This window comes from Palaemon carinicauda, chromosome 41 (assembly GCF_036898095.1).
Source record: "Palaemon carinicauda isolate YSFRI2023 chromosome 41, ASM3689809v2, whole genome shotgun sequence".
Lineage (NCBI taxonomy): Eukaryota > Metazoa > Arthropoda > Malacostraca > Decapoda > Palaemonidae > Palaemon > Palaemon carinicauda.
In genome coordinates, this window is record NC_090765.1 from 49,874,838 (window position 1) to 50,019,016 (window position 144,179).

Sequence of the window (144,179 nt, forward strand, 5' to 3'; positions counted from 1 at the left end):
AGAAGACCAGCCGCTTCGGCTAAGTACTCTTCTCAGGCCTTGGTCCCAAGCCAGACATCTAAAGAAGTCAGTTCTTCTTCAGCCACCTCCCCCGTCGGTGACGATTCACTCAGACGCCTCGAAGGAGGGATGGGGAGGTCACTCTCATCGGAAAAAAGTCCACGGGACTTGGTCCAAGCTATTCAAGACCTTTCACATAAAACTTTCTAGAAGCTAGGGCAGTGCTCCTTACCTTAAAGAAAGTCTCCCCGCGTCACTTGATCCACATAAGGTTGGTGATGGACAGCGAGGTAGTTGTGAGATACTTGAATCGACAAGGATCGAGGTCACCACCTCTCAACCAGGTGATGTCGGTCATCTTCCGATTGGCGGAAAAGAAGAAATGGTACCTGTCGGCAGTTCACCTTCAAGGAGTCCGCAATGTGACAGCGGACGCTCTATCCAGGTTCACACCGATAGAGTCGGAATGGTCCTTAGACGCAGGATCATTCTCCTTCATTCTGAATCAGTCCCAGAACTGCAGATAGACCTCTTTGCGACGAAAGACAACAAGAAGTTGCCCCTGTACGTGCCCCGTACGAGGACCCCTTAGCGGAAGCAGTGGACGCGATGTCCCTCGACTGGAACAGATGGTCCAAGATTTATCTGTTCCCTCTTCACAACCTTCTGTTGAGGGTCCTCAACAAACTGAGATCCTTCAAGGGGTAGCGGCAATAGTGGCCACAAGTGGCCGAACAGCGTGTGGTTCCTCCTGGCATTGGAACTGTAGCTGAAGTTTGTACCGCTACCAGATCCAGTTCTGACCCAGCGAGTCCAGAAGTCAACTGTCTGCGCTTTCATTACAGAAAACCCGGACCCTGCAGCTCATGATTTTCTCTCCCTAGCGGTGAGAAAGCGTTTCGGGATTTCAAAAGCCAGCATAGACTTCCTTGAGGAATATAAGTGCAAATCTACTAGAAGGCAATATGAGTCATCTTGGAGAAAATGGGTGGCCTTTTGTCAAGGCGAAGAATCCGCAGGAGATCTTGACAGACTTCTGCTTATCTTTCTTCTCCACCTCCATGGTCAAGGATTGGCAGCTAACACGATTTCAGCGTGTAAGTCTGCTTTGACAAGACCCATTCTATATGCCTTCCAGGTCGACCTAGGTAACGAGATCTTTAATAAAGTCCCGAAAGCCTGTACTAGGCTCAGACCTTCAGCACCTCCAAAGCCCATTTCATGGTCTTTAGACAAGTTCTTCATTTCGCTTCTCTGTTGAGCAATGAAGAGTGTGCGTTAAAGGATTTGACACAAAAAGTTATTTTCCTATTTTGCACTCGCGTCCGGGGCCAGGATTAGTGAGATTGTAGCCTCTCGAGAGAGGCAGGTCATGTTCAGTTCCTGGCTGGGGGAGAACTGAACCTGTTTCCGGATCCTACGTTTCTCGCCAAGAATGAGTTACCCACCTGTCCCTGGAGAATCTGCCCTCTGAAAGAAGATGCATCTATATGTCCAGTAGAATGCCTAAAGGTCTATCTTCATAGAACTTCAGACTTCAAGGGTGGTCAACTATTCAGGGGAGAAACATCAGGCTCAAATTTATCTCTGAATCAACTCAGAGCGAAAATCACATATTTTATTCGCAGAGCGGATCCTGACAATACACCCGCAGGTCACGATCCGAGAAAAGTTGCCTCATCCTTAAATTTCTTTAATTGTATGGATTTTGAACATCTCCGTTCGTACACTGGCTGGAAGTCTTCCAGAGTGTTCTTTCGCCACTATGCGAAGCAAGTAGAGGAACTAAAGAGATCTGTGGTAGCAGTGGGTCGCGGTGTTAACCCTACTGTTTAACTCTGCGAGGAACAGTGGTCTTAATTGGGACGATTAATTCCAGGGTGAGTGTGTAGTTACATACTGTACTACAAACTAAGTGAGGGCACTGTGTTGCCCATGTAGACTGTTCCATTTCCGAAGGTGAACCTGGCATAAGTGCAGACATGTGTGCCGAGCGTTTCTAACGCTAATGTCATTGATTTGTAATACAGACTTTTATGACTTTGATACCTCGGTATCTTAAAAGTGGCATTTAATGTTTTTCTTTCAGACAAACAAGCTCTGTTTACTATCATACTTATGCTTAAAGTTTTGGGTTATCCTCTTCTTATGTATATATATATATATATATATATATATATATATATATATATATATATATATATATATATATATATATATATAACTGTGGTTAACCTGTCTATTTATTGCCTGTCAATAAACTGGTTCTTGAGAACCTTGCGTCTCCTTCACCTGTGTCAATTTATTGGTATAACTGAGCATTCATTCTATGTACCTTATCTGAGATAATTCTAATAGAATTGTTCCTTTATGCAAGCTATGTTGCATTGGTTTTCCTCCTATACGGATATAAACCTTTGTCCAATACAAGTATTGTGCGGAGAACTGGTCGATATTTCATATTGACGCAGTGGTTCTTTACAAACTATGCTTTACTTAATATAGGGCGAGACCACTATATTAGCTTGCCTGGTATTCATACATAGGTATATGTACTCTTCGAGACTTTTCCAGAGTCTAGTAGGACTCTTCCCTGTAGGGGGCAGGAAGCTCTAACATGGTTTATAGTTAGTTGAAAAGATGTATAACGGTAACATCTTAGGTCTCTAGGTCTAGTCGACCGGGAAAAATTACATCCGGGGAGTACAGCACGTTCTGAGAATCCACAGATACAGTAATGCTCTGGTACACTTCCATCAGGACGACATGGCTTGAGCCCAAAAAACGGATTTTGAGCGAAGCGAAAAATCTATTTTTGGGTGAGATGGCCATGTCGTCCTGATGGACCCGCCCTTGCCTTTCTAAGAAAGGGCTGTAGGACCCCTCCCTACATACAGTATCTGTAGCACCTCGTGTACGCTACAAGGAATACAGATGGCGCCAGGCATGCATACGAATCGGAGGATAGGGAAGCCTTGGGAGCGGCTCCCCTTTTTCTTTCCCGAATTCGTTTCTTGCCAATCCCTCCTACGAGACGAAATCTCTGTCCAGGATGCAGATTGCCATGTGGCGTGTCAAGAATACGTCCTCTGATATGTCGCGATATCCCTTTCACGAGGGATACTCGCTCCAGGAGTTAGAATTCTGGTACCTTAAAGTAAATTCTCTGGGAATATCGCCGTAGTTGTAATATACCCTAGGAAGCTACCCTATAGGAACTTCCATCAGGACGACATGGCCATCTCACCCAAAAATAGATTTTTCGCTTCACTCAAAATCCGTTTAAAAAAGCAAGATTTTAAAGGAAATAGTGACATACAGTAATGCATTTGGCATAATGCTTTCCTAATATATATTCAAATTAAAACAAGGAATTGAAATATTAAAATTTAAATTTACAATAAGACATTTAAGTACGTCTTTACAAACAAGCAAACGAGGTGATACATAAATATGTATTACTTTCATTTACAGTCACTGACTGTAATCAAATTCAAAGCCTTATCCATCGCTGGAATGAATAAATAAAAACTCTTGAGCCACTGAGATTGAAGGATGTCAATTCATAAAAATATTTGAACAATAAAGGAAACTTGGAAGATTTCCCATTCATAATTATCCATGTTAAAAATATGGGACTAGTTACTATCCAAATCCTAATAAAAACCTATAATAATAATAATAATAATAATAATAATAATAATAATAATGATAATAATAATAATTGTGGCGAAATTTCACCGGTTTATACAAAATAGCCCGATGTACTGGGCAGATCACAATGTCTTAGGGACAAACTACTCAAAACCATCGGGGGAGTAATTAGAATATGGGTATTTTTAACAAATTTTATTACAAAAATAATAATCTAATACGAAAGAAACATGAAAAATTAACCTTTACTTGACATACGAGAACATGTGACCGAAAAAAAACTATGTCCACTTCGGACTCAAGATATCAACAAAATTAATTGAACATTTATAAAGTTATCTCGATAAACCTCTTACCGAGACCTTTAGAGTTACTTTACACAATAACACTGATCCCCTGGCACAAGGATCGACAAAATATTTATAGATACAAACTTTACAACAACTCTATCAAGACCTACACGGAAACCGACCTGGGTACAATAGGCGTGGGGAGAGAGAACAATTAGATAGGACTTACTGTGATTGGGGACGTCGGATCAAAGAGGGCGAGCGAGCCTTGCAACTTCCCACGTCACTTTTTTTGGCGCGATTTGTCCTGAACCTAAATTTCTAGATTGGATTTTTTTATCATGTTACAATAGAATGACGTTATTTTTCCTAATCTTAAATTACTAGTAATTGATTTCATTAGTCTCAGCACCTTCCTCCCAGGCGGTTTCTCTTTTTGGTTCTAAACATTCCCGTTTTGAACTACATTCATTCGCCCGCGAGTTTTCTCCTCTCCCTCCAATTTGACGTAGTCGTAGGCGGAGTCAAATGGCGGGAATTTTGATTGATCAGGTCGAAATTCCCGACATCCTCCAAGCCCCAAAATAAGGAGCGATGAAACGTCGGTCAATTGGATGGAGCTAGACTCGGGGTGAGGGGAGTGACTTACTCCGAGACTCTGTTAGGCTCGCTGCGTAGCGCTCCGCAACGACTCGAACAGAGTACGCACAATATACAACAGCAATGTTACCCCGGGGTAATAAACACAATCAATAATATACAGTCATACAACAGTTCAAATTAGGCAATGGGCCTAGCAATTCTAATGCACTCGTGTATAATACACATAAGGAACAGCAGAAATCAGTGATAATGTACACACATTTTACAGAATTCAAATGGCAAGCAATTAGGCAATGGGCCTAAAACATACAGAAAATGGCAATGGAAATGCATACATTACAGTTCAAATGCAAAGGCAATTAGGCAATGGGCCTAAATCAAACAGAAAATGGCAATGGAAATGCACACAATTCAAATGCAAAGGCAATTAGGCAATGGGCCTAAATCAAACAGAAAATGGCAATGGAAATGCACACAATTCAAATGCAAAGGCAATTAGGCAATGGGCCTAAAATAATCAGAAATGCATACATAACAATTCAAGTGCAAAGGCAATGGGTCTAAGACAATTCAGAAAAGGGCAGAAATGCATACATAACAATTCAAGTTCAAAGGCAATTAGGCAATGGGCCTAAGACAATCAGAAAATGGCAGAAATGCATACAGAACAATTCAAGTGCAAGGGCAATTAGGCAATGGGCCTAAGACAATTCAGAAAATGGCAGAAATGCATACATAACAATTCGAGTGCAAAAGCAATTAGGCAATGGGCCTAAGACAATCAGAAAATGGCAGAAATGCATACATGACAATTCAAATTCAGTCTGTCTCAACTCACAATAATCGAGACTTCTATAGCGCTGCTACATGCAGGCTGTTACTTAATGGAGTACAAGAGGGAGGGGTTGGTTCTGTGCAACGCTCGGTCTGTACGCACGAGAGACCATCCCGTCCCCGTTCTCCACCCCTACGCACTTCCAACCTCCGCAGATTCACGCACACCTCACAAACTCCACCCTCCCTACCTTCCAGATAGGACACGCCCCCTTTTCACTCACTGTTTACAGCTACTTTTTATATATCGTCACTTTTCAGCAGACAGTCCATTAGTTCTCGCTGTTTCGCGGCAGCCCTTCTCAATGGGCGTGCAGAACGTCTTTGTGCGTTCGTCTGCTCTGATTCAGTTTCATTTTCATTTTCACTTCTTTCACTAACTGCATAGTTCTCACCTTTCTCGTCGTTGTCGTCCGTTCCTGTGGCTGGTTGTTGAGTTGTCGTAGCTGTTGCCATACCCTGGTCGTTCCCAGACGTCTCCGCTATCCCTGGCATTCCGGCTGTCGAACTCTACGCGCCCTCTTCTCCGTCATCGCCGTCGTCTCCTTCATGGTCATCCTCAGAGGGGGCTATTTCTAGGGGAACCAGGTGGCTGACAGCTCGCAGCGATTCGACACCCTCAAACAACACTTTCGCCAAACGTACGACTCCGTCGTCGTCAGGATACGTCTCCACGACACGTCCCAGAGGCCAAGTCGCTCTTTTCTTATTCTCCTGCTTAACTAGCACGATGTCTCCGGGGTGCAGCTTGGAGGGTTCCCCGGGCCGACAGTCGTGCCGGGCTCTCAAGGCACTCAAGTATTCCCTTCTCCAGCGTTCCCTAAAAGCTTTGAGTGAATCTGTCAATCTTACGTAACGATCACGTAGCTTCCGAGAGGTGAAGGTTGCGTTGAGATGGTCGTCCGGTAAGATTGGTGCCATGAGGTGGACTTGGTGTCCTCTTATCAAATGGGAGGGGGTGAGGACTTCATCCTCGCGCTCGTCACCGCTGTACATAAGCGGTCGATTATTCACCACTGCTTCTGCTTCTTTCACGAGGGTTAGCACGTGGGCGTCCGGCAGGTACTTCTTTCCGAGGGCTATCTGGAGGGTCTGTTTCGTTACTCCTATCAAACGCTCGAAGAACCCACCTTTCCAAGGTGCACGGGGTGTCTGAAACTGCCACTTTATGCCAGTTTTCCTCAGGAACTGCTGGACTTCATCCTCTTCATAAAGTCCCTGCAGGAGGTGGCTGGCAGCCTTGAAGGTTTGATGGTTATCGGACATGATGAGCTGTGGGGCACCGTGGGTGGCACTAAACCGTCTAAGTGCCAACACGAATTCTTCTGCTTCCAAAGAGGGACAGAAGTCAAGGTACACGGCTCTGCTAGCCATGCAGGTTATGATTAGTATATATCCTGGCCGTGTCTCAGTGTTAATTGCTGCTGTGTGGTCCACTCCGACTGCCGTGAAGGGTTTTGTGAGGGTGATCCTTTCCTTTGGCAGGGGGGGGTGGTGGTGGCTGTCTCGTTAGAGGCTGGAAGGCTAGCTTGCATTCAGGGCATTGCCGCACGGTTCGCTTCGCAATGGAACGCAGACCCGCCACCCAACAATTCTGTCGAAAGATACCTATTAGAGTATTCACCCCACAATGCAAATGTAACAGATGTAAATAATTTAAATACATCCTAACTAAATGCCCTTTGGCTGGCAAGAGAATTAAATGATCAGTTTCTCCTACATGGGACACTCGTCCCCTGGTGCAGATGAGATTATCTACTAAAACTAAATTCAATTGTCTAACAAAATTAGCAACTTCACGAGGGGGTCTGACTCCGCCCTCTAAGTAGGCATAAACAGTAGGCAAATAATGTTTTTGCTCTAATTGTACAACAATACTGAACGGATGCCGTTCTATCTTAGCAAACTTTAAAACTAGTCTGGCTACTCTTAACAAGAATTGGAACCCTACTTCCCTTTTCAGGATGTCCCAAATCTCGCCTGGGGGGGTAGGACACATCTCCTCCCTCAACTCCTGCACCGCCATTACTACGTGAGTTTGATATAGTAGATCTTCCTCCTCGTAAGGAACAGGCTTTCCCGTGGTCCTGAGAAATTCTGGACCGTTCCTCCACAGGGGGTTAGCTTGCAATTGTTGAGCCGTTGCACCTCGGGATAGGATATCGGCAGGGTTCTGATGACTAGGGACATGGTTCAGACTGAAACTACAAACCTGCTGAATAAAAATAATTTCCGCCACTCTGTTAGAAACAAACACATTTTTATTATACCTGGCATCGGGAGATGCTACCCATGCCAACGTTACCTTACTGTCGGTCCACATTACTATTTCCCGTGGCTCGATCAGATCCTTGAGCGTTCTTGCTAGTCTGCTGCTTAACAACAAGGCCAGTAACTCTAGCTTAGGGATCGTCAGCTTGCTCATCCCTTTCGGAGTGATCTGGGTCTTACTCGTTACCAGACTTACCCGATTGCATTCGTCCCTAGTATATGCCACTGCTCCATATGCCTTACTGCTGGCATCGGTGAACACATGAAGTTGTAAGCCTCTTCTTCCTATTGATCTTTGAAAGGTGATGTCGCTCACCGCTTTCAAATCATTCAACAATTCACTTGCCTCTTTAGCCCTTTCTTTTCCTAACACATCATCCCAACCTACATTATCCTCCCATAGTTGTTGAAGGAAAAGCTTTCCCCTTACAAATAATGGGCTTATCAAACCTATCGGATCATAAATGGAGACTAATAGGGAAAGTACCCTACGCTTCGTAGGCACCCATCCCTCCCCCAAGTCACAGATCCTTTTACTTTCTTTCACACACAATCTGTCCACGTCCCGGGCCCATCGCAGCCCGAGCACGTTCACACTCACAGGCTCACTCCACTGTTTCTCGCTATCGAAGGCCAAGTGATTGCTGGCCCACCCTTCTAAGGGCATACCCGCCCCTTTTAAGATGTTATGAACAGACTCATGCTCTTGCCTCATATGTTCTATATCTTCAAACGTGGCCAGATAATTATCGACATAAAAGGATTTTACTAAATCTGGGCGCCCTTCCTCTTTAAAATGACAATTTAATATTTGTTGTAGCAAAAATGGACTAGCTGTGATGCCGAACACCACGACTCTAAAGGCGAAGGTAAGCGCTCAACCAGCTGCCTTGCGCCACAGAAATCGTGTGTATTTGGCATCACGAGGATCTAACAAAACACGATGGAATGCTTTACTTATGTCGGCTAACATGGCATATCGATTCAACCTAAACCTTATAATTAAACTATATGCTACCTCTACCAAATTGGGCCCAGGTAAGAGACATTCATTCAATGACTTGCAACCTTGTGACTTTGCCGAGGCATTGAACACGATTCTAAGGGGGGTGGTACGGCTGTCTTTCTTAACAACAAAGTGTGGCATGTAATAACCTTCCACTACGGGATTTTTCACCTCTGATATAAAACCTGCTTCGATATATTTATCTATCACTCCCTGATATTGTTCAAAATATTTCCTATCCTTTCTGAATTTTGTCTGCAATGACTCTAACTGCGCCACAGCGTTACGATAATTTGTTTCTGGCCTAGCATCTGACCCGAATGGTAGGCTAACCTGATATCCCTCAGGTTTTCTTACAACACTTTGCGATACCTTTCGCACGGCCTCGGCCTCGCGAACAGTGTATTGCTCAGATGGGGCGATGCCAACACGGTCTAATCGCCACCACTCATCTACATCATACAGATATGGCTCGTCCGTGATTCTGCACACTCTCAACGTTCTAACTTGTTCGACCTTTTCCCCTTGGAACAGCCACTGTGGCACCTTCCCGTACGGGGACATACCATTATGCGTTAAGAAAAGATTTATCCCATCTACTTTTTCAACACCTATGATGAAATAGCTAAAATAATCAGCCCCAACTAAAATGTGAACGTTCTTCATGGTATCTGATTGGTTTGCTGGATCGTCTAACGTGACTCCCTTGGTCAACAGATGCTGTCTGACCTTTAATAACCCACGTTATGTATCGGGACGTCCACGTGTTCGTGTGCCACCAACTTCATACGCACGATTCTTTTCCCCATTTCAACCCTGCAACTTACTACATCGTATTGTCCGCTTATTTCCTCGGAACCAAACGGAGCTATATTCAAGGATACTCTTCCTACAACCGGTAGGCCTAATTGACGGGCAATTTTTGCAGAGATGAAGCTCCTCTGGCTTCCTGAGTCGAGAAATAGGCGGACTCGCTTACTACCTTGCTTTTGTTGAATACCTGCCATGGCTGTTGGCAAGATAGTGCATGGGAGGTCCACATCAGACCTCTGCGCGATCTTTGCGCTCGTGCATGGTTTAGATTCTACTTTAACTTTGGATGGACGGGGGGCAGTTTGGTTCTGCACAGGCGTCGCATTTACTACGGGGCGGGACGTTGTTGATTGACTATTACTACTATGACTAGGGATTGATTGCGGTCTACCCGCATCGCAAATTGCAGCGTGGTGCTTAGCATTACAGTTTCTACAGGAATTTGAAACGGGACATTTATCGCTACGATGGCCTGATTTCGTGTAATTAAAACAAAGACCCCTTTTTAGCAAAATGCGACGTCTAGCAGCTACATCAGTCACTTGGCGACATCCGTGAGGCGGATGCCGTTCGCTACAAAATGGGCAGGAATTATGGTGGATGGGATGGGTTTTCGGTCTTACACTACTGTCTGGTCTTTTGTCACTCTCAAGACTGTCGCCTCTCTGCAACGCATCGTCTTCTAACATTCTTACAATAAAATCTATTGCCTCAAAAAACTCGTCCAACGTATAGTCGCATTTCCTCAAATGCTCTACCACTTTGCGGTATAGTTTTCCCTCCGAAAGTTTTTGATTAATGAGGCTCATGACCATGCCCTGGCCTAAGTCATTGGTACTAAGTCTTTTGATTTGTTCAATAATGATGGTCAACTCAAAACGGAACCTTTTGAGTTCTACTGGGTTTAGTGACGGCACAAAGATGTTTGCTAATTTTCGGTGCAGAATCACGAGTGTCTGGTGCACGTTGCCATACTGCTTATCTAATAGGTCTAATGCTACACTATAGTTCGCGGCGGTTACACTTAGAGATTTGATGATCCTAAGCGGCTCTTTGCCGAACGTCCCCAATAAATATGTGAATTTAGACACTTCGTCTAAATCAGCTCTTCGATCCACGTGGATCGTGAATAGTTCACGGTACGATGAGTACTCTTGCACTTCCCCTTCAAACGTGGGGAGAGGTAACAGCTTCAACCTGGGGAGGGCAACATTCCCCGTTGAAGGGCCTTTCACTTTATCTATTCTATTGTACAATAGTGTGGAAGCACGTGTCGCTTCACCTAACATATGCCTAATTCGGGCTTCGATATTAGATTCTAATTTAACGCGCTGGCTTTTGTATAGCTCTTTAAGCTGTCGGACCTCTGCCTGCAACTCCGTTACCAAATTCTGGTAAACGGACTCGGAGTAGGTCTCTATCAGCGCCCTTTGCGTTTCGCTTAGTAAATCCTCCAGTAGGCCCATCGACGCCTCGATATGAACGATCGTGGCCACTGCCATCTTAATTAACTTTACTTTACGTTTGGGGGGGTTTGGCAAGGCAAGGAAAGAAAGGTAATTTTACGTTAAGTAGGGACTCAAAGAACTGACCCACGTGGGCGATCGCACATCGGGACGTAGATGAACCTTTAATTGTTACTTCTCTCCCTCTCCCTCCTAATCAACCTCATCAGCCGGTTGAGGAAAGCGTTGCGGATGGACTGGTCAAAATGTACCCTATCTCTTAATCTACCCTCGCGGTAGGCTCTGGTATTCATGGGCAGGTGTCTCACACCGTACTGAAGACTCTTTGAACAATATTTCTTAATTTTGGCATTGAAATTCTTTACTTTACTTATGTACTCTGTCGAATTAATTGCAAAACGGTTATCGGGTAGATATTCCCTAACCTCTGCGTCACAAATTGCAATGATCCCCGTTATGCTACTCAACCGCTCGATGAGGACCTTCAAATTATCCCACACAGTTTTGGGATGTTCATTAGCCAGGTCGTTCCCTCCTAGGTATAGAATAACCAAATCGTACCTCTTGTCCCAGAATTCCAACTGTTCGCTCAAGAAATGGTGGACTAGGCCCCCCGGCCTGCGGTAGATTTCTATTACGTTACCCGAACATTGAGGTAGATTTGGTGGGAGTTGGCTGTGCCCTATCAACGCTACTCTAAAACTCATACTCCAATTAGTCCCGTCCGGCTCTGGGAAGCACTTGTGATCCGGTTCGAAGGACCAAATGTAGCGAAATTTCACCGGTTTATACAAAATAGCCCGATGTACTGGGCAGATCACAATGTCTTAGGGACAAACTACTCAAAACCATCGGGGGAGTAATTAGAATATGGGTATTTTTAACAAATTTTATTACAAAAATAATAATCTAATACGAAAGAAACATGAAAAATTAACCTTTACTTGACATACGAGAACATGTGACCGAAAAAAAACTATGTCCACTTCGGACTCAAGATATCAACAAAATTAATTGAACATTTATAAAGTTATCTCGATAAACCTCTTACCGAGACCTTTAGAGTTACTTTACACAATAACACTGATCCCCTGGCACAAGGATCGACAAAATATTTATAGATACAAACTTTACAACAACTCTATCAAGACCTACACGGAAACCGACCTGGGTACAATAGGCGTGGGGAGAGAGAACAATTAGATAGGACTTACTGTGATTGGGGACGTCGGATCAAAGAGGGCGAGCGAGCCTTGCAACTTCCCACGTCACTTTTTTTGGCGCGATTTGTCCTGAACCTAAATTTCTAGATTGGATTTTTTTATCATGTTACAATAGAATGACGTTATTTTTCCTAATCTTAAATTACTAGTAATTGATTTCATTAGTCTCAGCGCCTTCCTCCCAGGCGGTTTCTCTTTTTGGTTCTAAACATTCCCGTTTTGAACTACATTCATTCGCCCGCGAGTTTTCTCCTCTCCCTCCAATTTGACGTAGTCGTAGGCGGAGTCAAATGGCGGGAATTTTGATTGATCAGGTCGAAATTCCCGACATCCTCCAAGCCCCAAAATAAGGAGCGATGAAACGTCGGTCAATTGGATGGAGCTAGACTCGGGGTGAGGGGAGTGACTTACTCCGAGACTCTGTTAGGCTCGCTGCGTAGCGCTCCGCAACGACTCGAACAGAGTACGCACAATATACAACAGCAATGTTACCCCGGGGTAATAAACACAATCAGTAATATACAGTCATACAACAGTTCAAATTAGGCAATGGGCCTAGCAATTCTAATGCACTCGTGTATAATACACATAAGGAACAGCAGAAATCAGTGATAATGTACACACATTTTACAGAATTCAAATGGCAAGCAATTAGGCAATGGGCCTAAAACATACAGAAAATGGCAATGGAAATGCATACATTACAGTTCAAATGCAAAGGCAATTAGGCAATGGGCCTAAATCAAACAGAAAATGGCAATGGAAATGCACACAATTCAAATGCAAAGGCAATTAGGCAATGGGCCTAAATCAAACAGAAAATGGCAATGGAAATGCACACAATTCAAATGCAAAGGCAATTAGGCAATGGGCCTAAAATAATCAGAAATGCATACATAACAATTCAAGTGCAAAGGCAATGGGTCTAAGACAATTCAGAAAAGGGCAGAAATGCATACATAACAATTCAAGTTCAAAGGCAATTAGGCAATGGGCCTAAGACAATCAGAAAATGGCAGAAATGCATACAGAACAATTCAAGTGCAAGGGCAATTAGGCAATGGGCCTAAGACAATTCAGAAAATGGCAGAAATGCATACATAACAATTCGAGTGCAAAAGCAATTAGGCAATGGGCCTAAGACAATCAGAAAATGGCAGAAATGCATACATGACAATTCAAATTCAGTCTGTCTCAACTCACAATAATCGAGACTTCTATAGCGCTGCTACATGCAGGCTGTTACTTAATGGAGTACAAGAGGGAGGGGTTGGTTCTGTGCAACGCTCGGTCTGTACGCACGAGAGACCATCCCGTCCCCGTTCTCCACCCCTACGCACTTCCAACCTCCGCAGATTCACGCACACCTCACAAACTCCACCCTCCCTACCTTCCAGATAGGACACGCCCCCTTTTCACTCACTGTTTACAGCTACTTTTTATATATCGTCACTTTTCAGCAGACAGTCCATTAGTTCTCGCTGTTTCGCGGCAGCCCTTCTCAATGGGCGTGCAGAACGTCTTTGTGCGTTCGTCTGCTCTGATTCAGTTTCATTTTCATTTTCACTTCTTTCACTAACTGCATAGTTCTCACCTTTCTCGTCGTTGTCGTCCGTTCCTGTGGCTGGTTGTTGAGTTGTCGTAGCTGTTGCCATACCCTGGTCGTTCCCAGACGTCTCCGCTATCCCTGGCATTCCGGCTGTCGAACTCTACGCGCCCTCTTCTCCGTCATCGCCGTCGTCTCCTTCATGGTCATCCTCAGAGGGGGCTATTTCTAGGGGAACCAGGTGGCTGACAGCTCGCAGCGATTCGACACCCTCAAACAACACTTTCGCCAAACGTACGACTCCGTCGTCGTCAGGATACGTCTCCACGACACGTCCCAGAGGCCAAGTCGCTCTTTTCTTATTCTCCTGCTTAACTAGCACGATGTCTCCGGGGTGCAGCTTGGAGGGTTCCCCGGGCCGACAGTCGTGCCGGGCTCTCAAGGCACTCAAGTATTCCCTTCTCCAGCGTTCCCTAAAAGCTTTGAGTGAATCTGTCAATCTTACGTAACGATCACGTAGCTTCCGAGAGGTGAAGGTTGCGTTGAGATGGTCGTCCGGTAAGATTGGTGCCATGAGGTGGACTTGGTGTCCTCTTATCAAATGGGAGGGGGTGAGGACTTCATCCTCGCGCTCGTCACCGCTGTACATAAGCGGTCGATTATTCACCACTGCTTCTGCTTCTTTCACGAGGGTTAGCACGTGGGCGTCCGGCAGGTACTTCTTTCCGAGGGCTATCTGGAGGGTCTGTTTCGTTACTCCTATCAAACGCTCGAAGAACCCACCTTTCCAAGGTGCACGGGGTGTCTGAAACTGCCACTTTATGCCAGTTTTCCTCAGGAACTGCTGGACTTCATCCTCTTCATAAAGTCCCTGCAGGAGGTGGCTGGCAGCCTTGAAGGTTTGATGGTTATCGGACATGATGAGCTGTGGGGCACCGTGGGTGGCACTAAACCGTCTAAGTGCCAACACGAATTCTTCTGCTTCCAAAGAGGGACAGAAGTCAAGGTACACGGCTCTGCTAGCCATGCAGGTTATGATTAGTATATATCCTGGCCGTGTCTCAGTGTTAATTGCTGCTGTGTGGTCCACTCCGACTGCCGTGAAGGGTTTTGTGAGGGTGATCCTTTCCTTTGGCAGGGGGGGTGGTGGTGGCTGTCTCGTTAGAGGCTGGAAGGCTAGCTTGCATTCAGGGCATTGCCGCACGGTTCGCTTCGCAATGGAACGCAGACCCGCCACCCAACAATTCTGTCGAAAGATACCTATTAGAGTATTCACCCCACAATGCAAATGTAACAGATGTAAATAATTTAAATACATCCTAACTAAATGCCCTTTGGCTGGCAAGAGAATTAAATGATCAGTTTCTCCTACATGGGACACTCGTCCCCTGGTGCAGATGAGATTATCTACTAAAACTAAATTCAATTGTCTAACAAAATTAGCAACTTCACGAGGGGGTCTGACTCCGCCCTCTAAGTAGGCATAAACAGTAGGCAAATAATGTTTTTGCTCTAATTGTACAACAATACTGAACGGATGCCGTTCTATCTTAGCAAACTTTAAAACTAGTCTGGCTACTCTTAACAAGAATTGGAACCCTACTTCCCTTTTCAGGATGTCCCAAATCTCGCCTGGGGGGGTAGGACACATCTCCTCCCTCAACTCCTGCACCGCCATTACTACGTGAGTTTGATATAGTAGATCTTCCTCCTCGTAAGGAACAGGCTTTCCCGTGGTCCTGAGAAATTCTGGACCGTTCCTCCACAGGGGGTTAGCTTGCAATTGTTGAGCCGTTGCACCTCGGGATAGGATATCGGCAGGGTTCTGATGACTAGGGACATGGTTCAGACTGAAACTACAAACCTGCTGAATAAAAATAATTTCCGCCACTCTGTTAGAAACAAACACATTTTTATTATACCTGGCATCGGGAGATGCTACCCATGCCAACGTTACCTTACTGTCGGTCCACATTACTATTTCCCGTGGCTCGATCAGATCCTTGAGCGTTCTTGCTAGTCTGCTGCTTAACAACAAGGCCAGTAACTCTAGCTTAGGGATCGTCAGCTTGCTCATCCCTTTCGGAGTGATCTGGGTCTTACTCGTTACCAGACTTACCCGATTGCATTCGTCCCTAGTATATGCCACTGCTCCATATGCCTTACTGCTGGCATCGGTGAACACATGAAGTTGTAAGCCTCTTCTTCCTATTGATCTTTGAAAGGTGATGTCGCTCACCGCTTTCAAATCATTCAACAATTCACTTGCCTCTTTAGCCCTTTCTTTTCCTAACACATCATCCCAACCTACATTATCCTCCCATAGTTGTTGAAGGAAAAGCTTTCCCCTTACAAATAATGGGCTTATCAAACCTATCGGATCATAAATGGAGACTAATAGGGAAAGTACCCTACGCTTCGTAGGCACCCATCCCTCCCCCAAGTCACAGATCCTTTTACTTTCTTTCACACACAATCTGTCCACGTCCCGGGCCCATCGCAGCCCGAGCACGTTCACACTCACAGGCTCACTCCACTGTTTCTCGCTATCGAAGGCCAAGTGATTGCTGGCCCACCCTTCTAAGGGCATACCCGCCCCTTTTAAGATGTTATGAACAGACTCATGCTCTTGCCTCATATGTTCTATATCTTCAAACGTGGCCAGATAATTATCGACATAAAAGGATTTTACTAAATCTGGGCGCCCTTCCTCTTTAAAATGACAATTTAATATTTGTTGTAGCAAAAATGGACTAGCTGTGATGCCGAACACCACGACTCTAAAGGCGAAGGTAAGCGCTCAACCAGCTGCCTTGCGCCACAGAAATCGTGTGTATTTGGCATCACGAGGATCTAACAAAACACGATGGAATGCTTTACTTATGTCGGCTAACATGGCATATCGATTCAACCTAAACCTTATAATTAAACTATATGCTACCTCTACCAAATTGGGCCCAGGTAAGAGACATTCATTCAATGACTTGCAACCTTGTGACTTTGCCGAGGCATTGAACACGATTCTAAGGGGGGTGGTACGGCTGTCTTTCTTAACAACAAAGTGTGGCATGTAATAACCTTCCACTACGGGATTTTTCACCTCTGATATAAAACCTGCTTCGATATATTTATCTATCACTCCCTGATATTGTTCAAAATATTTCCTATCCTTTCTGAATTTTGTCTGCAATGACTCTAACTGCGCCACAGCGTTACGATAATTTGTTTCTGGCCTAGCATCTGACCCGAATGGTAGGCTAACCTGATATCCCTCAGGTTTTCTTACAACACTTTGCGATACCTTTCGCACGGCCTCGGCCTCGCGAACAGTGTATTGCTCAGATGGGGCGATGCCAACACGGTCTAATCGCCACCACTCATCTACATCATACAGATATGGCTCGTCCGTGATTCTGCACACTCTCAACGTTCTAACTTGTTCGACCTTTTCCCCTTGGAACAGCCACTGTGGCACCTTCCCGTACGGGGACATACCATTATGCGTTAAGAAAAGATTTATCCCATCTACTTTTTCAACACCTATGATGAAATAGCTAAAATAATCAGCCCCAACTAAAATGTGAACGTTCTTCATGGTATCTGATTGGTTTGCTGGATCGTCTAACGTGACTCCCTTGGTCAACAGATGCTGTCTGACCTTTAATAACCCACGTTATGTATCGGGACGTCCACGTGTTCGTGTGCCACCAACTTCATACGCACGATTCTTTTCCCCATTTCAACCCTGCAACTTACTACATCGTATTGTCCGCTTATTTCCTCGGAACCAAACGGAGCTATATTCAAGGATACTCTTCCTACAACCGGTAGGCCTAATTGACGGGCAATTTTTGCAGAGATGAAGCTCCTCTGGCTTCCTGAGTCGAGAAATAGGCGGACTCGCTTACTACCTTGCTTTTGTTGAATACCTGCCATGGCTGTTGGCAAGATAGTGCATGGGAGGTCCACATCAGACCTCTGCGCGATCTTTGCGCTCGTGCATGGTTTAGATTCTACTTTAACTTTGGATGGACGGGGGGCAGTTTGGTTCTGCACAGGCGTCGCATTTACTACGGGGCGGGACGTTGTTGATTGACTATTACTACTATGACTAGGGATTGATTGCGGTCTACCCGCATCGCAAATTGCAGCGTGGTGCTTAGCATTACAGTTTCTACAGGAATTTGAAACGGGACATTTATCGCTACGATGGCCTGATTTCGTGTAATTAAAACAAAGACCCCTTTTTAGCAAAATGCGACGTCTAGCAGCTACATCAGTCACTTGGCGACATCCGTGAGGCGGATGCCGTTCGCTACAAAATGGGCAGGAATTATGGTGGATGGGATGGGTTTTCGGTCTTACACTACTGTCTGGTCTTTTGTCACTCTCAAGACTGTCGCCTCTCTGCAACGCATCGTCTTCTAACATTCTTACAATAAAATCTATTGCCTCAAAAAACTCGTCCAACGTATAGTCGCATTTCCTCAAATGCTCTACCACTTTGCGGTATAGTTTTCCCTCCGAAAGTTTTTGATTAATGAGGCTCATGACCATGCCCTGGCCTAAGTCATTGGTACTAAGTCTTTTGATTTGTTCAATAATGATGGTCAACTCAAAACGGAACCTTTTGAGTTCTACTGGGTTTAGTGACGGCACAAAGATGTTTGCTAATTTTCGGTGCAGAATCACGAGTGTCTGGTGCACGTTGCCATACTGCTTATCTAATAGGTCTAATGCTACACTATAGTTCGCGGCGGTTACACTTAGAGATTTGATGATCCTAAGCGGCTCTTTGCCGAACGTCCCCAATAAATATGTGAATTTAGACACTTCGTCTAAATCAGCTCTTCGATCCACGTGGATCGTGAATAGTTCACGGTACGATGAGTACTCTTGCACTTCCCCTTCAAACGTGGGGAGAGGTAACAGCTTCAACCTGGGGAGGGCAACATTCCCCGTTGAAGGGCCTTTCACTTTATCTATTCTATTGTACAATAGTGTGGAAGCACGTGTCGCTTCACCTAACATATGCCTAATTCGGGCTTCGATATTAGATTCTAATTTAACGCGCTGGCTTTTGTATAGCTCTTTAAGCTGTCGGACCTCTGCCTGCAACTCCGTTACCAAATTCTGGTAAACGGACTCGGAGTAGGTCTCTATCAGTGCCCTTTGCGTTTCGCTTAGTAAATCCTCCAGTAGGCCCATCGACGCCTCGATATGAACGATCGTGGCCACTGCCATCTTAATTAACTTTACTTTACGTTTGGGGGGGTTTGGCAAGGCAAGGAAAGAAAGGTAATTTTACGTTAAGTAGGGACTCAAAGAACTGACCCACGTGGGCGATCGCACATCGGGACGTAGATGAACCTTTAATTGTTACTTCTCTCCCTCTCCCTCCTAATCAACCTCATCAGCCGGTTGAGGAAAGCGTTGCGGATGGACTGGTCAAAATGTACCCTATCTCTTAATCTACCCTCGCGGTAGGCTCTGGTATTCATGGGCAGGTGTCTCACACCGTACTGAAGACTCTTTGAACAATATTTCTTAATTTTGGCATTGAAATTCTTTACTTTACTTATGTACTCTGTCGAATTAATTGCAAAACGGTTATCGGGTAGATATTCCCTAACCTCTGCGTCACAAATTGCAATGATCCCCGTTATGCTACTCAACCGCTCGATGAGGACCTTCAAATTATCCCACACAGTTTTGGGATGTTCATTAGCCAGGTCGTTCCCTCCTAGGTATAGAATAACCAAATCGTACCTCTTGTCCCAGAATTCCAACTGTTCGCTCAAGAAATGGTGGACTAGGCCCCCCGGCCTGCGGTAGATTTCTATTACGTTACCCGAACATTGAGGTAGATTTGGTGGGAGTTGGCTGTGCCCTATCAACGCTACTCTAAAACTCATACTCCAATTAGTCCCGTCCGGCTCTGGGAAGCACTTGTGATCCGGTTCGAAGGACCAAATGTAGCGAAATTTCACCGGTTTATACAAAATAGCCCGATGTACTGGGCAGATCACAATGTCTTAGGGACAAACTACTCAAAACCATCGGGGGAGTAATTAGAATATGGGTATTTTTAACAAATTTTATTACAAAAATAATAATCTAATACGAAAGAAACATGAAAAATTAACCTTTACTTGACATACGAGAACATGTGACCGAAAAAAAACTATGTCCACTTCGGACTCAAGATATCAACAAAATTAATTGAACATTTATAAAGTTATCTCGATAAACCTCTTACCGAGACCTTTAGAGTTACTTTACACAATAACACTGATCCCCTGGCACAAGGATCGACAAAATATTTATAGATACAAACTTTACAACAACTCTATCAAGACCTACACGGAAACCGACCTGGGTACAATAGGCGTGGGGAGAGAGAACAATTAGATAGGACTTACTGTGATTGGGGACGTCGGATCAAAGAGGGCGAGCGAGCCTTGCAACTTCCCACGTCACTTTTTTTGGCGCGATTTGTCCTGAACCTAAATTTCTAGATTGGATTTTTTTATCATGTTACAATAGAATGACGTTATTTTTCCTAATCTTAAATTACTAGTAATTGATTTCATTAGTCTCAGCGCCTTCCTCCCAGGCGGTTTCTCTTTTTGGTTCTAAACATTCCCGTTTTGAACTACATTCATTCGCCCGCGAGTTTTCTCCTCTCCCTCCAATTTGACGTAGTCGTAGGCGGAGTCAAATGGCGGGAATTTTGATTGATCAGGTCGAAATTCCCGACATCCTCCAAGCCCCAAAATAAGGAGCGATGAAACGTCGGTCAATTGGATGGAGCTAGACTCGGGGTGAGGGGAGTGACTTACTCCGAGACTCTGTTAGGCTCGCTGCGTAGCGCTCCGCAACGACTCGAACAGAGTACGCACAATATACAACAGCAATGTTACCCCGGGGTAATAAACACAATCAGTAATATACAGTCATACAACAGTTCAAATTAGGCAATGGGCCTAGCAATTCTAATGCACTCGTGTATAATACACATAAGGAACAGCAGAAATCAGTGATAATGTACACACATTTTACAGAATTCAAATGGCAAGCAATTAGGCAATGGGCCTAAAACATACAGAAAATGGCAATGGAAATGCATACATTACAGTTCAAATGCAAAGGCAATTAGGCAATGGGCCTAAATCAAACAGAAAATGGCAATGGAAATGCACACAATTCAAATGCAAAGGCAATTAGGCAATGGGCCTAAATCAAACAGAAAATGGCAATGGAAATGCACACAATTCAAATGCAAAGGCAATTAGGCAATGGGCCTAAAATAATCAGAAATGCATACATAACAATTCAAGTGCAAAGGCAATGGGTCTAAGACAATTCAGAAAAGGGCAGAAATGCATACATAACAATTCAAGTTCAAAGGCAATTAGGCAATGGGCCTAAGACAATCAGAAAATGGCAGAAATGCATACAGAACAATTCAAGTGCAAGGGCAATTAGGCAATGGGCCTAAGACAATTCAGAAAATGGCAGAAATGCATACATAACAATTCGAGTGCAAAAGCAATTAGGCAATGGGCCTAAGACAATCAGAAAATGGCAGAAATGCATACATGACAATTCAAATTCAGTCTGTCTCAACTCACAATAATCGAGACTTCTATAGCGCTGCTACATGCAGGCTGTTACTTAATGGAGTACAAGAGGGAGGGGTTGGTTCTGTGCAACGCTCGGTCTGTACGCACGAGAGACCATCCCGTCCCCGTTCTCCACCCCTACGCACTTCCAACCTCCGCAGATTCACGCACACCTCACAAACTCCACCCTCCCTACCTTCCAGATAGGACACGCCCCCTTTTCACTCACTGTTTACAGCTACTTTTTATATATCGTCACTTTTCAGCAGACAGTCCATTAGTTCTCGCTGTTTCGCGGCAGCCCTTCTCAATGGGCGTGCAGAACGTCTTTGTGCGTTCGTCTGCTCTGATTCAGTTTCATTTTCATTTTCACTTCTTTCACTAACTGCATAGTTCTCACCTTTCTCGTCGTTGTCGTCCGTTCCTGTGGCTGGTTGTTGAGTTGTCGTAGCTGTTGCCATACCCTGGTCGTTCCCAGACGTCTCCGCTATCCCTGGCATTCCGGCTGTCGAACTCTACGCGCCCTCTTCTCCGTCATCGCCGTCGTCTCCTTCATGGTCATCCTCAGAGGGGGCTATTTCTAGGGGAACCAGGTGGCTGACAGCTCGCAGCGATTCGACACCCTCAAACAACACTTTCGCCAAACGTACGACTCCGTCGTCGTCAGGATACGTCTCCACGACACGTCCCAGAGGCCAAGTCGCTCTTTTCTTATTCTCCTGCTTAACTAGCACGATGTCTCCGGGGTGCAGCTTGGAGGGTTCCCCGGGCCGACAGTCGTGCCGGGCTCTCAAGGCACTCAAGTATTCCCTTCTCCAGCGTTCCCTAAAAGCTTTGAGTGAATCTGTCAATCTTACGTAACGATCACGTAGCTTCCGAGAGGTGAAGGTTGCGTTGAGATGGTCGTCCGGTAAGATTGGTGCCATGAGGTGGACTTGGTGTCCTCTTATCAAATGGGAGGGGGTGAGGACTTCATCCTCGCGCTCGTCACCGCTGTACATAAGCGGTCGATTATTCACCACTGCTTCTGCTTCTTTCACGAGGGTTAGCACGTGGGCGTCCGGCAGGTACTTCTTTCCGAGGGCTATCTGGAGGGTCTGTTTCGTTACTCCTATCAAACGCTCGAAGAACCCACCTTTCCAAGGTGCACGGGGTGTCTGAAACTGCCACTTTATGCCAGTTTTCCTCAGGAACTGCTGGACTTCATCCTCTTCATAAAGTCCCTGCAGGAGGTGGCTGGCAGCCTTGAAGGTTTGATGGTTATCGGACATGATGAGCTGTGGGGCACCGTGGGTGGCACTAAACCGTCTAAGTGCCAACACGAATTCTTCTGCTTCCAAAGAGGGACAGAAGTCAAGGTACACGGCTCTGCTAGCCATGCAGGTTATGATTAGTATATATCCTGGCCGTGTCTCAGTGTTAATTGCTGCTGTGTGGTCCACTCCGACTGCCGTGAAGGGTTTTGTGAGGGTGATCCTTTCCTTTGGCAGGGGGGTTGGTGGTGGCTGTCTCGTTAGAGGCTGGAAGGCTAGCTTGCATTCAGGGCATTGCCGCACGGTTCGCTTCGCAATGGAACGCAGACCCGCCACCCAACAATTCTGTCGAAAGATACCTATTAGAGTATTCACCCCACAATGCAAATGTAACAGATGTAAATAATTTAAATACATCCTAACTAAATGCCCTTTGGCTGGCAAGAGAATTAAATGATCAGTTTCTCCTACATGGGACACTCGTCCCCTGGTGCAGATGAGATTATCTACTAAAACTAAATTCAATTGTCTAACAAAATTAGCAACTTCACGAGGGGGTCTGACTCCGCCCTCTAAGTAGGCATAAACAGTAGGCAAATAATGTTTTTGCTCTAATTGTACAACAATACTGAACGGATGCCGTTCTATCTTAGCAAACTTTAAAACTAGTCTGGCTACTCTTAACAAGAATTGGAACCCTACTTCCCTTTTCAGGATGTCCCAAATCTCGCCTGGGGGGGTAGGACACATCTCCTCCCTCAACTCCTGCACCGCCATTACTACGTGAGTTTGATATAGTAGATCTTCCTCCTCGTAAGGAACAGGCTTTCCCGTGGTCCTGAGAAATTCTGGACCGTTCCTCCACAGGGGGTTAGCTTGCAATTGTTGAGCCGTTGCACCTCGGGATAGGATATCGGCAGGGTTCTGATGACTAGGGACATGGTTCAGACTGAAACTACAAACCTGCTGAATAAAAATAATTTCCGCCACTCTGTTAGAAACAAACACATTTTTATTATACCTGGCATCGGGAGATGCTACCCATGCCAACGTTACCTTACTGTCGGTCCACATTACTATTTCCCGTGGCTCGATCAGATCCTTGAGCGTTCTTGCTAGTCTGCTGCTTAACAACAAGGCCAGTAACTCTAGCTTAGGGATCGTCAGCTTGCTCATCCCTTTCGGAGTGATCTGGGTCTTACTCGTTACCAGACTTACCCGATTGCATTCGTCCCTAGTATATGCCACTGCTCCATATGCCTTACTGCTGGCATCGGTGAACACATGAAGTTGTAAGCCTCTTCTTCCTATTGATCTTTGAAAGGTGATGTCGCTCACCGCTTTCAAATCATTCAACAATTCACTTGCCTCTTTAGCCCTTTCTTTTCCTAACACATCATCCCAACCTACATTATCCTCCCATAGTTGTTGAAGGAAAAGCTTTCCCCTTACAAATAATGGGCTTATCAAACCTATCGGATCATAAATGGAGACTAATAGGGAAAGTACCCTACGCTTCGTAGGCACCCATCCCTCCCCCAAGTCACAGATCCTTTTACTTTCTTTCACACACAATCTGTCCACGTCCCGGGCCCATCGCAGCCCGAGCACGTTCACACTCACAGGCTCACTCCACTGTTTCTCGCTATCGAAGGCCAAGTGATTGCTGGCCCACCCTTCTAAGGGCATACCCGCCCCTTTTAAGATGTTATGAACAGACTCATGCTCTTGCCTCATATGTTCTATATCTTCAAACGTGGCCAGATAATTATCGACATAAAAGGATTTTACTAAATCTGGGCGCCCTTCCTCTTTAAAATGACAATTTAATATTTGTTGTAGCAAAAATGGACTAGCTGTGATGCCGAACACCACGACTCTAAAGGCGAAGGTAAGCGCTCAACCAGCTGCCTTGCGCCACAGAAATCGTGTGTATTTGGCATCACGAGGATCTAACAAAACACGATGGAATGCTTTACTTATGTCGGCTAACATGGCATATCGATTCAACCTAAACCTTATAATTAAACTATATGCTACCTCTACCAAATTGGGCCCAGGTAAGAGACATTCATTCAATGACTTGCAACCTTGTGACTTTGCCGAGGCATTGAACACGATTCTAAGGGGGGTGGTACGGCTGTCTTTCTTAACAACAAAGTGTGGCATGTAATAACCTTCCACTACGGGATTTTTCACCTCTGATATAAAACCTGCTTCGATATATTTATCTATCACTCCCTGATATTGTTCAAAATATTTCCTATCCTTTCTGAATTTTGTCTGCAATGACTCTAACTGCGCCACAGCGTTACGATAATTTGTTTCTGGCCTAGCATCTGACCCGAATGGTAGGCTAACCTGATATCCCTCAGGTTTTCTTACAACACTTTGCGATACCTTTCGCACGGCCTCGGCCTCGCGAACAGTGTATTGCTCAGATGGGGCGATGCCAACACGGTCTAATCGCCACCACTCATCTACATCATACAGATATGGCTCGTCCGTGATTCTGCACACTCTCAACGTTCTAACTTGTTCGACCTTTTCCCCTTGGAACAGCCACTGTGGCACCTTCCCGTACGGGGACATACCATTATGCGTTAAGAAAAGATTTATCCCATCTACTTTTTCAACACCTATGATGAAATAGCTAAAATAATCAGCCCCAACTAAAATGTGAACGTTCTTCATGGTATCTGATTGGTTTGCTGGATCGTCTAACGTGACTCCCTTGGTCAACAGATGCTGTCTGACCTTTAATAACCCACGTTATGTATCGGGACGTCCACGTGTTCGTGTGCCACCAACTTCATACGCACGATTCTTTTCCCCATTTCAACCCTGCAACTTACTACATCGTATTGTCCGCTTATTTCCTCGGAACCAAACGGAGCTATATTCAAGGATACTCTTCCTACAACCGGTAGGCCTAATTGACGGGCAATTTTTGCAGAGATGAAGCTCCTCTGGCTTCCTGAGTCGAGAAATAGGCGGACTCGCTTACTACCTTGCTTTTGTTGAATACCTGCCATGGCTGTTGGCAAGATAGTGCATGGGAGGTCCACATCAGACCTCTGCGCGATCTTTGCGCTCGTGCATGGTTTAGATTCTACTTTAACTTTGGATGGACGGGGGGCAGTTTGGTTCTGCACAGGCGTCGCATTTACTACGGGGCGGGACGTTGTTGATTGACTATTACTACTATGACTAGGGATTGATTGCGGTCTACCCGCATCGCAAATTGCAGCGTGGTGCTTAGCATTACAGTTTCTACAGGAATTTGAAACGGGACATTTATCGCTACGATGGCCTGATTTCGTGTAATTAAAACAAAGACCCCTTTTTAGCAAAATGCGACGTCTAGCAGCTACATCAGTCACTTGGCGACATCCGTGAGGCGGATGCCGTTCGCTACAAAATGGGCAGGAATTATGGTGGATGGGATGGGTTTTCGGTCTTACACTACTGTCTGGTCTTTTGTCACTCTCAAGACTGTCGCCTCTCTGCAACGCATCGTCTTCTAACATTCTTACAATAAAATCTATTGCCTCAAAAAACTCGTCCAACGTATAGTCGCATTTCCTCAAATGCTCTACCACTTTGCGGTATAGTTTTCCCTCCGAAAGTTTTTGATTAATGAGGCTCATGACCATGCCCTGGCCTAAGTCATTGGTACTAAGTCTTTTGATTTGTTCAATAATGATGGTCAACTCAAAACGGAACCTTTTGAGTTCTACTGGGTTTAGTGACGGCACAAAGATGTTTGCTAATTTTCGGTGCAGAATCACGAGTGTCTGGTGCACGTTGCCATACTGCTTATCTAATAGGTCTAATGCTACACTATAGTTCGCGGCGGTTACACTTAGAGATTTGATGATCCTAAGCGGCTCTTTGCCGAACGTCCCCAATAAATATGTGAATTTAGACACTTCGTCTAAATCAGCTCTTCGATCCACGTGGATCGTGAATAGTTCACGGTACGATGAGTACTCTTGCACTTCCCCTTCAAACGTGGGGAGAGGTAACAGCTTCAACCTGGGGAGGGCAACATTCCCCGTTGAAGGGCCTTTCACTTTATCTATTCTATTGTACAATAGTGTGGAAGCACGTGTCGCTTCACCTAACATATGCCTAATTCGGGCTTCGATATTAGATTCTAATTTAACGCGCTGGCTTTTGTATAGCTCTTTAAGCTGTCGGACCTCTGCCTGCAACTCCGTTACCAAATTCTGGTAAACGGACTCGGAGTAGGTCTCTATCAGCGCCCTTTGCGTTTCACTTAGTAAATCCTCCAGTAGGCCCATCGACGCCTCGATATGAACGATCGTGGCCACTGCCATCTTAATTAACTTTACTTTACGTTTGGGGGGGTTTGGCAAGGCAAGGAAAGAAAGGTAATTTTACGTTAAGTAGGGACTCAAAGAACTGACCCACGTGGGCGATCGCACATCGGGACGTAGATGAACCTTTAATTGTTACTTCTCTCCCTCTCCCTCCTAATCAACCTCATCAGCCGGTTGAGGAAAGCGTTGCGGATGGACTGGTCAAAATGTACCCTATCTCTTAATCTACCCTCGCGGTAGGCTCTGGTATTCATGGGCAGGTGTCTCACACCGTACTGAAGACTCTTTGAACAATATTTCTTAATTTTGGCATTGAAATTCTTTACTTTACTTATGTACTCTGTCGAATTAATTGCAAAACGGTTATCGGGTAGATATTCCCTAACCTCTGCGTCACAAATTGCAATGATCCCCGTTATGCTACTCAACCGCTCGATGAGGACCTTCAAATTATCCCACACAGTTTTGGGATGTTCATTAGCCAGGTCGTTCCCTCCTAGGTATAGAATAACCAAATCGTACCTCTTGTCCCAGAATTCCAACTGTTCGCTCAAGAAATGGTGGACTAGGCCCCCCGGCCTGCGGTAGATTTCTATTACGTTACCCGAACATTGAGGTAGATTTGGTGGGAGTTGGCTGTGCCCTATCAACGCTACTCTAAAACTCATACTCCAATTAGTCCCGTCCGGCTCTGGGAAGCACTTGTGATCCGGTTCGAAGGACCAAATGTAGCGAAATTTCACCGGTTTATACAAAATAGCCCGATGTACTGGGCAGATCACAATGTCTTAGGGACAAACTACTCAAAACCATCGGGGGAGTAATTAGAATATGGGTATTTTTAACAAATTTTATTACAAAAATAATAATCTAATACGAAAGAAACATGAAAAATTAACCTTTACTTGACATACGAGAACATGTGACCGAAAAAAAACTATGTCCACTTCGGACTCAAGATATCAACAAAACTAATTGAACATTTATAAAGTTATCTCGATAAACCTCTTACCGAGACCTTTAAAGTTACTTTACACAATAACACTGATCCCCTGGCACAAGGATCGACAAAATATTTATAGATACAAACTTTACAACAACTCTATCAAGACCTACACGGAAACCAACCTGGGTACAATAGGCGTGGGGAGAGAGAACAATTAGATAGGACTTACTGTGATTGGGGACGTCGGATCAAAGAGGGCGAGCGAGCCTTGCAACTTCCCACGTCACTTTTTTGGCGCGATTTGTCCTGAACCTAAATTTCTAGATTGGATTTTTTTATCAGGTTACAATAGAATGACGTTATTTTTCCTAATCTTAAATTACTAGTAATTGATTTCATTAGTCTCAGCGCCTTCCTACCAGGCGGTTTCTCTTTTTGGTTCTAAACATTCCCGTTTTGAACTACATTCATTCGCCCGCGAGTTTTCTCCTCTCCCTCCAATTTGACGTAGTCGTAGGCGGAGTCAAATGGCGGGAATTTTGATTGATCAGGTTGAAATTCCCGACAATAATAATAATAATAATAATTTAAATCACCATAATGTCAAAGATATTTAAGAATAAACTTTTTATAAATAAAATAGGAAAAAAAGCTACGATCTCTGATATTAAATTGGAATAGAAAACGATTAGATAATAAGAAAAATTCTCACAACAATTTTAATATATATATATATATATATATATATATATATATATATATATATATATAGAGAGAGAGAGAGAGAGAGAGAGAGAGAGAGAGAGAGAGAGAGAGAGAGAGAGAGAGAGAGAGAGAGAGAGAGAGAGAGAGAGAGAAAGAGAGAGAGAGAGAGAGAGCTTGTTGGTAGGTATGTACGGAGACGGTAATGTGATAATTAAAAAATAAATGGAAAATGGGTTATAAATAAATACTAAACACGCACACACACAGCAATGTGAAGTTGTTTTACACCTTTCGAAATGTGTGGACAGACCGTGAATTGCACGAGGCGTATCAACTGGCTAAACTTGACACCATGAAAAACAAGAATTTTTTAGTCTGGTTCCCCCTGATTACCTTTATCGATAGAAGAAACGAGATTAAGAACTGAGAGAGAGAGAGAGAGAGAGAGAGAGAGAGAGAGAGAGAGAGAGAGAGAGAGAGAGAGAGAGAGAGAGAGAGAGGGGGGTGTTATCCATTAACTGGGATTTATTATTTTGAAGTGATAATTTTACATTTTAATATTTTATATAAGAAAAATGTATTATATCAAACTTTCTGAAGTATTTATTCGTCGTAAATATGCGAATATATAAAAGACTACAAGCCTTTCCTCCATTGACTATCCAGTACAACCTTATTTTCTTGACAAATATAGGACACTTTTTCTTTTAAAACTATATTTTTTATTATTTCCTGGGGAAAATTTTCATTTCTCTCCCTCAATCTTTACTCTTCGGCAATTTCCTAAATTTTGGAACCACATGTCAACGAGTGATTCATGACAACTCCATATTCTTGACTGCCACCATCTTTCAATTCTCTTCATCTTTGTGAAGTACATATATACATACCAAGGCACTTCCCCCAATTTTAGGGGGTAGCCGACATCAACAAATGAAACAAAAACAAAAGGGGACCTCTACTCTCTACGTTCCTCCCAGCCTAACAAGGGACTCAACCGAGTTCAGCTGGTACTGCTAGGGGGCCACAGCCCACCCTCCCCCGTTATCCACCACAGATGAAGCTTCATAATGCTGAAACCCCTACTGCTGCTACCTCCACGGTCATCTAAGGCATCGGAGGAAGCAGCAGGGCCTACCGGAACTGTGTCACAATCGCTCGCCATTCATTCCTATTTCTAGCACGCTCTCTTGCCTCTCTCACATCTATCCTCCTATCACCCAGAGCTTCCTTCATTCCATCCATCCACCCAAACCTTGGCCTTCCTCTTGTACTTCTCCCATCAACTCTTGCATTCATCACCTTCTTTAGCAGACAGCCATTTTCCATTCGCTTAACATGGCCAAACCACCTCAACACATTCATATCCACTCTAGCTGCTAACTCATTTCTTACAACCGTTCTCACTACTCGAGATACACCAGCCATACTCCTTAGACACTTCACCTCAAACATTTTCAATTTCTGTCTCTCCGTCACTTTCATTCCCCACAACTCCGATCCATACATCACAGTTGGTACAATCACTTTCTCATATAGAACTCTCTTTACATTCATGCCCAACCCTCTATTTTTTACTACTTCCTTAACTGCCCCCAACACTTTGCAACCTTCATTCACTCTCTGACGTACATCTGCTTCCACTCCACCATTTGCTGCAACAACAGACCCCAAGTACTTAAACTGATCCACCTCCTCAAGTAACTCTCCATTCAACATGACATTCAACCTTGCACCACCTTTCCTTCTCGTACATCGCATAACCTTACTCTTAGCCACATTAACTCTCAACTTCCTTCTCTCACACACTCTTCCAAATTCTGTCACTAATCGGCCAAGTTTCTCTTCTGTGTCTGCAACAAGTACAGTATCATCTGAAAACAACAACTGATTTACCTCCCATTCATGTTCATTCTCGTCTACCAGTTTTAATCCTCGTCCAAGCACTCGAGCATTCACCTCTCTCACCACTCCATCAACATACAAGTTAAACAACCACGCGACATCACACATCCCTGTCTCAGCCCCACTCTCACCGGAAACCAATCACTCACTTCATTTCCTATCCTAAACATGCTTTACTACCTTTGTAGAGAGTTTTCACTGCTTGCAACAACCTTCCACCAACTCTATATAATCTCATCACATTCCACATTGCCTCCCTATCAACTCTATCATACGCTTTCTCCAGATCCATAAACGCAACATACACCTCCTTACCTTTTGCTAAATATTTCTCGCATAACTGCCTTACTGTAAAAATCTGATTCATACAATCCCTACCTCTTCTAAAACCACCCTGTATTTCTAAGATTGCATTCTCTGTTTTATCCTTGATCCTATTAATCAGTACTCTACCATACACTTTTCCAACTACGCTTAACAAACTAATACCTCTTGAATTACAACACTCATGCACATCTCCCTTACCCTTATATAGTGGTAAAACACATGCACAAACCCAATCTACTGGTACCATTGACAACACAAAACACATATTAAACAATCTCACCAACCTTTCAAGTACAGTCACACCCCCTTCCTTCAACATCTCAGCTCTCACACCATCCATACCAGACGCTTTTCCTACTCTCGTTTCATCTAGTGCTCTCCTCACTTCATCTATTGTAATCTCTCTCTCATTCTCATCTCCCATCACTGGCATCTCAACACCTGCAACAGCAATTATATCTGCCTCCCTATTATCCTCAACATTCAGTAAACTTTCAAAATATTCCGCCCATCTTTTACTTGCCTCCTCTCCTTTTAACAAACTTCCATTTCCATCTTTCACTGTCTCTTCCATTTTTGAGCTAGCCTTCCTTACTCTCTTCACTTCTTTCCAAAACTTCTTCTTATTCTCTTCATATCAATGACCCAATCCCTGACCCCACCTCATGTCAGCCGCCCTCTTTGCCTCACGTACCTTGCACTTTACTTCCACATTTTTCTCTTTATATTTTTTCATACTTTTCTATACTATTACTCTGCAGCCATTCTTAAAAAGCCACCCCCCCCCCTTTCTCCTCCACTCCTTCATTCCACCATTCACGGTGTGAAGTAATATATCTAAATATATGCGGCATCTGCGAATTGTATGTTGGCCTTCGTAGAGTTGTCGGTAAACAACACTGACAGACTGTAGCCTGATTGACGGCTGATGGTCTGCTCCATATCTCTGACATGACGTCACAAAGACAAGGCGTATATCTATGGTGTGTGTGTGTGCATATATATATATATATATATATATATATATATATATATATATATATATATATATATATATATATATATATATATATATATATATATATATATATATATACTGTTTAAATCTCGAAAGGCAACTCTACCGTAGTCTACCCGTGCCTAAGAAGACAGAAAACGTACCAGGTATATTTCAAGTAAGAAAACGAGATCATGGAAATTTTAAGGGTAACTATACTACATTATGCATAAACACGCAACGGTATTATTGTATTGTATTAAGGGCAATGACAACTTTACCAACAAAACAAAATTTAAAAGAAAAAAGAATGAATTAAATGTTTCACAAAATTTCTACCGGTGTCTCTGTAGATAGAAAATGAAAAGGGATTTCAAGTGAGAAAACAAAAACATGGAAACATTAAAGGTAACTACACGACATTATGCATAAGCGAGAGAAAAGATAAAAAGGGTGGAGAAAATGCTTTGCAAAAAGACCACGAGTTTATACACACCTTTTAGAAGTGCATACAATTTTAACCAATATCTTATGATGCACGAATAAAGAATAAGATAAGATAAAAAAAAAAGCTTGTAAAAATAATTTGACTTCACCTGTGTATTAAAAACGGGTATTAAGTGGGAAGCCCCACTATTTTTAATGGAGGCATTGATAGAAATAGAAGTTAATGAATGCTAGAGATGTAAGATCTCGTGTAAAGGCAACTATCTTAATATTGCTGTTAAAATAAATATCTATGGAAAAATATACGATACATGAATCAGAATTAACAGATAGGAAGGATTACACAACACTAGCTCTGATGGAAGTATCATGATGATGATTATTATTATTATTATTATTATTATTATTATTATTATTATTATTATTATTATTATTATCATTATTATTATTATTATTATTATTATTACTAGTTAAGCTACAATCTTAGTTGGAAAGGCAGGATGTTATAAACCCAAGGGATCCAACATGGAAAAATAGCCCAGTGACGAAAGGATATAAATAAATTATATAAGAAGTGATGCGCAATTAAAATTAAATATTATACGAACAGTAGCATCATTAAAACATCTTCCATATATAAACGATAAAAAGACTTCTGTCAGCTTGTTCAACGTAACTTGGCCACAGTTAGAATGAAACTACTAGAATACTGTGTAGTATTGAACTTCATGATGGAGAAGGTTTTACTATTAGATTTAATTGCATGCGAATTTCATGATATAACGAGATATGAAATAGTGAATAGGCCCAATGGTATGAAATAAACTATCTAAAGTTAAAAAACTAAAGGTTAATCAGATTTTAGAATTCAGGTTAATTAGAATCTTTTATGCCCTGCCTGAAAATTATAATGCATTAAAAACAGAGAAAGGAAGTTTTGAATTCGCACGAGGTGTTATTACATGTAAAATAGTTTTACTTAAAACCAGAGAAGACATAAGCAATCAAGGCTTAAGAAATCATAACGTTTTGGGCTTTATATGAAGTAAAAATTATTGAATTCACAACAACAAAATTTAAATGTTGGACAAGGACATTATCAAATACAATCTGCTATGTAAAATAAAAAAAAAAATGTAATAGTATTTTGTAAGTCAAGACATTTTGGTCTCCTTTAATGTCTTCTATTTCAAACGGAACAAGCGTAATTTATTCAAGAGAGCCAGAAAACTAAAAACTTAACAGTATCAAAACTGAGGATTATATGTAGATACTAGGAATAAATAGTGAATGAAAATTTACCGATTATAAAACTTGCCTTCAAAAGGTTAAGAAACTTTGGAAACGACAATTTTGAAAGGGATATATAAATATAGAAGGTTACACATGCGGTATTTGGAGATAGTGGAAATTAAAACTCAAGACTAAACATGATAATACCTAAAAATTGACTAATAGAATATAAATAAATAAAAACTATAGAGAAGATAAAGTCTTGAAGAGCAGTGAGCCGTTACAACGACATTGTCCCTAACTAACAAATGTCATGCTCGGAATGTAAACAAAACAAACGAAATATGTAAACAATGCAAGTTTAAGGGTAGCATCAATATGAAGTATCTTTGGTATACACCAATTTTGGTTGGATATCTAATTTTAGAAATTAGTCATACTGGTGAGTACATGATCAATTTAGTTATGAATTCCATTTATTGAAAAACTTCATGTAAGCTGTCACACAATATCCAATGAGTGAGCAGGTTAAGCAGATGCCTTTAAAACACAAGAGTAAGGATGTATGTAGAATGACGGCCAAGCGTCATAATTCCCACATTTTGAACTTTATCGCAAACTTGTATGGAATAAAAATTTTTAGAAAGGAGGTGTATGTATGATAGCGGCTACCTGTATGTATTCTAACTTAGAATACGGCAGTGTAAGGAGGTTTGCATGTTAGGTAAGTAAGAGCCTTTGTATATCAGCGGCCAGTTCTTCTTGAATTGATTAAAAATGAATCTAAACTTTCCCCCTTAACCTAACCTACATACCGTGTCCTTACCTACATACCGTATTCTAAGTTAGCTATCATAATACATACAGGTGGCCGCTATCCTACATACACCCCGGTAAGTAGGTAAGGACATGTTTTGCAGGTTAGGTTGGGGGGGTCCCACGTTAGGTAAGTAGCTAAGGACACGGCTTGTAGGTTAGGTTAGGGAGGAAAATTTAGTTAGTTGATGTGAATTTTTAATTCAAATGGGAGGAAATGGCCGGTGATATACAAAGGCTCCTCAGAAAGTTCTGAATGCCCCCATGTAAGTACCTATAAGATAGATATATATTTTTTGGTAAATAGTGTTTCTAGTGTATTTATACTTTGAACTGTTCTGATGTAAATAATTTGGGTAATCGGTTTTTATTAAATCACAGATGTTTTCCAATACCAATAATTAGGCTGAAAAACCATATTTCTAAAGTTAAACAAACACAACCTAACATAACATAGAAGCTGTTTCCTTACCTACTTGCGTACCAGAAGAAGCATCACCCCTGCCAAGTTTAACCCGTGCATAAAATATGAAAACTACATTTTTCAATATTAAACTTACCCGATGATCATATAGCTGTCAGCTCTGCTGCCCGACAGAAAAACCTACGGGCGGAATACGCCAGCGATCGCTATACAGGTGGGGGTGTACATCAACAGCGCCATCTGTCAAGTAGGTACTCAAGTACTCGATGTCAACATAGAACCAATTTTCTCTCTGTCGTGCCACTGGCAAGACCTACTAAATACGCTGTTACTAACTGGATTTGTTTTCACAACGATTTGGTGAAGTACACTATTCCAGTTTTGAGCTTTCGCTATGCAGGGGTTTTATCTTAATTTCAAAACTTGAACTCGTTTTGGATAGATTTAATTATGGTGACGAAGAGAGTATGGACTCTCTTTCACTTTTAAATGGCCGACCCTTTCCTTAGACGGAAGTGTGTTTAGGTTTTTGGTAATTTTGCTTAACACGTTATAGATCTATATATTTTATATCTCTCCGCCTTTATAGGCCTCTTCGATTAACTTTCCATTTATTATAAACATATAACAATAAATTTTTATGTTTGTTTATATGCGACCTTTCCTGATAGTAGGCGGTCCTAACTTGGAACCGAAGTTAATTAACATTGAGCCCGTTATATCGTATTTAACCTTTAAAGAATTTAATACTTTTTAAATTTTATGTTTTATGAAAGAATTTCTTTGATAGTCTCGTACTGTTTTCAAAGATGAACTAACGTTTAGTTTTTAGTCTACGCAGTTGTTGACGTTCAGGACGTTCAACATGCGCTCTATCGTTACGATAGAGAGAGAGTGTATCACGGTTTCACTTTGCAGTAAGAGTAAACCGATTCTGGCGTTTCGTTCATTCTTTCTTAGCTTAAATGGTTTAAATTCTAAATTAAAGGAACTTTTTATTTGGAAAACCTTTCAGTTTTTTCCTTTAGCAAATAACATGTTTTAACGATATATAATTGGGCTCTTCTCTCAGGTGCGAAATCAAGAGAGAAAGAGAGAGAGAGATAGAGACGGAGGGAGAGAGAGGAGAATAAACTTTTCGTTCAAGCTGGTAACGTTGTTCTCGTTTTTTACTCTCCTCCCTAGTCGCTGTAGGGGAAGAAGGTAAAACATTTCTAGGGTTTTATTCTTGTTCCCAGGCTATGTGCGGTGAGAGATTGTAAACGTAGTTTATTTGATCTAGTGTTTAGTCTCTTTCCCAGCCACTGAATTCTTTATCTTTATTTATGTTTTCTGTTGCATTGTACGACTGTTTTCGCAATTACTACCTTTTAATGAAGGATAGGATTGCATGTTTCAGGTAGAAATCAGTTAAAGTTTCGATTTCAGTGAAATAAGTGCAAAACAGAAAATCAAAGTGATAAAGTGATATGCGCAAAGTGTTACAGTGTTGCGTCCAAGGGTTCGTCTGTTCGTGCCAGTCGTTCACCTAGTCCGGGACCTCTTACAAGCTCCCAAGCCCAGGGGAGAAGTAATGTCGAACGACTTATGGGTTCCACAGGCCTTGATCAACGAACAGACGTTTTTCCCTCCGTGGTTTCGGGCGTATCTACCCAAGATCGCCCCACCCACACAAAGACGAGAGAGCCCATTTATTCCTCGTCTGCGGAAGAGGTTTCTCGTAAGAAACCATGGACCACATCTCGCAGCTTTTTAAGTGCAAGTCGGTCCCTTCCGCGCAAGTCCAACGGCCCAGGTGTAGCCACTGGGTCAGTTCGGACTCGCTGCAGTCATCCGACGACTGCACACCTCCCAAGAGAGGCAAGGTCGTACCGCAACAGGCAGTAACTCCGTCTGTTGCCGCACCAGCTGTTTTAGACCCTCAGTCACAACGGACAGTAGCTCCGTCTGTTGCCGCTTTTGTAGACACTAAGTGGTCTTTACTGCAGTCTATGCAGACTCAGTTAGCTGCGGTTATGCAGGAGTTTCGTGCGGAGAAGGTTGACACTGCCCCCGTTAGCCTACAACCTGCCACGGTTGTGCGCCCAGCTCACGCTGAGGCTGCCTGCTCCCACACTCCGGCTGCGGAGAGCTCCACCACCGATGCGCAGTCGACCCTGCCAGACGCATGTTGACGTTAGCCGACGTGCGGCACCCTCCGTTGACATGCGTGAGCTACCGCATCAGCAGTGGGAAGGTGGAGTCAAGCTGCCGTGTTTTGACGCGATGCGTTAGTTTCCGCAACCCACGGCAGTCCCCACCACGCACCACCACTCCGCTTTGGTTGTTGCCTGCTCCCACACTCCGACTGCGGAGAAGGTTGACGATGCACCCGTTTGCCTACAACCTGCCACGGTTGTGCGCCCAGCAGACGCTGCGGCTGCCTGCTCCCACACTCTTGTTGTGAAAGCTCCTCCACCCATGCGCAGTCGACCCTGCCAGACGCATGCTGACTCCCACAGACACACGGAGCACTCCGTTGCCGTGCGTGAGCTACCACAAGCTGCCGTGTTTTGACACGGTGTGTCAGCCTCCGCAACCCACTGTGGTTACCGCCACTCGCCCGCAGCAGACTAGTCAGTCAGGAGTTGAGGCTTCCCCACACAGCTTTGGTTGTTGCCAGCTCACAGACTGTCTAGCAGTTACATGACGTTGCCTTCTGGTCTGCTACTAATGCACCAGTGCTGTATGTCCTCACGCACCTGTTGTGGTTGACAGTTCAGTTTTTTGACAGTTCACAGACTGTCAGGCAGTTACATAACGTTGCCTTCTGGTCTCCTGCTAATGCACCAGTGCTGTATGTCCTCACGCACCTGTTGTGGTTGACAGTTCAGTTTTTGACAGTTCACAGACTGTCAAGCAGTTACATAACGTTGCCTTCTGGTCTGCTGCTTATGCACCAGTGAGACCCTCACTGAGATACCTAGCTTTTCTCAGACATGGTTCCTGTAGATGAGAAAGTGCTGTTCTCCCTCCTACTGATATTCCTTTGAGGACTCTGTCATTTGGAGAGGAGCCTTAAGCTGCTTAGCCTCCTATGGACTTTAATTAAAGCATAACAAGGCTTCCAGGGATGGTAAATGGTTCCGCTTCAGTCGCTAACCCCGTCTGTTGCCACACCTGCTCCCGTAGACCCTAATGGGCTTTGCTGCAAGACATGCAGTCCAAGCTTGTGTCCTTGATAGAGGATTTTTTACGGAGAAGAACCTTCTGGCCAACAACCTTCCTACCGGTTGGTTGTGCGCCCTGTTGACGCTGAGGTATCCTACTCGCGTCCGCCAGTTGAGGTGGTTCCTCCACCGATGCGACCCAGTGTGGGTTGCCAGTCGCACGTTGACGTTAAGCGACTCTCGGAGGTGGTTGTGGACGTTCAGTGTGTCACTAGGAAGACGTTCAACAACCAGCAGAGGTGACTTGTTGTGACGCAGTGCGGCAACCTCAGCAACCCGGTAGGGGGTTGACTGCACAACCCAGACAGTCTAGACAGTTTCGGGTTGACGCTGTACTTCCTCGCGTCCCCATGGTTGACAGTTCACAGACTGTGCAGCAGTACCATGATATTGTGTCTAGCTCCGTCACGCATCCACCAGTGCGACCGGATTCAGCGAGTCAGACGTTGCCCACTTCGTTGCAGTTTCCTCATCAGTTTCGGATGAGGAACCCTCTGATGAGGACATTGCTAAACAAGACGATCAACCCCCAGCCCTGCTATCCATCCAGAAGATGCTGAAGAAGGAACGCTGCCCTGTCAGGCTGTGGATGAGTCTGATTAGGACACTGTCATCCGTGGTTCAATTTGTGTCACTTGGAAGACTACACCTCCGTCCTCTTCTGTATCATCTAGCTTTTCACTGGAAAAGGACAAGACGCTAGAAGCGGTCTCGATCCCGGTTTCCGGAAAGATAAAGTCTGGTCTGACTTGGTGAAAGGACTTTATCAACCTTTGAAAGGGTCTTCCCCTGACTGTTCAGACTCCCAACCACGTTCTCTTCTCGGACGCATCGGACGTAGGCTGGGGTGCGACATTAGGCGGTAGGGAATGCTCGGGATTATGGAACTCGAGTCAAAGGACAATGCATTTCAACTGCAAGAAGCTACTGGCAGTACGTCTGACCTGGAAAAGCTTCAGGTCTCTCCTTCAAGGCAAAGTGGTGGAGGTGAACACGGACAACACCCTGCTTTGACGTACTTCTCCAAGCAAGGAGGGACCTACTCTCTGACATGGTACGAGTTCGCAAGAGACCTCCTCACCTGGTCAACAGGTCTAGACTTTTCACTAGTAACGAGGTTCATCCAAGGCAACTTGAATATCATAGCAGATTGTCTCAGTAGGAAGGGACAAATAATTCCAACAGATTGGACCCTCCACAAGGATGTATGCAAGAGACTTTGGGCCACCTGGGGCCAGCCAACCATAGATCTCTTCGCAACCTCGATGACCAAGAGGCTCTCAATACTTTGCTCACCTATCCCGGACCCAGCAGTAGTTCATATAGATGCCTTTCTACTAGATTGGTCACATCTAGATCTATATGCATTCCCTCCGTTCTAGATTGTCAACAAGGTACTGCAGAAGTTCGCCTCTCACGAAGGGACAAAGTTGACGCTAGTTGCTTCCCTCTGGCCCGCGAGAGAATAACTCACCGAGGTACTTCGATGGCTAGTAGACGTTCCCAGAACACTTCCCCTAAGGGTGGACCTGCTACGTCAGCCACGCGTAAAGAAGGTACTCCAAGGCCTCCACGCTCTTCGTCTGACTGCCTTCAGACTATCGAAAGACTCTCGAGAGCTAGAGGTTTTTCGAAGGAGGCAACCAGAGCGTTTGCTAGAGCAAGGAGAACATCCACCCTTAGAATCTACCAATCGAAGTGGGAAATCTTCCGAAACTGGTGCAAGTCAGTATCCGTATCCTCGACCAGTACCTCTGTAACTCAATAGCTGACTTTCTCTTATATCTGAGGAAAGAACGATCTCTTTCAGCTCCCACTATCAAGGGTTACAGAAGCATGTTGGCATCAGTCTTCCGTCACAGAGGCTTAGATCTTTCCAACAATAAAGATCTACAAGACCTCCTTAAGTCTTTTGAGACCACGAAGGAGCGTCGTTTGGTTACACCTGGTTGGAATTTAGACGTGGTTCTAAGATTCCTTATGTCAGACAGGTTCGAACCGCTTCAATCAGCCTCCCTGAAAGATCTCACCTTTAAGACTCTTTTCCTGATATGCTTAACCACAGCTAAAAGAGTCAGTGAGATTCATGCCTTCAGCAAGAACATCGGATTCTCATCCGAAACGGCTACATGTTCTACAACTTGGTTTTCTAGCCAAACACGAGCTGCCTTCTCGGCCTTGACCAATATCGTTCGATATTCCAAACTTATCGTATGGTTGGAAATGAACTAGAAATAGTATTATGTCCTGTAAGAGCTCTTAAGTTCTATTTTAAAAACCTTTACGAGGCCCGTCTGAAGCTTTATGGTGTTCAGTTAAGAATCCATCTTTGCCTATGTCAGAGAATTCTTTATCCTATTTTCTCAGACTGTTAATACGAGAAGCTCATTCCCATCTGAATGAGGAAGACCAAGCTTGGCTGAAGGTAAGGACACACGAAGTTAGAGCTGTCGCAACTTCCGTGGCCTTTAAACAAAATAGATCTCTGCAAAGTATATTCGACGCAACCTATTGGAAAAGCAAATCAGTGTTCGCGTCTTTTATCTTAAGAATGTCCAGTCTCTTTACGAGAACTATAGCTGTCAGCTCTGCTGCCCGACAGAAAAACCTACGGGCGGAATACGCCAGCGATCGCTATACAGGTGGGGGTGTACATCAACAGCGCCATCTGTCAAGTAGGTACTCAAGTACTCGATGTCAACATAGAACCAATTTTCTCCTCTGTCCACTGGGTCTCTATTGGGGAGGAAGGGTGGGTCCTTTAATTTATGATCATCGGGTAAGTATATTCAAAAATTTATTTTACTAATGAAAATAACATTTTTCAATATTAAACTTACCCGATGATAATATAGCTGATTCACACCCAGGGGGGTGGGTAGAGACCAGCATTACATGTTGACATTATTATGAGCTAAGTATTCCGTATTTCATTTTAGCAGTTATTCAAAATAACAAGCATAAAATAAATAAGTACCTGGTAAGGAAGTCGACTTGAACAATTACTCTGCCTTTTTAAGTACGTCTTCCTTACTGAGCCTCGCGATCCTCATAGGATGCTGAGCAACTCCTAGGAGCTGAAGTATGAAGGGTTGCAACCCATACTAAAGGTCCTCATCAAAACCTCTAATCTAGGCGCTTCTCAAGAAATGACTTTGACCACCCGCCAAATCAAGTAGGATGCGAAAGGCTTCTTAGCCTTCCGGACAACCCAAAAATATTAATAAAACATTTCAAGAGAAAGATTAAAAAGGTTATGGAATTAGGGAATTGTAGTGGTGGAGCCCTCACCACTACTGCACTCGTTGCTACGAATGGTCCCAGAGTGTAGCAGTTCTCGTAAAGAGACTGGACATTCTTAAGATAAAAGACGCGAACACTGATTTGCTTTTCCAATAGGTTGCGTCGAATATACTTTGCAGAGATCTATTTTGTTTAAAGGCCACGGAAGTTGCGACAGCTCTAACTTCGTGTGTCCTTACCTTCAGCCAAGCTTGGTCTTCCTCATTCAGATGGGAATGAGCTTCTCGTATTAACAGTCTGAGAAAATAGGATAAAGAATTCTCTGACATAGGCAAAGATGGATTCTTAACTGAACACCATAAAGCTTCAGACGGGCCTCGTAAAGGTTTTTAAAATAGAACTTAAGAGCTCTTACAGGACATAATACTCTTTCTAGTTCATTTCCAACCATACGATAAGTTTGGAATATCGAACGATATTGGTCAAGGCCGAGAAGGCAGCTCGTGTTTGGCTAGAAAACCAAGTTGTAGAACATGTAGCCGTTTCGGATGAGAATCCGATGTTCTTGCTGAAGGCATGAATCTCACTGACTCTTTTAGCTGTGGTTAAGCATATCAAGAAAAGAGTCTTAAAGGTGAGATCTTTCAGAGAGGCTGATTGAAGCGGTTCGAACCTGTCTGACATAAGGAATCTTAGAACCACGTCTAAATTCCAACCAGGTGTAACCAAACGACGCTCCTTCGTGGTCTCAAAAGACTTAAGGAGGTCTTGTAGATCTTTATTGTTGGAAAGATCTAAGCCTCTGTGACGGAAGACTGATGCCAACATGCTTCTGTAACCCTTGATAGTGGGAGCTGAAAGAGATCGTTCTTTCCTCAGATATAAGAGAAAGTCAGCTATTGAGTTACAGAGGTACTGGTCGAGGATACGGATACTGACTTGCACCAGTTTCGGAAGATTTCCCACTTCGATTGGTAGATTCTAAGGGTGGATGTTCTCCTTGCTCTAGCAAACGCTCTGGTTGCCTCCTTCGAAAAACCTCTAGCTCTCGAGAGTCTTTCGATAGTCTGAAGGCAGTCAGACGAAGAGCGTGGAGGCCTTGGAGTACCTTCTTTACGCGTGGCTGACGTAGCAGGTCCACCCTTAGGGGAAGTGTTCTGGGAACGTCTACTAGCCATCGAAGTACCTCGGTGAGTTATACTCTCGCGGGCCAGAGGGAAGCAACTAGCGTCAACTTTGTCCCTTCGTGAGAGGCGAACTTCTGCAGTACCTTGTTGACAATCTTGAACGGAGGGAATGCATATAGATCTAGATGAGACCAATCTAGTAGAAAGGCATCAATATGAACTACTGCTGGGTCCGGGATAGGTGAGCAAACTATTGGGAGCCTCTTGGTCATCGAGGTTGCGAAGAGATCTATGGTTGGCTGGCCCCAGGTGGCCCAAAGTCTCTTGCATACATCCTTGTGGAGGGTCCAATCTGTTGGAATTATTTGTCCCTTCCTACTGAGACAATCTGCTATGACATTCAAGTTGCCTTGGATGAACCTCCTTACTAGTGAAAAGTCTAGACCTGTTGACCAGGTGAGGAGGTCTCTTGCGAACTCGTACCATGTCAGAGAGTAGGTCCCTCCTTGCTTGGAGATGTACGTCAAAGCAGGGTGTTGTCCGTGTTCACCTCCACCACTTTGCCTTGAAGGAGAGACCTGAAGCTTTTCCAGGTCAGACGTACTGCCAGTAGCTTCTTGCAGTTAAAATGCATTGTCCTTTGACGGTAGTAGGACAGAATGCCTAATGACATAATGCCTAAGGACAGAATACCTAAGGACAAAATGCCTAATTCCTCAACACGGACAAAATGCCTAACAGACATAATGCCTAATGGACAAAATGCCTAATATATAAAATGCCTATTGGATTAAACGCCTACCAGGCAAACGGATCTTATTTAGCATTTTTAAATCAATTATTCGGGATTAGTAAAGATCTTACAGTTAAAACCCATACAACCACCCAACAAGCTGTTGTTCATTTTACTTTTCTTTTTGCAGTTTGAAAGGCAGAAGAAAAACTTACAATTCTTCCTAACTAAATTTCTTTATCAACCATTTAATTTTTTGTAAGAACCCTTTCAGTCCAAAAAGGAAATCATCACTAGTAACAAAGGAGGAAAAATCTAATATATGAAGGATATGCATACATCATGAACAGGGGAAAAGAAGGACGTACATATTGGATATGTGAAAAACGTGGTTTGTGTAGTGCCAGTATAATCACTTGTAATAATTTAATTGAAAAAAAAAAAACTCTTACAATCAATTGCATCCATATCTATAAGTCCTCCATAATGCCAAATATTTGCTAGAGTCATTGAATTTCATAGCAGTATGAAGTAAACTATGCCGCCTTGGCCGAGATCAGAACTCTATAGAGTGCTAAGCTATCTAGTTCACTTTTTTATCCCTTTTTAGATGTTTTGTCCATTAGGCATTTTGTCCATTAGGCATTATGTCTGTTAGGCATTTTGTCCGTGTTGGGGAATTAGGCATTTTGTCTTTAGGCATTCTGTCCTTAGGCATTATGTCATTAGGCGTTCTGTCTGCTCACGCCTTTGACTCGAGTTCCATAATCCCGAGCATTCCCTACCGCCTAATGTCGCACCCCAGCCTACGTCCGATGCGTCCGAGAAGAGAACGTGGTTGGGAGTCTGAACAGTCAGGGGAAGACCCTTTCAAAGGTTGATAAAGTCCTTTCACCAAGTCAGACCAGACTTTATCTTTCCGGAAACCGGGATCGAGACCGCTTCTAGCGTCTTGTCCTTTTCCAGTGAAAAGCTAGATGATACAGAAGAGGACGGAGGTGTAGTCCTCCAAGTGACACAAATTGAACCACGGATGACAGTGTCCTAACCAGACTCATCCACAGCCTGACAGGGCAGCGTTCCTTCTTCAGCATCTTCTGGATGGATAACAGGGCTGGGGGTTGATCGTCTTGTTCAGCAATGTCCTCATCAGAGGGTTCCTCATCCGAAACTGATGAGGAAACGGCAACGGAGTGGGCAACGTCTGACTCGCTGAATCCGGTCGCACTGGTGGATGCGTGACGGAGCCGGACACAATATCATGGTACTGCTGCACAGTCTGTGAACTGTCAACCATGGGAACGCGAGGAAGTACAGCGTCAACCCGAAACTGTCTAGACTGTCTGGGTTGTGCAGTCAACCCCATACCGGGTTGCTGAGGTTGCCGCACTGCGTCACAACAAGTCACCTCTGCTGGTTGTTGAACGTCTTCCTAGTGACACACTGAACGTCCACAACCACCTCCGAGAGTCGCTTAACGTCAACGTGCGACTGGCAACCCACACTGGGTCGCATCGGTGGAGGAACCACCTCAACTGGCGGACGCGAGGAGGATACCTCAGCGTCAACAGGGCGCACAACCAACCGGTAGGAAGGTTGTTGGCCAGAAGGTTCTTCTCCGTAAAAAAATCCTCTATCAAGGACACAAGCTTGGACTGCATGTCTTGCAGCAAAGCCCATTAGGGTCTACGGGAGCAGGTGTGGCAACAGACGGGGTGAGCGACTGAAGCGGAACCATTTACCATCCCTGGAAGCTTTGTCATGCTTTAATTAAAGTCCATAGGAGGCTAAGCAGCTTAAGGCTCCTCTCCAAATGACAGAGTCCTCAAAGGAATATCAGTAGGAGGGAGAACAACACTTTCTCATCTACAGGAACCATGTCCGAGAAAAGCTAGGTTATCTCAGTGAGGGTCTCACTGGTGCATAAGCAGCAGACCAGAAGGCAACGTTATGTAACTACTTGACAGTCTGTGAACTGTCAACCACAACAGGTGCGTGAGGACATACAGCACTGGTGCATTAGCAGCAGACCAGAAGGCAACGTTATGTAACTGCCTGATAGTCTGTGAACTGTCAAAAAACTGAACTGTCAACCACAACAGGTGCGTGAGGACATACAGCACTGGTGCATTAGTAGCAGACCAGAAGGCAACGTCATGTAACTGCTTGACAGTCTGTGAGCTGGCAACAACCAAAGCTGTGTGGGGAAGCCTCAACTCCTGACTGACTAGTCTGCTGCGGGCGAGTGGCGGTAACCGCAGTGGGTTGCGGAGGCTGACACACCGTGTCAAAACACGGCAGCTTGTGGTAGCTCACGCACGGCAACGGAGTGCTCCGTGTGTCTGTGGGAGTCAGCATGCGTCTGGCAGGGTCGACTGCGCATGGGTGGAGGAGCTCTCACAACAAGAGTGTGGGAGCAGGCAGCCGCAGCGTCTGCTGGGCGCACAACCGTGGTAGGTTGTAGGCAAACGGGTGCATCGTCAACCTTCTCCGCAGTCGGAGTGTGGGAGCAGGCAACAACCAAAGCGGAGTGGTGGAACATGCGTCTGGCAGGGTCGACTGCGCATCGGTGGTGGAGCTCTCCGCAGCCGGAGTGTGGGAGCAGGCAGCCTCAGCGTGAGCTGGGCGCACAACCGTGGCAGGTTGTAGGCTAACGGGAGCAGCGCACGAAACTCCTGCATAACCGCAGCTAACTGAGTCTGCATAGACTGCAGTAAAGACCACTAGGGTCTACAAAAGCGGCAACAGACGGAGCTACTGTCCGTTGTGACTGAGGGTCTAAAACAGCTGGTGCGGCAACAGACGGAGTTACTGCCTGTTGCGGTACGACCTTGCCTCTCTTGGGAGGTGTGCAGTCGTCAGATGACTGCAGCGAGTCCGAACTGACCCAGTGGCTACACCTGGGCCGTTGGACTTGCGCGGAAGGGACCGACTTGCACTTAAAAAGCTGCGAGATGTGGTCCATGGTTTCTTACGAGAAACCTCTTCCGCAGACGAGAAATAAATGGGCTCTCTCGTCTTTGTGTGGGTGGGGCGATCTTGGGTAGATACGCCCGAAACCACGGAGGGAAAAACGTCTGTTCGTTGATCAAGGCCTGTGGAACCCATAAGTCGTTCGACATTACTTCTCCCCTGGGCTTGGGAGCTTGTAAGAGGTCCCGGACTAGGTGAACGACTGGCACGAACAGACGAACCCTCGGACGCAACACTGTAACACTTTGCGCATATCACTTTATCACTTTTGATTTTCTGTTTTGCACTTATTTCACTGAAATCGAAACTTTAACTGATTTCTACCTGAAACACGCAATCCTATCCTTCATTAAAAGGTAGTAATTGCGAAAACAGTCGTACAATGCAACAGAAAACATATATAAAGATAAAGAATTCAGTGGCTGGGAAAGAGACTAAACACTAGATCAAATAAACTACGTTTACAATCTCTCACCGCACATAGCCTGGGAACAAGAATAAAACCCTAGAAACGTTTTACCTTCTTCCCCTACAGCGACTAGGGAGGAGAGTAAAAAACGAGAACAACGTTACCAGCTTGAACGAAACGTTTATTCTCCTCTCTCTCCCTCCGTCTCTATCTCTCTCTCTCTTTCTCTCTTGATTTCGCACCTGAGAGAAGAGCCCAATTATATATCGTTAAAACATGTTATTTGCTAAAGGAAAAAAACTGAAAGGTTTTCCAAATAAAAAGTTCCTTTAATTTAGAATTTAAACCATTTAAGCTAAGAAAGAATGAACGAAACGCCAGAATCGGTTTACTCTTACTGCAAAGTGAAACCGTGATACACTCTCTCTCTATCGTAACGATAGAGCACATGTTGAACGTCCTGAACGTCAACAACTGCGTAGAATAAAAACTAAACGTTAGTTCATCTTTGAAAACAGTACGAGACTATCAAAGAAATTCTTTCATAAAACATTAAAATATAAAAAGTATTAAATTCTTTAAAGGCTAAATACGATATAACGGGCTCAATGTTAATTAACTTCGGTTCCAAGTTAGGACCGCCTACAATCAGGAAAGGTCGCATATAAACAAACATAAAAATTTATTGTTATATGTTTATAATAAATGGAAAGTTAAACGAAGAGGCCTATAAAGGCGGAGAGATATAAAATATATAGATCTATAACGTGTTAAGCAAAATTACCAAAAACCTAAACACACTTCCGTCTAAGGGAAGGGTCGGCCATTTAAAAGTGAAAGAGAGTCCATACTCTCTTCGTCACCATAAATAAATCTATCCAAAACGAGTTCAAGTTTTGAAATGAAGATAAAACCCCTGCATAGCGAAAGCTCAAAACTGGAATAGTGTACTTCACCAAATCGTTGTGAAAACAAATCCAGTTAGTAACAGCGTATTTAGTAGGTCTTGCCAGTGGCACGACAGAGAGAAAATTGGTTCTATGTTGACATCGAGTACTTGAGTACCTACTTGACAGATGGCGCTGTTGATGTACACCCCCACCTGTATAGCGATCGCTGGCGTATTCCGCCCGTAGGTTTTTCTGTCGGGCAGCAGAGCTGACAGCTATATGATCATCGGGTAAGTTTAATATTGAAAAATTAGGTCTTTTTAGGATAAAGAATACAAAACAATTAGTTTAGTTTATACGGAGATGCTGACTCGTAGGCAAGTTTTTAGCTTTGCCTGGACTATGTTATGTACAGCCACTGGTTAAAACCATTAACTAATTTATGACACGATACACGAAATAACCTTTAACATTATTTCCAGCTACAAGCTCCTAAATATGTATAAAAAAGAATAACAGATTTGAACGTGTACAAGTGAAAGTTGAAAAAAGAATGATATATTGATTATGTTGGCCTTTATGGCTGAATTTGGGTACAAATTATACTCCTTATCCTCACTATAAATCAGCGATCTACATACTCTCCCATGTTGAGATTTTTTCTTTTTAGCTTTTTTTGGGTGAATTCCAAGAACCCCTAAGGAGGGCATCTTCGTGTTACAAATAGTATTTAGTAAGTTAATTATATGAAACTTGGTGATGTAAAGCTCCTTTATGTTCATATAAAGTATAACGTATGTATATTTATATCTGTTTTTGTTGCATAAAACTAAAGAAATTTTGTGTTTGGTAAATAGCAAAGTTATTAATGTACAGAAAATACCACCAGAGACACTTTTAATCCACTGGAGTGAGGACAGATAATCAAAGGAAAAAATTCCAACCATAGTTTTGGTTAAAGTACATTTTTTATAGTTAATTCTTATTAACTTTGTTGTTGGAATGTTGGGTAATTTCATTTATTTATACTGATCTATCTATGAAAGGAACCTTTGGTTTTGTATGGCTGACTACCACAAAGGCTTGCATCTTGATTGTGGATTTATTAACTAGGGCCTGGGAGGCCATTCAGTGCCATGTATAACAAAGGGAAACCGCAGTTACTGTGAAAGTTAAAAGGTTCGATAGCTAGATGGAAGAAAGAAACACAGCATGGAGGTATAGTTGAAGGCTAAAAAGTGAGTGCAGCTAGGAGCTTTAAGGACACAACAACAAAGCCTGCGTAAGGTGCAATGATGACGCTATTCCCCTTTGGGGCAAGGGGTTACATTATAAGTAATTAACCTGACTTATTTGTGAAAAGAGACATATTCAAATTTGGCACTCATGTATACAACTTTTAAAATACAAGTGCATTCAGTTCCAATAAGTACAATACAATACAATTTTTTTTTTGCAATGTTAATAATAAATTTTTTCTTTTACAGTAAAGGGGGATTATTTTGCTGTTAATTGGACTGAGGCCAGTGTGGTTGGAGTGAACATCGAGACTCATTACCAAGATCCTTCAGTCACACCTCTCGCACCATGCCCTTGTGATCTTATTTCTTATCGATGTGATGTGCGTTGTTGCTGTGATAGTGTAAGTAGACTGAGCTTTCTTACCAAAATGTTGCAGTTACATTTAAAACCTATTGCACATTTTTTTCTGGTTCTTCATTCCTTGCTGGATGCTGGATATTTTCTGTGTTATGAGTTTTTTGTTACAGTTATTTTCTAATACCTTTATCAAGTTTCATCAACACATGAAAACTAATCTTTGTTCCAACACGAATACTTACCTCGAACTACTTTCTTAGGAGTTACCTGTAATCTCCTCTCTACCGACCAGAGTTTTGTGTAGGATACCCTAAAACCCGTTTTCTATGTAGGCCTACCTCGGCATTAGAGAATGTGCCCCGAGGGTAGGCTTTGCGCTAGGTCGAGGTCCGCTTGGGTCGCTAACGCCAGTAAGTTCTCTGGTCGCAACGTGTCACCACGTCGCTCTCGTTCTCTCTCGACCCTTTGTGTGCGCCGCGTGTGTCCCACGTGTTTACCGCGTGGTAACTTGTACTTATCCCTTGTGTTCCTGTGTGTTCACTTTCCGCCCTTGTGCTTCCCCAGTGTATTCCTTGATTCCCTGCGTTCCTGTGTCTTGTGTTTGTGCGTTATGGAGCAAATCCGCCGTTGTCCTGGGCCTAGAGCCGGTAAATCGTGTGGAGCGTTCCTCTCCAAACCTGAAGTGGACCCTCACTCCCTTTGCTCTTCCTGTAGGGGCAAAGTTTGTTCGTCGTCAGATATGTGCCCCGAGTGTGTTGGTTGGAGTGATATCCAGTGGGTGCGTTACGGCACGAAGAAGAGAAAATCGTCAAAACGTTCACCCAGGAAGGCTAGTGTTTCTTCGCCGCTACCGTCGCCCAGTGAACGGTCCGACGGGGCTTCTGTCTCGTGGGGAAAGAACCGAGCGTACTTCCCCAGGAATCTGGTGATTGTGCAGTGGGGATTGCGGGACCTTCTCGGGCTAGTGAGGAGCCCGGTAGTGCTGTGTCAGGGTGCTCTGGAGACTCGGCCCTTGTGTTGGGGGGCACGTTTCCTCCGATGACCCCTTGTAGGGTAGTAACGTTGTTTCTGTGTCTTCGCCCCCTTCGTGGGCCTGTGTTTCAGGATCTTCGGCAGGCGGCGACAACCAGGGTAAGTTAGGTTCCGCAGGGAGTGATGCCTTCGGGTGGAAGCTTCCTAAGACACCGGGTAGGTCCCCTATGTGAATGGAAGAGGGCCTGGATTCCTGGTTCCCTAGTGTTGGGCGCCAAACCTCGTTCCCAACCACGCTCACGGAAGTTCCCGAAGAATTCCTGCAACCTTCTACCTCAGGTACGCAACGAGTCGCGAAGTCCCCCGCGGTCCCCGCTTCCGCCCGCTGTACGGTAAGTGCAGTGACGTCAGGCTCTTCAGAGGAGTCTTTCTCGTCGGGTGAAGAAGCCAGGAGGAAACATCGACGGCGGAGGGAGCGGTCCAGGAGCAGGCGTTCCCGTTCAAGATCGCGTTCCAGATACAGCAGGAAGCGCTCCCGTTCTCCAAGAAGAAAACACAGGAGGAGTAGGTCACCCGATGGCGATTGGGTTTTCGTACCCCGTAAAGCAGAGATACGATGTTCCCCGGACCGGCGGTCCAAGGATTTCTCGCCAAGGAGACCATCCTCCAAGCACAGTTATGACCCTCACAGGCAGATTCGCGAAAAGGACTCTACATGCAGGCATTAGACCGCGAACCTCCGGTTCACCCCGCCCAGCGGGGGGAACCGCGCTTCCTTACGGGCAGCCTGGCCGAACCAGCCCAGCTGGTGCGGCCCTCGGACCGGAAGGAACGGTTCCCGCTGTCGGGTCAGCCCACGGGATCCGCGTCCTCGTCCCCCAGAGAACTTGAGCGGACACTAGTCCTCGCTGGGTCGGCGATGCCTGTGCTAACCCCCGCCCCTGGTGCGGAAGCCTCCGCCGGGGAGGACCAGTACCTCGGCAGGGGAGTGCCTGTTGTGTCAAGAACAAGGCGCCCGGTGGGAGTGCCCGGTGACCCGGCTCCCCGGGCTCAAGCCGAGGCTTCGGCTGACGGTAGGGAGGGTTCCCCGACGGAGGACTCGGCCTATAGAAGAGTGATTGGCCTTATCAGGAGGCATCACAAAATAGAAGAACCGGCAGCTACCGACGAGGACTATTGGAGGTCCAGCCTTATACGGTTAATGCAGGCCCCTACCCAGCCTAAGACCTCCCTGGCTCTCCCTCTAGCCCGGGATCTCGTCCTGGGACAGGAATACGTAGATAGATTGGTGGCAAGTACTGCCGAAGCCCCCAAAACTCAGAGTTCTTCTAAGTTACTCCAGGGGCTCAAGACGCAGGGCAAGGTCTATGTACCAGAAGGACGTCGACCAGGAGCCTGCAAAGTAGAACCTTCTCTTGACATCCTGGGCCAGGGCGTCTCGGAGGACAGAGCCTCTTCAGCCCCAGTGTTTTTCTCCATCGGAGGCCGCGATGATGGAGGAAATGTCGAGGGACCTGGTGCACGTCTCCTCTTGGCTAGACTGGTGGGCTTCCACCTTAGTAGGGGTGCAAGTCACGTTTGATCCTACAGCAAATCCTCCTGAGGGAACTTATCACCTCCGGGGGCAAGACGCTTAAGTTCCTGACGTACCAATCTCTCGCCCTGACAGCGAATTGGGTACTCCGCAAGAGGGACACCATCCTGGCAAAGGTGTCCCGAAAGGTCCCAGACAGGGAGGCGCGGGCCATGAGGAGCCTTCCCTTGTGGGGTGACTCCTTGTTCCCCTTAAAGGACTTAGAAACCATTATGGAGAAGGTGTCTAAGAGAAAAGAATTAAGCACCCCCAGGCCTACGCCTACAAGGAGACCGCCCTACAAGAGGTCAGTCTCAGACAGTGCCGCGACGGCTCAGGCCTCTCCTAGCATGACGAAGAGAGAAGCTCCCTCTTCCTCCTGGACCTCAGCACCTCAGGCCCCCCCCCCCCCCCCCCCCGTAGGGGGGCTCCAGCAGCTCCAGCCTCCTTTAGGACAGGTTATTCTGCCTCCAGGAGAGGCCGTTCAGGCCGCTCCTCCAGAAGGAGATAGAGTGGGAGGCCCCCTATCCCTGCCCAAGCCTCAGGTTGGGGGATGCCTCAGACTATATTGGCAAGCATGGAAAGCTCACGGAGCGGAGCCCTGGACAGTGTCCGTACTGAAGGAGGGCTACAGGTTACCGTTCTTACCAGAACCACCCCCTCTAATCCCGGCCATCCGGGCGGAGTGGCTGGTCCCCAAGGATCCGTTGAAGAAGACCGCCCTTCAAGAGGAAGTGTCCTCCATGTTGGAGAAGGGCGCCATGGAGGAGATTCTACACCCAGGCCCGGGTTTCTACAGTCGTCTGTTCCTGGTGGAAAAAGCGACGGGGGGGTGGAGGCCGGTTATAGATCTGTCGGCTCTCAACAAGTTCATAAAGAAGACAGACTTCAAAATGGACACTCCGAAGTTAGTCCTACTGTCCTTGAGGGAGAAAGATTACATGATGACCATAGACCTCAAGGACGCCTACTTCCAAATTCCGGTCCACCCCTCGAGTCGAAAGTTTCTCCGGGTGAAATGGGGTTCCCAGATCCTGCAATTCAAGACCCTTTACTTCGGATTGTCAACAGCGCCCCAGGTATTCACGAGTCTTCACGACTGTCTCAGTGTGGGCTCACGAACGAGGCATTCGCCTCATCCGATACCTGGACGACTGGTTGCTTCTTTCCTCCTCGAAGGACCTCTTGAAGGAGCAAGGGATGAAACTTCTCCAGTTTTGCAAGGATCTGGGTATCGTGATCAACCCGGAAAAATCAAACTTATCCCCCTCCACCAGATTGACCTACTTGGGGATGACGCTAGATATCCTTCTGGGAAAAGCTTTCCCTTCAGAAGACAGAATAAACAATCTCATGGAAATCATTCGCCCGTTCCTATCGGGGCGCCCCAGGAGAGCGAAGGACTGGCAAAGACTAATAGGGCATCTGGTGTCGTTGGAGAAACTGGTTCCCCAGGGGAGAATCAGACTCAGAGCCGTCCAATGGAACCTGAAGAACCTCTGGTGCCAACTGGACTCGCAACAAGTACTAATCCCGGTTCTACCAAACATGAGGCCCTCCCTGGAATGGTGGCATTGCCGGTCGAACTCGCTCAAGGGGATGCCCTTCGCGAACGACCCTCCCGAGTTACTGCTGTTCACAGACGCCTCCAACCAGGGATGGGGAGCCCATCTCCTCGACGAGACAGCGAGAGGAACCTGGATGGACGGGGAGAAGGACCTCCACATCAATGTCCTAGAGTTGATGGCAGTCCAGAAGGCTTGCCTACACTTCGCAGATCTACTAAGGGGACCAACACTATGGCGTAATCCCGGTTCTACCAAACATGAGGCCCTCCCTGGAATGGTGGCATTGCCGGTCGAACTCGCTCAAGGGGATGCCCTTCGCGAACGACCCTCCCGAGTTACTGCTGTTCACAGACGCCTCCAACCAGGGATGGGGAGCCCATCTCCTCGACGAGACAGCGAGAGGAACCTGGATGGACGGGGAGAAGGACCTCCACATCAATGTCCTAGAGTTGATGGCAGTCCAGAAGGCTTGCCTACACTTCGCAGATCTACTAAGGGGACCAACACTATGGCGTTGATGTGCGACAACGCCACAGTAGTAGCGTACATAAAGAAGCAAGGAGGTTTGAAGTCAAGGGAGTAGTGCGATCTCACCCTAAAGATTCTAGATTGGACAGAAACGAACCAGGTTGTGTTATTAGCAAGGTTCATCCCCGGGAAAAAGAACGTGCTGGCCGACGGTCTCAGCAGGGTGGGCCAAATAGTAGGGACAGAGTGGTCCCTCCTTCCAGAAGTAGCCAAGCTCATCATCCAACGTTGGGGTTCCCCGGTGATGGACCTCTTTGCAACCAAACTGAACGCTCAACTTCCCGTATATTGTTCTCCTGTATCAGATCCGAAGGCAGCCTTGGAGGATGCCTTTCAACACAGTTGGGACAACATAGACGAGTACGCTTTTCCCCCCTTCACGTTGATCAGGCAAGTACTCAACAGAGTAAGGACGGCCCGAAACTTAAGGATGACTTTGGTAGCGCCCTGGTGGCCGGAGAGAGAGTGGTTCGCAGACCTAAAAGACCTGGCAAGTCAACCTCCGTGCCACTCCCCGACAGGTCAGACCTTCTACACCAACCACATTTTCTCAGATTTCACGACAACCCACAGTCTCTGCGTCTTCACGCCTGGAGACTATCGAGCGACTCCTGAAGAAAGAAGGGTATTCATCAGCTACTGCTAAGAGAATGTCGCTATACCTGAGAAGGTCTTCAGCTGCGGTCTACCAAGCTAAGTGGGCCTCCTTCACGAAGTGGTGCGCTTCGAGGCACATTAAACCCCTCAAAGCCTCGGTCCCAGACATAGCGGATTTTCTGGTATATCTCAGAGACAAAATGGGAATGTCAATCCCAGCCATAAAAGGGGTACGGGCCGCCTTGGGCCAAGTCTTCCTCTTGAAGGGCATCGACCTGGGTTCCTCTAAGCACATCTCGATGCTTGTCAAGAGCTTCGAGCAGTCCTGCCCCCCACAAGCAGCTAGGGTGCCTCAGTGGGACTTAGCTAAAGTCCTGAAGATGTTGAGTGGCCCCCCCTTCGAACCTTTGAAAGATATCTTAGACAGGGATCTCACTCTGAAGACAGTCTTCTTGCTAGCCTTGGCGTCCGCTAAGAGAGTAGGAGAGATCCATGGGCTGTCATATGACGTCTCTCATTCGAGGGGGTGGAAAGAAATATCTTTCAAGTTCGTTCCTTCTTTTGTGGCGAAGACCCAGAACCCAGCTGTCTGGGATCCTAAATTCGAAGGTTTCTCCATACCAGCCATCCCTAAGACGGGTAATGCTGAGGATTTAAAATTGTGCCCGGTCCGTGCCATTAGAAAATACCTTGAAAGAACGGCTCATCTCCGGCCAGGCATCAAGAGCCTCTTCGTCTCCACGGGTGTTACTAAGAAACAAGTATCCAAGAACACCATTTCCTTCTGGTTGAGACAAGTTATTGCCAGGGCCTACAAGGAAGAAGATCTGGCCGTGCCAGGCGTTCCCAGACCTCATGACATCAGGGGTCTGAGCACGTCCTTAGCCTTTGAGAAAAACATGGCAGTGGGTCAGATCCTTCGGGCAGGTACTTGGTCTAACCAGTCGACTTTTACTGCCCATTACCTCAAGGACTACTCGAGGAAGTCCTTAGACGGGTTCTCCATTGCGACAGTCATCTCCGCTCTCCAAGGGATTTAACGGTAAAAGCCCCAGGCTCAATCGTGGATAGCAAACCGGGAGACACAGGTTCGTTTCCTTTCATCCTCCCCAGTTGTTCCCTATCCTCATCGGAGATAACCATCTTGTACCATTGAATAACACATTCTCCGCAACTACGTTACTGGATGCAACATCAGAAGAAGTTTTTCAAAGGGTGAGTACTTAGACACTAACGTGAGCTCTTTGTGTAGTTACCCTCTCGTCCGTTTTCTAGTATGTACCGTAATACCTAGGCCTCTTGGCTTCCGCTTACTGGGTCTGTAGGTCAGAAATGCACTCCCGCCTCCTAAAGCGTAAGTCTCCTAAGAAAGTAGTTCAAGGTAAGTATTCGTGTTGGAGCAAATCAAAAATTCTAAGTAATTTTTATTTTTCCCAACATACTTACCGAGAACTACTTTCGGGTAATGGCCCTCCCTTCCTTCCCCGAGTGCCTCTCTGCCCTTGCAAGTATTGTGCTGCATCAATAGAACTTACTGGCGTTAGCGACCCAAGCGGACCTCGACCTAGCGCAAAGCCTACCCTCGGGGCACATTCTCTAATGCCGAGGTAGGCCTACATAGAAAACGGGTTTTAGGGTATCCTACACAAAACTCTGGTCGGTAGAGAGGAGATTACAGGTAACTCCTAAGAAAGTAGTTCTCGGTAAGTATGTTAGGAAAAATAAAAATTACTTAAAATTTTTTATTTTACTCAAATTTCATTTAGAATAACTTATACCTTTTGAGCCCTGAAGTATATTTGATTTCAATCAGTTTTTTATTAAATAATGTGGAATTAAATATTACACATGTAAAAGCCTTAATATTTGTTAAATATTACAGTAATTTTGATTTTTCCAGGATTGTTCAGAAAGTGACAAAGATATATTTACATGTCTAGAAGGACTAGATGGTGGTCAGCAAACTCCACAAGACTTTGATTACAATTGTAAATACCAAGGACCCTACTCCCCTGAGTGGCATAGTCTTCTGTGCTACATTGCCAACAATAACCCATACCTGGGACTGTTTTTCAAAAATGAAAATGGGATTCAAGAATTTCAAAAGTATACAACAAGGGTTTATCCCCCAAAATATAGCTTTGAAACTTCTGTTGTAGAAAGTGAGGACAGTCCATTTCACTTTCATTATAAGGCACAAGCCAGTGTTGAGACAATTTTTCAAAATGAAAAAGGTATATTTAGAAGTCCCTTGATTTTGCCTCAGCCTGTACTGAATGGAATCTGTGTTAATACTATTCCAGTTCATTTTCTTGAGAGTTTTAAACATCAGTGTTCAACGATGCTCTCTCAGCAAGAATGTGAAAGTAATCCCATGCTAAGTTCAGAAATGTATCTCCAAGATAATGCTGAAGGGAATTCAGACAGTTTAGTTTCAGTAATCAGTGACTTGCACACTTTGGAAGTGGTCAGCGCCAGTGTAAAATATTTGTGCTTAAAAAATTCGCTGAAGTTTATGAAAGTTAATGGATTAAGTAAGATTGCCATAGATTTCATGAAAAAGAGGTGGGACACAATGGAAGAATATTTTGATGAATGTCAAGTGAAAAACAAACCTTTATTTAATAAAACAACTCATATATGTGAAAATGTTGTCTTAAGTGTCGACTACAACTTTGGTTGGAAAGGCCCGAGAATCAATGAAGTTAGTGTGGAAATAATTTTGGGTGACATACCAATATCCTTGGAAAGCATACATCAGAATTATTTTCAGGAACTTGATGAGGAAACAACTGTTTATGATAGCTTAAAAAAAGTAAAAGAATATTCACAGGGTCATAAACAACCTTATATTGGTGTTTTGCAGAATTTTGAAACTAATTTTTATTATGTATTGCCAACTATCATTAGTAATGAAACTACTAGTAATCATACGTCAAGTAATGACACTTTTTTCCAAGAAGAGGTAGATAGCCTGTATTTATTTGAAAACATGACAGAAACCGAAAATATGATAAAACGATCTGGAAATCCAGGCTATGATGTTGGGAAATCTTTACTAGCTGGATATATTGCATACAATAGCACAGATTTAGAGAATGATACTCAAGATATCTTCTCTTACATTGATATCAATGATGCAACAGGTCTTTTCATATGGAGACCAGATGCAACCAGTGAATGCAGTCTTGCCTCTACTGAAGAAGTTATTTTTGGTGTTGACATGCTCTCTACTTGCATGTACTCGATTGGTGAAAACTACAGCTGTGATGATGTTAGATTGGAAATATCATCTATGATGTCTCAACTAATTCAAGCTGATGCTGTCAGTAAGATGGGATCTCCAAACATCACCAGTGAGGAAAGTTTCTTGCCAATAATTATGTAAGTTTGTAAAGCAGATGCAAGTCTCTTTTATAACTTGTGTTTTCAAGGTAGCGAGTTTCTTGAAAATAATTAACAACATTTATTATTTAAACTTAGAAGTTTTCAAAAAGGGCCTAATCATATTTAAGGGATTTTGACGAAGGAAAAATCTATTTCTGGGGAGAGACCTGTGACGCCCGGTGAAAAGGGTCCTTCTTTACACTTTTCTGATATAAACCTTCCAAATATACCAGAGAAAGATAAAAGCATGGAATGCAGAGGTTACTACCCTCGCGTGAGCACCTTGTGGGTGTCGTGTATAAAGCAGGTGCATGTGAAAACCACTATTCACAGGCTGTCTTCCATTTAGATAATTCCTCCATCAAAGGGAAGGGCCGTAACAGAGGCCCCAGATACCGTACTTGAGCCACTCCACCGACGCCCGACGCGAGCGCCCTCTGAGACATCCTTCTGCAAGAACAAACGGCTTGAAAGGAAAGGGTGGGATCGTAGAAAATAACAGGGAAGGGTTTCACCGGGCGTCACAGGTCTCTCCCCAGAAATAGATTTTTCCTTCGTCAAAATCCCTTTTCTGGGTCGACCTGTGACGCCTGGTGAAAATGTACCAGAGAATGCCTTCCAAGCCCAATAATAAATAGTAACCTAATGAGGAGAGAGATAAACACCATGTAAGGAAAATAATATATTATATTAAGGTAAGTAAGCATAAATTACAAACTAGCCAAAGGACATAGTGAACATAAGGCTAAATAAACATGATAACAAGGAAGCATCCGAGTATCAGAGCACAATATGCAACAAAACTGACATGGCTAAGAATAACCCAACACTAAAGTTACGGTAAACACAATAACAGTTAATAACCATAGGAACTAAACATGGAATAAACTTAGGGCTAACGAACCACCAAAGAGAGCGGCGACGTGGTGCGAGTGGCAGGTAGGAGGGAGAAGAGGAGAGATGGATGAAAGGAAGAACAAGAGATTAATGGGGAGAGATGAGGCTCCCAGCTGCAACCGTTGGGTATTTAAGGGCCTGTAAGTTCTTTAGATAGTGGCGTTTGAAAACCATAGGAGATTTCCAACCCGTGTACTTTTTAAGGTCATCAAAATCCATATTTTGGAAATAATTGATGGAGGTAGCTACTGACCGGATATCATGAGCATGGGGAAATGATTCCGGATTAGCTTGTTTAATGAAGTATAGGATTTGTTGCCTAATGCCTTGAATGGAAATAGTACCTCCTTGTTCTCTGATAAACAAGGAGCCAGACGAGCGGGTGGCAGTTCTAGCTAAAAAGGCCCTGAGAGTAGTGACTGGACACAGAGAAGTATCTTGGGGAAGAGGAATAATCTTCCAAGGGGACCACCTATTTTGTGGGTCCTCATTTTTAGCTAGGAAAGCTCTGTCTGGAGAAAGAAGTACTTCACCTGAAGGGAGGAAATCTATGTTTTCTGAGTTTCGTGAGAGAGCTGCTAGTTCTGAGATTCTAGCACCCGTGGCCAAAGCCGTTAGAAATAAAGTCTTCCTAAGAAGAGTGATATAGGAGCAGGATTCATTGTCCGTGTCTGACGCAAGTTTGAGGACATCGTTCAGAGACCAAGAGACCTTTTGTGGACGAACCGAAGGTCGAAGCCTAGCACATGCTTTTGGAATAGATGAGAAATAGGAATCTGCTAGGTTAATGTTAAACCCAACAAGGAAGATCTTCTTCAAAGCTGACTTGATGGTGGTTATAGTGCTAGCTGCTAGGCCTTTGTCAAATATGAACCTAAAGAAGGAGATGGCTAAATTAGGAGTCATAAAAGTATGGTCTGAATTCTTTAAGAAATCTGCTAGTTTCTTAACGGCCGAATCATATTGACGAATTGTAGAGTCCCTTTTGTCTGATTCTATAAAGAGGACATTTTCCGGGTCGATGTTCGCATCTCTACGAGCTGCAAACTTCATGAAGTCCACAAAGTTAGGTTTTGGCTATCCTTGAGGAATCTGACACAGTCCGAGTTTGGACTACTTGGGTCAGTTTGGGGAATGGGATCCGGAAGGGACGGAGTTTCAACTCGAGGAGGAGAGGAAACCAACTGCTTTTTGGCCAGTGAGGTGCTACTAAAGCCACTGCCCCTTGGAAGGAGCGTAGTTTGTGTAAAACTTTCATTAGAAGATCCACTGGAGGGAATAGGTAAATCTTCCTCCAATGGTTCCAATCCAGGGTTAATGCGTCCATGGCATAAGCCTGAGGGTCCAGGTTTGGGGTCACATAACAGGGAAGTTTGTGATTCAGTTGAGTCGCGAATAGATCTACCTGGAGGCCCGGAACCAGCCTGAGTATCCACCGGAAGGAATTTATGTCTAGGGACCATTCCGATTCCAGTGGTTTCGTCCTGGATAGTGAGTCCGCTATCACATTCTGGACTTCTGCTAGGTGAGTTGCTGACAGGAACCAGTTCTTGTCTGCTGCCAAGGCGAAGATAGTGACCAGGACCTGATTCAGGTTCGGTGACTTGGATCCTCCTCTGTTGATGCAGTGTACTACGGCTGTGCTGTCTGAGACTACTCTGATGTGGGACGACCTCGGAGGGGAGATTCTCTTCAGGGTCAAGAACACTGCCATGGCTTCGAGAACATTGATATGGAACTGTTTCATGGCGGGTGACCAAGAGCCCTGAAACATCTGATGTTGGGAGTAACCCCCCCCCAGCCACTCAGAGACGCGTCTGTATGAACTGTCACTTGTGGAGGGGGGAATTGCAGAGGAACCGATTTGGAGAGGTTCCTCGGTTCGGACCATGGGCGTAGTCTCATTTTTAAGACAGAGGGGATCTTCGAGATCTTGTCTCTTAAAGGTATTGTAGCTCTCTTTCTCCAAACTCGATTGATGTCTTTGAGTTTGGCTTTTAATAGGAGATCTGTTACTGAAGCAAATTGGAGAAGGCCGAGGATTCTTTCTAAAGCTCTTCTGGACACCTGTTTGTGTTTGAGAAAGTTCCTGATCTTGGAAGCTATCTCCCTTACCTTTTTGGGAGGAAGGGAGAGCCTGTGCTTTGAAAGGTCCCACCGAATGCCTAACCATTCGAAGCGGCTTGATGGTTGTAGGCGAGACTTTTGGAGATTGATTTGGAATCCCAGTTTGGCGAGAAATCGAATTACCTTCGTCGTAGCTCTGTTGCATTCCTGGGTCGACCGAGCCCAAATGAGCCAATCGTCCAGATAGGCGATGATCTGTATCCCTTGGGTCCTGAGTTGCTCGAGCACTGTCTCTCCCAGTTTTGTGAATATCCTGGGAGCAATGCTGAGACCGAAGGGCATGACTTTGAACGCAAAGGCTTTCTTACCTAGGCGGAAGCCTAGGTAAGGAGAGAAGTTTCGAGCTACTGGCACATGATAATAGGTGTCGGTAAGATCGATAGAGGTGGTGACGGCCCCACGGGGAAGTAAGGTCCGTACCTGAGAGATAGTCAGCATACGGAACTTGTCGCAGAGAATGTAAGATTTTAGTTTTGACAAGTCCAGAACCACTCTCAACGCCGACGAGTCTTTCTTTGGAACTGTAAATAGGCGGCCTTGGAATTTCAGTGATCGAAACCGTTTGATTGCTTTCTTCTTGAGTAACTCTGTGGAGTACTTTTTCAGGATGGAAGTGGGTCTCTGGAAGAAGGTCACTAGTGGAGGTGGAGATCCCTGTGACCATTTCCAACCCAAGCCTTTGGATATTATGCTGTGAGCCCATAGACTGAAGGTCCAATGGTCTCGAAAGTGATAAAGTCTCCCCCCTACCGGGATCACATCATTGCGAGGGAGTGAATTTAGGTCCCTTCCCTCCCCGGGCACCCCTTGATCTAGGTCCGCCTCGATGGCGGAACTGTCCTCTACCTCTGTAGCTTCCTTTCTGGTGTCCACGAAAGGAACCGGAGGGTTCGTAGCTAGGGGTGTATGCAGGGGAGGACATCCAAGAAGACATGGGGTTGGGTTGTGTACCTGGGGGAGCAGTGAGGTAGACCACCTGTTGAGGAAGAGCCGGTTGCTGAGAAGTTGAAGCAGAGGAAGACTGTGTTGACGTGTGGGGAACTGCCGATTGTAGGTAGTGACCCCGGTTCGTCTTGTAAGGGGTAAATCTCTGCTTTTTCTTGAAGAAGGTTTGTTTGTGGGATTCGATCTTCCTTTTGGTCGTGAGGCCCCACCTTACTTGCAAATTTTGGTTTGCCCTCGCAGCGTCCTGAAGAACTTTATTAACTTCATCCTGAGGGAATAGGGTCTTACCCCAGCAGGAGGACGCTATCAGCCTGTTTGGTTCATGTCTGATAGAAGCCTCAGACAGAACGTATTTCCTGCAGCTAACCCGAGCCGACCAGAAGTCGTGGAGGTCAACTTGGTAGGACAGAAGCAGGTTCTTTGTGAAAACCCTGAACAAAGTTTCATTCGGGTAAACAGAGGCTAGGGACTCTATGTTCTTGTGAACAGTACGTGGCTCTGTATTTATTGATTTTAGCCCCGTTCAGTGTTGATTCTCAAATTTGGGTATAATAACATTCCATGGTCCTTTTTGTAGTTTATTATATAAACCATGAGCCATTAATTGAGTATAACTGAAAACAAAAGAAAACACTTTTAGGCTAATGCCTACAAAACTGGAAGGATGCCATTGGCTATATCAAAGGTACAAATAAAAGCATAATATAAAAACATAATATCAAAACGGTACAAAATACATACTATAAACAAATTAACGTATCTTACCACAATTTTGGGGACTTAATCCATTAGATATACAACATGAAGAAATCCATGACAAGTAAGTCACATTTCATGTGCTTGAATCTGAGGCAGCAGTTGTTGTGATTGTTTAGATCTACCCAGTAGAGTGGGAAGTACCTCGTCCACCTTGGTGGAATGTATTTTAGTATTGTTTCAAGACTCAGATATAACTGGGTGTTCTAATGACAGTAACAATGGCTCCCCTAAATTGTGATAACAATTTAAACAATAACTATACTATTGGGGAATGAATATGAGATTCTTTACAAACAATAAAATCCCAATATACAGGTTAGTCCATTCTATACTAAATAAAAATATACAATACATAATGACTTAAATGCTCCCTGATGGGGACTTCCCTGTTGTACTTTCTAATAACATTACAACTGAATGAATAGGCCTTTCTAGAATTGTAGCTGTCTTGTGGCGTTTACCATTTTCATCAAGAAAAGCATCTGCTACTAATAATTTAATGTTTCTAACATGGCCAGCTTCATCTGCGTTTGTTTCTAATACCCGGCCTAACATCCACTTGTTGCGAGGTAGATTATAGTCTTTGATTAAAACTATATCATCAATTTCTACATTCCTTTGAGGCTTTAACCACTTTTGGCGTATTTGTAACGATTGTAAGTATTCTCTTTGCCACCTTTTCCACAAGTGATTAAGAAGACATTATACACGCCTCCATTTTTTCTTTGAAAACATGTCCTCTTTTACAAAATTACCTGGAGGAGGCAAGACTACCTTAGACTTCAATGTCAGAAAATGATTAGGTGTCAAAGGTTCTACATTTAAAGGATCATTCAAGTTATCTGTGGATAATGGTCGCCCGTTTACAATATTTTCTGCTTCAGTCATGAATGTTCTCAAAGATTCATCGTCTAAAATTTTACCATTGTTAGATAGCAATACATTCAAAATACTTCTAACAGATCTTATTTGTCTCTCCCAAACACCACCCATATGACTTGCATGAGGTGGGTTCATTTTAAATGTTATAAAATCACATTGGTCCTTTAATAATTCATTTTTAATATTTTCAACCTTCATTTCTCGGAGGCACTTTGCAAACTCTTCTCTTGCACCAATAAAGTTGCTACCTTGATCTGAACGCAGTTGTGCGCAATGGCCTCTTCTACAAACAAATCTCCTATAAGCATTTAAGAAAGAGTCTGTACTGAGAGAATGGGCAGTTTCAATGTGTATTGCCCTAGTTGACATACATGTAAATAATACACCATACCTTTTGAGCTCTTTTCTACCTTCCTTAATTATAAATGGACCAAAATAATCAACTGCACTGTAAGTGAATGGAGAAGACATTTCTACCCTATCCTTTGGTAAATCAGCCATCTTCTGTGTAAGAGTATCATGTCTAATTTTTCAATATTAAACTTAGCCGGTGATCATATAAGCTGCAACTCTGTTGCTCGACAGAAAAACCTACGATCAAAATACGCCAGCGATCGCTATGCAGGTGGGGGTGTACATCAACAGCGCCATCTGTCGAGCAGGTACTTAGTACTCCAAGCAAACAAAGAACCAATTTTCTCTCTGTCGGGCTACCGGCAAGACCTACTAATACGCTGTTACTAACTGGATTTGTTTTCACAACTATTTGGTGAAGTACACTATTCTAGTTTTGAGCTTTCGCTATGCAGGGGTTTTATCTTCATCTCAAAACTTGAACTCGTTTTGGATAGATTTAATTATGGTGACAAAGAGAGTATGGACTCTCTTTCACTTTTAAATGGCCGACCCTTCCCTTAGACGGAAGTGTGTTTAGGTTTTTAATAATTTTGCTTAACACGTTATAGATCTATATATTTTATATCTCTCCGCCTTTATTAGGCCTCTTCGATTAACTTTCCATTTATTATAAACATATAAAAATAAATTTTTATGTTTTGTTTATATGCGACCTTTCCTGATAGTAGGCGGTCCTAACTTGGAACCGAAGTTAATCAACGTTGAGCCCGTTATATCGTATTTAGCCTTTAAAGAATTTAAAACTTTTTAAATTTAATGTTTTATGAAAGAATTTCATTGATAGTCTTCGTACTGTTTTCAAAGATGAACTAACGTTTAGTTTTTTAGACTACGCAGTTGTTGACGTTCAGGACGTTCAACATGCGCTCTATCGTTACGATAGAGAGAGAGTGTATCACGGTTTCACTTTGCAGTAAGAGTAAATCGATTCTGACGTTTCGTTCATTCTTTCTTAGCTTAAATGTTTTAAATTCTAAATTAAAGGAACTTTTTATTTGGAAAACCTTTCAGTTTTTTCCTTTAGTCAAATAACATGTTTTTTTGACGATATATAATTGGGCTCTTCTCTCAGGTGCGAAATCAAGAGAGAAAGAGAGAGAGAGAGATAGAGACGGAGGGAGAGAGAGGAGAAAAAAAAAACGTTCCGTTCAAGCGGGTAACGTTGTTCTCGTGTTACTCTCCTCCCTAGTCGCTGTACGGGGAAGAAGGTAAAACGTTTCTAGGGTTTTATTCTTGTCCCCAGGCTATGTGCGGTGAGAGATTGTAAACGTAGTTTATTTGAACTAGTGTTTAGACTCTTTCCCAGCCACTGAATTCTTTATCTTTATATATGTTTTCTGTTTTTTGCTAGTATTAATGAGCTGCATTATACGACTGTTTTCGCAATTACTACCTTTTAATGGAGGGTAGAATTGCGTGTTTCAGGTAGAAATCAGTAAAAGTTTCGATTTCAGTGAAATAAGTGCAAAACAGAAAATCGAAGTGATAAAGTGATATGCGCAAAGTGTTACAGTGTTGCGTCCGAGGGTTCGTCTGTTCGTGCCTGTCGTTCACCTAGTCCGGGACCTCTTGCAAGCTCCCAAGCCCAGGGGAGAAGTAATGTCGAACGACTTATGGGTTCGTCAGGCCTTGATCAACGAACAGACGTTTCCCTCCGTGGTTTCGGGCGTATCTACCCAAGATCGCCCCACCCACACAAAGACGAGAGAGCCCATTTATTTCTCGTCTGCGGAAGAGGTTTCTCGTAAGAAACCCTGGACCAAGGTCTCGCAGCTTATTAAGCGCAAGTCGGTCCCTTCCGCGCAAGTCCAACGGCCCAGTTGTAGCCACTGGGTCAGTTTGGACTCGCAGCAGTCTTCCGACGACTGCTCACCTCCTAAGAGAGGCAAAGCGGTACCGCATCAGGCAGTCACACCGTCTGTTGCCGCACCTGCTCCTGTAGACCCTCAGTGGTCTTTGCTGCAGACCATGCAGTCTCAGTTAACGTCATTGATGCGGGACTTTCGTGCGGAGAAGGTTGACACTGCACCAACCTCTAGCCTACAACCAACACAGTTGTGCGTCCTGTGGACGCTGAGGCGACCTTCTGCCGCACTCCAGCTGAGAGAGTCCCGCCACCCATGCGTTCCAGTGTACCCTGCCAGCCGCATGTTGACATTCAGTAACGCACGGAACCTTCCGTTGACGTTCGCGAGGTACAACAACAGTCTAAGTTGTTTTGTTTTGACGCTGTGCGTCAACCTCCGCATTCTAGAGTTGTTTTGACTGCTTAGTATAGACAGTCAAAGCAGTCTCGAGTGAACACTGTATGTCCTCACGCACCTGTTGTGGTTGACAGTTCAGTTGTTGACAGTTCACAGACTGTCAAGCAGTTACATGACGTTGCCTTCTGGTCTGCTACTAATGCACCAGTGCTGTATGTCCTCACGCACCTGTTGTGGTTGACAGTTCAGTTGTTGACAGTTCACAGACTGTCAAGCAGTTACATGACGTTGCCTTCTGGTCTGCTACTAATGCACCAGTGAGAGACTCACTGAGATAACCTAGCTTTTATCGGACAAGCTTCCTGTAGATGAGAAAGTGCTGTTCTCCCTCCTACTGATATTCCCTTGAGGACTCTGTCATTTGGAGAGGAGCCTTATGCTGCTTAGCCTCCTATGGACTTTAATTAAATCATGATGATTTTTTAAGGATCTTCGTCCGGATCTTGTGACTGCTGCTCCTCGTTCGCCTAAACGTCAGAACTTACACTAGGCCTAGCTACTTCGAAGCTCTCTCGCTCTCCTAGAGAGCGTTACGTTGGCTAGGCGACTGGTTTTTGCACCAGGAGGAGTTTTAGGGATACAGCCTTTGATTTCCCTTCTTTTAAACTGGCTTATAGAGCGAGAGTCTGATAGGACACGAGAGAAGTTCTCGGCTTGGGAGTTCATGCTTCTGCCCAGATAGACTTCTCAATTCTGGTAGACTCGCCCTGGCGCTTAGCCAGGAGACGCTCCAAGTTGTTTACAGGTCAACTTCTCAACTTTTGTCGAGCCTTTGAAGTTTTGCTGTACTATTATGTCACACATAACAAGGCTTTCAGGGATGGTAAATGGTTCCGCCTCAGTCGCTAACCCCGTCTGTTGCCACACCTGCTCCCGTAGACCCTAATGGGCTTTGCTGCAAGACATGCAGTCCAAGCTTGCGTCCTTGATAGAGGACTTAAATGCGGAGAAGAACCTTCTGGCCAACAACCTTTCAACCGGTTGGTTGTGCGCCCTGTTGACGCTGAGGTAACCTACTCGCGTCTGCCAGTTGAGGTGGTTCCTCCTTCTGGCCAACAACCTTCCAACCGGTCGGTTGTGCGCCCTGTTGACGCTGAGGTAACCTACTCGCGTCTGCCAGTTGAGGTGGTTCCTCCACCGATGCGACCCAGTGTAGGTTGCCAGTCGCACGTTGACGTTAAGCGACGCTCGGAGGTGGTTGTTGACGTTCAGGACGTTCAACAACCAGCAGAGGTGACTTGTCGTGACGCAGTGCGTCAACTTCAGCAACCCGGTAGGGTGTTGACTGCACAACCCAGACAGTCTAGACAGTTTCGGGTTGATGCTGTACTTCCTCGCGAACCCATGGTTGTTGACAGTTCACAGACTGTGCAGCAGTGCCATGATATTGCGTCCGGCTCCGTCACGCATCCACCAGTGCGACCGGATTCAGCGAGTCAGACGTTGCCCACTCCGTTGCCGTTTCCTCATCAGTTTCGGATGAGGAACCCTCTGATGAGGACGTTGCTGAACAAAACGTTCAGCCCCCAGCCCTGCTATCCATCCAGAAGATGCTGAAGAAGGAACGCTGCCCAGTCAGGCTGTGGATGAGTCTGGTAGGGACACTGTCATCCGTGGATCAATTTGTGTCACTAGGAAGACTACACCTCCGTCCTCTTCTATACCATCTAGCTTTTCACTGGAAAAAGGACAAGACGCTAGAAGCGGTCTCGATCCCGGTTTCCGGAAAGATAAAGTCTTGTCTGACTATGTGAAAGTACTATATCAACCTTAGAGAGGGTCTTTCCCTGACTGTTCAGACTCCCAACCACGTTCTCGGACGCATCGGACGTAGGCTGGGGTGCGACATTAGACGGTAGGGAATGCTCGGGATTATGGAACTCGAGTCAAAGGACAATGCATTTCAACTGCAAGGAGCTACTGGCAGTACGTCTGACCTGGAAAAGCTTCAGGTCTCTCCTTCAAGGCAAAGTGGTGGAGGTGAACTCGGACAACACCACGGCTTTGGCGTACATCTCCAAGCAAGGAGGGACCTACTCTCTGACATTGTACGAGATCGCAAGGGACCTCCTCACCTGGTCAAAAGGTCTAGACATATCACTAGTAACGAGGTTCATCCAAGGCAACTTGAATGTCATGGCAGATTGTCTCATTCGGAAGGGACAAATAATTCCAACAGAATGGACCCTCCACAAGGATGTATGCAAGAGACTTTGGGCCACCTGGGGCCAGCCAACCATAGATCTCTTTGCAACCTCGATGACCAAGAGGCTCCCAATATTTTGCTCACCAATCCCGGACCCAGCAGCAGTTCATATAGATGCCTTTCTACTAGATTGGTCACATCTAGATCTATATGCATTCCCTCCATTCAAGATTGTCAACAAGGTACTGCAGAAGTTCGCCTCTCACGAAGGGACAAGGTTGACGCTAGTTGCTTCCCTCTGGCCCGCGAGAGAATGGCTCACCGAGGTACTTCGATGGCTAGTAGACGTTCCCAGAACACTTCCCCTAAGGGTGGACCTTCTACGTCAGCCACGCGTAAAGAAGGTACACCAAGGCCTCCACGCTCTTCGTCTGACTGCCTTCAGACTATCGAAAGACTCTCGAGAGCTAGAGGCTTTTCGAAGGAGGCAGCCAGAGCGATTGCTAGAGCAAGGAGAACATCCACCCTTAGAGTCTACCAATCGAAGTGGGAAATCTTCCGAAACTGGTGCAAGTCAGTATCCGTATCCTCGACCAGTACCTCTGTAACTCAAATAGCTGACTTTCTCTTATATCTGAGGAAAGAACGATCTCTTTCAGCTCCCACTATCAAGGGTTACAGAAGCATGTTGGCATCAGTCTTCCGTCACGGAGGCTTAGATCTTTCCAACAATAAAGATCTACAGGACCTCCTTAAGTCTTTTGAGACCACGAAGGAGCATTGTTTGGTTACACCTGGTTGGAATTTAGACGTGGTACTAAGATTCCTTATGTCAGACAGGTTCGAACCGCTACAATCAGCCTCCCTGAAAGATCTCACCTTAAAGACTCTTTTCCTGATATGCTTAGCCACAGCTAAAAGAGTCAGTGAGATTCATGTCTTCAGCAAGAACATCGGATTCTCATCCAAAATGGCTACATGTTCTACAACTTGGTTTTCTAGCCAAACACGAGCTGCCTTCTCGGCCTTGACCAATATCGTTCGATATTCCAAACTTATCGTATGGTTGGAAATGAACTAGAAAGAGTCTTATGTCCTGTAAGAGCTCTTAAGTTCTATTTAAAAACCTTTACGAGGCCCGTCTGAAGCTTTATGGTGTTCAGTTAAGAATCCATCTTTGCTTATGTCAAAGAATGCTTTATCCTATTTTATCAGACTGTTAATACGAGAAGCTCATTCCCATCTGAATGAGGAAGACCAAGCTTTGCTGAAGGTAAGGACACACAAAGTTAGAGCTGTCGCAACTTCCGTGGCCTTTAAACAAAATAGATCTCTGCAAAGTATAATCGACGCAACCTATTGGAAAAGCAAATCAGTGTTCGCGTCTTTTTATCTTAAGAATGTCCAGTCTCTTTACGAGAACTGCTACACTCTGGGAACATTCGTAGCAACGAGTGCAGTAGTGGGTGAGGGCTCAACCACTACAATTCCCTAATTCCATAACCTTTTTTAATCTTTCTCTTGAAATGTTTTATTATTGTTTTTGGGTTGTCCGGAAGGCTAAGAAGCCTTTCGCATCCTACTTGATTTGGCGGGTGGTCAAAGTCATTTCTTGAGAAGCGCCTAGATTAGAGGTTTTGATGAGGTCCTGTTGTATGGGTTGCAACCCTTGATACTTCAGATCCTAGGGGTCGCTCAGCATCCTAAGAGGATCGCGAGGCTCCGTAAGGAAGACGTACTTAAAAAGGCAGAGTAATTGTTCAAGTCGACTTCCTTACCAGGTACTTATTTATTTTATGTTTGTTATTTTGAATAACTGCTAAAATGAAATACAAAATACTTAGCTCATAATAATGTAAACATGTAATGCTGGTCTCTACCCACCCCCCTGGGTGTGAATCAGCTTATATGATCACCCGCTAAGTTTAATATTGAAAAATGTTATTTTTATTAATAAAATAAATTTTTGAATATACTTACCCGGTGATCATATATTAAAGGACCCTCCCTTCCTCCCCAATAGAGACCCAGTGGACCGAGGAGAAAATTGGTTCTTTGTTTGCTTGGAGTACCAAGTACCTGCTCGACAGATGGCGCTGTTGATGTACACCCCCACCTGCATAGCGATCGCTGGCGTATTTTGACCGTAGGTTTTTCTGTCGAGCAACAGAGTTGCAGCTTATATGATCACCGGGTAAGTATATTCAAAAATTTATTTTATTAATAAAAATAACATTTTTCTACAAGTTACACATTTTGATATATGTTTCGCTACTAAGGATGATCCACTTATAATCCAGTAACCACTAGATCTAATTTCGTTTAAAGTTAAATTTCTACCTTGATGGTGTACTTTATTATGATAGTGACAGATTATCAATTCAGTCATATGACTATTCTTTGGCAAAATCACAGGATATTTTACATGGACATCAAAATTACTTCTGTTTAATCTACCACCCACTCTTATTAAGCCATCACTACCAATAAATGGATCAAGCTTGTACAAATTGCTAGATTTCCTTAAACATTTATCAAATTTGTTATTGCTTATACTTAACAACTGATATTCATATTGAAAAGCTTCTCTTTGGACTAATTTTATAATGGTAATTTCTGCCTTAATTAGCTCTTCTACAGACACATGAACATACTCAGTATATAATGATTTCTGTTTCAATTTATCAATAAACCTATTACATAAAGCTAATGACCTTCTGGCACGTGTCCAATCTGAGAAGTAATTAAGTCTGGTAAGTATGGTAGCATAATTATTATCATCAGTGTTAATTGCTAGTGACACTTTCTTTAATTCTGGATCTTCATCTGTAACTTCAAATGAACATAAAGTTTCATTATCAGCATTATCATGTTTTAAGAATTCAGGTCCATGCCACCACATATAGTTACTAGTCAGATCATGAACAGACATGCCTCTTGAACATAAATCAGCAGGATTATCACTTGAGGAAACATATCTCCATTGTTCTGGTAAGGTGTGATTTCTGATTTGCGCAACTCTGTTTGCAACAAAAACTTTAAACTGTTTACATTGATTAGCTATGTATCCAAGAGCAATTGTACTATCTACCCAAAATACTTCTTTACTAATATTGACCTTCAACTCCTTTTTTAAGAAATAACTCACTTTCACTGATGCTAATGCAGCAGTGAGTTCTAACCTAGGTATTGTAAAAGTTTTCAAGGGAGACACTCTTGATTTAGCCATAACTAACCTAGTATGTACTTGTCCATTTGCATCTGTCATTCTCAAGTATGAGCATTGACCATAACCCTTCTCACTAGCATCAGAAAAATTATGCAATTCATAGTCTATGACATTCACGTTGGCTGGTTTATAACATCTCTCAACTTTAATATCTTTCAATTTGGGTAATTGACTTAACCAGTTTTCCCATTCAGTAATCACAGTTTCAGGAATAGGATCATCCCAGCCAAGGTCGTGTTTACATAGGGTTTGCAAAACTTTCTTACCTGTAAGAATGAATGGTGATATCATGCCTAGAGGATCAAAAATAGAGCTAACTATGGATAAAACATTCCTTCTAGTACTAGGCCTTTGAATGGGTTTGACATTAAAATTAAATGTATCTGTTTCAGTACACCATTCCATACCTAATGTTCGTTCCACTGGCAATTTATCTTTCGTTAAATCAAGATTCTTAACTGATTGAGCAACTTCATCAGGACACATAGCCTTTAAAACTTCATCATTATTGGCAACAAATTTGTGCAAATGGAAACCACCCCTTTTACATATCATCTGACTGTCTTTGGCTAAGTTTATGGCTTCCTCCACTGTAGCTACAGACTTTAAGCCATCATCCACATAAAAGTCTTCTTTAATGAACTCTGCTGCCTTTTCAGTAGTTTTATCCTTAAATCTATCAGCAGCAGCTTTCAAAGCATAGTTTGCAACAGATGGAGAGCTTCTAGCACCAAATAGATGAACAGTCATCCTATATTGAACAATGTCGCCATCTAAATCATGGTTATCAAACCACAGAAATCGTAAAAGATTCCTGTGTTCTTCATTTACTAAAACTTGGTGATACATTGCTTCTACATCACAAGTAAATGCAACAGAATGATTTCTAAATCTACACAAAATACCAGCTAGACTATTTGACAAATCTGGTCCCTGAAGTAAACAATCATTCAAACTTACATTTTTATACATAAAAGAGCAATCGAATACTACTCTGATTTTGTCAGTCTTTCTGGGATGGTCAACCCCATGATGTGGCACAAACCAAACCTTTCCATTAGTTAGACATGTTTCATTCAAAGGAACCCTTTCAGCATAACCCTTATCAATCATATTCTTCATGAAATTTATGTAATCATTTTTCATGCTTACATTCTTCTGAAGCTTTTGTTTTAAGTTGGATAGTCTTTTCTGGACTACTAACTTATTATCTGGAAACTGAATACCACCTCCTTTGAGTGGCAATGGAATTTTAAACTGTTTACCATCAATAATCTTAATATCATTACTAACAATTTCAATAAACTGTCTTTCTTCTACTGACAAAGCTACCTCATCGTCACTAACATTACTTATGAAATCAGATTCAAACATCTCTCTGACATGATGAGGCTCATACACTTCTTTTACTTTGGTTGGTACTGTAAAAATGTTATTTGATATCATGGAATTTATTTCAATTTCTTCAACTACAGTTCTATTAACAACAACATCACTCTCTAAATTATTCTCATTGACATTCACATTACCAATAATTCCCCATCCAAGAGCTGTTCTCTGACCATAGGGCTCATTTCCAGACCCAGGAATGATTTCTAAAGGTTTAACAGCTTTTATACAGTTTATACCTATCAATAGACCTATCTCAATGTCAGGATTATACTCTACTAGCCTTCCAGCAATTTTCTTAAGATGAGGCCATCTTAAAGCTGAACATTTTTTAGGGATTTGTGCTCTTCTTGCAGGAATAGTTTTTCTAGAGTAGACACATGGTAAATTTACAGTGCTATTTTCATTTATGCCCTTCACTGATAAACCAAATACTTTAGTACTTTTTATAGCCTCTTCACCCAGCATAGTCGCTATCTTGATGACGGAATCTTGGCCATTGACATTCATATACCTTAGGACACTTTCTTTGATAAAACAAGCATCTGACTGATCATCCAATACTGCATATACCATGACCTTATTATTTGTATTCCTATGGCTTAACCAAACAGGTACAATCATTGAGTGAACATCAGCTGAAAAATATCTGTTAACATTAATTCTATTAGCTACAGCTACAGCCTGTTCTTGTTGGGTATCACCAGAACTTGGTTTTTTATTCAAGTTTTCATCGTGGAGAATTGTTGGGTGCCATCTCTTGCATTTAATACATTTCCTTGGTCTTTTACAATACCTTGAATAATGACCAATCTTGAAACAACCCCTACACATCCTTTTATCTGTCAAATATTGGTTTCTTTGAGCAAGATCAAGTTTTAAGAACTCTGGGCATTTTTCCATATCATGGTTTTGTCTACAGTAATAGCATGTAAATCCTACATTCATTTTACTCTCGGTTTGTTTTTCATTTTTAGATTCATTTTCATCAGATGCAGCATTTGTAACATTATTAACTTCATTAAATTTAGTAGCAAATGATGTACGCCTTGCAACCTTACTTTGTGGTTGTTTTTCTTTAGGTGTAAATACTGTATCTCTCCTATTAAGTGCACTGTAAGATGATGTTGGATTACATGCCTTATTGGCTTCATCACTTATGAACCTTGTAAACTCTTCGAAAGATGGATATTCCTCTTCATCAATTGTGATTCTTTTAGTTACTATACAATTCCATCTCTCTGCAATTTGGGCAGGCAACTTCTGTAACATAAGTTTGTTTTCCTTAGGATCGTTAAGAATTGCTAAGTACTTTATGATTCCCATGGCTGTTTTACAGTGTTCTAAGAAATCAGAAAATTTCCTCAAACCTGGACCATCATTAATTGCAATCTTAGGCCAACCTTCAAGCTTGCTTCTAAAGGCATCAGCAACAATGAATTTATTTCCAAACCTATCATGAAGTATCTTCCAAGCTTTGTCGTAAGCCTCTTGGGTCCCAAAAGAAATAAGATTATCAATGGCAGTTTTAGCTTGACCATCCGTATATTTACCTAAGTAATACAATCTTTCAGCAGCATCATCTGTTTTATATTCAATTAATGTAATAAATGATGCTTTCCATTGAGGGTACTTCAGCAAATCTCCAGAAAATACCTCTGGTTCTTTAGCGGGTAAATTGTCTTTACGTTGCCTTGCAGCAAACAAGTTAGCTAGTTTCTCTAAGTTCTGAATTTGAAGATCAGCAAAACCTTTTAAAATATCCCATTGATAAACTTGACTGGACTGTACATTATCATTATTGATAATGTTAGGTTGTTCATGAAAATCTGTCAGGGGATCATGACCGTGTAGCCTTGGTCTATTAACATCAGGTTGTGTATTGCAAGTGACGGCATTTTTGGGATCTACTATTAGCCTAGGTTCACCTATTACCCCATGGGATGCCTCATCTATAGTACTACAACCTAGCCTAGGCTCATTTGGTATTTTGAAATCTGAGTTCAGGTTTGTTTCTTGGCCTAGCCTAAGTTTACTTGGCTGTGAGTGTCCTATGGGCTGGTAATTATAATCATGGTCTAGCCTTGGTTTCCCTGGTTGTATGAAATCCGTTGGAAATCTAAACACCTGAGCATTTGGATTTAGATCAGTCATTGCCTTTATTTCTGCCTTCCTTTTGTCTAAATCTTTGTCTATACTATCTGAACCTTCAGCAAAGGAAAGGGACTTTTGTATACTGGAACCTGACAATGAATAATTTACAACTCTACTATCCTCAAGATATCTATGCAAGAGACCTTCAGTGGGTTGGTTATTTTCACCTAACGGAAAACTCAAGCATGCCTGTGGATCAGTTTCATTTTCTTCCTCTAAAATTTTATTAACTGCACATATCTCAGCATTAGTGGCTTCAATTTCTTTGTCAATTTCTAATTTCTTTAAATCTGCTCTAGCCTTCTCCATTATGTCATGGTACTTTCTTTCTGTGCCTAACCTAGCCAGTTTTGTGCTTAGTTCTATTCTCTTAGTACTAGAAACACGTGAAGATTTACTTACACTTGTATGACGTGACCTACTAGATGAAGACTTTGACTTTAGAGAGACATTTGACATTTTATCTTCTTGTTCATGTTTCATTTTTTCTTTTAATATTGTTAACCTAGTGTGACTTTCAAAGCATATTTCCTGGTAATTATACTCTAAACTCCGTACAATATCAACCTCTGGTATTTCTGATTCTTTCACTTTGGAGAGAGTTGAGTCAATATTCTTTAATTCTATTTGAAGCCTATTTGCAACATCCTGTAGTAGGCCTACATTACAATCATTTTTAGAAAGTGCCAAATCTGCTTCCTTATTTATCTTGCCTAACAATCTCTTTTGTTTTTTTAATTCATCAACCAGAAGATCAAAATTATACATCTTACCTTTTTCTGATTGCAATCTCACTCGTTTACCCATACCAGGTGATATAGGCCTAGGCCTAGGTTTCAATGAATGCAAGTCTTGCTCTTCATCTTGGTCTAACTGTTGATCTTCATGTTTCTCTTGTTCATTAAGCTCCATTTTGTCTTGATTCGTAGATTTTCCACGTTTCCTTGGTTAGGTTCGGCTCCTAATCTTGAGTTCATCAATCCTTATCCGAATTGTGTTATCTTGTTCTTGTGAACAGTACGTGGCTCTGTATTTATTTATTGATTTTAGCCCCGTTCAGTGTTGATTCTCAAATTTGGGTATAATAACATTCCATGGTCCTTTTTGTAGTTTATTATATAAACCATGAGCCATTAATTGAGTATAACTGAAAACAAAAGAAAACACTTTTAGGCTAATGCCTACAAAACTGGAAGGATGCCATTGGCTATATCAAAGGTACAAATAAAAGCATAATATAAAAACATAATATGAAAACGGTACAAAATACATACTATAAACAAATTAACGTATCTTACCACAATTTTGGGGACTTAATCCATTAGATATACAACATGAAGAAATCCATGACAAGTAAGTCACATTTCATGTGCTTGAATCTGAGGCAGCAGTTGTTGTGATTGTTTACATCTACCCAGTAGAGTGGGAGGTACCTCGTCCACCTTGGTGGAATGTATTTTAGTATTGTTTCAAGACTCAGATATAACTGGGTGTTCTAATGACAGTAACACTCTACGGAGGTGATGGAGTGGAGGGACCTAGCTAACCTATTACGTGCCTCGAACTCGGTCTTGAGAAGATTCTCTAGTAATTTGGGAAGCTTCTCAGAAAAAAAGAGTAGAGGCGCAGTCTGGGTCTAGCTTCCCTACCGTGAAGGTAGAAGAAGCGTCATCCCAGGTGGCAGAGGTACTCGGAATGAGCATTGAGGTGGGGTCCGTCTCTTTGAGAGCCGGCATGGCAGAGCCTTCCTTGACGGCCTGTATTGTTAGATCTGTCACTTTATCTATAAGTGGCAAGGTAATGGACGATGCCGTTGTAAAAATAGTGTAGGCACCTTTGTGTGGGGTGAGCTTGGAGTTGGTACACCCCCATTCTGATAGAGTCCTGGCCCAGACAGCTTGGGCCTGTTCTTTTGGAAATATTACCGTTTCCTTCGGTACCTTGTCCATTCTAACCAAGGCATGCTCCTTCAAACGGACGAAGCCGTTGAATGGAAATTCTAGCCCCAGGGGTTAGAATTCTAGGTCCTCTAGAGGGCGGGTGCCTATGCTATCTAGAGTTAGGGTACCATCTAAGTAAGCAGCATGCAAGGCAAACCTCCAAGGGTTGTTTTTATTGAAGGGGGGTAACTTCAACGCGTCTGGGGCTGAAGGCGGAGGAATCTGAGTTCCGGAGCGGATCAGATTCGCCACCATAACTTTTAGCTCCGTCATAGCCCCAGAGTGTTTCTGAATTTGTTCTTTAATCATATCCCTGATTAAGTCGACGGATAAGGAGGGTTCCTGAGAACCACCCGCCGACGAAGCCTTAGACTTGGCGGACTTCGACTTCTTAGAAGTTATGGATTTATGAGAAGTACCAGGGATATCAGGAGCAGTCGAGGGTCCGGGGACCGGTGACGTAGACAATAGCGAAGCTGAACTAGGCATTGACTTATAATTATGGAGTGGCTTCACCTTGGGTCGTATGGGGACGGAGGGATCCCGAGGAGAAGCCGTAGGCTTATCAAAGCCGAGAAAGGAAGAGGTAGAAGAAGGAGTAGGAGATAAAAAAGTTTCCACCAACTCGACACCACCTACCTGCTCGTCCATGGGCTCGATGTCTAAATCCAGAGCTGACACGTCCCCCGATAAAAGAGATTCGTCTTCCGTGGGGATGGTCGCTCTGACCGCTTCAATTAAAGGGGCAGCCGCCTCCGGAGTGACTGCTGCAGTGGTAGAGCCTGGGAAGAGTCGGGAGGCCATGTCTCCGTCGAGGAGATAGGGTGCGCTAGACGGAGCATTCCTGCCGAAGCCCGACACCCAAGGACGAAGAGCAGCTCTTGCCGACCGAGGAGATTCATCATCAGCCTGAAAGAGGTGAGGGGATTAGTGATGAAGGAGAAGGATCGTTCTCCGAAATAAGCGATATATACATAAATAAGGAACAAATTAAATCATCGCCAAAGGATAAAAGGAACAAAACGAAAACCAACTTACGTCATCGTTCAGGAGTAAGGAGGACAACTCGTAACAGAGCGTGCACGATTCCGGGAACCACACCATGTATGGGGCTTGTCCCGGCTCCCGAATAAAGGAGATAGCGCAATGTGCATGCGACCGGCAGAGGTCATGTCCAACGGGATCGTTGAAAGAGGCGGGGCAGCCCTTGGCAGCGCAGCGGACCTTCTGTAAAAGAAAGGAGACATAAGTCTGGATGTTCCTTGAGACTCTGGTAAGGGATTAAGATCTACTAACAGTCTAGATAGCATTAAATATGTGTGCATAGAATGGTTCAATGAATGAGAGCCGGAGCTCCATATTAAAATATTTTAAATATAAAATTTTCCTGCACCAGAGTGTGCTGGAGCAATCTAAAATGGGTCCGTATCACTATAAATATTATTAAAATAAGAATAAAATAAATTAATGTAAGCTGCGGAACCTCCGACAGGGTCGAGGATTCAGTGATAGGCCCGTAACCAAATAAATTATAAAATACAAGCAGTAGCTAAAAGCTAAGGCTAACATCATTGCTAAGCGTATTGGTGATCTCCGATGAAGCCGGAGGTCCGGTGAAAGGTCCGGAATAAATAAGTTGTGATTAATAATGAATATTTTGTGTGGATATGGCCGTGGCCGGAGTCTGGGTGCAAGGGACCATCGGGGGGATGAGGCCCTGCCAGAGGGTTGCACTCCAAATGATATATAACTATAGGTTCCAATCTCAATGAGTATCCCTCATGGCGGAGTGGATGAATGTTCAGATCCTACTCCCAAACCGTAGCGGGGAGAGGACGGAACGAGGGGAACAGGTGGCGTCATAAAGCTGGCCCAAAACAATGACTCACACACGAACAGGACCTATTAATAACGCTAGCTATGTCAACAGTAACCACATAATATAATAAATCGTAAAATATCATATACCCGTAGAGGGAGAGGGGGGAGGGAGAACCCGTGATCGTATAAAACGGAAAACGGGAAATCCACCTCTCCTACTCGAGGCTAAGAAAGAAAACAAGAGAAAGGGTAACTCGTGACTGTAGCGACAGAAAACGAGAACTCCATGCTCTCGCTCTCGTTGTTACACTATAAAGAACCTAATTAAGCACACTATAATATGATATAAGTATAACAATAAAATTGTAACGTCAAATACAAGACTACGAACGAAGAATAACGTCTGCGTTAACAAAATTTAAAAGGATATAGTCCACTGACGAACGCCTCTCAGGGCAGGTACTACACTATAATAAAGCCAGAACACTATTCTTGTTCCTCCAGACTGGACTTGCTAGCAAAAAGTACCATAGGAAATAATAATAATAATAATAATGGTTCAAAAAGGCGTAAGGCCAGTGACTTAACCAAGAACCTAACTGGCAGCGTACCAAATGGGCAAGACTAACATGAAATTCCCAGCGAGGCAAATCAAAACAACAATGGCTGCTGACACCGCAGAAGGCCAAGCCGGTCGAAATAAAAAACAAAACACAATACTGGGAAGAGTACAACTGCCCGGTACTGCAAAAAGCTGTCAAAACAAACTATGGTACTTAACATTGGTATTGGTGAAGTTGGGGCTTCGGCCAAGATGAAAATAATCCACGAAACGTGAAAACACCGAGAACACAAAAATCTAAGACCAAGCTAGCAAGTCCAAAACAGAAGGATGTCTCAGAGGGCGCTCGCGTCAGGCGTCGGTGGAGTGGCTCAAGTGCGGTATCTGGGGCCTCTGTTACGGCCCTTCCCTTTGATGGAGGAATTATCTAAATGGAAGACAGCCTGTGAATAGTGGTTTTCACACGCCCCTGCTTTATACACAACACCCACAAGGTGCTCGCGCGAGGGTAGTAACCTCTGCATTCCATGCTTTTATCTTTCTCTGGTATATTTGGAAGGTTTATATCAGAAAAGTGTAAAGAAGGACCCTTTTCACCGGGCGTCACAGGTCGACCCAGAAAATCATAAAATTAAAATTAAGGGAACTGGTAAGTTTGTTTTTTAAATTAAAGGAATTTCTTAGCAAGCTAAAATTTTTTTCAAATTTTCCAAATCTCAAGTTTTAGTATACAGAAGTGTAAAACATTGAATTTTTTTGAAATTCTGATAATTATCACCACGTTTACTCCTTACTCCCTAAGTTTTATTTTAGAACTCGACTACTATACTGTATACTAAAAGTTTATTGGAATAAAGACCAAGTATAGTGATAATTATATCCTTCAGTTCTGTATTATTTACTATACTTATTTTTTCTCTGAGGCATTATGACGTATCGATTGACCTAGCTATTTCTTGTATTTCACATACAGTATGCTAGGTGCTACATCACCATATTTATAATGTATGTGGTACTCTATGAAGTATTTGAAAGTAGAAAATGTTTATATTAAGTAGAAATTTCATATGATATACTAATTTAGGAATTCTTAAAGGACTTACGTTGGTATAGCTAGGAAAAAATCAAATCATATTTGAAATGTTTTTTTTTTTTCTCATTTATTATCATCTACAGGGACACAATGGATTCAGCGAATGACGCAGATAGATGTTATGTTCCAACAGCATTGCAATATGAAATCATATATCGAGACGTTGCCGATCCTGGAGTTCGCTCAATTACTATCAACCAGGTGATTGGGATTGCTACCAGGTACAATTTTTATCCAATTTTTTTCATTCTGCTGGTGCAAAATTTTAGATGAATTATGTTGGCAACCAAATCACTACTAAATATTTTTTGGGGGAAAACTGTCAGGTGAAAACCTATGGAGTTCATGAATAGAAAAAAAAAAGTTTAATACTTATGTACTTTTCTTTTACTGCTCAAGATTTTTGGATTCTTGCAATATCTTTTAATAATATTTCAGGCTTCACTACAGTGAAATAGTTATCACTTCAAGAGGAGACAGGAGTCCTATTTTGTTGGCTTCAAGTGTGAAGTTTTTTGAAAGTCCAAAACCAAGTCGGCTTTCAAGGTTAGTTCTATAACAGTCGTTATCCTTTGGTCATGGACACTGGTGCTATTTCAAACTGTTGTGCAGTCTTGAACTTGACCTTTCTTTAAATTTTTTATAATCTTAGAGTTATGTTTTAGGGTTTCAATTCGAATATGTATATAATTGTAACAGGATTAATTTGTGGATACAGAGAGAAGTGGTAAAATGTTACAGGTTACAGAAAGCCATTGATATTTATGAATGTGATGAAATTTTCATATTGCTCTGTATTTCTCATATATTGCTTTGATAAACTGACATACGGGTTCCTGCGTATACCTCTGTACTTGCATGTGGCCAATAACCTGGCACTGAGGCTTTAAGAACCAGGACTCATTATGGACTCGATCATGTTTATGCACTTACATTGGAAATATGACATTATTATTGCATCAGTAAACCTCAGATAAACTGGGTGCGAGCAGTGCCAGCTGTTTAACTACCTCCTTGCAACTTATGCCTCTAATGAGATTGTATCTGCAATTTAATAAGTGATGTTCTAATAATAGAATGTGGCAAAAAAAAATTTCCAAAATTATTGAAAAGGAGAGAACTCATCAGTTGGGTTGTTCCTCTGTGTTTTCTTCATCATCATCCCTTTTTTTCTGGAGTATATTTCAAGACATTGATTACTGGTTTTCTCGTTTGTTTACATTTTTGTGCGAGAACTGATGCACATTTGTGTTTCAAGAGGAGGTACTTACGCCTACATTTACCCTGTAGAGAGTTAACTCCTGATAAGCTAGTAGCCAAGCTTGTAAGAAAACAATGCGCACTGATGTCCGAAACATGCTGCAAACAATCAGCTTTGTTGAAACTCTAAGATATTCAAAATACGTTTTGTTCCAAGGGAATCACACGATATGCCACTACATCCACGTATGGAATACGAGGTAGTTTTAGAGTGCTTACTTCAGTGAGTGAATGAATATTCAGGCTACCAATTTGACCTTCTGCCTGGCAATTTAGTTGTTTAAAAGAACAGGTAGGATTGCAGGAAGGCAATGGTTTCACAGCAGGAAGGTCTAAAGTAATTAAAGAATTTGAGGCTTTATGAAAGGACCTTTAAAATTTAATGCACTTTGCACCATCAGAACCCTTACTGAATGGAGCACTAGAAATTCTAGGCCCAACTTGAGGTCAGGTTGAGGTTTGAAATGTTACAATTTAGTTCAGAATTACTGCCTTCAATTGAACACTCACTGGCAACCTTAGATTTTATAAAAGAAGCTAAAGAAGTTAAGAGCATTTGAAGCTCATTACTATCAAAATCAGACTCACAAAGTGCTGTATTGGACTTCAGTGCGGGCATGTCATTAACATCATCACCTCTACTACTGTATAATCAACTAGCCTAGCCTTATTTGGATTTTTCCATGAACTGAAAGCAGGATTTCTTATACGCTTTGAACTTCTAATTGCTCTGCAACTATAGAAACATACTTTTCTATAAGAGGGACAGTGAGGCCTTTTGCACTTACTCATTATGGTCATCTAAATCACATACTGTATAGTACTGTTCTTGACATGAGAGACAGAATACAGATCATGATCGACCAAAACAATTCCCTTGAATAATCTACGCAATAGTTACTAATAAATCTAAAAGCACTAAAAACCCGAATCTAAACAATCAGAGTTGGGGTCTGTCGACAACCAGACCACAACACAGAGAATGAAGACAAAGGCAGTATGGCTTGCCTAAGCCATTGGTTTATTACTATTATCTGCTAGATTTTCTCATTACTTAGGACTAAGTCTCATAGGAGAGAAGAAAATGGGAAACATTTTAGTTTTAGAAGTAAACATTGATAAAGCACAGCTTCCAGAGGGAATCAATATGAACATCAGAGGTTCCTAGATATAAAAGCTTGACCATTCCAAAAACCTCCAGGTTTGCACTGACAATACCATTTTTGTGAAATTAATTTCCTTGACAAAGCTACTGAACTAAGTTAAGTTGATCAAATGCAAATGCAAAGATCCTAGTATAGAACCCTATGTGTCATTCTGAGCCTGCTTAAAAATACTGCTTTTGCCATATTGCAAATCTCTTTCCAACACTCCTTTTTTTTATAGTTTTTTCTTGTACAGTATACCTAAAAAACTAGCAAAGAAGGCAATAATGATGGAAGTCTGTGGAGAACAGGATTTTGTCACTCTCAAAAAAGTTTAAATATCTATTGATCCCTACCAGTTAACTCCTAGTATCCTCAAGCCTATTTTGGATATAAAATACCCTAAAGTATTGTTTCTTGTCCTTTCTTGATTTTCAGTGATCTTGGTATTATTGGTGTATCATGATCAGCAAATCCAGCTGGCAATCTTTGAAATCTATGGTGATGGCAGTCACTGAGCCTCATTTTCTTTTTTTTACCAAGGGTGATGGGATTTAATGTAGAGCCAACTGTAGCCATGAAAGTTTAATATATGTTTATGTACTTTTCATAAGACATCTTCCTGTTTAGGGTCTAGGGATTGTGTTACCATTCTAATGTGAAAGCAGTTTCTGCTTTGCTGAGTTAGACAGCATGACTTTGCTATACTAAGACCTTTTCAGATCATGTGCACTAGATTCCTGTTGTTGCTTCCAATTCAACAATATGGACTCCTTTCTCTTGAATGTTATAAATTCGGTTAACATTGGCATCCTCTCCTAAAGTTCTGTTGATATATTATCTTAAAGCTCAGTCTCATAATAGAAGTGTCACTTTTTTTATGTCATTCATTATTCCAAAAACTAGCCCATGAAAGAATGCTTGGTCTCTGTCATTGGCAGTAAATAAAGATTTGTCCTCATCAGAAACAAAAATTCAACATTGTCTTATAAATGTACGTTTTGAACTCTAAGTCAGAATCCTTATTATTGTATCAATGCAACTGTTGTGTCTGGAATTTTAAATTTCTGCCTTGTAAAGATGGAAGGTCTAATGGTAGTTTTCCAACTTATTAAGATATTCTTTATCTGTGGATAAATTTCCAGTGGGTCAAGCACTCTTATGACATAGCATGCGTATACCTAACCCAAACTTATGGTAGTGGTAGTAGCTGGGGTACCTTGAGATGATTCTGCTTCCCATTTGAAATTGTCACCAATTTTGCCTTTCAGCTCATTTTTTATTTGATAACAGTGATTAAGGTAAAAGAAAACCTTGTCTGCTGGAATTTCTGCCATAAGTATCCTAGATGCAAGTGATTGGAGTGTAAAACCAAGGTTGAGTTTACAAATCCATTCCTGGATCTAAGGAAATACCTCTCATTCCTCTCATTAAGTTTTCAATGTTTCCCTTATTATTCAACATCTTTAGCAAAGAGATCTCTTCATTGTACAGTATCTTGTATGAAGCATGATTTCGTAGTGCAGTTGATATTTACATCCAGTTTGGTCTTTCTAGTGTCTCATTTGTGTTGAGATTGGCCTTAGAAAAAGTGTTTCTCTTGTTTGCTGGTTATTTCCAATCATTTAGAGCTGTCATCATCCAACAACCTGCTGCTCTTGTCTCTCCTATCTCATCTATTATCTGGTTGCTCCTTTTCTGTCATGGGTGATGATTGTGAACTCTTCTATTTCAGATAATTTTTTGGAGAAATGAATCTCCCTCCAATTTGAATCTTGTTTTTTCCTGGCTCCCCATTCTCTTTATCCATCTCTAAGGAAAACTTGGCCCTCATTTATAAAGCAAGTATTTTAATACAGTTTTGTTTTTCAGGCTGCTTGTAATACCCTGCTTTAACAACAACCTGATCTCAATCTCTTGATGTGTCTGATTCTTAAGAATATCTGCTAATTTGAATGTTACCCATATAATGAAAATTTGTAGGGTCTCAGCCCTTTGTATCTCTCGTCCTAATAACTTAGCCTCTTTCATCAACTTTTGGTAAGAAATCATCACCTTTTGGTAAGAAATCAGTCTCTTGTTTCATTATTATTTTGAGATCTTAGCCTTTTGTTTCATCTTATCTTGAGAACTCAGCCTCTGGTATCATCTTATCTTAAAAACTTAGCCTATAGTATTATTTCTATTTTGGTAGTTATAAGTCTTGCCCTATCTCATGTTATAGCAATATTGGGTTATTCAGTCTGTCATATTGATCCTTCCCTCAGTAAGCTGTCTACTGTCTTTTGATTGAATTTGGTTAAGCCAAGTTTCAGTATGCCCGTTATCTTTTCACTTTTGGGATCATTTCTCTGACTGTAGTATCTTACTTGGTCATGTTGGTATAGTTTTTTTGAATATTTCCTGATTAATATTAGTTAAATGCCTTTACATCTGTTATGGTGACTATGGTTATCTGTTAAGACCCTTGATGCCCAAGTCATATTTATCTGTTCTTGTAGATTTTGAGCTTTGAGTCCTGTACTGTACTTTTTGTTTTAGAATACTTCTTCTCTAGCCTTAGTTTTGTTGTACAAAGAATGTAAGTTACAAAGTCATTGATAAAGCAACACACATCTGATTCCTTTGTGTAGGGGTTTTCTTTTACAATTGTGCATAGTGTCTTCTTCTGGTCATCTATAACTGCAGGTAAAATCAAAACAAAGGTTGGCCTTTCATCTGACACATAATTTTGAGGAGACCTGATATTTCTTCTCTTAAGGTGTCTGGATTGCAGGAGCTGAAGACCTACTTAGGTTTTGTTTTGGTCAAGGAAGTTTCCTATTTTCACATGAGAAAAAAAATAAAGCCTGGTCTTAGGCATTGGATCCCATGCCTTCAACTCTCAATCCCCTTCCCTTTTTGTTAACTTAGTTTTCCTCTTTTGAACATATCTTAATGACTACAAACTAGTGAGCACAGGTGTTAATCCTGGCCACATTTATCTTGCAAATATAATATCAGGAATGTGTATATAGCTTTGTAAAAATATTTTGAAATCCTTCTTCTACCACACTAACTTAGGATAAGTAGGGAATCAGAACAGAATAGTACACAGAGACTAGTACATTCAAGCTTATTTCCAAAAGAACTACTGAATAGTTGAGATATATACAATAAAATACTGTACATGAATAGTTTTTGTCATTTTACTCTCCTAATATAAGAGAAATATTTTTGAAAAATGATATTTTAATTATAAAATAAATTTTTGAATATACTTACCCGGTGAATATATAATAGCTGCAACTCTGTTGCTCGACAGACACATACAATAAAAACTCGCCAGCGATCGCTATACAGGTTGCGGGTGTGCCCACCAGCGCCAACTGTCGGCCAGATACCACTCTCGATGTAAACAAAGACTCAATTTCTTCTCATCCCACTGCGTCTCTATTGGGGAGGAAGGGAGGGTCGTTTAATTTATATATTCACCGGGTAAGTATATTCAAAAATTTATTTTATAAATAAAATATCATTTTTAAATATTTAACTTAGCCGGTGAATATATAATAGCTGATTCACACCCAAGGAGGTGGGTAGAGACCAGAGTTAAATATGTTTACATCATATAAGCTAAGAGTTTTTTATTTCATTTTGGCAGTTATCAATATAACAAAACCAAAATAAATAGGTACCTGGTAAGGAAGTCGACTTAGACGATTACTCTGCCTTGTAAGTACGTCTTCCTTACGGAGCCCAGCGATCCTCTTAGGATGCTGACAGACCCCCAGGAGCTGAAGTATCAAGGGCTGCAACCCATACAACAGGACCTCATCAAACCCCTAATCTGGGCGCTCTCAAGAAATGACTTTGACCACCCGCCAAATCAACCAGGATGCGAAAGGCTTCTTAGCCTTCCGGACAACCCATAAAAACAACATTAAAACATTTCAAGAGACAGATTAAAAGGGTATGGAATTAGGGAATTGTAGTGGTTGAGCCCTCACCCACTACTGCACTCGCTGCTACGAATGGTCCCAGTGTGTAGCAGTTCTCGTAAAGAGACTGGACATCTTTCAAGTAAAATGACGCGAACACTGACTTGCTTCTACAATAGGTTGCGTCCATGATACTTTGCAGAGATCTATTTTGCTTAAAGGCCACGGAAGTTGCTACAGCTCTAACCTCGTGCGTCTTAACCTTAAGCAAAGATCGGTCTTCCTCACTCAAGTGTGACTGAGCTTCTCGTATTAACAATCTGATAAAATATGACAAAGCATTCTTTGACATAGGCAAGGATGGTTTCTTAACCGAACACCATAACGTTTCAGATTGGCCTCGTAAAGGTTTAGTACGAGCTAAGTAGAACTTAAGAGCTCTAACAGGGCATAAGACTCTTTCTAGTTCATTGCCTACGATCTCCGATAAGCTAGGAATATCGAAAGATTTAGGCCAAGGACGAGAAGGTAGCTAATTTTTGGCTAGGAAACCAAGTTGCAGAGAACAAGTAGCTTTTTCTGACGAAAACCCGATGTTCTTGCTGAAGGCATGAAGCTCACTGACTCTTTTAGCCGAGGCTAAGCATACCAGGAAAAGAGTCTTAAGAGTGAGATCTTTCAGGGAGGCTGACTGTAAAGGCTCAAACCTGTCTGACATGAGGAATCTTAGGACCACGTCTAAATTCCACCCAGGAGTAGCCAAACGACGCTCCTTAGAGGTCTTGAAAGACTTAAGGAGGTCTTGCAGATCTTTATTGTTGGAAAGATCTAAGCCTCTATGCCGGAAGACCGAGGCCAACATGCTTCTGTAGCCCTTGATAGTAGGAGCTGAAAGGGCTCGTACTTTTCTCAGGTATACAGTAATAGAAAATCAGCTATTTGGGCTACAGAGGTACTGGTCGAGGATACGGAAACTGACTTGCACCAGTCTCGGAAGACTTCCCACTTCGATTGGTAGACTCTAATGGTAGACGCTCTCCTTGCTCTAGCAATCGCACTGGCTGCCTCCTTTGAAAAGCCTCTAGCTCTCGAGAGTCTTTCGATAGTCTGAAGGCAGTCAGACGAAGAGCGTGGAGGCTTTGGTGTACCTTCTTTACGTGTGGTTGACGTAGAAGGTCTACTCTTAGAGGAAGACTTCTGGGAACGTCTACTAGCCATCGAAGTACCTCGGTGAACCATTCTCTCGCGGGCCAGAGGGGAGCAACTAACGTCAACCTTGTTCCTTCGTGAGAGGCGAATTTCTGCAGTACCTTGTTGACAATCTTGAATGGTGGGAATGCGTAAAGATCTAGATGTGACCAATCTAGGAGGAAGGCATCTATATGTATTGCTGCTGGGTCCGGGACTGGAGAGCAATAGATTGGAAGCCTCTTGGTCAGCGAGGTTGCAAAGAGATCTATGGTGGGTTGACCCCAAGTCGCCCAAAGTCTCTTGCACACATCCTTGTGGAGGGTCCATTCGGTTGGAATTACTTGACCTTTCCGACTGAGACAATCTGCTAGGACGTTCAAGTCGCCCTGGATGAACCTCGTTACTAGGGAGATGCCTAGATCTTTGACCAGATGAGCAGGTCCCTTGCGATCTCGTACAAAGTCAGTGAGTGGGTACCTCCCTGTTTGGAAATGTACGCCAAGGCCGTGGTGTTGTCCGAGTTTACCTCCACCACCTTGCCTCGAAGGAGATTCTCGAAGCTTATCAAGGCCAGATGAACCGCCAAAAGCTCCTTGCTGTTGATATGCATGCTCCTCTGACTCGAGTTCCACAGACCTGAGCATTCCCGACCGTCCAGCGTCGCGCCCCAGCCCAAGTCCGATGCGTCCGAGAAGAGAACGTGATTGGGTATCTGAACTGCCAGGGGAAGACCCTCTCGTAGGCTGATATTGTCCTTCCACCAAGTCAGACAAGACTTTATCTTTTCGGAAATCGGGATCGAGACCGCCTCTAGCGTCTTGTCCTTTTTCCAGTGAAAAGCCAGATGGAATTGAAGAGGACGGAGGTGTAGTCTTCCTAGCGAGACAAATTGCTCCAGGGATGACAGCGTCCCTACCAGACTCATCCACAGCCTGACTGAGCAGCGTTCTTTCTTCAGCATCTTCTGGATGGAGAGCAGGGCTTGATCTATTCCTGGGGGCCGACGGAAAAGCCCGAAAAACTTGACTGTGAATCTCCATCCCTAAATACAGAATAGTTTGGGATGGGACCAGCTGTGACTTTTCCAAATTGACTAGGAGTCCCAATTCCTTGGTCAGATCTAGAGTCCAATTGAGATCCTTCAGACAGCGATGACTGGAAGAGGCTCTGAGAAGCCAGTCGTCCAAGTACAGGGAGGCTCTGATCTCCGATAGCTCGAAACTGGTACCCCACATTCCTGTAAACAAACCTCAGAAACGGTTGGGAATCCGGGTGTATAGGAATGTGGAAGTATGCCTCCTGAAGGTCGAGAGGGACCATCCAGTCGCCTTCCATAATGCTGTCAAGACAGCCTGGTAGACTTCATCGTGAAGTTTGTCTTGACAATGAATACATTGAGCGCACTTGCCTCTTACGTACTCCTGCAGTGAACATGGCTGCCAAATCATGGAGCCATCCCTGAGGGACTTGTCCCTGCAGAGAACGTGGCTGTCAGATCATTGGAGCCATCCCTGAAAGCCTTGTTTATGCATGACATAATTGTACAGCAAAACTTCAAAGGCTCGAAAACAGCTGTGAAGTTGACCTGTAAAATCTTGGAGCGTCTCCTGGCCAGGCGCCAGGGAGAGTCTACGAGATTTGAGAAGTCTATCTGGGCAGAGGCAGGAACTCCCAAGCCGAGAACTTCTCTCGTGTCATATCAGAATCTCGCTCTATAAGCCAGTTTAAAAGAAGGGAAAGCAAAGGCTGTATCCCCAAACTCCTCCTGGTGATAAACCAGTCGCCTAGCAAACGTAAAGCTCTCTAGGAGAGCGAGAGAGCACTAGCTTATAAAACAACGGCTTTGAAGTAGCTAGGCCTAGTGTAAGCTCTGACGTTTAGGCGAACGAGGAGCAGCAGTTACAAAAAAATCCGGACAAAGATCCTTAAAAATCAGCATGATTTATTTAAAGTCCATAGAGGGCTAAGCAGCTTTAGGCTCCTCTCCGTCTGACAGAGTCCTCAAGGGAATATCCGTAGGAGGGGGAACAGCAACTTCCTCATCTAAAGGAACCTTGTCCGATAATAGCTGAGTCTCAAGCAAGGGAGAGACCTACTGTGGTGGCAATGCTTTACAAGCAGAGTCCACACGCACTGGTGCATTAGTAGCGGACCAGGACGCAACGTCATGTAACTGCTTGACAGTCTGTGAACTGTCAACAACAACAGGTGCGAGAGACCAGGACGCAACGTCATGTAACTGCTTGACAGTCTGTGAACTGTCAACAACAACAGGTGCGTGAGGACGCACAGCGTCCACTCGAGACTGCTTTGACCGCCTAGACTGAGCAGTCAAAACAACTCTAGAATGCGGAGGTTGACGCACAGCGTCAAAACAAGTCAACTCCGATTGTTAGCGAACGTCCTGAACGTCAACAGGAGCATCAGCAAGTGGCCTAACGTCCAAATGTGGCTGAAAATCCACACGAGACCGCATCGAGTGTGGTTCTAAACAACCTGACTGACGTGACTTAGCTACGCCAACGTCAACAGGACGCACAAAGGAACTTTAGGTTGGCTGAAAGCCAGGATCTCGATGAGATAAACGGCTAGACTCAACGGACTAATCGGCAGAATAGTCTTCCATAAGGGAGGCAAGCTTATTCTGCATGTCTTGCCGTACAACCCATTTAGGATCAACGGAAAAGGTTGCGGTAAGAGACGAGGGTAACGTCTGAGACCGCAAAACCTTGCCAACAAAAAGACTCTCGGAGTCTGTGTTACGCTTTTGTTAGGCGGCGAGCAGTTTTCCGATGACTGCATAGGGTCAGAGCTGTCCTAATGGCTACAACCAGGACGCTGGACCTGTCCTGAAAGGACTGACTTTCGCTTAAGGGCCTCGAAACCTTGTTTCCGGTTTCTTATGCGAAAAGCCTTCGGATGACGAGGAGAAAATTGTCTCTCTCGCCTTATGGTAGGGGAGATCTTGGTAAGATACACCCGATACCATAGAGGGAACGTCTGTTCGCTGATCAAGGCCTCTCGAACCCATAAGTCGTACGACATTACTTCTCCCCTGGGCTTGGGAGCTTGCAAGAGGTCCCGGACTAGGTGAACGACAGGCACGAACAGACGAACCCTCGGTCGCAACACTGTAACACTTTGCGCAATATCACTTTATCACTACGATTTTCTGTTTTGCACTTATTTCACTGAAATCGAAACTTTTACTGATTTCTACCTGAAGCACGCAATTCTACCCTCATCAAAAGGTAGTAATAGCGAAATCAGTCGTATAATGCAAGCACATTAATACCAGCAAAAAACAGTAAACATCTTTTAAGATAAAAAATTCAGTGGCTGGGGAAGAGACTAAACACTAGTTCATTCAAAACTACGTTTTCAATCTCTCACCGTACATTGCCTGGGGACGAGAATAAAACTAAAAACGTTTTATCCTTACTCTCCGTACAGAGACTAGGGACGAGAGTAACTCGAGAACAACGTTACCCGCTTGAACGGAACGTTTTCTCTCCTCTCTCCCCCTCCGTCTCTATCTCTCTTTCTCTCTTGATTTCGCACCTAAGAGAAGAGCCCAATTACGTTTCATCAAAAAAACATGTTATTTGACCAAAGGAAAAAAACTGAAAGGTTTTTCAATTAAAAAGTTCCTTTAAAATAGAATTTAAAACATTTAAGCTTTGAAAGAAGAATGAACAAAACGTCAGAATCGATTTACTCTTTCTGCAAAGTGAAACCGTGATACTCTCTCTCTCTATCGTAACGATAGAGCGCAAACTGCGTAGCATAAATAAACTAAACGTTAGTTCATCTTTGAAAACAGTACGAAGACTATTCAAAGAAAATCTTTCATAAAATATCTATTAAAAAATATTCATTTAAAAAGTTTTAAATCATTAGCTCTTTAAAAGCTATTTACGATTGAAAGGGCTCAACGTTGTTTAACTTCGGTTTCCAAGTTAGGACCGCCTACTCTCAGTAAAGGTCGCATATAAACAAATCATTAAAATTTATTTTTATGTTTATTATAAATGGAAAGTTAATCGAAGAGGCCTAATAAAGGCGGTGAGATATAAAATATATAGAGGAAAATCTATAATTAATTTATAACGTGATAAGATAAATGCTAAAAGCCTAAACCCACTTCCGTCTAAGGGAAGGGTCGGCCATTTAAAAGTCAAAGAAAGTCCATACTCTCTTTGTCATCAAAAATTAAATCTATCCAAAAACGAGTTCAAGATTTAAGATGAAGATAAAACACCTGCACTGCGAAAGCTCAAACCAAAATGAAGTACTTCACCAAATATGTTGAGAAAACTCCAGGTTCTACAGCGAGTAAAAGTACGTCTTGTCGACACGTCGACAGAGAAGAAATTGAGTCTTTGTTTACATCGAGAGTGGTATCTGGCCGACAGTTGGCGCTGGTGGGCACACCCGCAACCTGTATAGCGATCGCTGGCGAGTTTTTATTGTATGTGTCTGTCAAGCAACAGAGTTGCAGCTATTATATATTCACCGGCTAAGTTAAATATTTAAAATACAGTAATGTAAAAAAAAAAAAAAAAAGGTAAAATACACCATATTGGTTTGAATTTTGGATGTGCGGCGATGAAGTGGAGAGAGAGAGAGAGAGAGAGAGAGAGAGAGAGAGAGAGAGAGAGAGAGAGAGAGAGAGAGAGAGAGCAGCGAATAAAAGGCAAATGGGTAAGATGGAGGCGTTTCATTTCAGCATAGATATCTTCCTTCCACCCTTCCACTATCACTTATAAAAGTTTAAGTAAAATTAAATGAGATTTGTTTATTATATGTATAATTTTTATTCATGGTTTACTTTTACTTTTTCTTTAAAGGTTTTGGGAAGCAATGGAGGATCGATGGTGTGCCAAAGGGATTTGTTGGCGAGAACTCCTGTACCCGTGGACTTACGATACAGGTTCAATATATGGATTGCATAATGATTATATAATCAACTTGATGAAAAATTCTGCATTAATTGTACTTCTTTCTCTTCCAATCTTTTATTTCATATTACAAAAAAATCTTGAGATGAGATTTTAAATACATGTAGAAGTAGATTTATGGAAATGGGATATGCCTAGGATCACTAACAGTATTATTGTCACTGATATAATTTATATGAATCTATTTGCACAGTTATTAACCCTTTCAATCCCAGCCCTGCGCAAGTAAATTTTTCACCTTATCACCAGACCCATTTACAAGTCTTAACTCATCTTAACAAAAAAACTATCAGTACTAAGATTTTTTTTAAAATCTTATCACATAGCTGTATGAATTTCCTTTCCGTTGATATACAGTTTTACATAATTTATAAATAAATCTTTTTTGCATATTAACTGAAAGTAAAATAAGGAATACTGGTCATACATTATGTATGATAGCGCTAAGTGGAGTAAAAATACCCAGGCATGGACTATGTTTTAAGGGGTTTTGAGGGTTAAAAGGGTTGATCTTACCATTATTAATTAGCTTACCCAGTCCATTGCACGATGTCAATGAAAGTATGAATACAATATACCATTAAATTATGTAGAGGTTATCTAAAACGCTGCTAATTGAGTTAGGAATACTCTTAAGTTTTCCTCATTTACTTCATACAGTATAAGGTATCTACAGAGGGAGAGAGAGAGGAGTTAAGTTTGAAATGACATTTTAGTTTAATAGTTACTATACTTTCATGAGTAATTTTTTATAAAGTCTTGATCTCACTACTTTTTAAGGACTGGGTGTTTTGTATTTACTTGTTCTCCTCAAATGAATTTATCTGGTTGAACACAGTATTTGAGGCTTTAAATCTTACATTCACTATTCAGTACTGTACAAATGTCTCCATCAAATAACACAAGAAACTTCATGTTATCAAATGTGGCTTACTTTATTCATGTAAAGTGAACCTGATCATTTTACAAATTCACTAATCTATCATAATCAGTATGTTGGTATCTCAATACATTTGGGAAATAAATACTATATCAACATTTTAAAAATACACCAGCAGTTGAATGGTAATTCTATTTCTAATTTGTTTCATAAAGCCCAGTTTTTGAGTGCTTGCAAAATATGAAAGTAATACTTTGTTGAATTTATTTTATTTAGAGCATCTTCAGCTGTGTAGATAATGTACCTAGACAATGTCCATTCTAATTGTCTTATAATAACAGTAAATTCCTTAATAGCATCATCACAGTTTTCAGTTTTCTAATCATTCTGTTACAGTATTCATTATGCTAGTCTAACCTAGTCAATTCAGCATGTATGAAGTATTATTTTAATGAATCTTACCTGTGGTTCACCTTTCTTTCTTACCAAAGCCCTCTGCTTTTCCACCTCTAAAATGAAATAATTGGAATAATTCTCTATCCCCCTCATTCCAATTGTCTTACTCCCCCTAGTATTTTATGGTTTGGGAACACCATCTGTGGGGGTTTATGGTAATAAACGATAACGGCTCGGTTACACTTCGTATTTACTGTCGAATCCTTCCTTCGAACACATTCCAATGTCCATCAGCAAGATATCTTTCATTGAAATAACAAGATTTCAACAAAAATATCCATTACTTGAATGCTTACCTGGGGTTGACCTAATTCCCACCCGCCTCCCCATTAATGTACAGTAAAGAGATTCTTTCGGCTCAAATTTGACTTCAAAATATTAAGCGTCACCAAGCCAATATCATTTACCATATAGTACTACAGATGGCGTTTCTGAACCATAACATACTTTGAGGTAAAGGCAACTGAGTGAGGGAATGAGAGAATTATTTAATTCCTTAATGTTAAAGGTCAGAAAACTGTGAGTTTCGGCAAGGAAGCAAAGAGACCCGGTAAGTATTGAATTCAATTTTAATATTAAGATTCCATATTTGCCTCATAGAACGTTTAAAATCACTGTACGTACTATGTGTTATACAGTATTACAGTTTAAAGAGTCTAGTCTTATATTATAGTCAGTCCTTTCATCATTTCCTTTGCAGTATTGTTTATTATGTTAACTGGTTTTCAGTAGATATATACTCAGAAAATCATAGATAGTTTTATACTGTACAGTAAATGTCACTACATTAAGCAGCTTTTACAGTCTTTTCTTAAAAAAGAGAAGCATTCAAATATATGCCCAATATTTAATGAGAGGCTAGTGTGTAATTATTGAGCAGTACAAGCCCAAAGTTTCTATATGAAAAAATATTATAAAATTTCTTTCCTATTTTTAAAGGGTGGAATACAAAGAAAGTAAAGACAGATGGAGGAGCATGCAATGAAACTACTTCAAAAATTATAATCACAAATGATCAGTTTTCCTTCATACCATGTAAACAATAAAATCTTTGTATAGAGATAACAGTCTGAAAGCATACTATTTGGGAAGGAAAAGGTTAGTTTGTATTTATGTATTATGAGAGGTCATTCTTTAAAGTATGTAAAGCATAGAGGGATAAGATTGTTACAGCCTACAATCAAATATTGAAGAAAGTGCTGGAGAAAAGTCTGAGAATTTTTTTAAATTCAACAGTTGACAGCTAGCCTTTTTTAGAAGGGAAACAAACAACAGAAGTAGTATTTACAATCAAGTTACTATAAGGGAAGTACCATGTGAAAAGGAAGAGGTTTCAGGTTGATATAACTTTCTTCTATTAGACATATGATATACAGTAGATGTATAGAAAATCTTGAAGTCATATATTTTACATCAACCAGGAAAGCTTAGAAAATAAGCAAAATATATGGCCTGTCCTAGTCTATGTGAAACGTAGGGTCTCTCCAAAATCTCACATGTTATGAAGCATACACTTCAAGTCCTACAATATATTAAACTGATCTTAAAATGAGGCTTCTATATTTTTTCAAGATTGCATTTATAATATTATGAATTATATATATTTATTACTGTTGGCTTACTGAAAACAATTGTAACCCACTAATACTTTTACTATACTCTCAAGATCTGTGACAAGCAGCATGCTGATGCGCCCAATTTTTTTTTTTTTTTTTTTTTTTTTTTTTTTTTTTTTTTTTTTTTTTTTGAGAAATCATTGTTTACATTGTAGATTGATTATAGTAGCAACCAAAGAGTAAAATAATATCAAATTTAAAAAAAGGGCTTTCCCTACAAGAAATTCACAAAGCACATTATTTCACTGTACAGCACTCAAATAACGGATTTTGAGCGAAGTGAAAAATCTATTTTTGGGTGAGATAGCCATGGCGTCCTGATGGAAGGTTCCTTTTTGGTAGCTTCCTTGGGTATAAGACTACTAAGATATTCCCAGAGAATTTAACCACAGGTTATCACAGAATTCTAACTTCTGGAGCGAGTATCTCAAAGGTTTCCCCTTAAGACATCGTAATACAACAGGGGACGCGCATGTCTGAACGCACCACATAGCTATCTTCACCCCGAACAGAGTTAATGCTTCGGTGTGTAAGGACTGAGAATAGCTGGGAGCCGTTCCACAGCTAATCTCACTCGTGGCTACTACTGATACTCGAGACGTAAACAAACGGACGCCATTGCTCTAATGACGTCACGCCCGTCTTCATCCTGAAGCCAGTTGCTGCCCATCACCATGATACAGTAGCACAGGGTGGGAACAAAACTGGACGAAGTAGTAGGGAGGGTCCATCAGGACGCCATGGCTATCTCACCCAAAAATAGATTTTTCGCTTCGCTCAAAATCCGTTTTTTGGGCTCAAGCCATGGCGTCCTGATGGAAGAGTACCAGAGAATCAATGTATCGTGGTAGATTTTCCCCCAGTATTAAGTGCCTAGGCATTGACAAAACAGCAAAGTAATCTTAGATAAAGAACCATAGGAACGAAGTATCCTGCCCCCCTTGGCAGTGAAGTTCCCATGGGCTATGCCGACGTCAAAGTGGTATTGAAGGGCTATTCATCCTGAGAGAAGAACTTGAAGAACTTAGAGATGAAGCGGAATGTTTGATATTTGTATAGGAACATTCTGAAATTAGACCAGTGGTGGTTGGGCACTGTGTATAGAGTTCATCTCTTGGTTATCAGAAGTAAGTATTCGTGTAGGAACCTTACTTAGTCAGGGTGAATATAATTTAGGATTAAACATCTTAAATTCTTCATAACCATAAGAAAGGAGGAATAAATAAAACTATGACAGGTATGTATTTCATAGTAAGTAGGAGCTGAAAGAGACGCATAAGTAATAAAATAGAAATTTTATTTCACAATGCAGAAATTAAATAATTTACAGCAAAAGTAAAGTTCATTTACAGTAATAATAATGTACATAGAAATAAAGGCTTGCTCTTGAATCTGAAAAGGAATTTCAGGATATTAGTAGGTACTCGTTCTCGAGGAACGCAAGTCTTTAAATAACACATCATGCTCAAGGCATGCGGCACTTGTGTGACACTATGACATTTCACCTGGGATAAGAACAGTTATAAAAGCACTAAGTGTTTTTAGACATCACTATGAATCGCTCGAGGGTCAACATAGGCACCCGAAGAGTTAGAGTCCCAAGTAACTCACTGTTCTACGCAGAGTTAGGTGCAGGTTTCATAACACTACCTGCGGCTACCACAAAATGTTTGACTTCGTGCACTTGTTTCGCATAATGTTTAAAGAAAACTCGCGAGGACTTCCAGCCCGTGAAGTTTTTAAGGCTTTCAAAGTCCATGCTCTGAAAGAAATTCAGAGAAGATGCCACTTTTCTAGGATCATGACCAGCGGGTGTACTGTTCGGATCCGCTCTGCGAATGAAGTAGGTGATTTTCGCTCTTAATTGTTTCAGTGACAGGTCGCTGCCCGATGTTTCTCCTTTGAAGAGTTGGCCTCCACCAAAGTTCGAAGTTCTGCGAAGATAGACCTTGAGACTCTCTACTGGACATAGAGAGACATCCTCCTTCAGGGGGCATATTCTCCAAGGGCCCCATCTTTTGGTGGGTAATTCATTTTTAGCGAGAAACGTCGGATCAGGGGAGAGGGTCACTTCTCCTGAATCGGTAAACAGGATGTGTCCTTCTTCTCTTGATAATGCCACTATTTCGCTGACTCGAGCTCCCGAAGCGAGAGCAAATAAAAATATAACTTTCTGAGTCAGATCCTTGAGGGGGCATGAATCATTGTCCAAGTTGGAGGCGAAATGGAGTACCTTGTCTAGTGACCAGGAGATCGGTTTCGGAGGGGGTGCTGGACGTAGGCGAGCACATGCTTTTGGTAGTTTGTTGAAGATGTCGTTGGACAGATCAATTTGGAAAGCATATAGAATTGGTCTAGCCAAGGCCGATTTGCAGGTTGAAATCGTATTGGCTGCTAATCCTTGTCCATGAAGGTGAATGAAGAAGGACATACAGAAATCAATTGTGATTTCTTTAGGATTTTTTGCCTTGACAAAGGAGACCCATTTCCTCCAGGATGATTCATATTGCCGTCTCGTGGATTCGGTCTTGTATTCCTCTAGGAAGTCTAGACTTTTCTTCGAGATCCCAAACCTCTTCTTTGCGGCAAGGGAGAGAAAATCATGAGATGAAGGTCCTTGATTTTCGATGATGAAGCGAAGACAGTCGACTTCTGTACTTGTTGAGAGAGAACTGGGCCCGGGAGAGGGATCAGCTTGGGCTGCAGCTCCAGGACCAGGGGGTACCAGTTGCTCCGGGGCCACTTGGGAGCCACTAGGGCCGCTGTCCCTTTGAAGGTTCTCAGTTTGGAGAGGACTTTCAACAGAAGGTTGGTGGGAGGGAACAGGTAGATCTTGGACCACCTGTTCCAGTCCAGTGACATGGCGTCCACTGCTTCTGCTTTGGGGTCCTCGTACGGGGCTACGTACAGAGGAAGTTGATTGTTGTCGCTCGTTGCAAAGAGATCTATCTGAAGTTCTGGGACTTGGTGAGAGATGAAGGAGAACGATCTTGCGTCTAGAGACCATTCCGACTCTATCGGGTTTGTCCGAGATAGAGCATCCGCTGTCACATTGCGGAATCCTTGTAGGTGAACTGCAGACAGGTGCCACTTCTTCTTCTCCGCCAGACGGAAGATTGGGAGAAGCACCTGATTTATCTGGGGCGATCTTGAGCCTTGGCGATTGAGACAACGAACTACCACCGAGTTGTCTAGGGTTAGACGGATGTGGATCGAGGGCGGCGGGGATAACTTCTTCAGAGTTAGAAGGACCGCCATGGCCTCCAAGATGTTTATGTGGAACGTCTTGAATAGTGGAGACCAGGTACCTTGAACCTGTTTCTGGTGGGAGTGACCTCCCCAACCTTCCAGTGAGGCATCCGTGTGGATGTTGAGTGATGGAGGAGGGTGTTGGAGAGGAATGGACCTTTTCAGGGCCTTTTCTTCCGACCACGGCTTTAGGAGGCGTCGTAGTCTGTTTGGAAGCCGTCTCTTGAGGTCTCTTCGAGCGATGGATGCCGAGCGTCTCCAGACTCCCGCGGCATCCTTTAGCTGTGCACGAAGCACTGGGTTTGTCACTGAGGCGAATTGTAGAGAGCCTAGAACTCGTTCCTGCTGTCGTCTTGAAATGCGTTTGGATTTCAGTAGTCGCTTGACAGACCCTGCTATTTCCTTCCTTTTCTTCTGGGGGATGGAAAGGCGGTGTGACTGAAGATTCCAGTGGATTCCCAACCACTGAAACTTCTGAGCTGGAGAGAGGCGAGATTTTTTCTCGTTGATCTTGAATCCCAGGTGTTCTAGGTACTGGGTAACTTCGTTGCAAGACTTTGCACACTCTTCGGGCGATGGAGCCCAGACTAGCCAGTTGTCGAGGTAGGCCATCACCTGGACGTTTCTTAGGCGGAGCTGTTGTACTATGGCATCCGCCAGTTTTGTGAAGATCCGAGGGGCCACATTGAGGCCGAAGGGCATGGCCCGGAAGGCGTAGCTTTTCCTTTGGAGTCGAAATCCTAGGTAGGAGGAAGCGTGATGGTTCATTGGAATGTGCCAGTAGGCATCCGCCAGGTCTATAGAGACCGTGTAGGAACCTTGAGGCAGAAGGGTCCTTATTTGTTGAAGCGTCAGCATCTTGAATTTGTTGTTCTCTATGAACTTGTTGAGGGGGGATAAGTCCAGAATGACTCTGAGTTTGTCTGAGTCCTTCTTGGGAACACAAAACAGTCTCCCTTGGAACCTGGTGGACTTTACCTTCCTTATCACCTTCTTGTTCAAGAGGTCTAGAACATATTCTTCCAGAAGGGGGGTTGATTGCTGGAAGAACTGCTGGAAGATTGGGGGTGGTTGCGTCCAACTCCAGCCTAGACCGTTCTTGATGATGCTGTGTGCCCAGGGATCGAAGGTCCAACGATCCTGGAATTGGCGGAGTCTTCCTCCCACCGGAAGCACTTCATTGCTTCTGGTGTCCCGAGGACTTGCTGCCTCGGCCGCTAGCTCCCTTTCCTCCTCTACCTCTGGAGGGACGGCGAGATGCGTCTTTGCTTGCACCCCTGAATGAGCCTCTACCTTTGGCATGAAAGGTAGTTGATAGTTGCTCAAAGGCAGGGGTGAAGACCGGTGACTGTGACAACACCGGTTGGGGGACCAATTGAAAGGTCTGTTGTGGTTGGGCAACCACTTGGGAGGTAGCGGGTCCCGGAAACTGACGTCTTTGCTGACGTTGCTGGGGTTTTGACTTCTGAGGTTTCCTCTTAGGCTGAGGTCCGTCGTCCTGAGAGGGTTTCCTTTTCCTGGACATGCCCCACTTGTGGAGAAGGTTCCTATTCTCCGTGGCGGCTCTGTCAGTTATTTCCTTCACAAGGTCAGAAGGAAACAGGTGCTTTCCCCAGATGTTGGAGGAAATCAGCCTCCGGGGTTCGTGTTTCACGGTGGCACCGGCAAACACGAATTCACGACAGGCTCTTCGAGCCTTTATGAAGTGGTACAAGTCCTTCATTACCGTTAGTAAGTGGGATTTGGAGAGTACCATGTAGTGATCTGGTACTCTAGTGTCACAGGCCATAACTTCCAGTTGGACTTGATGAGAAAGAGATGCCGCAAGCCTCTCCTTCGTGTCTTGTTCCCGGCGAAGGAGGTGATCGTTGAGCTTAGGGAGGTCTTCATTAAACTGACGTCCGGCGACGTCAGGATCGAGCCTTCCCACGACGAAAGTATGCTGAACATCTTTCCAGTGTCGAGCGTCAGGGGGGGTCACGATGGAGAAGGGTCTGCACTCCTCCAGTGCAGGGCAGGGTTTCCCTTCTTCCGCCGCTTTAAGGCATGCAGCTAAGGCCTTTTCCAAGAATGGAAGAACCGCAGTATCAGGTGCAACGTAAGTAGGGTGCTTCTTGCTCAATGCCGGAAGCTTAGAGCAGGTAAAGCCTCTACTCTTGAATGCGGAGGCTAGCATAGCCTGGGCCTTTGCGAGATCGAACACTATCTCTTCCTTAGGTTCGGTCTCTTCCTTCGAGGCAGGAGCAGCTTATCTGTTTGCGATATAGGGCTATCATAGTCTTATGATAGCTACAGTAAGGGGGTGCAAGTATTCTTGACGCCTCCGGGGCATCCGGCAAGCCGCCGGCATGCCGGAGCTCGCTCCAGCATAGATTCTGGCATTAGGACAGACAATGTTCAAAGTCAGTTAAATACCAGGATGGCGGCCGCCGGCACAACGGCGGCACGCCGGCAGGGAGCGGCGGCTCCGGCAGTCGGAGGATGCCAGGTTGGTGACTGGGATAAGGATGGTAAAGGTTGTATCGGGTTGCCGGCAGTATATGCCGGCACTCCGGCGGTCGACCGGCAAGCGGACGACAAGCTAGGAGGAGGAGAGCCGCCGGTAGTAGCCGGCGGCAGCCGGCAGTCCCTCGGTACACGGGGGGCTGGCGGCAAGGTTAGGGAGAGTCACCAAATAGGAGGCAGGTATTGCCGACAGTAGAGGCGGCAAGAGACCGGCACCCGGATAGGGAGAGAGACAGGGGGGAGGGGGGAAGTGATGTAGGAAGTACCGTCAGGATTCCAAACATCCCTCCCCCTCCCTGAGGGGGTGTACCCATGATAGAGGCAGGCTCTAACATCCATGAGCAGGGGTCACTAGGGACCGGGAGCAAGGTAGCCCAAGGGAGGGCTAGGGTACACCCAAGGGGGGGGGGAGACTCCCATATGCAGAACTATACTAGTAACTAACCTTATAGGACACTATGAAGGTATGTGTACCAGAGCGGACTGCACAAGGAAGCTCGGGTAGCCCTACTATTCCACCCTAAGGAGGAGTTGTAGGACAGGGGACAGATGGGTATAAACTAACCTAAGCATAGGCTAGGCTATACAAGAGATAGGTGGGGAGGGAGAAGAGAGAAGTCTTCCCAGGAAGGGTTTCTGTACCAGAGCGGCCACTAAGGAAAAGGAGGACACTCCCTAACCTAAGATCAGGCAGATCAGCTAAAACGGTGCAAGAGTACAGTTTTAGCGTGGAACAGAGAAACCTTCCTAACCTAACCTAGAGCAGGGCTAAAAGTCCTGAACTAGGAAAGGAAGAAGACATATCGCTATCGCAGGAAAGTCATAGACTATCGTAGCCATAGAGGTAGGCTAGCCTAACCTCACTCTCGGACGCAACCCTAAAGGGGGTTCATTCCTTTAGGGGGGACAGAGAGGCGATATATACTCTATTAGACAATTAATCCCTTTACTCAGAAAAGGAATCAAGGCTAAATAGAGGGAATGCCAAGGCAGGGGATGAAGGAAGCATATAGGGGTCCTAACATTAGGTTAGGCTAGAAAGAGTCACTGACTAGCCTATCCCCTATATGGTCCCTGAAGGCGAAAACATTTGTATCACTGTCAAAAGTATTGTAAAATAATGCCACTATCTTCATAACTAGTCTAGGATCACTAATAAATCATGCATGAACACTTGTATGTAGGCTCCTGGCCTGGGGGCTATAGTAGCCGACTGGTATGAGGTCAATCGATGACCGATAAAAAGCGTCTAAACACGATATAAAAGTTCCTAGCTATGAAGACTAAATAAACTAATGTATTCGATTAGTATATAATGCCGGAAACGTTGTTGTGGCTAACTAAATAAGACATGCATAACAACAACGACGCCATAAAATGGCGGGTCCGGTAGAGGCACAGCTCTGCCACAAAACAGCAATTATCTCGAAAAGTAATATTTACTTTACGGCCAGAGCTTAATTAAACAATACTGGAACCTTGTACTCAACTTTCCAGAAGAAGGCGAGGCTGAAGGTAACGACATAGCGAAGATGCAAAACGATAAAGTTAACACAGGGAAAATCCGTCTAAGTAGGGCAGCTACTAAACAAAGGATGAAGACGGGCGTGACGTCATTAGAGCAATGGCGTCCGTTTGTTTACATCTCGAGTATCAGTAGTAGCCACGAGTGAGATTAGCTGTGGAACGGCTCCCAGCTATTCTCAGTCCTTACACACCGAAGCATTAACTCTGTTCGGGGTGAAGATAGCTATGTGGCGCGTTCAGACATGCGCGTCCCCTGTTGTATTACGATGTCTTAAGGGGAAACCTTTGAGATACTCGCTCCAGAAGTTAGAATTCTGTGATAACCTGTGGTTAAATTCTCTGGGAATATCTTAGTAGTCTTATACCCAAGGAAGCTACCAAAAAGGAACCTTCCATCAGGACGCCATGGCTTGAGCCCAAAAAAGACAGCAATTGGGCTACAGTATTTTTATCATTACATCCCTTAACCAAACCCCGAGTTAAGGGTCTTACTTGGGATTACCAAAGTAAGGTTTATCCATAAGAAAATACTGTGTACTAGGTTGTGAATTCTTCTAGTAGATACATATCACGAGTAAATATTGAATGAATAGCTATTTTATGTATGTTTGTATAATAAAACACTGCACTCGAACAGCTTGTTCATTTTTTCCTGTACTGTATATTAATTCACTCATAGGTTAAGGTATTACTGTGTGTATATATATATATACTGTATATATATATATATATATATATATATATATATATATATATATATATATATATATATATATATATATATATTTCTGGGCTCGAACCTGTGCCGCCCAGTGAATAAGCTCCATTTAGCACTTATTCTTAGGTAATTTACTGCTAAATATACCAGAGAAAAAATGTAAAGGAGTGCTAGGTTAACTAGCTCGCTCACCTATTGGTGTCGGTATAAAATTGGGCGTATAATCCAGAGGTCCCGCACTATTTAGATTCATCCACGACAAAGATCCCAATAGAGGAGAGCCGTTCAACCTCACTCGGCACCACCAACTCTGCATCCGCTCAGAACCCAACTCCTTTTAGCACGCCTGTGTTGTAACCCGCTTTTTTGTTGTGCTCTCGTATTTCGCTTATTTTCCACTGGATTATGGCTTCTTCGTCGGTTTCCCAGGAGACACCGTCTAAGTTAAGTACCAAGCTATGTTTTGCTATGTTTTGAGCAATCTAGATCGTTTAATATTTAAATTATAGGAGTTTATTCTCTTCGTTCATTTCGATCTTGCTTGATTCCACTTACAGTTGGTACTCCTGTTTTGAGAGCTTTTAGTTTCACTCGCGGTGTTACTATGTGTATTATTTTTATTATTAATTAAATGTTATTTGTTTTTGTGAATATTCATTATTTAGCGTTTAGAACCCTCGTGGTTCATTTTTAGGGCCGATATCAGTTACGTATCGTTATGGCTTGCCGACCTTCGTTACTAGGCGGCAAATTTATTTTATAAGTCATCAGGTGTGTCCTTTGTGATTTATTTATTATGTTGCATGCCTTGCCCTAAAATTTTTATGTGTATATTTATACAGTATAAGTTTTCAACGCTATTACTATTATAATGAATATTTGTGCTATTACTCCGTTTGATCTGTCTGTTTGGGGATCGTCAGTTGGTAGCCCTGCTGCTCCGTATCACGTGATCCTCCCCCAAGCTCCCCCTCTCGCTAGGTGGGCGGCTAGGCTTCTCTCCCCCCTCCCCTAGGGGACCGTGGCCTTCCCTCCTTTAGAGGGGGTAGTTCAGTGTGTATGGACTTTGTCCTCCGGGTGTCCCGGCGGGTTCGTCTCTGTCTAGACGGGTTGGCCACCGGTCAACAGAGTTGGATCCCGGTGCACCCTGTTTTATATTCACTTATCACACTTTTATTATGTTATACGAAACCCTCCGGGTTCGGTTGACGGTTCTTATCTACAGTTCCGCCCCCCTATTAATTTATAACAGTTCCTATGATTTTATATGATTATATATGACAGATTACTATCTCGGAGTTCCTATATGAATTGGTTTATGGATATACTTTTATTTCCCGGCCCGGGGCTTAACCTTGCTCCGGGAAATCAGACACTATGTGTCTTAATCCTTTGTTGCATTTTATACTCCCGGCTCGACCGGAATGGATAGCTATACTCTAGTCTTAAGTTAGACTTATGTTTAGGCCCGGGTCCTCCGGACCTGCCCCTACTTAAGAGTATTACAATTAAGCTCTAGTCTTCAGTTAGACTTATGTTAGGCCCGGGTCCTCCGGACCCGCCCCTACTTAAGAGTATTACAATTAAGCTCTAGTCTTAAGTTAGATTTATGTTAGGCCCGCCTACTTAAGAGAATTACAGTTTCTCATATACTATTCTTTTTATAGATGGTGCATTGTCAGACGACGGCCTGTGCGGCTGTTCTGCATCAGCCTTGTGGGCACACCGTATGTCGGTCTCACGCCCTCTGCGGGGTTCAGCTGGAGGACATCGTGGTCTGGCACCCTGACAACTGCATGGTCTGTTTTGACCTCATCACCACCCTTGGATCTGACTCGGTGAGTCCTGTTGGCTATGTTGTCTTTTTATCTATCTTACCTTTTTTGGTATACATACACTATTTAGTAAGATTTCTATGGTCTTGAAGGACCACTATGAGTCTGCCTTTTTATAATTCCCACTATTATTTCAGGCATCCCCGGAGCAAAAGTCTGCGGCTCGGGCCACACTGAAAGTGTGGGTTGGTGGTTTTGCCCGGAACGTGAAATCCAAGCAGCCTTACGTCCTATCCGAAGACTATTGTGCCATGGTCTATCCTAACGCCAAGTCTTCAGCCGCTGTGGCTAGGCATGTTGCAGCTCCCATCATTGCCCACATTGATGCCACCATAACGGGGTTTATTGATCAAGATCAAGATCCGTCGGATGCCCCCGGAGATCTGGAAGACAATGTTGCTTCCATGAACCTGGATGTCGAACCCATGTTATTGGATGATCCGGACGCAGGTAGGGTGGTAAGTGAGGCAGGTGTTACCGGCGCTGAGATTCCTATCCTCAGCCCCGCTCTTTCTTCTTCTTCTGATCGCTCTTCCTTTCATGGTTTTTCTGGGGACCGTGATTCGTCTCAACGATCACACCCGGTTCCCCCCAAGGATAAGTCTACATCTAGAACCTTTCCTAAAGCTCGTAAGCCTCACAAGGCTTCCCATAGTTCTAAGCTGAATACAAACCCGTCATCTAAGGCTTCCGGCTCCTCCTCTAAGTCTCACGACCCAGGAGTACAATCCGCCACTCCTGCTCCTAGCCCGGGCCTTTCCGAATCAGCCATGCTTCGCATTGTGTCGGAGATGCAAGCTAAGTTGGTGTCGGAAATGCAGGCCAAGATGGACACGATGTTCTCTAACATCGGTCAGAGACTTGGGGCATTAGAGCAAGGGGCTCCGGAGCGAGTCCAAAGCTCTCTCATCCCGGATGCCTCTAAGCTCCCGCCGTTTACCAAGAATAATCCTTGGCGCATGGCTCTTCATTCTCCGTTCTCAGACGGAATGTTAACTTTGGAAGGTCTTGGCACTCGTCCTCTAGAGGACTTTGAATTCTTTCCTCCTGGTCTGGCATTTCCATTTCATGGTTATGCCAGGCTTACCGAGGAAGCTCTGGTTCGGCTAGATAAGGTCCCCAAAGAGACCGTCATCTTCCCAAAAGAGCAAGCCCAATCTGTTTGGGCTAGGTTCTTGAACGACATCGGTTGCACCAACACCATGTTAACGCCGTATAAGAGTTCCTTCACAATGTTTTTAATGGATAAAAACACCGTGACTCCATGTGTCAATAAGGTAGCAGAGCTTGCTTTCCAATATGCTCTGGAGGAGAAGCCCTTGCCTCCCATCCGAGAGGTGGATCCGATCTCCCTCCTTCTTCCTTCTGGCATTGAGTGTTGGGACAACGTCCATACCACTTTTACCTCTGGCAAGCTATCAGCGGACTGTGCCTCAGTCTTGTTTAGTGAGCGGCTTCCCCGTCTCCCGGAATCCCTCATTAAACAGGAGTATGATTCCCGCCTACGTGTTGGCCGAACTCTGAACTTGGCCACATCCACGGAGTCGATAGCCTTGACTTATGATACTGAGAGTATCTTTAAGTCTCTCAATAAGGCTACGTTGCAGTCATTATACTACGACCTTTATGACTTCGCTACTGCTAAACGTAGGTGTCGCAAACACGTCCTGGCTGAGGCGACCATTAGGCACGAGCCTAATAAGCTTATCCGGTCCTCCTGCTGGGGTTCAAATCTCTTCCCTGAGGATCTTGTAGAGGAAGTCTTGGCAGAGGCCACTAGAGTCAATCAGAGCCTTAAAGCCCGTTGGGGTTTGACTCCTAAACGGAAATATGACCCCGCAAATTACCAAGCCCGGGGTAGGAAGAAGCTCCGCCCGTATACCTCCACCCAGTTCAGGCAACAGCAGAGTAGTTCGTCCAATTTCCGACTGCCTCTTCCTCCATCTCCCGTTGCTCCTGCACAGCCTTCCACCTCTCAGGCTCCTTCGGACGACTATGTCACCGTTCTGCTCCCTAAGAGCCAGCTTTCCGGTGCCTCCACCACTTCTCCTGCCTTTAACCAGTCTTATGAGGCTCATAGCTCTTCCCAGAGTTATAACAGAGGTAGAGGCTACCATCGTGGTTCTAACCAGAACAGAGGTAGAGGAAGAGTCTTTCGTAAGGGAAAGAACTTCCGAGGCGGACGCGGGGGCAACTCCTCAAACCAATACTGAGGTGCAGCAGGTAGGGGGGAGGCTTTATGCCTTCCGCAACAAATGGAGATTCAGTCCCTGGGCTTTCAGTATCATCTCCAAGGGACTGGGATGGAGTTGGATTCAAGGACCTCCACCTCCGAACAGATTTCATCAACATTCCACTCCGGACCTAGTTGAATTTGTCCAGGACCTGTTACAAAAGAACGCCATACAAGAAACGAAACACCTGAAGTTTCAGGGTTGGCTGTTCAGTGTCCCGAAGAAGGATTCGGACAAGAGAAGAGTGATTCTAGACCTATCCCTTCTCAACTTGTCCATTCAATGCGACAAGTTTCGAATGCTTACCGTCTCGCAGGTGCGGACCTTACTTCCCCGTGGGGCCGTCACCACCTCTATCGATCTTACAGACGCCTATTATCACGTCCCGATAGCGAGACACTTCCGTCCGTATCTAGGCTTCCGCCTAGGGGACAAAAATTACTCCTTCAAGGTGATGCCCTTTGGGCTCAACATCGCCCCAAGGATCTTCACAAAGTTAGCAGAAGTTGCTGTTCAGGAACTCAGAAATCAAGGGATTCAAGTAGTAGCCTATCTGGACGACTGGCTCATTTGGTCAGACACCTCCCAAAATTGCCTAAAAGCCACTCACAGAGTCATCCAGTACCTTCAATCTCTAGGCTTCCAGATCAACTTCAAGAAGTCCCGTCTTCTTCCGAAATCAAAGTTCCAATGGCTCGGCCTGCAATGGGATCTTATATCTCATACTCTGTGTCTTCCCAAACCCAAGAGGTTAGAGATTGCAATGAACACCAAACGCTTTCTCAAAGACAAAGTAAGTTCCAGACGACTCCAAGAGAGGATCCTAGGGTCCCTTCAATTTGCTTCAGTGACGGATCTACTTCTGATGGCAAAATTGAAAGATATCAATCGTGTCTGGCGTTCGAGGGCGAACCGGAAGCTCCGGGACAGGAAAATCCGCCTTCCTCCCATTCTCCGGGAAAGACTTCTACCTTGGACAAGGGCCAACAATCTGTCAAAGTCAGTTCCCCTTCGATTTCCGCCTCCGAAGTTAATCATTCACACGGACGCATCCCTATCAGGTTGGGGAGGCTATTCTCAGCTCAGGAAAGTTCAAGGTCTTTGGTCTCCCTTATTCCGCCAACTTCACATCAATGTGCTGGAGGCCATGGCAGTTCTAACCCTGAAACGTCTCGCTCCACCCAAGAGACAACACCTTCGCCTGGTTCTCGACAGCGAAGTGGTGGTCCGCTGCCTCAACAGAGGCGGATCAAAATCAGGGCCTCTGAACCATGTTCTAGTAGCCATATTCTCCCTAGCAGCCTCGAACCGTTGGCATCTTTCAGCCGTCCACCTGGCGGGAGTCCGGAACGTAGTGGCGGACGCCCTGTCCTGGACCTCCCCTCTAGAATCGGAATGGTCATTCAATCTAAAGTCATTCCGGTGGATTCTCTCTCGGGTTCCGGGTCTCCAAGTGGATCTCTTCGCCACGGAGTCCAACCACAAGTTGAGAGTATATGTGGCTCCCAATCTAGACTCTCAGGCCTACGCCACAGACGCTATGTCACAGAATTGGGACATCTGGGAAAGGATTTATCTCTTTCCCCCGGTGAATCTTTTACTGAAAGTCCTAGACAAGCTGAGATCCTTCAAGGGACGAGTAGCCTTGGTCGCACCCAACTGGCCCAAGAGCAATTGGTATCCTCTCCTGCGAGAGTTGAGACTACATCCTCACCCGATACCCAATCCGGTTCTGTCTCAGATAGTACAAACACGCGTTGTGTACGCTTTCTCAAACATTCAGAGCACCCTAACTTTATGGACTTCATGAAGTTTGCGGCCATGCATGGGGCCAATATCGATCCTCAAAACACCCTGTTCCTAGAATCAGATAAACGGGATTCCACCATCCGCCAATATGATTCTGCGGTTAAAAAGTTGGCTAAATTTTTGATAGACTCAGACGTACACTGTATGAACTTGAACCTTACAGTCACTTTCTTTAGAACTTTATTAGAATCAGGTCTGGCAGCCAATACTATCACCACTATTAAATCTGCCTTGAAAAAGATATTCCTAGTGGGATTTAACATAGACTTAACCGACTCTGTGTTAGCTTCTATTCCGAAAAGCCTGTGCCAGACTGAAACCGGTTACTCGTCCTACCCCGGTTACCTGGTTCCTTAATGATGTACTCAAATTGGCTTCTGATACCATTAACAATTCTTGTGATTACATTCCCCTTCTCAGGAAAACACTTTTCCTGGTGAGTTTGGCTTCCGGGGCAAGAATTTCTGAACTGGCAGCTTTGTCAAGAGACCCGGGTCATATTGAGTTCCTTCCTTCGGGAGAGGTCCTTCTTTCACCTAACAAATTCTTTTTAGCTAAGAACGAAGACCCTCAGAACAGATGGTCCTCCTGGAAAATTGTTCCCCTCACGCAAGATCCGTCTCTGTGCCCTGTTACTACTCTTAGGTCTTATTTATCCCGGACCTCCTCTAACTCCTCGGGGCCTCTATTCGTTAGAGAACAAGGCGGTACCATTACCATTAAAGGGATCAGGCAACAAATTTTGTATTTTATTAAACAAGCTAGCCCTGACTCTTTTCCTCTTGCACATGATATCAGAGCGGTTGCTACTTCGGTGAACTTTTTTCACCACATGAATTTTACGGATCTTTCCAGGTATACAGGGTGGAAGTCACCCTCAGTGTTCAAGAAACACTACCTTAAATATTTGGAAGCCCTTAAATTTCCTACAGTAGCTGCAGGGAGCGTAGTTACCCCCAGGTAACTCATATGTTAATTCCTTGTTATTTTATCTCTCCCCCTTACCTGCCTCATTTATACCCTATTTGTATTCGTTGGTTTCGCACCTGATTACTATTATTATATTTGTTAATTTTTGACTCCTGAGTATCTGTATATATCATCACTCACGGCATTATTATACCTTACCTTATTTGTCAGTTGTTCCACCAAGTGGATTATGTTCCTCTTAAGATACCCTTATAATTGTTTTGTGGCACTCATCTCTGATTAAAGCATCCTGTATTTCCCTTACGCTTATGTTTTTTCCTTTATTTTGCAAGTTTGGTGACATTTCTCTTGTATAGATTCACTGGGCGGCACAGGTTCGAGCCCAGAAAAGGGATTTTGACGTAGGAAAAATCTATTTCTGGGCGAGGGACCTGTGCCGCCCAGTGAACCCTCCCAGCTCCTCTCCCTTGGAGTCCCCAAACTTTGGGTGCTAAGGAGTTGGGTTCTGAGCGGATGCAGAGTTGGTGGTGCCGAGTGAGGTTGAACGGCTCTCCTCTATTGGGATCTTTGTCGTGGATGAATCTAAATAGTGCGGGACCTCTGGATTATACGCCCAATTTTATACCGACACCAATAGGTGAGCGAGCTAGTTAACCTAGCACTCCTTTACATTTTTTCTCTGGTATATTTAGCAGTAAATTACCTAAGAATAAGTGCTAAATGGAGCTTATTCACTGGGCGGCACAGGTCCCTCGCCCAGAAATAGATTTTTCCTACGTCAAAATCCCTTATATATATATATATATATATGTATATATATATATATATATATATATATATATATATATATATATATATATATATATATATATATATATACATAATAAATATATATGTATGCATATGAATATACATACTGTATATCTATATAGTTTTGAACCTATATATATATATATATATATATATATATATATATATATATATATATATATATATATATATATATATATATATATATATATATATATATATATATATATATATATATATATATACTGTATATACACTAGTCCACAGCAGGACAAAGGCCTCAGACACTATTAATGTCAGGGATTTGGCCAGTTTTCATCACCTTGCTGGCCAATGTGTATTGATGATGGTGGGAGACTTTTTTTTCTGATCACTCACAGCAAACCAACCCAGTATGGGTGGCCCTGACTAGTAAACCTTTGCTAATCATAACGATACACAAACCCTTTCGCCACGTTGAGGTATCCTCACTCAGAAAGGAATATACAGTAAATATCAATGGTTAAAATTACCTCTCAATTTCTTCAATTTCTGGTAATTTTCACTCATTCGTTTGTCCCTGGTAATGAATGATACGAGTAAATAATTTACCTTCTGTGGCAGGATTCAAACCAATGCATAACAAGGACACAGTGTGTAACCAAGCAAGATAAAGCCTAAAGGATCGATGGTTAGTGTCTTCTCGATACAACCTCTGGGGCATTAGCTTAAATTACTAGCTAAACTATACTGCAAAATTAAACCATTGTTCTCTAGTCTTAGGTAGTGCTGTAGCCTCTGTACCATGGTCTTCCACTGTCTTTTGGGTTAGTGCTTGAATGTACACTTGGGCACAATATTCTATCGAACTTCTTTTTCTCTTGTTTTGTTAAAGTTTTTTTTATAGTTTATATAGGAAATATTTATTTTAATGTTGTTACTGTTCCTGAAATATTTTATTTTTCCTTGTTTCCTTCCTTCACTGGGCTATTTTCACTGTTGGAGCCCCTGGGCTGATAGCATCCTGTTTTCCCAACTAGGATTGTAGCTAAGCAATTAATAATAATAAAAATAATAATAATAATAATAAAAATAATAATAATAATTGTAAAAAAACAGGATACTATTAGCCCAAGGGCTCAAACAAGGAAAAATAGCGCAGCGAGGAAAGGAAATAAAGAAATAAACTACGAGCAAAGTAATGAATAACTAATATAAGATATTTTATGATCAATAACAACATTAAAATAGATATGTCATCTATAAATTATGAAGAAGGACTTATGTTGTAAGGACAGTGAGACAAGCGTCACCAAGATCAACTGATACTTTATTTGAATGTGCACGGAGATATATTACAAGGTACGGACGGAAACGTAGGATGACGTTGGCGCCAAGTCAGATTGAAGTGCCCACCAAAATATGTGTTTTCTTACACTTACAAATATATGAATTATGGGTTAACAAAAACATATTATGAAACGATACATACATCAAAATGTAGCTCTGGTAGAGCAGAATATATATACATAGGATACCACAGTGTGGCGAAGAGAGAATTTAAATAAATAAGTAGTTTGTCGATTTTCTGGACGACGAAGGGATCGGTGTCCTTACAAGTACTCCCCCCCCCAAGACATCGGGCGGCGTAGAGGGCTGAGGATCAATCTTCGTATCTCTTCCGGCGTCGGAGGGTTCCTCTTGTTTTTGAACAGAGGGGCGCGCTGGCGGTCGGTGTAAGGATCTCTTCCTCTTGTCGTCGTTTGATGATTTTTCCTTCGTTGGGCGGCTTGTTTTGAGGCGGAACTCTGGGCCTGCCAGGTCCAGCGGAGGCGGTGTCGCTTCCTTCAAGAAACGCTGGTTTCACGCGGTCTATTGAGACCCAGTCCTCTTGGCCATGGACGTCGAGAAGGAAGGCTTTTGTTGTCTTTTTAATTACCCGGTAGGGACCTCGATAAGGTCTAGTCAGTGGTTGTCGATGAGCGTCGACACAGACGAAAACGTACTCGCAGTCATCCAGGCTTTTTGGCTTGAAGTGCTTGGTTCTGTCCTGGTAAGTTTTGAGACACGGCCTGAACTTCCTGGCGATGTCGCTTAGGTGATCCAGCTGCGTGTCGTCGGTTGATGAGGGAAAGAATTCGCCAGGAACTGCGAGCGCTTCCCCGTAAACTTTTTCGGCGGGCGAAGGTTCGCCGTCTGCGCGAGGGGCGGTGCGAAGGCTGAGGAGTACCCAAGGAAGTCGTGATTTCCAGTCCCCGTCGGTGCAGCTCACCATCAGGGACGCCTTGAGGGCGCGGTGAGTTCTTTCGACTATGCCGTTTGCCGCGGGGTTGTATGCCGTGGTGCTGTGGAGCGTCGTCCCCATCAGGTTCGCCAAAGCAAGCCATATTTCTGAGAGGAAAGCGGGGCCTCTGTCAGTCGTGATGTCGTCAGGAACGCCAAACCTGCTCACCCAGCTTGACAGGAGGGCTTCGGCACATGCTTGAGTCGTAGCTTCGGTCATCGGCGATGCCTCCAACCACCTCGTGGAGCGATCGATGATCGTAAGTAGGTAGCGAGCGGATCCAGAAGGGGGCAATGGTCCCACGACGTCGATGTGTATATGGCCGAAACGTCTTTTTGGCTGGGGAAAATCGCCCACCCCCGATTCGGTGTGACGGCTGACCTTGCTCGACTGGCAGTTGATGCATGATTTCGCCCATTCCCGGGCGTCCTTTTTTATCCCTGGCCAGACAAACTTTTCAGACAGAAGGCGAGCGGTGGTGCGTCCTGAGGGGTGCGAAAGTCCATGGATGATATCGCATATTTTCCTTCTGCAGGAGGCTGGTACCCAGGGACGAGGGCTGGTGTCGCAAAGAATATTTACTCCTGCTGGTCCGAGGGGAACCGCACTTATCTTGAGCGCGGATGGCTCCGTCAGGTGAACCTGCGCTTCTTGGTCGGTGCGTTGTTCGGTTGCGAGATTGGCGTAGTCGATTCCCAGGTGGATCGCGTCGATTTCAATCCTTGAAAGGGCGTCCGCGACTGGGTTTTCTTTCCTGGGACGTAACGTATGGTGCATCCGAATTCGGCGATTGATGCGAGATGACGTTGTTGTCGGGATGACCATGCGTCCGTCAATTTCGTGAAGGCGTGTACGAGGGGTTGATGATCCGTTGCGATCGTGAAGGGGGTACCCTCCAAGATGTGTCTGAAGTGGCGGACGGCGAGGTAGACGGCGAGGAGTTCCCTATCGAAGGTGCTGTATCTTGTTTCGGCGGGTTTCAATTTCTTGCTGAAGAATGCCAGCGGTCGAGGAGAACCATTGACGAGTTGCTTAAGCACAGCCCCGCAGGCGACGTTGCTGGCGTCGGTCGTTAGTCGCAGGGGCGCGTTGTCGTCGAAATGAGCCAGGGTGGTGGCATTCGCAAGGGCATCCTTCGTCCGAGCGAATGCCTGTTGCTGGGGCAAGTCCCACTCGAGTTTTTTTGCTTTTCCTTTCAGGACGTCGTCGAGGGGTGACAGGGTTTGTGCGATGATGGGGATGAAGCGCCTGTAGTAATTGACCATTCCCAAGAACTCCTGAAGTTGGCGGATGGTCGTAGGCATTGGGAACTTCCTGATGGCGTCCACTTTGGTTGTCATGGGTTTTACCCCGCGCGAGGATACACGGTGACCAAGGAAATCCACTCCCTCCGCACCGAACGTGCATTTGTCGAAGTGTACGACTAGGCCGTTCTCCTGTAGGCGCTTTAGGACGGTGCGGGCGTGTCCCCGGTGTTCCTCCTTGGTTTTCGAGAATATCAGGATGTCGTCGACATTGCAGACGCAGAAAGATAGGTCACCCAGAATGCTATCCATTAGTCGTTGGAAGGTCGCCCCGGCGTTGTGTAGACCGAAGGTTGAGTATGCGAAGGTGTAGGATCCGAACGGCGTTACAATGGTAGTTTTCGGGATGTCTTCCGGGAATACGGGGACCTGGAAGTAAGACTTGAGAAGGTCCATCTTGGTAAAAAAACTTTGCGCCGTTCAACGCGTTCGTTAGGTCCTGCATGTTGGGCAGCGGGTAATGATCGGGCGTTGTGATGAGGTTGAGGCGCCTGTAGTCGCCACAAGGTCTCCAGGACCCGTCCGGCTTTTTAACCATGTGCAGGGGTGATGCCCAAGGGCTCGATGCTTTCTTACAGATACCCATGCGTTCCATGTCCTCGAAGGCGCTTTTGGCATCCTTCAGTTTCTGAGGCGGGAGGCGGCGGAATTTGGCGTGAGTGGGAGGTCCTGTCGTTGTGATGTGGTGGTAGATACCATGCTTGGACGGGGAACCTGGCGAGTGTCGGAGCTCGGGCTTGAAAACCTTGGGAAACTCTCGTAGGAGGTCGGCGTAGGGGTGCGTCGTTACGGCGGATACGGACATTGTTGCAGGGCCGTGTTCTAGGGCGCGAGACTGGCAGGTTCCCGTGTCGATGAGACGTCTGTTAGCGACATCGACGAGGAGTCCATGGTGGGCGAGGAAATCCGCACCGAGGAGGGGGCGATTGACGTCGGCGATGGCGAAGGGCCAAGAATACGAATGGCCCATGATAGATATCTTGAGGGTCTTGATTCCATAGCACCGTATGGGAGATCCGTTGGCGGCGATGAGTGAGGGGGCGTTTTTGTCGGGACCACGGTCTAGGTCGGTCTTCGAAGGAGGGAACGTTGACTGCATTGCGCCGGTGTCCACCATGAGTCTACGGTTGGAAATGGTATCGAGGATACAGAAACCAATCTTGTTATGGTTAACTGCGGCTGCGATGGTGGCAGGTGGATGCTTCTGGCGTCGTCTTCTAGGGAAACTTCATGGTGCTCTACATTTCTTGGCGTCACTGCCGAACTGTTGGTGGTAGAAGCACCATGTCGGGTTAGGCCTAGGGTTTGGTCGCGTCGGTTGCGGTAGTTTCTTTCTTGATAGAATGTTGATCTCGTCGTCCTCGAGGGCCATTGCCGAGGAGTCTATGGAAGAGCAGCTGCTGAAGGAGGAGAACGGAGGCGGTGTTGATGCTCCGAGGCGAGATGCTTTGGAGGCTTCGTGGAGCTTCTGAGCCTTCGACAGGAGTTCGTTCATCGGAAGCGTGTCGGCGTCAGTTAATTGGGCCCGTACGTCCTGTGGTAGGCGTCGAAGAAAGATTTCGCGAGATAAGCTAATCTAACGTCGTCGGCCGTTGCTGTCTGTTTCGGGGAGCATAAGCAGGCCGGTTAGCTCGTCCCACGCCTCGACAGGAGAGGTGTCACCCATGGGCTTGCAGGCGAGGTCCAGTACTTTCTGTGCCCTCGCTGAGACGGAGAGGGAGTAGATACCGATGAGTTTCGTCCTCAGGTCGTCGTATGAAACTTGGCCGGCCTGGGCGTCGAGCCATGGGGAAATCTTGTCGAATACTTCTTCAGGTATGGAGGTGAGAACGATGTCAGCCTTGGCGCAGGAGTCGCTGAGTCTAGCGACGCGGAAAAGTACGGCCGCTCTTAGGAACCAGGAAGCGGTGTTGTGTTGAGAAAAGAGCAACAGTTTGACTTTGGGCGTGGAGGCGATGCCGTTGGGTGCGATGGGCGTGTTGCTACCTGCATCGTGGCCAGACGACGAGTCGGCGAAGAGGTGAGAAGTTGATATGTCTGTTAAGCTCATCCTACTGCCTTACGTTCACCGAAGTGTGGGAGAACCAAAGGCAGGTTCTTGCCTAAGGTAACGGAGTATGTAGAAGGTAGCACGGCCGTAATAAGACCGTTAATGGCAAAGCCAAAACCGCTGATGCTACTTTCAACTCCGGGGTCACCAGTTGTAAGGACAGTGAGACAAGCGTCACCAAGATCAACTGATACTTTATTTGAATGTGCACGGAGATATATTACAAGGTGCGGACGGAAACGTAGGATGACGTTGGCGCCAAGTCAGATTGAAGTGCCTGCCAAAATATATGTGTTTTCTTACACTTACAAATATATGAATTATGGGTTAACAAAAACATATTATGAAACGATACATACATCAAAATGTAGCTCTGGTAGAGCAGAATATATATACATAGGATACCACAGTGTGGCGAAGAGAGAATTTAAATAAATAAGTAGTTTGTCGATTTTTTGGACGACGAAGGGATCGGTGTCCTTACAAGTACTCCCCCCCCCCCAGACATCGGGCGGCGTAGAGGGCTGAGGATCAATCTTCGTATCTCTTCCGGCGTCGGAGGGTTCCTCTTGTTTTTGAACAGAGGGGCGCGCTGGCGGTCGGTGTAAGGATCTCTTCCTCTTGTCGTCGTTTGATGATTTTTCCTTCGTTGGGCGGCTTGTTTTGAGGCGGAACTCTGGGCCTGCCAGGTCCAGCGGAGGCGGTGTCGCTTCCTTCGAGAAACGCTGGTTTCACGCGGTCTATTGAGACCCAGTCCTCTTGGCCATGGACGTCGAGAAGGAAGGCTTTTGTTGTCTTTTTAATTACCCGGTAGGGACCTCGATAAGGTCTAGTCAGTGGTTGTCGATGAGCGTCGACACAGACGAAAACGTACTCGCAGTCATCCAGGCTTTTTGGCTTGAAGTGCTTGGTTCTGTCCTGGTAAGTTTTGAGACACGGCCTGAACTTCCTGGAGATGTCCCTTATGTGATCCAGCTGCGTGTTGTCGGTTGATGAGGGAAAGAATTCGCCAGGAACTGCGAGCGCTTCCCCGTAAATTTTTTCGGCGGGCGAAGGTTCGCCGTCTGCGCGAGGGGCGGTGCGAAGGCTGAGGAGTACCCAAGGAAGTCGTGATTTCCAGTCCCCGTCGGTGCAGCTCGCCATCAGGGACGCCTTGAGGGCGCGGTGAGTTCTTTCGACTATGCCGTTTGCCGCGGGGTTGTATGCCGTGGTGCTGTGGAGCGTCGTCCCCATCAGGTTCGCCAAAGCAAGCCATATTTCTGAGAGGAGAGCGGGGCCTCTGTCAGTCGTGATGTCGTCAGGAACGCCAAACCTGCTCACCCAGCTTGACAGGAGGGCTTCGGCACATGCTTGAGTCGTAGCTTCGGTCATCGGCGATGCCTCCAACCACCTCGTGGAGCGATCGATGATCGTAAGTAGGTAGCGAGCGGATCCAGAAGGGTGCAATGGTCCCACGACGTCGATGTGTATATGGCCGAAACGTCTTTTTGGCTGGGGAAAATCGCCCACCCCCGATTCGGTGTGACGGCTGACCTTGCTCGACTGGTAGTTGATGCATGATTTCGCCCATTCCCGGGCGTCCCTTTTTATCTCTGGACAGACAAACTTTTCAGACAGAAGGCGAGCGGTGGTGCGTCCTGAGGGGTACGAAAGTCAATGGATGATATCGAATATTTTCCTTTTGCAGGAGGCTGGTACCCAGGGACGAGGGCGGCCCGTGCTGGTGTCGCAAAGAATAGTTACTCCTGCTGGTCCGAGGGGAACCGCACTTATCTTGAGCGCGGATAGCTCCGTCAGGTGAACCTGCGCTTCTTGGTCGGTGCGTTGTTCGGTTGCGAGATTGGCGTAGTCGATTCCCAGGTGGATCGCGTCGATTTCAATCCTTGAAAGGGCGTCCGCGACTGGGTTTTCTTTCCTGGGACGTAACGTATGGTGCATCCGAATTCGGCGATTGATGCGAGATGACGTTGTTGTCGGGATGACCATGCGTCCGTCAATTTCGTGAAGGCGTGTACGAGGGGTTGATGATCCGTTGCGATCGTGAAGGGGGTACCCTCCAAGATGTGTCTGAAGTGGCGGACGGCGAGGTAGACGGCGAGGAGTTCCCTATCGAAGGTGCTGTATCTTGTTTCGGCGGGTTTCAATTTCTTGCTGAAGAATGCCAGCGGTTGAGGAGAACCATTGACGAGTTGCTTAAGCACAGCCCCGCAGGCGACGTTGCTGGCGTCGGTCGTTAGTCGCAGGGGCGCGTTGTCGTCGAAATGAGCCAGGGTGGTGGCATTCGCAAGGGCATCCTTCGTCCGAGCGAATGCCTATTGCTGGGGCAAGTCCCACTCGAGTTTTTTTGCTTTTCCTTTCAGGACGTCGTCGAGGGGTGACAGGGTTTGTGCGATGATGGGGATGAAGCGCCTGTAGTAATTGACCATTCCCAAGAACTCCTGAAGTTGGCGGATGGTCGTAGGCATTGGGAACTTCCTGATGGCGTCCACTTTGGTTGTCATGGGTTTTACCCCGCGCGAGGATACACGGTGACCAAGGAAATCCACTCCCTCCGCACCGAACGTGCATTTGTCGAAGTGTACGACTAGGCCGTTCTCCTGTAGGCGCTTTAGGACGGTGCGGGCGTGTCCCCGGTGTTCCTCCTTGGTTTTCGAGAATATCAGGATGTCGTCGACATTGCAGACGCAGAAAGATAGGTCACCCAGAATGCTATCCATTAGTCGTTGGAAGGTCGCCCCGGCGTTGTGTAGACCGAAGGTTGAGTATGCGAAGGTGTAGGATCCGAACGGCGTTACAATGGTAGTTTTCGGGATGTCTTCCGGGAATACGGGGACCTGGAAGTAAGACTTGAGAAGGTCCATCTTGGTAAAAAAACTTTGCGCCGTTCAACGCGTTCGTTAGGTCCTGCATGTTGGGCAGCGGGTAATGATCGGGTGTTGTGATGAGGTTGAGGCGCCTGTAGTCGCCACAAGGTCTCCAGGACCCGTCCGGCTTTTTAACCATGTGCAGGGGTGATGCCCAAGGGCTCGATGCTTTCTTACAGATACCCATGCGTTCCATGTCCTCGAAGGCGCTTTTGGCATCCTTCAGTTTCTGAGGCGGGAGGCGGCGGAATTTGGCGTGAGTGGGAGGTCCTGTCGTTGTGATGTGGTGGTAGATACCATGCTTGGACGGGGAACCTGGCGAGTGTCGGAGCTCGGGCTTGAAAACCTTGGGAAACTCTCGTAGGAGGTCGGCGTAGGGGTGCGTCGTTACGGCGGATACGGACATTGTTGCAGGGCCGTGTTCTAGGGCGCGAGACTGGCAGGTTCCCGTGTCGATGAGACGTCTGTTAGCGACATCGACGAGGAGTCCATGGTGGGCGAGGAAATCCGCACCGAGGAGGGGGCGATTGACGTCGGCGATGGCGAAGGGCCAAGAATACGAATGGCCCATGATAGATATCTTGAGGGTCTTGATTCCATAGCACCGTATGGGAGATCCGTTGGCGGCGATGAGTGAGGGGGCGTTTTTGTCGGGACCACGGTCTAGGTCGGACTTCGAAGGAGGGAACGTTGACTGCATTGCGCCGGTGTCCACCATGAGTCTACGGTTGGAAATGGTATCGAGGATACAGAAACCAATCTTGTTATGGTTAACTGCGGCTGCGATGGTGGCAGGTGGATGCTTCTGGCGTCGTCTTCTAGGGAAACTTCATGGTGCTCTACATTTCTTGGCGTCACTGCCGAACTGTTGGTGGTAGAAGCACCATGCCGGGTTAGGCCTAGGGTTTGGTCGCGTCGGTTGCGGTAGTTTCTTTCTTGATAGAATGTTGATCTCGTCGTCCTCGAGGGCCATTGCCGAGGAGTCTATGGAAGAGCAGCTGCTGAAGGAGGAGAACGGAGGCGGTGTTGATGCTCCGAGGCGAGATGCTTTGGAGGCTTCGTGGAGCTTCTGAGCCTTCGACAGGAGTTCGTTCATCGGAAGCGTGTCGGCGTCAGTTAATTGGGCCCGTACGTCCTGTGGTAGGCGTCGAAGAAAGATTTCGCGAGATAAGCTAATCTCACGTCGTCGGCCGTTGCTGTCTGTTTCGGGGAGCATAAGCAGGCCGGTTAGCTCGTCCCACGCCTCGACAGGAGAGGTGTCACCCATGGGCTTGCAGGCGAGGTCCAGTACTTTCTGTGCCCTCGCTGAGACGGAGAGGGAGTAGATACCGATGAGTTTCGTCCTCAGGTCGTCGTATGAAACTTGGCCGGCCTGGGCGTCGAGCCATGGGGAAATCTTATCGAATACTTCTTCAGGTATGGAGGTGAGAACGATGTCAGCCTTGGCGCAGGAGTCGCTGAGTCTAGCGACGCGGAAAAGTACGGCCGCTCTTAGGAACCAGGAAGCGGTGTTGTGTTGAGAAAAGAGCAACAGTTTGACTTTGGGCGTGGAGGCGATGCCGTTGGGTGCGATGGGCGTGTTGCTACCTGCATCGTGGCCAGACGACGAGTCGGCGAAGAGGTGAGAAGTTGATATGTCTGTTAAGCTCATCCTACTGCCTTACGTTCACCGAAGTGTGGGAGAACCAAAGGCAGGTTCTTGCCTAAGGTAACGGAGTATGTAGAAGGTAGCACGGCCGTAATAAGTCCGTTAATGGCAAAGCCAAAACCGCTGATGCTACTTTCAACTCCGGGGTCACCAGTTGTAAGGACAGTGAGACAAGCGTCAACAAGATCAACTGATACTTTATTTGAATGTGCACGGAGATATATTACAAGGTGCGGACGGAAACGTAGGATGACGTTGGCGCCAAGTCAGATTGAAGTGCCTGCCAAAATATATGTGTTTTCTTACACTTACAAATATATGAATTATGGGTTAACAAAAACATATTATGAAACGATACATACATCAAAATGTAGCTCTGGTAGAGCAGAATATATATACATAGGATACCACAGTGTGGCGAAGAGAGAATTTAAATAAATAAGTAGTTTGTCGATTTTTTGGACGACGAAGGGATCGGTGTCCTTACAAGTACTCCCCCCCCCAAAGACATCGGGCGGCGTAGAGGGCTGAGGATCAATCTTCGTATCTCTTCCGGCGTCGGAGGGTTCCTCTTGTTTTTGAACAGAGGGGCGCGCTGGCGGTCGGTGTAAGGATCTCTTCCTCTTGTCGTCGTTTGATGATTTTTCCTTCGTTGGGCGGCTTGTTTTGAGGCGGAACTCTGGGCCTGCCAGGCCAGCGGAGGCGGTGTCGCTTCCTTCGAGAAACGCTGGTTTCACGCGGTCTATTGAGACCCAGTCCTCTTGGCCATGGACGTCGAGAAGGAAGGCTTTTGTTGTCTTTTTAATTACCCGGTAGGGACCTCGATAAGGTCTAGTCAGTGGTTGTCGATGAGCGTCGACACAGACGAAAACGTACTCGCAGTCATCCAGGCTTTTTGGCTTGAAGTGCTTGGTTCTGTCCTGGTAAGTTTTGAGACACGGCCTGAACTTCCTGGAGATGTCCCTTATGTGATCCAGCTGCGTGTTGTCGGTTGATGAGGGAAAGAATTCGCCAGGAACTGCGAGCGCTTCCCCGTAAATTTTTTCGGCGGGCGAAGGTTCGCCGTCTGCGCGAGGGGCGGTGCGAAGGCTGAGGAGTACCCAAGGAAGTCGTGATTTCCAGTCCCCGTCGGTGCAGCTCGCCATCAGGGACGCCTTGAGGGCGCGGTGAGTTCTTTCGACTATGCCGTTTGCCGCGGGGTTGTATGCCGTGGTGCTGTGGAGCGTCGTCCCCATCAGGTTCGCCAAAGCAAGCCATATTTCTGAGAGGAGAGCGGGGCCTCTGTCAGTCGTGATGTCGTCAGGAACGCCAAACCTGCTCACCCAGCTTGACAGGAGGGCTTCGGCACATGCTTGAGTCGTAGCTTCGGTCATCGGCGATGCCTCCAACCACCTCGTGGAGCGATCGATGATCGTAAGTAGGTAGCGAGCGGATCCAGAAGGGGGCAATGGTCCCACGACGTCGATGTGTATATGGCCGAAACGTCTTTTTGGCTGGGGAAAATCGCCCACCCCCGATTCGGTGTGACGGCTGACCTTGCTCGACTGGCAGTTGATACATGATTTCGCCCATTCCCGGGCGTCCCTTTTTATCCCTGGACAGACAAACTTTTCAGACAGAAGGCGAGCGGTGGTGCGTCCTGAGGGGTACGAAAGTCAATGGATGATATCGAATATTTTCCTTTTGCAGGAGGCTGGTACCCAGGGACGAGGGCGGCCCGTGCTGGTGTCGCAAAGAATAGTTACTCCTGCTGGTCCGAGGGGAACCGCACTTATCTTGAGCGCGGATAGCTCCGTCAGGTGAACCTGCGCTTCTTGGTCGGTGCGTTGTTCGGTTGCGAGATTGGCGTAGTCGATTCCCAGGTGGATCGCGTCGATTTCAATCCTTGAAAGGGCGTCCGCGACTGGGTTTTCTTTCCTGGGACGTAACGTATGGTGCATCCGAATTCGGCGATTGATGCGAGATGACGTTGTTGTCGGGATGACCATGCGTCCGTCAATTTCGTGAAGGCGTGTACGAGGGGTTGATGATCCGTTGCGATCGTGAAGGGGGTACCCTCCAAGATGTGTCTGAAGTGGCGGACGGCGAGGTAGACGGCGAGGAGTTCCCTATCGAAGGTGCTGTATCTTGTTTCGGCGGGTTTCAATTTCTTGCTGAAGAATGCCAGCGGTCGAGGAGAACCATTGACGAGTTGCTTAAGCACAGCCCCGCAGGCGACGTTGCTGGCGTCGGTCGTTAGTCGCAGGGGCGCGTTGTCGTCGAAATGAGCCAGGGTGGTGGCATTCGCAAGGGCATCCTTCGTCCGAGCGAATGCCTGTTGCTGGGGCAAGTCCCACTCGAGTTTTTTTGCTTTTCCTTTCAGGACGTCGTCGAGGGGTGACAGGGTTTGTGCGATGATGGGGATGAAGCGCCTGTAGTAATTGACCATTCCCAAGAACTCCTGAAGTTGGCGGATGGTCGTAGGCATTGGGAACTTCCTGATGGCGTCCACTTTGGTTGTCATGGGTTTTACCCCGCACGAGGATACACGGTGACCAAGGAAATCCACTCCCTCCGCACCGAACGTGCATTTGTCGAAGTGTACGACTAGGCCGTTCTCCTGTAGGCGCTTTAGGACGGTGCGGGCGTGTCCCCGGTGTTCCTCCTTGGTTTTCGAGAATATCAGGATGTCGTCGACATTGCAGACGCAGAAAGATAGGTCACCCAGAATGCTATCCATTAGTCGTTGGAAGGTCGCCCCGGCGTTGTGTAGACCGAAGGTTGAGTATGCGAAGGTGTAGGATCCGAACGGCGTTACAATGGTAGTTTTCGGGATGTCTTCCGGGAATACGGGGACCTGGAAGTAAGACTTGAGAAGGTCCATCTTGGTAAAAAAACTTTGCGCCGTTCAACGCGTTCGTTAGGTCCTGCATGTTGGGCAGCGGGTAATGATCGGGCGTTGTGATGAGGTTGAGGCGCCTGTAGTCGCCACAAGGTCTCCAGGACCCGTCCGGCTTTTTAACCATGTGCAGGGGTGATGCCCAAGGGCTCGATGCTTTCTTACAGATACCCATGCGTTCCATGTCCTCGAAGGCGCTTTTGGCATCCTTCAGTTTCTGAGGCGGGAGGCGGCGGAATTTGGCGTGAGTGGGAGGTCCTGTCGTTGTGATGTGGTGGTAGATACCATGCTTGGACGGGGAACCTGGCGAGTGTCGGAGCTCGGGCTTGAAAACCTTGGGAAACTCTCGTAGGAGGTCGGCGTAGGGGTGCGTCGTTACGGCGGATACGGACATTGTTGCAGGGCCGTGTTCTAGGGCGCGAGACTGGCAGGTTCCCGTGTCGATGAGACGTCTGTTAGCGACATCGACGAGGAGTCCATGGTGGGCGAGGAAATCCGCACCGAGGAGGGGGCGATTGACGTCGGCGATGGCGAAGGGCCAAGAATACGAATGGCCCATGATAGATATCTTGAGGGTCTTGATTCCATAGCACCGTATGGGAGATCCGTTGGCGGCGATGAGTGAGGGGGCGTTTTTGTCGGGACCACGGTCTAGGTCGGACTTCGAAGGAGGGAACGTTGACTGCATTGCGCCGGTGTCCACCATGAGTCTACGGTTGGAAATGGTATCGAGGATACAGAAACCAATCTTGTTATGGTTAACTGCGGCTGCGATGGTGGCAGGTGGATGCTTCTGGCGTCGTCTTCTAGGGAAACTTCATGGTGCTCTACATTTCTTGGCGTCACTGCCGAACTGTTGGTGGTAGAAGCACCATGCCGGGTTAGGCCTAGGGTTTGGTCGCGTCGGTTGCGGTAGTTTCTTTCTTGATAGAATGTTGATCTCGTCGTCCTCGAGGGCCATTGCCGAGGAGTCTATGGAAGAGCAGCTGCTGAAGGAGGAGAACGGAGGCGGTGTTGATGCTCCGAGGCGAGATGCTTTGGAGGCTTCGTGGAGCTTCTGAGCCTTCGACAGGAGTTCGTTCATCGGAAGCGTGTCGGCGTCAGTTAATTGGGCCCGTACGTCCTGTGGTAGGCGTCGAAGAAAGATTTCGCGAGATAAGTTAATCTCACGTCGTCGGCCGTTGCTGTCTGTTTCGGGGAGCATAAGCAGGCCGGTTAGCTCGTCCCACGCCTCGACAGGAGAGGTGTCACCCATGGGCTTGCAGGCGAGGTCCAGTACTTTCTGTGCCCTCGCTGAGACGGAGAGGGAGTAGATACCGATGAGTTTCGTCCTCAGGTCGTCGTATGAAACTTGGCCGGCCTGGGCGTCGAGCCATGGGGAAATCTTGTCGAATACTTCTTCAGGTATGGAGGTGAGAACGATGTCAGCCTTGGCGCAGGAGTCGCTGAGTCTAGCGACGTGGAAAAGTACGGCCGCTCTTAGGAACCAGGAAGCGGTGTTGTGTTGAGAAAAGAGCAACAGTTTGACTCTGGGCGTGGAGGCGATGCCGTTGGGTGCGATGGGCGTGTTGCTACCTGCATCGTGGCCAGACGACGAGTCGGCGAAGAGGTGAGAAGTTGATATGTCTGTTAAGCTCATCCTACTGCCTTACGTTCACCGAAGTGTGGGAGAACCAAAGGCAGGTTCTTGCCTAAGGTAACGGAGTATGTAGAAGGTAGCACGGCCGTAATAAGTCCGTTAATGGCAAAGCCAAAACCGCTGATGCTACTTTCAACTCCGGGGTCACCAGTTGTAAGGACAGTGAGACAAGCGTCACCAAGATCAACTGATACTTTATTTGAATGTGCACGGAGATATATTACAAGGTGCGGACGGAAACGTAGGATGACGTTGGCGCCAAGTCAGATTGAAGTGCCTGCCAAAATATATGTGTTTTCTTACACTTACAAATATATGAATTATGGGTTAACAAAAACATATTATGAAACGATACATACATCAAAATGTAGCTCTGGTAGAGCAGAATATATATACATAGGATACCACAGTGTGGCGAAGAGAGAATTTAAATAAATAAGTAGTTTGTCGATTTTTTGGACGACGAAGGGATCGGTGTCCTTACAAGTACTCCCCCCCCCCCAAGACATCGGGCGGCGTAGAGGGCTGAGGATCAATCTTCGTATCTCTTCCGGCGTCGGAGGGTTCCTCTTGTTTTTGAACAGAGGGGCGCGCTGGCGGTCGGTGTAAGGATCTCTTCCTCTTGTCGTCGTTTGATGATTTTTCCTTCGTTGGGCGGCTTGTTTTGAGGCGGAACTCTGGGCCTGCCAGGTCCAGCGGAGGCGGTGTCGCTTCCTTCGAGAAACGCTGGTTTCACGCGGTCTATTGAGACCCAGTCCTCTTGGCCATGGACGTCGAGAAGGAAGGCTTTTGTTGTCTTTTTAATTACCCGGTAGGGACCTCGATAAGGTCTAGTCAGTGGTTGTCGATGAGCGTCGACACAGACGAAAACGTACTCGCAGTCATCCAGGCTTTTTGGCTTGAAGTGCTTGGTTCTGTCCTGGTAAGTTTTGAGACACGGCCTGAACTTCCTGGAGATGTCCCTTATGTGATCCAGCTGCGTGTTGTCGGTTGATGAGGGAAAGAATTCGCCAGGAACTGCGAGCGCTTCCCCGTAAATTTTTTCGGCGGGCGAAGGTTCGCCGTCTGCGCGAGGGGCGGTGCGAAGGCTGAGGAGTACCCAAGGAAGTCGTGATTTCCAGTCCCCGTCGGTGCAGCTCGCCATCAGGGACGCCTTGAGGGCGCGGTGAGTTCTTTCGACTATGCCGTTTGCCGCGGGGTTGTATGCCGTGGTGCTGTGGAGCGTCGTCCCCATCAGGTTCGCCAAAGCAAGCCATATTTCTGAGAGGAAAGCGGGGCCTCTGTCAGTCGTGATGTCGTCAGGAACGCCAAACCTGCTCACCCAGCTTGACAGGAGGGCTTCGGCACATGCTTGAGTCGTAGCTTCGGTCATCGGCGATGCCTCCAACCACCTCGTGGAGCGATCGATGATCGTAAGTAGGTAGCGAGCGGATCCAGAAGGGGGCAATGGTCCCACGACGTCGATGTGTATATGGCCGAAACGTCTTTTTGGCTGGGGAAAATCGCCCACCCCCGATTCGGTGTGACGGCTGACCTTGCTCGACTGGCAGTTGATGCATGATTTCGCCCATTCCCGGGCGTCCCTTTTTATCCCTGGACAGACAAACTTTTCAGACAGAAGGCGAGCGGTGGTGCGTCCTGAGGGGTACGAAAGTCAATGGATGATATCGAATATTTTCCTTTTGCAGGAGGCTGGTATCCAGGGACGAGGGCGGCCCGTGCTGGTGTCGCAAAGAATAGTTACTCCTGCTGGTCCGAGGGGAACCGCACTTATCTTGAGCGCGGATAGCTCCGTCAGGTGAACCTGCGCTTCTTGGTCGGTGCGTTGTTCGGTTGCGAGATTGGCGTAGTCGATTCCCAGGTGGATCGCGTCGATTTCAATCCTTGAAAGGGCGTCCGCGACTGGGTTTTTCTTTCCTGGGACGGAACGTATGGTGCATCCGAATTCGGCGATTGATGCGAGATGACGTTGTTGTCGGGATGACCATGCGTCCGTCAATTTCGTGAAGGCGTGTACGAGGGGTTGATGATCCGTTGCGATCGTGAAGGGGGTACCCTCCAAGATGTGTCTGAAGTGGCGGACGGCGAGGTAGACGGCGAGGAGTTCCCTATCGAAGGTGCTGTATCTTGTTTCGGCGGGTTTCAATTTCTTGCTGAAGAATGCCAGCGGTCGAGGAGAACCATCGACGAGTTGCTCAAGCACAGCCCCGCAGGCGACGTTGCTGGCGTCGGTCGTTAGTCGCAGGGGTGCGTTGTCGTCGAAATGAACCAGGGTGGTGGCATTCGCAAGGACATCCTTCGTCCGAGCGAATGCTGTTGCTGGGGCAAGCCCCACTCGAGTTTTTTTGCTTTTCCTTTCAGGACGTCGTCGAGGGGTGACAGGGTTTGTGCGATGATGGGGATGAAGCGCCTGTAGTAATTGACCATTCCCAAGAACTCCTGAAGTTGGCGGATGGTCGTAGGCATTGGGAACTTCCTGATGGCGTCCACTTTGGTTGTCATGGGTTTTACCCCGCGCGAGGATACACGGTGACCAAGGAAATCCACTCCCTCCGCACCGAACGTGCATTTGTCGAAGCGTACGACTAGGCCGTTCTCCTGTAGGCGCTTAGGACGGTGCGGACGTGTCCCCGGTGTTCCTCCTTGGTTTTCGAGAATATCAGGATGTCGTCGACGTAGCAGACGCAGAAAGATAGGTCACCCAGAATGCTATCCATTAGTCGTTGGAAGGTCGCCCCGGCGTTGTGTAGACCGAAGGTTGAGTATGCGAAGGTGTAGGATCCGAACAGCGTTACAATGGCAGTTTTCGGGATGTCTTCTGGGAATACGGGGACTTGGAAGTAAGACTTGAGGAGGTCCATCTTGGTAAAAAACTTTGCGCCGTGCAACGCGTTCGTTAGGTCCTGCATGTTGGGCAGCGGGTAATGATCGGGCTTTGTGATGAGGTTGAGGCGCCTGTAGTCGCCGCAAGGTCTCCAGGACCCGTCCGGCTTTTTAACCATGTGCAGGGGTGATGCCCAAGGGCTCGATGCTTTCTTACAGATACCCATGCGTTCCATGTCCTCGAAGGCGCGTTTGGCATCCTTCAGTTTCTGAGGCGGGAGGCGGCGGAATTTGGCGTGAGTGGGAGGTCCTGTCGTTGTGATGTGGTGGTAGATACCATGCTTGGACGGGGAACCTGGCGAGTGTCGGAGCTCGGGCTTGAAAACCTTGGGAAACTCTCGTAGGAGGTCGGCGTAGGGGTGCGTCGTTACGGCGGATACGGAAATTGTTGCAGGGCCGTGTTCTAGGGCGCGAGACTGGCAGGTTCCCGTGTCGATGAGACGTCTGTTAGCGACATCGACGAGGAGTCCATGGTGGGCGAGGAAATCCGCACCGAGGAGGGGGCGATTGACGTCGGCGATGGCGAAGGGCCAAGAATACGAATGGCCCATGATAGATATCTTGAGGGTCTTGATTCCATAGCACCGTATGGGAGATCCGTTGGCGGCGATGAGTGAGGGGGCGTTTTTATCGGGACCACGGTCTAGGTCGGACTTCGAAGGAGGGAACGTTGACTGCATTGCGCCGGTGTCCACCATGAGTCTACGGTTGGAAATGGTATCGAGGATACAGAAACCAATCTTGTTATGGTTAACTGCGGCTGCGATGGTGGCAGGTGGATGCTTCTGGCGTCGTCTTCTAGGGAAACTGCATGGTGCTCTACAATTCTTGGCGTCACTGCTGAACTGTTGGTGGTAGAAGCACCATGCCTGGTTAGGCCTAGGGTTTGGTCGCGTCGGTTGCGGTAGTTTCTTTCTTGATAGAATGTTGATCTCGTCGTCCTCGAGGGCCATTGCCGAGGAGTCTATGGAAGAGCAGCTGCTGAAGGAGGAGAACGGAGGCGGTGTTGATGCTCCGAGGCGAGATGCTTTGGAGGCTTCGTGGAGCTTCTGAGCCTTCGACAGGAGTTCATTCATCGGAAGCGTGTCGGCGTCAGTTAATTGGGCCCGTACGTCCTGTGGTAGACGTCGAAGAAAGATTTCGCGAGATAAGCTAATCTCACGTCGTCGGCCGTTGCTGTCTCTTTCGGGGAGCATAAGCAGGCCGGTTAGCTCGTCCCACGCCTCGACAGGAGAGGTGTCACCCATGGGCTTGCAGGCGAGGTCCAGTACTTTCTGTGCCCTCGCTGAGACGGAGAGGGAGTAGATACCAATGAGTTTCGTCCTCAGGTCGTCGTATGAAACTTGGCCGGCCTGGGCGTCGAGCCATGGGGAAATCTTGTTGAATACTTCTTCAGGTATGGAGGTGAGAACGATGTCAGCCTTGGCGCAGGAGTCGCTGAGTCTAGCGACGCGGAAAAGTACGTCCGCTCTCAGGAACCAGGAAGCGGTGTTGTGTTGAGAAAAGGGCGGCAGTTTGACTTCGGGCGTGGAGGCGAGGCCGTTGGGTGCGATGGGCGTGTTGCTTCCTGCATCATGGCCAGACGACGAGTCGGCGAAGAGGTGAGAAGTTGATATGTCTGTTAAGCTCATCCTACTGCCTTATGTTCACCGAAGTGTGGGAGAACCAAAGGCAGGTTCTTGCCTAAGGTAACGGAGTATGTAGAAGGTAGCACGGCCGTAATAAGTCTGTTAATGGCAAAGCCAAAACCGCTGATGCTACTTTCAACTCCGGGGTCACCAGTTGTAAGGACAGTGAGACAAGCGTCACCAAGATCAACTGATACTTTATTTGAATGTGCACGGAGATATATTACAAGGTGCGGACGGAAACGTAGGATGACGTTGGCGCCAAGTCAGATTGAAGTGCCCGCCAAAATATATGTGTTTTCTTACACTTACAAATATATGAATTATGGGTTAACAAAAACATATTATGAAACGATACATACATCAAAATGTAGCTCTGGTAGAGCGGAATATATATACATAGGATACCACAGTGTGGCGAAGAGAGAATTTAAATAAATAAGTAGTTTGTCGATTTTCTGGACGACAAAGGGATCGGTGCCCTTACAATGTCATCCAGTTCAACATAAAAACATTCCCTGCAAGTTTCAACTTCTGAAGGTCCACCAATTCAACTGCCTTATTAGGAAGATAAAGAAGGCGAAAGTTGAAAGTTGAAATTACATCAATTTGCAATAACAAGTACAGAATTCAATGTTACTTCAGTGCCCATTAATTCTAACAAACTTCTCCTCAATCATTACCCCCTAAAATGATGACTGTATCTCACTGTATAATGGAATACGAAAGGGCATAAGCAATTGATTGTGAATATTAAAGGGCAACTTAAATGACACTTCAAGGCAATTGTATAATGGTATATTACATTCCACACGAAGATAGATTTCTCTGGCAACGGTGGTGATGTATGATAAGTCATAAACAATAATAATTGCTAATGATACTTGATTGATAATCAGTAGTTTGAATCATCAATTGAGGGAAAGCCTGTTATTTCAAAACTGCAGTAACGCTACGATGACAGAAATAATTTAAAAGTGATGCAAAAATCGAAAAAAAAAATCAATAGTTAAAGTGGTTAAAAAGATAAAAAATATGCTCGAAAACATAATTGGGTTAGAAGTGGGTAAAAAAAAATATAATTATACATGAAAATAAATATAAGAGATTTTAAGAAGTAAAGGTTTAATCAATAATCTAGAATTAAATCAATAGAGAGAGAGAGAGAGAGAGAGAGAGAGAGAGAGAGAGAGAGAGAGAGAGAGAGAGAGAGAGAGAGAGAGAGATTCATGACAAGCAGAAAAATTCAGTTAAGAAAATTCATGAATGGACACAAGTAATGTAAATAAAAAAAAAAACACGGACAAACAAATTAAATCGGTGTCTCTTGTGAAGGGTAAATTTATAAAAAAAAAAAAAAAAAGAAAAAAAAATAGAGCATATTGTAATGAAATAAACCTAAGTAAATAAAGAGTATTTTTAAATGGAGAAGCTGTCGGGAAAAATATATTTTTCGATGCAAATTTAAGTGGTTTTTAAGCAGGACTTTAATGTATGGATTATTGGCAAGCATTATAATTACGTAGTGTTGTATGCCGTGCCACACGCATCTTAAGGTACAGATATCAGTGATATTCTAATTTTCTTAAATATATCTTTTACTATTAAAACAAATTAATTTTTACCTTTAAAAGAAATTAATCGTCTTGAGTTTTTTTTTTACGGTAAAAGATAAATAAGAAATAAAATACATTAAACGTAATGAATAGTCAATATAAGATATTTTATGATCAGTAACAACGTTAAAATAGATATGTCATCTATAAAGTACGAAGAGAGACTTATGTCAGCCCGTTCAACATAAAAACATTCACTGCGAGTTTGAACTTCTGAAGGCCCACCGATTCAACTGCCTTATTAGGAAGATAAAAAAGGTGAAAGTCTCATAACTGCCTTACATAAAAACAGAATACATGGCCCACAAAATACAGTTGAAATTACGTCAATTTGCAATAACAAGTACAGAATTCAATGTTACTTCAGTGCCCGTTAATTCGAACAAACCTCTCCTCGATCATTATCCCCTAAAATGATGACTGCCTCTCAATGTAATATGTGGCAGACGAAAGGGCATAAGCAATTGATTGTGAATATCAGAGGGCAACTTACATGACACTTCAAGGCAATTGTATAATGGCATATTACATTCCACACGAAGATGGATTTCTCTGGCAACAGTGGTGATATATGACGAGCCATAAACAATGATAATTGCTAATGATACTTGATTGATAATGATTTGAATCATCAATTCAGTGAAAGCTTGTTATTTCAAAACTAAAATACAGTAACGCTACGATGACAGGATTAATTTGAAAGTTGTGCAAAAATCGGGAAAAATCAAATAGTTAAAGTCGTGGAAAAAATTGATATGTACGAAAACATAATTGGGTTAGAAGTTGGTAAAACATTTTTAATTACACACGAAGATAAATGTAAGAGATTTTAAGAAGTAAAGGATTAATCAATAACCTAGAATTAAATCAATATTAGAGAGAGAGAGAGAGAGAGAGAGAGAGAGAGAGAGAGAGAGAGAGAGAGAGAGAGAGAGAGAGAGAGAGAGAGAGAGAGAGAGAGAATAATTATCATGACAAGGAGAAAAATCAATTATGAAAATTCACGAATGGGCACTTAAGAAGTGCAAATGAAAAATAAAACACGAAAAAATCCTATTTTATGGAGGCTTGAACAAGTTGAAAATAAAAGATAAAAAAAAAAAAATCAAACGAAGTATCTTGTGAAAGGTAAATTTATATGTAATACTATATTTTTTGAAACACTTTTCTAAATCACGAAGTGTCTTGTGAAGGGTGAATTTATATATAATAATCAAAAATTTTAAGTAATTTTTATTTTTCCTAACATACTTACCGAGAATTACTTCCTTAGGAGAGTCACTTGGTGACCTCTTTCTCGACCATTTTTGGCGCCGATATCCCTCACCCCGTTCTCCATACAGGCCTACCCCCGCCACCACAGAATGCGCCCCGAGGGCAGGATTAGGTCAGGTCACTGCCTCTCTGGGCCATTCTCCCCATTCAGTCCGTCGTATAGCCCAACTTGGCAATGGAAGGATGGCACTCGGGGACGGAAGGGAGGGCCATTACCCGGAAGTAATTCTCGGTAAGTATGTTAGGAAAAATAAAAATTACTTAAAATTTTTGATTTGTTCCAACACGAATACTTACCTCGAATTACTTCCTTAGGAGACTTATACTTTAGGAGGCGGGAGTGCTATTCTGACACTTGACTAGGCACGTAGGGCCTAGAGGGCTATGGAATGCGGGGGCCTATCAGAGTACGGGAGTGAGGGTAACTGCGCCACCTTACGCTATTACCTAAGATTTTACCTCTTAAAAATTCTTCTGACGATTTTCTCCGGATGTAGTCGCAAAGAATGTGTTCATCGTTGGGTACAGCCTCTGGCCTTACCGCTACACAGCCCGGAGGGCGGCCATGACTGTCCCAATGGAGAATCCGTCCAAGGATTTCCTTGAATAACCCTTGAGGTAGTGGGCAGTAAAGTTTGACTGGTGCGACCAAGTACCTGTCTGTAGGATCTGCCTCACCGCCATGTTTCTCTCAAAGGGCAAGGGGGTGCTCAGACCCCTGATGACATGGGTCCGGGGAGTGCCTGGCACTGCCATTTTACCCTCTTCATAGGTTCTAGCGATGCCTTGTCTCAGCCAGCAGGAACTGGTGTTCTCGGAAACTTGCTTCCTATTAACACCTGTGGAAACGAAGAGGTTCCTGATACCTGGTCGGAGTGAGAGAAGACGAATGACAAACCATGTATCTCTCCCACTCTCTTATCGGACGCCAAGGCCAGCAAGAAGACGGCCTTGAGGGTGAGATCTTTGTTCACAATATCTTTCAAGTGTTCAAAGTGGGAGTGACACATCATCTTCCGGACCTTGCCTAAGTCCCACTGGGGCACCTTTCCCGCCTGAGGGAGGTAAGACTGCTCGAAGCTTTTGACAAGCATCGCTATGTGTCTCGAGGCCCCCAGGACGATGCCCTTCCGGAGGAAGACTTGGCCTAAGGCAGCCCGAACCCCTTTTTTTATGGCTGGGATTGACCTCTCCACTTTGTCCTTGAGAAACACCAGAAAAAACTGCCATGTCTGGGACAGAGGCCTTAAGAGGTCTAATGTACCTCTCAGCGCACCACTTCGCGACGGAGGTCCATTTTGTCTGGAAGACCGCGGGTGGCGACTTCTTAGGAATAGAGACATTCTCTTAGCCGTGGAGGAAGAATATCTTTCTTTCTTCAGGAGCAGCTCTTAGTCTTCAGTCGTGAAGACGTAGGGAGAGAGGCCTGCCGAGGAGCTTGAGAAGGTGAGGCTGGTGCAAAAGGTCTGACCTGACGGACAGAGGCCACGGCGGTTGACTCGATAGGTCTTTTAGGTCCCCGAACCACTCTCTCTGTCTAGCCACCAGGGCGCTACCAAAGTCATCTGTAGGCTTCGAGCCACCTTTATTCTGCTGAGCACATGTCTTATCAGCGTGAAAAGGGGGAAAAACGTACACATCCAGATTGTCCCACTTGTGCTGAAAAGAGTATTCTAAGGAAGCTTTCGGGTCTGGTACAGGGGGGCAATAGACTGGGAGTTGGGCGTTGAGGTTGTTGCAAGGCGGTCAACCACCGGGGAACCCCAGCGTTGAATGATGAGCTTGGCTATTCCTGGGAGAAGGGACCATTTTGTCCCTACTATGTGGCCCATTCTGCTGAGGCCGTCGGCCAGAACGTTTTACTTTCCGGGAAAGAACCTTGCTAACATCACCCCTTGATTCCCTACCACTCAATCTAGATTCTCTATGGTGAGATCGCACAACTCCTTCGATTACAAGTACCCTGCTTGTTTATGTATGCCACTACCGTGGTGTTGTCGCTCATCCACGCCACGGTGTTCCCCTTTAGCAGACTTGCGAAGTGTAGGCACGCCTTCTGGACTACTTCCAACTCCAGGACATTGTGTGGAGTTGTCTCTCCCCTTCCAACCAGGTCTCTCGTGCCGCTTCGTCGAGGGGAAGGGCTCCCCACCTCTGGTTGGAGGCGTCTGTGAACAGTAGGAACGGCTGACTAATGAGCCTGAGGTTTCATATCTTATTCTCCGAAGGGAAAAATTCTCCCCGAAAAAAGGTCTAATGTTATTCCCCAGTAGTTCATTCCGGTGGAAGGGGACAGATTTGGCTACTTCGGGTTGATTCAGTTCCCCAGATCCTTGCAAAACTGGAGGAGACTTCTCCCTTGTTCCTCCAAGAGGACCTTTGAGGCGGGAAGAAACCACCAGCCGTCCAGGTATCTGCTAAGGCGTATGCCTCGTTCGTGCGCCCCCCCGGCGACCGCCGTGGGGACTCTCACGAACACTTTGGGCGTTGTTGACAGACCAAAGAAAAAGGGGTCCTGAATTGCAGGAACTGGGAACCCTATTTCACCCGGAGGAACTTCCGACCCGAGGTGTGGACCGGAATCTGGAAGTATGCGTCCTTGGGGTCGATGGTATCCTACAATCTTTCTCCCTCAAGGACAGCAGGACCGAATTCTGCGTGTCCATTTAGAAGTCCGTCATCTTGACGAACCTGTTGAGAGCTGACAGATCTATAACCGGTCTCCACCCCCCGGTCGCTTTTTCTGCCAGGAATAGGCGACTGTAGACGCCTGGCCCTGGGAGAAGAACTTCTTCCATGGTACCCTTCTCTAGCATGGACGACACTCCCTCTTGAAGGGCGGTCCTCTTTAACGGGTCTTTAGGGTCTAGCCATCTATCCGGTTGGCCGGAAAAGGCGTGGGTGGTTCCGTTAGGAATGGAAGTCCGTAGCCCTTCTTTAGTAAGGACACTGTCCAAGGTTCCGCTCCTTGAGCCCTCCATGCTTGCCAATGACGCCTGAGTCATCCTCCAACCCGAGGGTTGGGTGGGGATAGGGAGCCTCCCACTCTTCCCTTCTTCTAGAGGGGCGGCCTGACCTGTCTCCCCTAGAGGCGGGGTAACCCGACCTGAAGGAGCTAGAAGGCGCTGGAGCTCCCCTGTGGAGGGGCTGAGGCGTTGCGGACCAGGAGGAAGAGGGGGCTTCTCTCCTCGTAGTGCTGGTAGATGCTTGGGGTGTCGCGGCACTATCCGAGACAGATCTCTTCTAGGGTGGTCTCCTAGGAGTCGTAGGTCTGGGGACGTTAGCCTCCTTCTATTTCAAGACCTTCTCCATTATGGTTTCTAGTTCCTTCCGAGGGAACAGAGACTCTCCCCCCAAGGAAAGCTGCGAATGGGTGGCGTCCCCCTGTCTGGTGCCTTCCAAGACACTTACGCCAGAACAGTGTTTCGCTTCCAGAACACCCAGTTAGCTGTTAGTGTGAGAGACTGATATGTCACTAACCTAAGGGTTGAAGGCCTTGCTGGACAGGGTCCTCGGGGTCAAAGGAGGCTTGTACACCTCCCAAAGAGTAAGCCCACCAGTCCAGCCAAGAGGGGACGTTTACTAAGTCCCTCGACATTTTCTCCATCATGGAGGCTCCTGCTGGCGAGAACCAGACTGGGGCTGAAGAGGCTCTACTGTCTGAAAACGCCTTGACTAAGGATGTCCTGCTGACCCCCCTTAAAGGTTGGGGGACCCCGGCAGTGTTGGCCACTACCTTGCCGACATAATCCTGCTCTAGGACTAGACCTCGGGTTAGAGGAAATGCTAGGGACGTCTTAGGTTGTAAGGAGTCTGCATGATCCTCAAAAAGGCTTGACTTCCCGGAAACTACATCCGTAGCTGCAGGTTCCGGTACCTGTGGTGTCTTCTGTAAAGGCTAACCACTCTCCTATAGACGGAGTCCTCCGTCAGGGAGCGCTCTTCTCCGTCAGCCGAGGACCTGGATTTCACCTGCGGGACGTCCGCACCAGGAGCCTGGGTTACCGCAAGCAACGCTGGTTCAGCGGGGACTCCCATCGGCCCAAGGCTCTGGGTGCCGAGGATGCGGTTCCCGTGGGCTGGCCCGACAGCGGGAACCGTTCCTTCTGACCCGAAGGCCGCACCAGCCCGGCTGGTTCGGCCAGGCCGCCCGACCAGAAGCGCGTTTCCCCCGCTGGGCGGGGTTAACCGGAGGCTTCGGGGACTTACGCTTACCTGTAGAGTCCTTCCTACCGCTTGATCTCGAGGCGCTGGGTCACCGGGCACTCCCCGGGCGCTTCGGTTCTGGAATCCCAGGCACTCCCTTGCGGTGGTACCGGTTTCCCCGGCGGGGAGTTCCGCACCAGGTTCGGGGTCAGAACCGGCAACGCCGTACCGTCGAGGACTACTGTTCGTGTATTCTCTCCGGGGGACGCGGACGCGGATCCTCGTGGGCTGACCCAACGGAGGGAACCGTTCCTTTTAAGTCCGAGGGCCGAACCAGCTGTGCTGATTCGGCCAGGCTGCCCGTAAAGAAGCCCGGTTACACCTGCGGGCGGGCTGGGGGACGCGGACGCGGATCCCCGTGGGCTGACCCGACGGAGGGAACCGTTCCTTTTAAGTCCGAGGGCCGAACCAGCTGTGCTGATTCGGCCAGGCTGCCCGTGAAGACGCCCGGTTACACCTGCAGGCGGGCTGGGGGACGCGGACGCGGATTCCCGTGGGCTGACCCGACGGAGGGAACCGTTCCTTTTAAGTCCGAGGGCCGAACCAGCTGTGCTGATTCGGCCAGGCTGCCCGTAAGAAGCTCGGTTACGCCCGTTGTCGGGGTGAACCGGAGGCTTCGCGGTCTTACGCCTGCCTGAAGAGGCCTTCTCGCATTTCTCCCCGCGAGGGTTATATCTGCGTCTGGAGGATGGCCTTCATGGTGAGAAAAAACCCTGGGTTGTCGGTCCGGGGAACGCTGCAAGACAGACCTGGGAGGCTCCTTCTCGGCGAGGCCCTCGGCTGCAGAAGAGACTGAAAAATACGCTAAGAGACTGGAGAAGAATTAGAGACATTTTCCCCCACATGGGGTCATCAGAGGAGACGTGGCCTGCTTGCACCAGGACTCCGTCTCCCCACACACTCTCGAAAGTAGTACTTACCTCGAACTACTTCTTAAGAGTTATCTTCTTCACAAAAAACCAACCCCGTCTCCTACTCTGGGTAGGAGAGGGTGGTAGGGAAGCTCTGTCAGGCGTGACGCCCAGCGCTAGTCTTCTTAGGCGAACCCTTCGTCGCCTACTTCCTCTTGGTGCTATACCGCACCCACTCAAACTCTTGGGGAAGAGCAATGGGCACTTCCCCGCAACTGACTTACCTCGTCCCCTACTCTGGGTAGGGGAAGAAGGCTGTATAAGAATCTCTATTCGACGAGGCATCGGGAATTAAGTTGGCGAGGAGAGGCTCGTCTTCCTATGAGCCTCTTGGATGTATTCTTCCTTTTAGTGCCGAAGTGCATTCACTGCACTACGTTCCAGGACCAGTAGTCCTGACACGTGGTTGAAGAGTAACATAAGCTGCCCGTACACGGCAACACCGTGGATAAGGGGAGGAAGAATGATTTATTGTAAAAAGTTTTCCTTTCAGCTATTAATTCCTTGAAGAAAATCAAGGAATACTGTTCCATATAACGCACACAACGCACGACACAAGCACTAAGGAAATGAATTAAACACCGGGTAAGGACACGGTTGAAAAGTGAACGCACAGGAACACTTGGGAAGTACACTGCGAAAAAACACAAGTCCCCACGGTGGGAACACGTGGAACACTAAATGCGCACAAAGGATCGAGTATAAGAGACTGAGAGTGAGATGTTGAGCATCTCACGACCAAGGACTGAATGGGGAGAATGGCCCAGAGAGGCAGTGACCTGACCTAATCCTGCCCTCGGGGCGCATTCTGTGGCGGCGGGGGTAGGCCTGTATGGAGAACGGGGTGAGGGATATCGGCGCCAAAAATGGTCGAGAAAGAGGTCACCAAGTGACTTTCCTAAGGAAGTAATTCGAGGTAAGTATTCGTGTTGGAACAAATATATTTTTCGAAACACTTTTCTAAATCACGAAGTGTCTTGTGAAGGGTGAATTTATATATAATACTATATTTTTCGAAACACTTTTCTAAATCACGAAGTGTCTTGTGTAGGGTGAATTTATATATAATAATATATTTTTCAAAACACTTTTCTAAATCACGGAATAACATAATAAACTTAGGTAAACAGAAAGTACTTTAAAATGGAGAAGATATCGGAAAAAGATATTTAAAGATGGAAATTCAAGTGGTTTTAGGCTGGACTTTAATGTAGGGATTATTGACCATAATTTATAATTACGTAGTATTGTGATCTGTGGCACACGCATATTTTGAAGTTGCAGATATCAGTGATATTCTCAATTTTGAAAATGTATTTTTTACATTTAAAACAAATTAATATTTTTTACTTATAATACAAATTAATAATATTTCTTTGACTCCCTTAAAACAAATTATTAATATTTCTAAAACACATTAATATTTTTCTACCTTTAAAACCAATTAATATCTTTTATTTTCAAAGCAAATTAATATATTTTTTTTACCTTTAAATCAAATTAATACTTTTTACCTTTACAACAAATTAATATTTTTTAAAATCTAAAACAAATGAAATATTTTCTTTACCTTTAAAAGAAATTAATATTTTTTTTACCTTTAAAACAAAATATTATTATTTTTTACCTTTAACACAAAATAATTTTTTTTATTTAAAACAAATGAAATATTTTCTTTACCTTTAAAAGAAATTAATATTTTTTTACATTTAAAACAAAATAATATTCTTTACCTTTAAAAAAAAATATTTTTTCTATATTTAAAAGAAATGAAATATTTATTTATCTTTAAAACAAATTAATATTTTTTTACCTTTAAAACAAAATAATATTTGTTTACCTTTAAAACAAATGAATACTTTTTTAACATTTAAAACAAATTAATCGTCTCATGTAATTTTTTGCTGTAGATCAAATACATTCAACTATCATAGCAAAAGCTCTATCAGGTGAATTATGAGCAATTCTTTCCTTTTATCCAACAATGATTCCTTCCTTCCTGTCCTTGTCACTGTTCCAAAATACGAACATCTTCATATTCCATTATCTTTATATGGATTTTAAACCTTTACTAACAGTTTTCAATCCAAAATGAAATTCATCAATAATTCAAAATTCACCTGGGAAAGTATCCAGGAAAAAAGTAGAAAATAAACGAATAATATATATATATATATATATATATATATATATATATATATATATATATATATATATATATATATATATATATATATATATATATATATATATATATACACCTGTATATATATATATATATATATATATATATATATATATATATATATATATATATATATATTTCCGGTCACGCTTAGCTCTCCCCAGCCCTCGGGTAGGAAGAGAGGGAACAGTCATACCAAGGTGAAAAGGGGAGTGTGCATATCTATCTAAACATTTAGCCGTCATTTTTGACGGGTCGTGTACACTAATTTATTATATTTTTCTCAAGCTGTCATTTATACTTTAGATTCATCATTCATTCTTCTTATCACTTTACCAAAACTCACTCTAAGTACTGTATTCATGTATACACTGATACACATTACACAAAATGATAATCAAGTACACACAAACATGCATGTATACATAATCCATTGAATTCCATCCTCGGGGCGAATGACTTTTTGTTTTATATTAAAAATCCATTTTTGTGACGGTTTACTTATCTCCTGATGGCACAAACACATTCAGTTAAGAATTAAAAAAATTAAGTCGTATAGGTCAATAAATTTTCTTTCTGTTGACATATATTTTGTAAGATTCTAATACGCTTAAATAATAAAAGGATCAAGGGTTATATTATGTATTATATATATATATATATATATATATATATATATATATATATATATATATATATATATATATATATATGTGTGTGTGTGTGTGTGTGTGTGTGTGTGTGTGTTTGACAAGGAGACCACATCTCTCCTAAATTATTCACAGCGTGCTTAGAAGTTTTTATGAATTTAGATTGGGAAAATGTATAAATTAATATTAATAGTGCATGCCGCAAGATTTGCAGATGAAATAGTTGTATTTAGTGAATCACGGGAGGAATTACAAAAGATGATAGAAGATATGAATTTAGAAAGCAGAAATGTAGGATATAAAATTAATATGAATAAAACTAAGACAATGTTCAATGAAAACGCAGAGACAACAAGTAAGAGTTATGGACGAACCTTTATAGATTGTTAATGAATATAAATACTTATGACACACAGTAAGCGTTTCCCCACAACATGAGACCGAAATTAAAAGAAGGATAAGCATGGAATGGAGAGCATTTGCTAAACAAAATGAGATTACGAAAAACAAAATGCCCTTTTCTCTAAAAAGAAAATTTATTTAATCAGATGGTCCTATCAGTATTAACTTATGCATCAGAAATTTGGAGTGTGACGGAGCCGAGAGAGGGTTGTGAACTCAAAGGCAGGATGCAATCAACTGAGTTTACAACCCTCTCTCGGCTCCGTCACATTGGTGACCCCGGAGTGACCAATGTGACGGAGCCGAGAGAGGGTTGTGAACTCAAAGGCAGGATGCAATCAACTAAGTTTAAAACCCTCTCTCGGCTCCGTCACATTGGTGACCCCGGAGTGACCAATGTGACGGAGCCGAGAGAGGGTTGTGAACTCAAAGGCAGGAGGCAATCAACTGAGTTTACAACCCTCTCTCGGCTCCGTCACATTGGTGACTCCGGAGTGACCAATGTGACGGAGCCGAGAGAGGGTTGTAAACTCAGTTGATTGCATCCTGCCTTTGAGTTCACAACCCTCTCTCGGCTCGTCACATTGGTCACTCCAGGGTCACCAATGTGACGGAGCCGAGAGAGGGTTGTAAACTCAGTTGATTGCATCCTGCCTTTGAGTTCACAACCCTCTCTCGGCTCCGTCACATTGGCGAGGGGGTGGGTTGAAGAGGTGTCGACAAGTACGAGTCTGCGTTGACCAATCGTCGGTGGGCGACATCAACCAGAAGGTGGAAATGAGAGAGGAAATCCGCACCGAGGATTGGCATTGTGACGTCAGCAACGAGAAACTTCCAATTGAATTTACCGTTTCCGAACGATAATGTGAGGTTCTCGTAACCGTAGGTGGGTATCGCAGATCCGTTGGCAGCTACCAAGCGGACGTCGGCAGATGTAGACAGACTACGTCGTGCCTTGAAGAGTTTCCTTGGCAAAAGAGAACGACAAGCACCCGTGTCTACCAAAAATCGCACGCCCATTCCTGTAAAAAGAAAAGATTAGAAATACGGGAGGCCACCGCCACAAGCGATGGCCTACTTACACGTTTTTTGGCCACTGACATTCCTTGGCACATTTCTTCGCGGTTGCCCCGAATCTGAAGTGGTAGTAGCAAAACTGCGGCGATACCCGAGGACACCTTCCCAGAAATATCCGACTGGCTTTGTGAACAAGGAGACACCTCAATAGCGTATGACGCCCTCAAAACAACCGTTGGGGGACCAAAGGGTTTCGCTAGCCCTCAGGGAAATGACCAGTATCGCTTGCCTTCAACCTGCCGCAGACGGCTCTCCTCGTGAGGTGAACCTACTTCGTGCCCTTTGGATATGCCGTTTACCCGAACCTGTACGCGCTGCCATAATCAATGTCGATAGTTTACCCATAAAGGACTTGATGACCAAGGCCGACGCCCTTATGGACAGCCACTTCAAGACCTCCATCAACGCCTCCACCCCTGATGAGGAGGATGCCTATTCAACGTCAACCGAAGCTGACATGAATGCCGTAGGACATACACGCCTACCCCGTGACGTGCCGAAGCGGTGATAAAGCTGCCCATCACCCACCAATCGCTCGCGCCCCAACAAACGACTTCTACAGCCACTTACTACCTCCCATCCGTCACAGGAGCCACAATAAAGCATTATAACATAAGCTAGTTCAAACTCAAAGTGCTATGAAAAGAATAACACTCAAGATAAGAACATCATGGATACGAGAGCAAACTGAAGATGATATTCTAGCAACAAATAAGAAAAAATATGGCCGTGGGCAGGACACATAATGAAAATGAAAAAAAATAATAATAGATGGACATTGAGCATAACAGAATGGGGGCTCTAAAGATTGCAAAATAAGTAGGGAAGGAAGAGAAGACGATGCATTAACGAGCAAAAAAAATCATGGGTATAGACTGGCATAGAAAAACCATAAACAACGAAAGTGGACGGACATGTCTGAGCCCTTTGTCCTGCAGTGGACAAGTCTTAGTCATTATTACCAATCACTTTTAAAATGTTAACAAGGTTCCGAGCTTCTGGACCCTACTTCATTTTCTGTCATTAATCAATAAAGAACAATATCCACACCTATATAAAAATCGAAGCTACTTAGTCATAGATTCAAATTACAAATACTTAAAACACACGAACTCATATAAGCTGGTTACTTTTGAATTTCATGGGATAGACGAAATGAGGCCAAGTTCAGCAGTAAAACCGTAATACACACAACCACACACACACACACACACACACACACACACACACACACACACACACATGGATTCCTGATAATTGGTGCTTAAGACACAATCAATAAACCAGAAATAACGAAACATCGCTGTATTCTACATATAAATATTGCCAAATCATGACCCTCTAAGTGTTCTTGAATCTTATGTATTCTGAGCTGAGTAACTAATCACTGCGGACCGTTGATAAAACTGAACAATTTACACCATCGATTCTGCTAAAAACTTGTATACTTTTGTCTAAAGTAATGGGGATACCTCTTACGAATATTTACGC

At 44.7% G+C, this 144,179-nt stretch overlaps 1 protein-coding gene across 1 annotated transcript; it reads left to right on the forward strand.

Annotated features, from left to right (window-relative positions):
* Positions 1-33,801: 33,801 nt before the first annotated feature.
* Positions 33,802-95,698, forward strand: LOC137632621 (tectonic-2-like). Its single transcript, XM_068364683.1, has 6 exons — positions 33,802-33,932; positions 48,802-48,956; positions 56,052-57,535; positions 80,247-80,384; positions 80,602-80,709; positions 92,530-95,698. Exons 1-6 carry the CDS (start codon positions 33,869-33,871, stop codon positions 92,735-92,737), a joined length of 2,157 nt encoding a protein of 718 aa, XP_068220784.1. The 5' UTR covers positions 33,802-33,868; the 3' UTR covers positions 92,738-95,698.
* Positions 95,699-144,179: the final 48,481 nt, after the last annotated feature.

Bases quoted from the DNA above. Each gene is read 5' to 3' on its own strand.
- LOC137632621 (XM_068364683.1), top strand. From the start codon at position 33,869: ATGAAGTATCTTTGGTATACACCAATTTTGGTTGGATATCTAATTTTA. The intron at 33,933-48,801 runs GTGAGTACATGA...TTTCTTTTACAG, and splicing joins TTTAGAAATTAGTCATACTG to TAAAGGGGGATTATTTTGCT. The intron at 80,710-92,529 runs GTTAGTTCTATA...TTTTCTTTAAAG, and splicing joins AAACCAAGTCGGCTTTCAAG to GTTTTGGGAAGCAATGGAGG.